This window comes from Aulonocara stuartgranti (assembly GCF_965226115.1).
Source record: "Aulonocara stuartgranti genome assembly, chromosome: 3".
In the NCBI taxonomy this organism is placed as follows: Eukaryota; Metazoa; Chordata; class Actinopteri; order Cichliformes; family Cichlidae; genus Aulonocara; species Aulonocara stuartgranti.
Window position 1 is genome coordinate 29036331 of NC_138941.1, and position 122842 is coordinate 29159172.

Genomic DNA, 122842 nt, shown 5'->3' on the forward strand with positions numbered 1-122842 from the left:
GAGAGAGAGCACGGGGAGAACTTAGACATAAAGGGCAGGGGAAACATGGAATAAAACATGGAGAGACGAGGGCTCACAGATACACAGAGGGGCACACAGGGGGTAAAAGCCATGAAGGGAAAACACTTAGGGAACAACACAACAGGGCAACTCAGAAAACATGGTCTAAATAAGGAACAAAATACAAACATACAAGGAAACTAAGAACACTGGGCCAACATGGCCCAGGACCATGACAGTACCCCCCCCTCAAGGGCTGGCTCCAGACAGCCCAAACACAGAAAAACAAAACCAAACAGAAAACAACCCAGGGCGGGCGGCGGGGGCCCAGGACGGAGGGCTCGGAACAGAAAACAAAAGAAGAGCACAGCAAACACCGGAGCCCAAGAAAACAACCCAAACACAGAGCAGTTCAGGGGGCCGACCGTGCGGAAGGCAACGGCGGAGACGCGGAAACAGTTCAGGAGGCCGGCCGTGCGGAAGGCAACGGCGGAGACGCGGAAACAGTTCAGGAGGCCGGCCGTGCGGAAGGCAACGGCGGCGACGCGGAAACAGTTCAGGAGGCCGGCCGTGCGCAAGGCAACGGCGGCGACGCGGAAACAGTTCAGGAGGCCGGCCGTGCGCAAGGCAACGGCGGCGGTGAAGGAGACGACGGAGCAGTTCAGGAGGCCGACCGCGCGGGAGGCGGCGGCGACGATGACAGCGCTGGTCCGGGGGCCGACCGTGCGGAAGGCGACGGCGGCCACCCAGGAGAAGAGGGTCCGGGGGCCGGCCGTGCGGAAGGCGACGGCGGCCACCCAGGCGACGGCGGCCACTCAGGCGATGACGGTGCAGTTCAGGGGGCCGGCCGCGCGGAAGGCAGCGGCGGCGGCTCTCCAGTGTCAGGCGTACTGGCCGAGGCCCGGTGGGCACAGGACCAGTCGAGACGGGACCAGGCGAAGCACAGGCTGAGGCTGCAGCAGACGAAGGCTCTGAGGAGGCTGCAGCAGACGAAGGCCCAGGCGATGACGAAGACTCGGATGCGGCTGGCCCAGGCGACGACGAGGCGGTCGCGGATGCAGCTGGACCAGGCGACGACGAGGCGGTCGCGGATGCAGCTGGACCAGGCGACGACGAGGCGGTTGCAGATGGCGGCTGGACAGGCTCCTCGGGCCCTCCAGCGGAGACAGGAGGCTGAACGGGCCCCTCGGACCCTCCAGCGGAGACAGGAGGCTGAACGGGCCCCTCGGACCCTCCAGCGGAGACGGGAGGCTGAACGGGCCCCTCGGACCCTCCAGCGGAGACGGGAGGCTGAACGGGCCCCTCGGACCCTCCAGCGGAGACGGGAGGCTGAACGGGCCCCTCGGACCCTCCAGCGGAGGCCAAAACAACGCCAACAGGCATGAAGTCCTTCGGCCGACATGAGGACAACTGGCGCTGCACTGAGCACTGACTCTGCCCAGGCAATGCGAACATGGTGCAGTTCTTAGGGGGCTGCTTAAACTTCAGGGGTCCAGAATCAGCTGGTGACTGAGACCTAGCCTCTGGGGAAGCCCTGGAGTGGCAAACTGTGCCAACGGCGGCTAAACCATGGAAAGTATCCTGAGTAGAAATCCAGTTACCTCTCTGCATGGAGTGAATGAGCAAAACTGGCGACACAGGAGACTGAGCGGAGAGTGGCTGCTGGGCAGCTAACTGAGTTACTGGAGACACGGGTGAGAGCGGGAGCTGAGCTGCTGGAGACACGGGTGAGAGTGGGAGCTGAGCTACTGACGGTGGTGAAGTAGATAACTGCACGGGAGACTGAACTGAGGGCGTCTGCACTGGCACAGGGGACTGAACTGATGTCTGTTGTAACGGTGGTGGTGAGAGTGGAGTAGGTGGTGACGGTTGTGGTGCTGGTGGTTGAGTGGGTGACTGTGCTAAAGGAGGCTGCACTGGGGACACTGGAGACTGCACTGGGGAAAGCAGGGCTGCAGGTGACTGCACTGGGGACACTGGAGACTGCACTGGGGACACTGGAGACTGCACTGGGGACACTGGAGACTGCAGTGATGGTTGTAAAGTTGGAAACCGAGCTGACGATAAGGCCGATGATTCCTCTACCAACTGAGCTATTGACTGGGCTAAGGATTGAAATAAGGTTTGTAGTAAGTCAGGCTGTGGATGTGACTGTGCTATGGGAAGCAAGGCTGAATGTGGTGGAGGTGGCGACTGAGCTTCGGGCCGGGCGGCTAACAGAGATTCATGGCGAGTCACTCCTGGCAACTCTGTAGGCCTTAAGCTGTCCATGTTAGGAGTAGCAGTCTCTAAAACAGTCACAGCACAGGAAGATCCAGGTTTAGCAGAGTCAGTAACACCGAGCACAAAGGGATCCGTTGCGGACACAGGAGCATTCACACAAACTGTTTCTAAATATATAGGTTGGAGAGCAGCATAGTCCAGGAGTGAAGAAACACCATTCACAGTCTTATACTCAGCAGGTACAGGGACCTCAGAACTGTTAACTTCACGGTGTTGTTCATGAGTATGCAGCTCAACAATAGTCTTTTGCTTCTCTAAGGTGAGATTATCAGTCTGTGTGTTAATTGCTGCTGACCTGGGAGGAGCACAGGAAAAATAGTCACACTGAAACATGGGCGTGAGGGTAGGCAATGCAGGTTCAGGATTAACCGACCCAGAATTACCAGACACGGAGTTAATGGCCTCTGGGATGACGCGCATGGAGCTTACAGTGCCAGGATTCTTTAATTCAGCATGAACAGCAGTCTCTGGGGGGGTAATGAACTCAGTCTCATGCTTAAAAGGTGCGGAGGTGAACTTAGAAACATTATGAGCCCTGGAAACACAGTCATATTCAAACTCGCTATTCGTTTCTGATGTGTTACGGACCTGAAAAACAGCGGACTCAGGAGCAGAATATTGTCCGAGTTGGTCCGACTTGGAAGTGGTATGGAAGAAACAGTTAGTGTCACTCACCACCGGAGTTTGCTCAGAAACGTTAGGGCGGCGGCGGCGTGAGCGCCGTTTTCGCCGAGAGGGGGGAGGAGATGAGCCGGGCCGCGAATCCTCCAGCGGACCGGGCTGAACGTCCTCCGACCCCTCACACTGGAGAGGCAGCTCCGGGCGGACGCCTACGGTGGAAACAAGGAAGTCCCGGATGTGGGGGTGCAGCGCGCCGAACAGCCACGGGAGTCCGGACACCATCCGCTGTAGACGGGCAGCTACGACCTCCCGGTGTTCGTCTCCTGGCAGCGCCTCCCACTCCTGACAGTGGTACTCCACCGTATAGATCAAATCCTCCCGGAGCTCAGCGGAGGGGTTGTGAGTTGCTGGGTCCATTACTGGTGACGTCGTACTGTCACGGCTCGGCTGTGTGGCAGGCAGGAGGAGGACCCAAACGCAAAACTCACAGACACGGGGATGAACTCAAAATCACAGCTTTAATGCTGGAATGGCAGAACATAGGAAATACAAAACTAAACTGGGAAAAGTAAACTAACATACGCAGAGAGACACAGGGAGATCCACACAACATGAGGGATGACGTCACGCTGAACAGAGGGAGACGCAGACAGAAATACACAGAGGGTTAACGAGGGAAGTGGGAACACACGGGGAACACAGGTGACACTGATAATCATAACGAGACAGGGCGGGGTGAACTGAACACTGACGGGAGAGGTGAAACAGGAAGTACAGAGGTTCAGACAGGAGGAGAGAGAGCACGAGTAGAACACCAACGTAACAGGCAGGGGAGACACGGAATAAACACGAAAGGGGACGAGGGCTCATAAATACATAGAGGGGCACACATGGGGGGAGAGAGAGCACGGGGAGAACTTAGACATAAAGGGCAGGGGAAACATGGAATAAAACATGGAGAGACGAGGGCTCACAGATACACAGAGGGGCACACAGGGGGTAAAAGCCATGAAGGGAAAACACTTAGGGAACAACACAACAGGGCAACTCAGAAAACATGGTCTAAATAAGGAACAAAATACAAACATACAAGGAAACTAAGAACACTGGGCCAACATGGCCCAGGACCATGACAACTGAAGCCTTGCACCTATATTGTGATGCACCTATATTATAAAATGATCGCGAGAATTACATGAATGTCCTGGCAGTCTGACTTCATGTTACACATCTTTATTGTTTTTATCTCATATTAAAAAATCTGCCTCACTAATTCCATCTATAGAATAACTATAAAAAATAAAAAATAAAACACTGTGAAACATTGTTGATTGTTCATTATATACTCTAAAGGGAAGATGATTTTTACATAAGGCAATGAGGAAATGTGTTTATATGGAAATTGATATTGTCAGTTCAATTATCATTTTAATCTCACATTTATTTATTTCCCACATAATATGGTATTTATTAACAGTCAGTAAAAAAGTCACCCCATGAATGATAGAGACCTTTAAGTATATTATATTTGAAAGAACACTTAGTGTCACAGGATTATTCCATTACTAAATGGAATAATGCTGTAAAGAATGTTATTAATGCAGTTATAATGATGCAGATTATATGGCACCAATAAAATAATTTCTGTATCTCCACACAGGGTTTTTCAAAGTTCAGTTCTGTTAGTTTCCACATGCCAGTTGTTGTGTGCTAAAAACAATGGCCACCAGGCCAAAGCAATGGTTTTGACTCGATCAGTGTTAACCCCGCCCCCTGGGTTTGATGGGTGAGGTTGATACAATTTTTTCATGGTGAGACCTGAAGGAGTCAACTGTACCAAAATGAATTAATTAAATACACCATTAAATAATTAGTTAAATGTGTTAATAATTAATTAATTAAATGTGTCAAAAACATTTTTAATTAATTATTTCCAATTTTAATTAATTATTTCCAATTTTAATTAATTATTGCCACACTTAATTAATTATTTAATGGTGTATTTAATTAATTCATTATGGCAGTCCTGGCATTCCATACTAAAAGACTGGCTATCTGTAAAAAGTAATGGTTTTGACTTGATCACCGTTAACCCTGCACGCTGACTTTGATGGGTTAGATTGAAATAAAATCCAATTCATGAACACAGCAGCTGGGCCAGGAGTGCCAATGTGAATTAATTAAATACATCATTAAATTATTGATTAAATGTTTCAATAGTTTATTAAAATTGGAAATAAATCAATAATTAATTAAATGTATTGTGGAGGTTTGTAAGGACAACACGAGAGATCCCAGTATTTCACTCCAACTTTAATCTCGGCTTATCACAACTAAACACTCAAGGCACCAAAACCTAACCCTCTCACTTCCCCTCACACTGGAGACACCTGGTGGTCCACCACAGTATAAAAAATTAAATGTATCATTAATTAATTACAAATGGAATTAAATACAATTGATAGGTTTGTAGCTTAACCCTATGCACTGGAACGTTGAAGACAATGTAATTACACAGCAAAGCAAGACACGAGTAGGCAAAGTTCTTCATGTTTCTCGTGCACGGGAGAGAACCGGACAAGCGCCGTTCCTTCGCTTGACCCCAGTTGCTCTCGTCCGCTCCCCCGTAACACTGCTCTTTTATGGAGGTTACATGAATATACATAGGTTCATTAACATATGACGTCTACATACACACAAAGAGTACCTTGCCTGTGGTTTTGTAAGTGTGTGTGTGTGTGGGGTCAGAGTGTGACCCCATAAATGACTTCCCTAAACCTGCTGGTCTGGAAGTCCAGCAGTTCATCTAAACAAAAGGCACTTAGACTAAAACAGATATAGATACATTTATCCTACCATAAAACAATAAGACAAGGTACGACCTCTCCCATGCTCCCAGAGCACTCTGGAATGCACACAATGTCTCTGCAGACTACTAAGCATCAAACCTCTATCAATCTACAACTAATTATAAAACTCTAAGCATATATAAGTAGATATTTCTAAGCATAAATGATAATCAACAATACAAATCCAACAACAATAATTAAACATTTTAAATTAAATGAATGACCATTAAATAATAACATATTTGTTTAACTGATTATTCCAATTTGTATAATTAATTACACATTTAATCATTTAATGATTAATAATTAATTCATTTTGGCACTCAAGGCCCCGGACGCACCTGCACAGCATCCGCAATCACGCCCCGCCGAATTAAATATTGTACTGGGTCCTGTGGTTGTGGTTGTTGTGGTAATGTTGAGCGGGCAGCGGGAGAGCTGCAGCTCTGTGTGCGTTGTAAACAGCAACCGGCTAAGTATTAATAAACAGTATCAAAATGCCACTGGGTCTGCCGTGTATGTTTACATCTTACTTTACTGACCTTTGCCTTTTCTTTTCTTTTGTTTAAAAATTTTAGGATGCATGGCTCAGCCCTTGCAGAACTCATAGGCCAGCAACTGGATTTCTGTCTAGTAGGGCTGCCACGATTAATCGACTAGTCACGATTACGTCGACTATCAAAATCGTCGACGACTGATTTAATAGTCGACGCGTCGTTTGAAGCTTTGTAAGATCCCAAAAGACGCAGGAATAAGTAGTAGGATTTAAGAGTGTAATAACGGACTGAAACAGAAGATGGCAGCACTGCATGTACAAGGATGCCAGCTGCCGTTAAACCCCGAAGAAGAAGAAGAAGAAGAAGAAGAAGAAGCTTTGTCCCAGAATTCATAGCGCAGCCCAGCTCAGTTTCCAACAATGGCGGCAGCTAGTTAGTTTTAATGTTACTCTTATTATTCTTTCTGGGTCACAAAATAAACGTTTAACATATTTTCAGGCGAGAATGTAGCTGTGTAAACCTCAAATATCTGCTCAGTTTATCAAGACACCACATATTTTCAAAAGCGCTCCGACGTTTTCGGAGACGTCTGTTACCCACTAGCTCGATAGCTAGCCGGGGGCCATGAGAGCACCGGACTCCCGGCAGATCGTTTTCAAACCCACCGCCCTAATCAGGTTAAACATATATAAGTCACTTAGATAACTTAAAAATGTTATTGTTTGGCTTTTTTCAGTATTTTATTTGTTCCTGAGTGTTACGCCCCTAGTCTAGGCGGGTAGGGACGCACATAAGGTTGGAGGAGAGAGAGACAAATCCCCGCCCTGGTTCCCAAGCCAAACATCCAAACCAGTTGTGAGTAAAACAAGTGATTTTATTTAAGGACAAGAAGCATAGCTCCAGGGTGAGCCCAGGCCAAAATAATAAACAAAACCAACTAAGTCCCACCAGAAAAGACTAACTAAACCCTAAGAAAGAAAAAAGAACAAACAAATGACAGAGCTATCCCTCGCTCCCTGACCAAGAAACAGGAGAAAACGATTCCAAAAGAAAAGGCAGCTCACCCCTTCCGCTTCAGCCCACGAGTGCTTTTACAATTCACACTCCCACAAATACACAAGATAAACACAGGCTGGGAAAACCAGGGTCAGGACTGCGACGGCTGTCAGGCTACTCGCTCGTTCCACACTCTCTCTCTCTCTCTCTGGAGCTGTCAGAGCGGCTTTTTGAATGTGGTCACCTGTTCCATGGTCCAATCAGCTGCTCACTACTCTTCATTAGGGGAGGGACCTGTAAAGAGTCTTAAACACAGTAAAGACACAGAACAAACAGCCCACACAGTGTTCTTATGGCCACAGCCGTAACACTGAGTAAATCGGCTGAGTTTATTAAACTCCACCGAAACAATCTGCACATTTAATTAAAATTCAATAAACTATCATCTTGTCTTTATTTTTAGTTAGCACAGACCTTAAACACTTAAAGCTGTAAGCTAATGATAGTTATATAAGAGCAGATGCTGCTGGTGCAGTAAGCTGTACTTTTACGTTCAATGGATGATGATCTGATTAGTCGACTAATCGCAAAAATAATCGGTGACTAGTCGACTATCAAAATAATCGTTTGTGGCAGCCCTACTGTCTAGCAGTCTAAGGTCTGTTGATGGCTGCTTCAAAGTTGTTGTTGTTTGTTTTTTTTAATGCAAGTTACCCATGCACCCAGGTTTGGGAATTCCTTCACACTGTCATCTATCCCAAGAATAGATGAATCCCAGGACATGAACCAAATATGACCAGTGTTGGGTAAGTTACTTTAAAATAGTAACTTAGTTACATTACTAGTTACTTCTCTCAAAAGTAACTCAGTTACTTCAAGTTACTCGTTACTTTCAAAGTAACTAGTTACTAGGGAAAGTAACTTTGGTTTTACTCAGAATTCTCTTGTTAATGTGTTGCTTCCATAACTTTGCCAGTCTTCTAGCTTGCTTACTTGCCACAAGTGCACTGTGCCACCTACCAATAGAAAGGAAAAGATAATGTGCATATTTCCACGAGAGAAATCCCACGCCTGGACCGTCATTGACTGCTGCCATGATTCTAGCCTACGTCACAGCGTCATGTGCGCCTTTTACATCCAACACAAAAACTGCAGTCGTGGTGCTCTCGATTGTACTCAGAACTCGGAAATTCTGCCTTCTGAATAGGAAGATGTAGGTAACACCAGACTGCACATGAGCTGCATACAGAGCTGGACTGGGACAGAAAATTGGCCCGGGCATTTTGACTAGAGACTGGCCCACCATTATAGGAAAAATCATAAAGCCTTTGAATGAAAACAAACACTGTTGTGACAGTGATGCACACTGTTCTGATGGTATATATGCATTAATCTATCAATCGTTTGTTGTAAGATTCAGATAATTATTTATTAAAAGCCAGACATTTTAAATGAGAATAAGAAAGAAAAGTATTTCTTTGTCCCCCCCTTTCCCTGTTAATGCCCTACCTGGCCCCCTGGCAACACTTTGCTAGATCCGCCCCTGCACAGTTACCAGCTGTCAGCTACCTAAAAAAGGATCCTGGTGTTATTTGTCTCTCAGAAACAGTTCATAACTTCCCTTCAACTCATTCATGTCACCTAAAAGGTAAACCTGTTTCTCCATCACCTGTTCAGCTCTGATGATCCAGTAAGGACATCTCCTGGTTTCATCTTCATGTTTCCCTCTCACCAGATAACCAAACCATATCATGACCAGCAGCTTTTTTGCAGCTGTGGCTCCAGCATCGAGTGATGGGAGAAGAGAGCCGGAGATCGACAGACGGATTGGGGCTGCGGCTGCAGTAATGCGGACGCTGCACCGGTCCGTCGTGGTGAAGAGGGAGCTGAGTGTAAAAGCGAAGCTCTCAATTTACCGGTCGATCTACGTCCCTACCCTCACCTATGGCCACGAGCTGTGGGTAGTGACCGAAAGAACGAGATCGCGGATACAAGCGGCAGAAATGAGCTTCCTCCGAAGGGTGGCTGGCCTCTCCCTTAGAGATAGGGTGAGAAGTTCGGCCATCCGGGAGGGGCTCAGAGTAGAGCAGCTGCTGCTCCACATCGAAAGGAGCCAGCTGAGGTGGCTCGGGCATCTGACAAGGATGCCCCCTGGGCGCCTCCTGGGTGAGGTGTTCCAGGCATGTCCCACCGGGAGGAGGCCCCGGGGCAGACCCAGGACACGCTGGAGAGATTATATCTCTCGGCTGGCCTGGGAACGCCTTGGTGTTCCCCCGGATAAGCTGGAGGAGGTGGCTGGGGAGAGGGAGGTCTGGGCCTCTTTGCTTAGGCTGCTGCCCCCGCGACCCGGCCCCGGATAAAGCGGATGAAGATGGATGGATGGATGGATGGATGGATGGATGGCTCCAGCAAACATCAGCTGATACTAGAAATTAATATTAAATAAATTCTAACAACAGCTGATCAAGCTTAAACGTGCTGCTGTTGTTTAGCGCGACATCCGCTGGTTTCCTCTTTTGGCGCAAAGTGGGCGATAAACAAACAAGAGAGCCGATCAGCTGATCACTGATCAGTTTTCATGATTGAAGTAGAAACGGGAGAGGGAGGGGGGAGAATGAAAGAAGAAGAGGCAGCTGTGCAGCGTAAAGACACAGAATAACTCCAGCTTTGTGCCTTTTTCATTGTAGCTGAATTAGGGGACAAACTGTTCCTTTTCACCTCAATAAGAAACGCGTAATATTTTCTCTGAATACAAGACTGGACGGTTGGCAACTCTAATAACTTATGAACAAAATAAAGTGCAACATCATCAGAATCAGAATCAGAATCAGAAAGGGTTTTATTGCCAAATGTTGAGCAGGTTTACAACATTAGGAAATTGCTGCGGTGCTTCAGTGCAAACATACTTTCATAAATTACGCTAAAATAGACATTAAAATAAAAATAAGAATAAGAATTAAAAGTGCTAAGTAGATAGATATGTACATGAGTGCAGGTGGTGATCAGTGCCAAACATTGAATGATGCAGTGAACACAGCGTAGGGTCATGTGTTAGTGGTGGGAACAGTCTTATGGTTATTGTTCATGTGTTCAACAGCAGAGGGGAAGAAACTGTTCTTATGGAGAGAGGTTCTGGTGCGAATGGACCGGAGCCTCCTGCCTGAGGGGAGCAGGTCAAACAGACTGTGTCCAGGGTGAGAAGGGTCAGCTGAGATCCGAGCTGCACGCCCCAGTGTCCTGGAGGTGTACAGGTCCTGCAAAGATGGGAGTCTGCAGCCAATCACCTTCTCAGCAGAGCGCACAACACGCTGCAGTCTCTGTTTGTCCCTGATAGTGGCTCCAGCGTACCATTAACTTCATAGCACCCACCCAGCTGTATAGAAACTCCCTCATGCTAGCTAGCATGCAGTACGGAAAATGTCAGCACAACGAAAATAAACTGCACCTAAACTTGGTTTATATCTGACCCAGAGAGACTGCAGGTCATAACTTCTTACCTGAAGTTCAGTTCACACTCGGACCGGCGGCCGCTTCGGGTCTCTCCTCTTGCCTCCCTTTTCCTTCATCCACCTGCTGGCTTCCACCACTTGCTAATGTTACTGCATCTGTGGAAGCTCCGCGACAGCCACCACACGAAGTAACGAGTAATGACCCTATCTAAATCCCAGTAACGACTAACGCGTTCCTGATTTTGGCATAATAACTAGTTACTGTGCTCGTTACCACAATAATAACGTAGTTACTGTAACGCGTTACTTAATAACGCGTTATTCCCAACACTGAATATGACAAATCGAGTGAGAGCTCATTTAGCTATGATGGAAGCGTAAAATGTTGCTCATAAAGGTGCATGAAATTATCTGAGAAGGAGATTCCCTCTTGCCACTTTTCTAAGTCTTGCCAAGTGTTGATGTATGTTAAGCAGAGATGGGCAGTAACGCGTTACTTGTAACGCGTTACTGTAATCTGATTACTTTTTTCAAGTAACGAGTAAAGTAAGGGATTACTATTGCAAAATTGGTAATTAGATTACCGTTACTTTCCCGTAGGAACGCTGCGTTACTGCGTTACTAAAACCGTGATTTTTTTGCGAGAATGTCTCATGACAGTGACGTAAGCAAGTGCGCCGTTGGTGACAACAGCTGTGTCCAGATCAACAATGGATCATATATCGATTGTGGGAGCGAGTATGAGCGTGCAGCGTTTAAAGCTTGGAAATACTGACCTTATTTTGAGTTTGATTCCATAAAAAGTGACAAAAACATTAGCGTCCGTTGTGCGTGGGAAGAAAACTTTTTACAGCGAAAAAACCCCCCTAAACTTTCAAGCAAGCACCGAGTGCGCAACGACGTAATGGGAAACTCACAGAGAAACTCGCGGATTCGTCAACTGACCGCAGCACACCTGCACCAGGGTAAACCTCCGCCTACCCCCAGTCCTGCTTTACAGGTGAAAATAGAGCAAAACGACCACTGAGTCTTTGACTTTATTTATTTTCTGCTGTGTTTTACTTGCATCTATTTGAAAGAGTGAGTGTAAACACAAAAAATATTTTATTTTATGTGCTGGAATGTGCAGAAAATAAGTTTAAATATTAAACTAAGTTCTTCAAGTCAGAGAATGGTGCATATAATTTAATATTTATTTGATGCATAAAGTTAAAGGATTAAAACTGATAAAACAAGTTAAAAAAAAGAGACTTTTCCATTTGATTACATTTTGTATGATGGATTATGTAGAAAAAGTAGAATTGGGCTGAAAGATCTATCGCTTTATCACCTCTTCAGGTTGTAAATCGTGTTTTTAAAAAGTAACTAAGTAACTAAGTAATTAATTACTTTTGAAAATAAGTAATCAGTAAAGTAACGGGATTACTTTTTGGGGGGAGTAATCAGTAATTAGTTACTGATTACTTTTTTCAAGTAACTTGACCAACACTGATGTTAAGTACTGAAAAAATCATAAATTCTTCAGTTTTTTAAAGTTAAGAGTTTTTACATGTAATTTGTTCTAAAACAGAGCTGACTTTACATAGCATGTCTTCATGTGTATTAACATGTGCTGTAACCAAAGACTGATTTGAAGTAATCGATATAATAAATTATATATATTTTTTGGTACATTTTTTTTTTACTTGCATTTTACTTTCATTGATATATTTTGTATGAAGTTTGCTGTATGTTCTATGTATCATATGGCAATAAACGTATTTTTGAGAAAATCTGTTTTGAATCTAGTTTTTATATGCTGAATTTTATAGTAAGTAGAAATCTTAACCTAAATGCTAAAGGTAATATAACACTAGTGATAGGTTTTGAGTTTCGACCCAATTTTATTAACCTCAAGTTGGTTATTGGTCAATTTAACCCAATTTTTGGATAGTTATCCTAACCCAGAGTGCTGGGTCAAACCAGTAACCCAACCCTGTTAAGTTGAAACAACAACAATATTTGACCCAGCATTGGGTTACAAATTGGGTTATTTTTAACCGTGCAATATTTAGGGTGTATCATTCAGAAGTCAGCTGACTTCTGCACAACACAACTGATGATCTCATCTCAAGGAGGCAAGAAATTTCACAAATGAATCCTGATAAGGCACATCTATGAAGTGAAAACCATTTCAGGTGAATACATCATGAAACTTATTGAGAGAAGGCCAAGGGTTTGCAGCGATATCAAGAAATTAAAGGGTGGCTACTTTCAGGAATCTAAACTATAAAACATGTGTAGAGTCCATTTTTTTCAATTTTTCATTGAGTCCTGCATTTGACTCCACATCTTGCCTACCACACAGCAAATCCGTGACAGTGTGTCCAAACTTTTGACTGTGTTGACATAAAGTGTACTATATATAGCAACTGTCAAAGAATTTCATCACCTTGGATGAATGTAGCATGTTAATTTTGTGTAGCTTTACAACAAAGGCATTGTTATTAAGAAAATAGGGAAAAGGTCATGTGTTCAAAAAACATACATATCAAAAATTAAGGTAGAGTTTCAGTCATGTCAACAATCACAAGAGAGAGAGACAGTAATGAATGAAAAGAGACATTAAATTATCTGTGTGAAAATCAGTCTTTAAAAACATTTGTGCACAGATGGAAATTTTATTTGATATCAGATAACTCACACACTCCCTGAGTGTGTTTCTTGTTGATTTGTTGTCTTACTCATGCAACACGACATACAGACTGAATAGTTTTTGTAAAACATAAATCTAAATATTGATCATAAACAAGAGCAACGTATTAAAGTTCTTACGTGACATCTACTTAATTAAAAGAAAAACAGAAATAGTAATTTAATAAACATGTTATACTTTAACACATTTATTTAAAGAATCAAAGTCTCAGGTGAAGGTGAACACAAACTGCAGTGGTTTTCTTGTCTTATTATAAAGTATAATGCTTGAACATATATGTCCACTAATAATACATTTAGATTTGTCTAGTATTATATTTGGATATTTTATTTTTTTCCTTCAACAAGAAAATTAGTTGAAATTCCAGTAATATCATCGAATGTTAAAAGACTTTTTGAGACTTTTTTCTGCCTGACCTTTTGTGATTTGTTTCCAGGGTGTTGGAATATCAGCAGGTTTTGCATTCAATTCTTTGGCAAAATTATTGTTGTACTTTGCTATCACATATTTCCAGCAGTCTGATGCCTCAAGGCTCACATCTGGAGGGATATTCCAGTCTGGGTAAATGTCCTTGTAACTCTTATAAGGGTAATATTTATGGTTTGTAGCACTGCAACGAAACTGCTGGTCACTGATCACAAGAGAAGAGCATATGTCAGTGACAAGTTTTTGTGTATTTGGCCAACTAAAACCTCCCAGACCTCGAGGACGATGCAGTGCGGCAAAGTGCTCAGTATGACCTCCTCCTCCTGCTTCACAGGGAGCTTTGCAGAATGGACACTGTTTGCCACAACCAGCCAGTTTGTTGAAAAGCTCATTCTGGGGCTGCACGTGGAGATGCTGTAGTTTCATTTCAATTTTTAGATTTTTAAACTTCATTTTAAGATCTTGTTCCATCTCATTCACAGACACTGTGAGCCAGTGAGCAAACTGCTCTTTGTCAGCATTGTTCAGGATCATGAAAGCACCAAAAGCATCCTGGGAAATGACCAGTTTATCACCAAGTTCTTTACAAATATCTTCAACAAATGTTTTCAAGTCATCACTCTTTCCTGTTTTTGCCTTGTGGATTGCATCATATAAGCTTCTGATACAGGACTGAAGATGTCGGTGCTCAAACTCAGATATTGTTGACACAGTTGAGAAATGCTCCACTATTTTGTTGTGTATCCGTGTCTTGACATATTTCTCATATGAGCAAATATAGCTCACATAGTTTTTAAAATCATCCTTTGAAAGTAAATCCAATAGAACTGAATACTGGAAGGACATTCGATTGCTGAACTGCTCACATGTCAGCATTTCATGAATGATATCAGCTCCCAGGGATCGACTGATAAAATCTTCAACAGCAGGCTTCAAACATTTGTTGGTGAATTCTTCTGCCTTCTTCTGACACTGGGCTTGTTCATGGAACACATCAATGAAATCATCACGAAACCTTTCCTTGTATTTAATCAGACATCTGTAGGGATCATTTTCTTGGATGAAATCTTCGTGCATTTTCTGAAACTCTCTGGCTGCAAATCCACAGATGTGCTGTTTCAGAGAAACTTCAAACTCAATGTCTGTCCTAACATCTTGATTGTTTTGTAGTTTGTCATCAATCATGTGTAGGATCTCCTGGATATAAGTATCAGAGTAGTTGTTTTTCCTTTTCACTCTTTCTCTCACAAACTGAGTGCAGTCATTGATGATGCTGTCAGCCAGTTTTTGTACAGCCATTATATGATCGTCAATTTTGAACCACTTGCTGAGATTATGTTTAATTTTGTTGTAGGATCCTTCAGCTGTAAATTTGAAAGACTCTTTTCCACAATCTTCCAGACATTGTTGACTTAATAATTCACATGCATGACTCCCCCTGTGTGACAGATTGATTCTCAGGTAGTGAAATGTGCTGGTGAAGACATTTGTGATCTTTTGTTCAGAAAAAGAAAGCTTCTTTAGAGTTTCATTCCACATCTTATCAAACTCTTTGTCCAGGTCATCATCTTTCATCTGGGCTTTTTTCTTTCTGCACATATCTATTAACACATGAACTACCTTTTCAATCTCTTTTTTATAGTTCTCTTTGATTTTATCAATTTCTTTCATTCCCTGTCTGTTTTCTGCTGCTGCTGTGAGCTGATTAAAAACAGATCTCTCCATTTCTTTTCGAAGGCTCTTTGAACTGTTTGAGAATTCCTCTCTGTATCCTTCAACCAGATAAACATGACCCTCTGTTTGCTGAAAATACTGTGTCAGATTTTCGAGAAGTTTTGTCTCCCATCTAGACAGCAGTGTGGAGGCTTCACTTTTCAAACATATGAGAAATTCTCTCATGTCAGACGATTCAGATTTTATAGCAATTGTACCAAAATTGGAAATTCTTGTTTCTGCATTTCTTACCCAGGTGTACATCTCTTTTTTGAATTCCCACTCCCACTTGTTGAATTCTGTGCAGAGTCTCATGTATGCATCAGCTACTAGACTGTTCCTGAAGTTGATGATGAAGTTTTCATGCTTTACTGCAGTCCACAGACTTCTCACCCACTCTTTAAACTCAGAGATATCATTAGCAGATGACTCACAGTTTCCCAGCAGTTGGATGATGTGTTTCTTGAGCTCATATACAGCCTCACTGTAGCCTGCATTGACTGGTGCCATTGGTGGGTTTCCATTCCAGAGTCCAGGAATGTACCAGTTCCCAGTGTCTGGACTGTACTCCATCACATCAGTGAAGCTCTTGTTCTCCTCTTTCTTTTCCATTTTGGCTGCTGCCTGGGTCATCTCATTCAACTGTTCCAGGAGCAGTTTCCTGTCTCGTAAGTTCTTCTCATGGGCTGAAACATCGGACACATTCTGGTGAACAAACACACATTTAGGCTTTTTGCCCACCTCCTTCATCCTGAGAAAAGCATGCACAACTATTTGTAGGATGTCCTTCATTTCAGCTGAATTCTCCATTGCAATATTGACAATAGTGACATCACTCAGCCCCACAACAAGTGTAGCAAGCTCATTGTCGTGCTCATAGCTGTTGTCTAGTTGTGCAAGTTCTGGTGACTTTAAGCCCTCAGTGTCAATGATCAGCATGAAGTCACAGTTTAGGACTTTTTTCATATCTTCATTGATTTTGATGAGCAACATAAAGGCACCTCGAGTACATCGACCACTGCTGACTGCAAACTGCACTCCAAACATGGTGTTAAGGAGAGTGGACTTTCCTGTGCTCTGAACTCCAAGAACTGTGACTACACGTATCTTTCTGTTTGGAGACACCAAGTCACTGAGCTGAGAGAGAACATCACTCACCCATCTGAGAGGGATGTTGGATGCATCTCCATCTACAAGCTCAAGAGGAAATCCATCAAGCAACAACTGTGCACACAGTTTGGGCAGATGCTGCAGCTGTTGACGTGCTGGATCTGTTTGTGGAAGGGACAGTGAGGCTTCATAGATCTGACCCATTTCACGGAAGAAGTGTTCAGTCCCCAGTGAGCTGTTGGAAATTTGTCTGTCAATTTCTTTGATCTCCTCTTTGTTCTCAGAGTTCTTGCATTTTTCTTTATATTTCTCCCGAAGTTCCGACAGTTTTATACAAGACAGGTTATCGAGGTTTATTCGCATCCATTTCAGGAAATAAAACCTCTCTGTTCCTGGCCTTGATATTGCATTAATGAAACATGTCATAGCTGTCGACATGTCATAAGAGTTCTGCCTTTTCCTCAGTTGTTCTTTCTGCAGCTGAAGTTCACTCTTGTAATCTTCTATATTTCTACAGATAAGTTTTCGAAGTCGAAATTCTTCTTTCTCTAAGCAGGTCAGTTCTTTCCATATTTCACCTTGTCGTGGAAGCTGATCTTCTTTGTATTTATGGATGTCTTGAATTTCAGCAGTGATGGCTTCTGCATTTTTCTTTGCAGTCTGGCACTCTGGAGAGTCTTCATCAATCAGGATTCCCAGTTCATGGGCAATGTCTGCCATCTGCTCCACTGGGATCTTTATTGCTGAGTTTTCCACCACATCTCTGACTCTTTTTCTCAAACTTTTCACAAAGTCTGCTTCATTTTTCTGTTTCTTCCTAATAATTGTGATCTTGTCATTAGTCAAGCCCAATTTGTTTGCTACTTTTTCTAAAGCATCTTTACTGAACCGCTTGCTGTAATAGTTACCCACTAAGAAGATCTGTGCCTTGTGCTGTTGGTTGGTAAGGAGACTGAATTCAGACCCAGAGCCTAAATGGTCAAAGAACACAAAAACTGCTGCAGATGTCTGACACAGAAAGGAGTATTGTGTTTGAAAGCTTGCAATGTCCCCATGAAGGTTAGCTACAGCCACTGGCTGACTGAAAATATCAATGTTTGTGTTTCCACCAGGAAGATACCAAGTAATTTCAGTCAGTCCGTTGGATATTCTTCTTGGACTGTCACCACACTCCATGTTGTAGTGAACAAAGGTGTCATGGTACTGCTGAGAATTGCTCAGAAGCTTATTGAGAATCTCTGACTTGGACAAGGAGCACTCACCCAGTCTGACAAAAGAGATCATTGGAAGTTCAGACAGAACGATTCTGTCTTCAATGAAGCCCTTGGACTCTGACAGAGACTGAGGTCTGTACTTTTTAACAATGTCTCTCATGGCCCACAGCATGAGTGTGCACTGTTTCATGTCATGATTAGAAAGCAGCAGAGGAACAGAGAACTGACACATGGACATTTTTAGTGCCATTTCCTGCTGTACAAAACCATCAGAACACACAAAGAGAGCAGTGGTTATGTCAAGAGGATTCACCTTGTCATCTGTGTTTGAACTGTCAGAATCAAACTCTGTACTTCCTGAATCCTCATCACTGCTTGAGTCACACTCTGAGGTATATGTCACATTTCTAGCTGTCACATTAACCATCATCAGTTTCTTTAGAAAATGCCATAGTTGGTCTGATTTACACTTTGCAGGTTCATCAGTGATGGTTCTCTTTGTGATCTCAAGTATTTTGCTGAGTGATAGTTTCTTTCTGTAGTACTGCTCCAAGCCCAGGTCCTCCAATAACCTCTCCAGCTGTGTCTCTGTGGATACAGAGAATCTTAATTTTAACAAAATACTGGCATTTTAAAAGGCCATTTAAAACATGTTTTAAGGGGTTAGGGTTAAAACCCTAAGTTTTTCACACAGTATGGTATGAATACTGTATGACTGTTGTAATCTTGTTAGCTGTTGTATATTATTATTAATATATATCTTTTTGCTTATCACTGGATTTTAGTTCAACATGTGTAAGAAGAGAAATACAATTTGGTTTTATGTTAAGTTTTATCCTATATTTTTATAGTAGAGTTTAGTGGAGGTTACCCATATGGAAAAGAAATAGTAAAAACTTATAAGTGATTACTCATGAAAGTGGCCACTTTCTCATTACTTTCATATATTGTTTTAGTAAGTATCCAAAACATACAAGTTTCATTATATAATTTTTCAAGGGATCTTATATCTGTTTTCACTCTTGTATGCTTTTCATACAAGTTTCACACAAGACAGATACAAACTTTATAAGATTTATATATATCTTTTCCATATGGGTAGTTACTGCCTAATGAACAGTGCTTCCTCTGAGACAATTCAAAATGCTGATCCACAGGTCTAAAGTTACATTCCAGTATGTTGTCCAGAAGTTAGGTTCTGTGGGAACTGGTCCCTGTGCAAAATCCCTGGAGTTTTTTAAAGGCCCTGCAGAAATGCTGTGCACTGTTCTAGTTGATGTATTAAAGTCTAAAGCTGGACAAGATAATGACCATGTTAACACAAGTGTGTACAAAAAATAACACAGTGTTATGTACTTTAAATACTTTTTACTCTTGCCCACTATATTTTCCACCACATGGCAGGGAAGACATGATATCTCCACTTCACAGTTGTTGTAAAATCACATCAACAGTGTGATCACTGAAAGGCTTCAAAATAATAGCACTAATGCCATCAGTCAGATTCATCTATAACTTTAGATTTTCAACGTTACATATACAAGTGAGGCTGTAACAATAACTCCACAAAAGCAAAGAAAAATGTGTTTGTTTGGCTCACATGCTGTTATGATGAGGTTAAACGTATGCACAAACAAATGCAGATATATTTTATTGTAATCTGAATTTGATCATCTACATCAGGAAACAAGTTGTAGCGCTCCTTGAACACCTGTTTTTAATTTGTGTTTGCTTTGAGTTACTGAATCTGCACTTTGTAAAAGGAAAAAAAATATCTGAAATATTTCTTAATTTTTTTTCCAGTAAATTCCTTTCACTTACTTGTGTTCATAGACGTCTCAACAGACAGTGTTTCACTGCTGTCCATTTCTTCGGGAGCCTCAAAGGAGTTTTCTTTGTTTGATTTTATGTTGCCGAGAGTTGAGCTGTTCATTTATCATGCACGGTTTCTCCCTCCATGCAGTGGTAGGAGCAGGAGCAGGATCTGTGGGGGATTAGTGATGTTAATAATAATAAAGCATTTTACTTACAATTGCTGCTCACAGGATGCACATAATATCAAGCCTTTTTACTAAAACAGTCATAAAGCTGACTCCTACCTCCCACATCAATCTGCTGACAGTCAGGCAGAACATGATATTGTTACCTCTTTTTTTTTTTAAATCTGCCATTTTCCAGAAACTAGATGATATTGCCTTATTTAATGATGATGGATTCAAAAACAGCAATAAAAATATTCAATCACATATGCTTTTGTGCAAATCCATTTTTTTTTTCACATTTCTGCTCATTGTGTTTATGCTTCTCCAACACAATTTAATTTTTTTCACAGGTTCCTTTTAACTGGACAGAATTGCCGACTGGCCTGGATGCAAACTAATTTCCAGTATGCAGCAGGAGACATTTTAAGCTGGCTTTTGCGCTGTCAGTGAACAGCCTCCACTCATCTGCATCATAGTCACAACCCAATGCACCCAAAAGCACTTTTACATCAACACAACAAGTGAAGTCATCACATAAATATTTTCTCATGAGGACAGTATTTTTGTTTCAGGAAAGTAGTTCCTTGCCTGTCAAACCCTGTCATCCCATCCTCCTGTCCAGTTTAAATAGGCATCTTCTCTCTTAAAGTAATAAGAGGAAAGTCTGAAAGTCTGTATACCACAAAGGCCACCACCCTGACAATCAAAGGGCAAATGAGAGCAGTACCTTAGAAAGAAGGGTGTGAATTTAAGGCACTTGTGAAATCCTGCAGGCCTAATACAGAAGATATCACTTAAAAAGTGGCTCAACACAGAAGACAGAAAATTATTTTATGTTGGATTACTGTGTGGGGCTTTTATTTGAAGTCTGAAACTCTTTGTAAAGTGCATTACAAATAAAGTCATTATTTAAATTATTTTAACTGCTCTGCAGAGTAGGAGTACTCAGATTACTCAGATATTTTAATGAAGTATAAGCAAGTAAGAGTCCTGTATTTTAAGTCCTGCATTAAATTAGAAAAGCATTAAAATATATTTAAATATTCTAAGGTAAATGTAGTTATTCTGCAGAATAAGCACACGCCTTTTGCGCAGACTCAGGAAAGATCTTGCGTCGTCATCCAGCACCCACTGTTCTCAACCCGGAAATCAATTTATCGATCCCTCTGTGATGCATAAAACTGTTTGTCATTACAACATTAATGGTGTTTAGACTGAACCAGCTGCTTCTCTCTGCTGCACTTATTAAAATGTTCTTATTATGCGACAGAATTCCTAAAACAATCATAAATCAGATGATACGCAGACACACACACTGAGATATCTGTTACAAAACATCAGTATTAAAACAACTCACCTTTACATAACAGCTCTGCTTTTTCTTTTCTGCTTCAGGCTTTTTTCTTCTTTATGCAGTAAATTTACGGACAAACCGTCCTGTAGATCTCCAAATGTGGCAGCAGTGAGAGCGCTCCTGCTATTCTGTTGGTGTTGGGGAACTATGATAATTTTCACTTTTGGTTTAATGACCACGTGACAAGTCTCTTAGCTTTTATAATTTACAAAATAAATAAATAAATAACGGCAAATTACCAAGAACAAAGTTTACGTTTTCATTTTCCTAACTTCGAATGGATCAGATATCAGAAAAGGCAAGGCACACGTTGGAATCAACGTTTATCCTTAAAATGAAGCATAAAGAAATAGAAGAATTGCAGATGGTAAATATTCTGAATTATTTTTGTTATTATATGTTCGAGTCCGTATGTCCTGAATATAAAGCTTCTTGTTTTCGCTGTTTATATATTTTGCGTTCATTCATTTTATTTCAGAAAGTCTTAAAGCCGCAGGCATCAACACGCCTGAAGGCGGCGCTGTGACCCACCTTTCCCCAGCCAGTTATCGAGCTTCCGGTACGCAGAGAATAAACTACCAGTTTATCTAGAGAAGCTTGCGGTACAGCTTAAAAAACATGCTCCGTATAAACTGGCCATGATATAAAGAGACATTGTGACCTGAGTCTGTGCTCTGAAGGTAAGAGTACTCCCAGGATGGAGTGACACAGAGGAAACACTCGTGTTTCATTTACACGGTTAGCTTAGCTTAGCCACTGCACTGTTGTTTATAGCGTTAGCACGTTGTTAGCGAGTTGCTCCTAGAGAAGTACATCTTTATCAGTGTTAGATTGAGACACTGGGTTTGTTCGGGATACGGACGTTATCGTTACTGGAAGATGTGATAACTATATGAGCTCACCAGCACAGCTCAGGTGAGCGTATCTGTAGATGTTTGTATGTATTTTCATTTCGAAACTGATTACTCGAGTTATACAGGGACCGTTCTCATCTTTCGCTCTTTTTGTTGTTGAATTCATTTTTATCTTGGGCCAGCTTGAACAGCTGCAAACCACAAGATGATTAAAAATCTAAAAATATTATTTGATTTATTTTTCATGCATTAACTTTTTTATCTAGTCATGCACAAATAAGGTGATTTGTATTCGTGTGTCCTTAAGGTATTTTTCCTACTACCAACGAAACGATATAAATTAACTGAGATTTTACAGGAAGTGACTATATTTGCTAATGTGACTCCTACTTATTCTCTTTAAGCTTAGCCTTTTAACCAGAGTCCTTAAGTTCCACTAAGTGAAATGGAAAATGCATGACAGAAACATGCACTACAGGGTAGACTGTTTACCACTGGGTAAATACTGAGCAGATACTGCAGATAAACTACAGATACATTTATTCAACTTCAAATTTACTTCAAAAGGTATCCTGAGGCTAATCTGACCATGTTACACCACCTTCTGTCTGCTTTCCTCAGCTTCTTCGTGTGGCCCCACCTGCTACCACAACTTGATCCCCTGGCACAAATCTAAACATGACGGAGACACGCAACCCCAGTATGTCCTCCATCCCTCAGACGGGCCCTGCACACACAGACTCCAGCTCACCTGCTGTAGAGATGGACCCAGTGGAGTACACTCTAAGGAAGCGTCTTCCCCGGAAGCTCCCAAAAAGGCGCAACGACGTCTACGTCAACATGAAGACGGACTTCCGGGCTCAGCTGGCACGCTGTCAGAAGCTTCTGGAAGGTGGGGGTCACAGAGAGATCTGTGTTCACGGCTTGGGCCTGGCCATCAACCGGGCTATTAACATTGCCCTTCAGCTGCAGGCCAGCAGTCAGGGGGCGCTACAGCTGGCAGCCAACACCTCCACAGTGGAGCTTGTGGACGACCTGGAGCCCGAAGATCCGGACGAGGCCGGAGAGCCGATGACGCGTACACGTAACAATTCGGCCATTCACATAAAGGTGTTCTATCCTGACGCTCAGTGACCAATCAGGAGGTTTCCTGTGGATCAGCCTGAGATTCTCCATTAGTCCTCAGGCCCTGTTTGTTCCCTCGTTAACCAGTAGATCACAAACACTGAGTTTATGTGGAGAGCCACCTTTGCTATTCTTGTATTGTATACATTTTTCAGTCTGCATGCTTTGGAGCAACACTAGTGTGCACTATAATTTATACATATGTGGCTGTGCCAACTTTTTTTTTTTTTTTTTATGTGTATAATGTTTGTGTGTTCAGGTTTTAAAGATGCCGATAAGAAAGCAGCAAACAGGTGTTATTGTTGTAAATCTCCACTAGGTGGCAGTAGCAGCTACAATAAACATGCCAGGAAGTTGTTACTCTGCAGACTAACTTCTATAGCTCCATCACAACAGTGTTTTGTCAAATTGTTTACAGTGTGAGTTCAGCTGAGGGTCACTGAGACGTAGACTCTGTTTAAATGTGATTTGTGTCTCTGAACTGCTGCTCAAAATGTATATAATGAATGCTGGATTGTTTGAAATCTGGGTAAAAATAAAAACTTGCCAGAGTGTATCTTTCTTTAACTGTTATTTCTGTATTCGTGGCTGGAAAATTTGTATGTGGAACCAGTAAATTCTGCTGTGGCAGCTTGTACTTGTGCTTGCTTGTTCACCCCATCGAGAGGGGGAAAAAAGGCAAAAATAATGACCGAGATGCACAAAGTTCCCCTTTGTTGTGTTTCCATCCATCCTTTCTTTATCCGAGAACAACATTTCGTATTTAAATAGGGAATCATACAGTGATGGGACAAAACAACACAAAACAGGAAAGAAAACGCATACAAACATCCTTAAAAACATCTTGCACTTGCACGACAAGATATAAAAATAAGGGGAAAAAACAAGGAAGAACACTTAACTAATCTGAAACAGTTGAGCATCCATTTTACAGAAAGCCTCGAGTTCCCAGGGCTCACTGATTGCCTGGCTGAGGTTTGATGACGAACAATAGAGGGAGGGAGAAGACGGCGTCGCGTCAGCCTCTGGAAAACTATTTGCAATTACAGCCCCACAGGATGTAAATTGTACGTTTTTCCAGACAGTCTGGCTATCAGCGTGTAGAGACTGGGTGAGTGTAGTCAGGCAAAAACAACAACACGGACAATGACGTAGCAGCTTCACAGTTCTCATGTAACCCTCCTCACTGACCTCTCACACCCCCAAACTCACTGGAACTGAACATCAGCTATGTAAGCCTTTGTTATTTGGAAAGGACATGCAGTGTCAAACAGCCAATCAGGTACACACAATCATCAAAAAACTAAAGAAGAAAGAGCAGCAAACACCTTTGCAAATGTGTTCAGTGTTACACAACAAAACATGACAAAGAGCCCAACTAGCATGTTAGACCTGACACTACGTCAAAGATTGAGCTTAAAGTAGAAAAATCTGTATAAATAGTAATTCCTCAACTTAAAAATATATTAAAATATTCACTGAAAAAAATCTGAGAGACTGTTTCTGTGAGGCAAAGTTGAAAAATGTGGAAACCATGAGTGAGGCCACGTTAGTTTCTGCCTCCAGTAGTGAAATTGATGCCCAGGTGTAGTCAGTATTAACTGGGTGTTTCCCTCTAAAGAAATAAGTGTAAGGGTCAGACTCGCTGAAAACAGACGCACACGGACGACACTGAAACGTTCAGTCTTAGCTCACCCACACTGAAGTACATTCACACACAAAGTGCAAGAGAGTGCCAGTAAAACAGCTATTGGAGCAGTGCTTCCCAAAAGCATCACTTTGGTCTTTGTCACCGTGTCCATGAGTCACATCTACTTTCCAAGGTGCGTTCATCTCCTGTCCATCCAAAGCGTTGCTGAGACAGTCCTATCCTTTCAGCTCTTCCTCTGCATGCGACGACTGCTGCGTCTTTCTCATTCCACACCGCTTCCAGCAGCGTGCAGGTTAACCAGTGTCACATTTCTCCTCTTGCCTTTGGAAACACAAATTTCTTCGCCCGGGATGGGGCGATCGGTCGATCAGCTGACATCTGGCTTGCATGCCTGTGCACTTGAAAGAAGAAGGTGCACTTTGCCTCGCAGGAAGTTGACGTGGACCTGAAGCAGATCTGTTGCTAAGGACACCCTCCATGTTCCCTCAAGGTCTGTTGCATTTGCTGGTGGTGTAAATTCCTGAAAGAGAATACAAAGAAACACGATGTGACCCCTGAGTCATGTTCTTACGACAGGAGTTTGTCCTTCAGGACAGTTTGGACCTGAATGTCTGTGACTGTGCTCCGTTTGTCTGTTGCCAAAGAAAGAGTCTCTATTTCACTTTAATGCAATAAGTGAGACCATCTTAGAAACAAATGCACTGTCTCTAATCATCAAGTACATACCTTTCCCCACATTTTCCAGATTTTTTAACAGTAATATTATTTTTTATATGGTTTATGCAAAGTAGCAACGATAAGAATAAAACATGCATCACTCTTCTGCAATGCCTTTTCCTAATCTTGCCCAGCACATGTCGAGTGGCGTAGATGTGCTGGAACACAGTGTACTGATGCTTCACCAATTTTTCCCCCAAATAACAAAATTTGAGCCAACATTCACAGCTGGCTCGATTGGTTATCACAGTTATTAAGACAGACAACAACAAAAAATGTGGGGTCAAAGTTGTGATCGTGGTATTTAGGGCTAGATTTACTATTCTGCACAGGTGCAAAAACTTCTTTTCACATCAAAAATCTTGTTTACCAAAGAGCATTTCCAAAAATGAACCATAGGGTTGGAAGGACTCACGGTGCACTAATTTATATATAAAGATGCAGTCTGTTCCAATATTCAACTACTAAGAGCCGCACAAATTAGTGGCTCCAAAGTTAGCACACGCAATGAGGGTCAAGTGATGTCCTAGTAACAGTAATATTGTGGAGGCTCAGGTTTTACACATCAGTTTCTCTATGGAAACAGTGTAGCACTTAAGATGAATGAAAGGAGGCTGAATGTTTATGATATGAGGGCCCTTTTTTTGCTGCAGCCTGTAATAAATAAATGTAGTATTACATAGTTTAAGATTCAAACACTGATAGTGACACACTAACAAAGTCCCATTAACAGCTGTGTGCACACTTCTGTAAATATTTTAATTATGTATCAATATTAAGGTAGAAATGCAACCGAAAGCCTGAAAGTTCAGCTCAGTCTATTCTGCTTGGTTTCATTCACATATTAACATCATAAGTGAAGAGCAGGAGGGGACTTGGCTCTAAACGTGCAGTGTGAGAACACGGGGAAGTTGCAGGACAAAGTTTTGGCACTGCACTCACAGCTGGAGCCATCTCCCAGAGTACCAGTTACTCACTCGTTCATTGAACACAAATCACATTAACTGTGACAACCGAACAACACATGCTTTTTTTTTAATGTTAAATTTAGTGTTAAACTGTTATGTTTGTGTTCTGAGAGGGAAATTCCAAAAGTAGCTTTTAAAGCACCCAAAGATGTTTTACTTTGGTGCAGACTGTCTGTGCAAACCACAAATCATTTAATATCCGTTTCTTTTTCTTCTGCTCTCAAATCTGTAATATACTATTGACCTTGTAGTACCATATCACCCTATTAGAGCGCTTCACTCTCGCTCTGCAGGCCTACTTGTTGTTCCTAGAGTATTTAAAAGTAGGATGGGAGGCAGAGCCTTCAGTTTTCAGGCCCCTCTTCTGTGGAACCAGCTTCCAGTTTGGATTCAGGAGACAGACACTATCTACTTTCAAGATTAGGCTTAAAACTTTCCTTTTTGCTAAAGCATATAGTTAGGGCTGGACCAGGTGACCCTGAATCCTCCCTTAGTTATGCAATAGGTGTAGGCTGCTGGAGGATTCCCATGATGCATTGAGTTTTTCCTTTCCAGTCACCTTTCTCACTCAACGTGTTAATAGACCTCTCTGCTGAATCACACTTGTTATTAACCTCTGTCTCTCTTCCACAGCATGTCTTCATCCTGTCTTCCTTCTCTCACCCCAAGCAGTTGCAGCACATGGCCCCGCCCCCCCTGAGCCTGGTTTTGCCGGAGGTTTCTTCCTGTTAAAAGGGAATTTTTTCCTCCCATTGTCGCCAAAGTGCTTGCTCATAGTAGGCACATATGATTGTTGGGGTTTTCTCTGTATGTATTATTGTAGGGTCTACCTTGCAATATAAAGCGACTGTTGTTGTGATTTGGTGCTGAATTGAATATACACTACTGAAGTGTCAAACTGCTGCAGTTCTCTAACTCTGATATTATCTTTGTAAATGCATGCAGTAGAATTCAAAATTCACCAGAGAATAGGAGAGGGAGAGAGATGGCATCATAGTTAGGGAGTGCATGGACATCTATCCCACAGGAAGTAATGTGAAAAGAGAGAGTAGATGTGTCCGGGGAGGAGAGAGCGGTGAGCAACAAGTAAGGAGTGATAAGCATGGTTAGACAGAAGACTTCATATATTTTTAAAGTCAGTTTGATCCCATTTGCTTAGTTATAGTTGAATAATGGTCAAAAATGTAGAGCTTTAGAAGCAGATAACTCAAAAGTGCCTGACTGATGTGCTCCACTACAAATAGCACTGCACCTCTGCACATGCCTGACCCGACTAAATTAGCTGACTGCTTTCAAAACCCACTACCACAGCTTATACTGCTCATTAAAGAGGGTCTAAATGGACAACAATCAGATATCAAAGCAAGATCCCCTTTGGTTGTGAACCAAATATTGCACATTTTGGCACCTGACCATGACCATTTGCCCATGTACACAGTGACAACACAGTGATGTTTGCTGGGCAGCTGCTGACCTGTTATTCCTGAATTACTACCTGGGAAGCTTCTCCAACTCACCTGGATGTTGAGACTACGCAGCACAGCGTTGATGCTGAGCAGGTTTCTGATGGTGTTGTCTATGTGACTGTGCATTGCTGTGTTGGTGACCGACGTCTGTAGCGTGTTGAGGGACTGTTGTAACAACCATAAGCCAGTCTGCACCTCCTGGGCTTGTTCCTGTGCCTTGCAGGAAAAAAAAACCGGGGGAAGGATTTAAAGACCGTCCCTATACTAGAACAAACGGAGCCAGTAATAATGATCAGATTAGAAACGAACAGGTACTACGGCTTTGCCCACAGGTCGACTGAATTTGATAGCTGATTTAAATCTGCTGCTTAACATCCAGCAGTCATCAGTGATTACTTACATTTTTCTTCTCCCATACATCAAAGTCTACTGTAGTCTGGGGGACGGTGACAGACTGGGACAGGCCACAGCCTTCTCTACATGACTTCTGCAAAAAGAGAGAGAGAGTATTGATGACTTCAGCAGACAAAGAGTCTTTAGAGGACAACATAAAGCAACCTTCAGCTGCTCTCAGGTTTTAATGCATGCATACATTTTCCTCTCACCATAGCACCTTCTGCGTCTCGTGCTTCCTGTATGAAATGGTTCAGGACCCTCAGGTCACAAATTGGCCTCAGTGGGGATGACAAGCCTGGCTGGGTCCAGTCCAACACTAACAACAGCAAGGCAAGCAGTCCTGCTTATCACACACAACGGACACACAAACACATTTCATCAAAGTCTGGCGATGGTTTGATACCACTTCACATGTCCAGTACCAGCACTGAAACTGTGACACTGAGTTTCTTCTGAGCTGAAAACACGTTTTACATTTTCATTAACAAAAGAAACGTAACTTAGTTTTCAAACCATCCGCTGTGTTTCTAATGATAAATCTGTCTTCATTGCATGTTGCAGTTAAGCATTTACATAATTTTTATGCTGAAATCATATCAGATTTTTCTCTACCATCCATATATACATCTTCAAGTTAACAGCATGGCTTGGTGCATAATTTGCACTTGTAAGAGGGCAACAGCTGTGAGAGAAAGTGTGGGAATACTGAATAATATAAGTTTAGTTTAAGACATAACAGCCATATTATAATCATGGCACTCAAGAGGACTTCAGATATATAAGGGATAAGCATAGTCAAATATAAGCACAATCTAAACTTTTGTGTATGACACCACAATGTGCAAGTGATATGCACATTAACAGTTAAGCATGGTTCATTGTTTCACTAACATTTTAAAATGTCTTTCTCATGCGGACTCTGCAGGTCACCCCTCAGGTAAAGAGCTGTGAGGCTGGTAATTTTCCATTTGTTTTACTTCTCTGCTTGTTTGTAGGTCAACTTTGACCATTCTTTCATGACATGCTTCACGTCAAAATAATATTTTATTTAGGGGAACAGGGAGAAGATGAGCCTCTTGATGTTTTTGTGCATCCGTCTAACCAGCATGAGCAAACAAACAGAAACCTAAATCCAGACCGATACAAAATATGAAGTAATCTAGTTCATAGAGCAGCCTAACGTAACCAGACAAACCAAGAGGCACAGGCTCTGATGCCAATGGCTGGGAAACTTTACAAAGAAGCAAGCAGAGCAAATGTTCTACATAGTCTTAAAGTAACACTTCTGCCCAGGTCAGGTCCATCATTCTGAAAACAAATTATAAGAAAAAATAAAGTATCTTAGTAAGATACTGTACCTCAGTGCTCCTTGGTACTGGTACTTCAACTATCTGTAACTCTACTGGAAGGATGGAACATTGATCCACCAAACGATATCGTCTCATTTGATGTTTGAGCGCGGTCTAGCACGCCAGCCCAAACTCTACCATTGGTGTCCGACTGGGTTAAGAGCTGGTGCCTACAAAGGCCACAGCAGATGATTTACAGAGATCTGCTGAGGAAACAAGTGGACCTAAACCATGCAAGCAAAATAACCACCACTGGCTAACAGAACCAGGTCAGATCATCTCAGTGGAGCCATCCAGATTCTTTTTTTCCTCACTTATTACCCCTCTGGGAATTTTCGTACGTATAGCCGCATAGCCAGGGATCCTTCAGAAAAAGTAATTCTACCAAGTGATAAAATCGTGACAACTATTTTAAATACACAACTACAGAAGAGACATCAGCTAAAGGAAAATGCACTCAAATGCTGAAGAACACAAAACAATCTATTTATTTGTTGTCACACTTAATTCAGACCCCTGCTGTCCTGTGACCTGTGTTCAGTGTGAGAACATGTGAGGCTAGAGGACTGTGTCAGTTAGCCAACAAAAGCCTTTCTAGGAATAGTGTACCTAACTTTGATGCATTACTACTGACTGAGCTGCTCAGTCTTAGTATGTGATGCATTACTGTTTAAGCTGTGTCACATCAGCATGATTCGGCAAATGAAACCATGTGATCTGCTGCATTATGAACAGAAACCTGCAGATACCATGACAGTGCAGGAATGACCTTGTTTAATCCTTGCTGTAACAGGGTATTTCCACAGCTGGGACATTAGTCAGCTGTGTTTCTAACTTTTTCCCATGAGCATAAAAGAAACTTGTCACATTCATAGAAATCAAGCCACATTCTGAACTCTAACGATACACTTGGAAATCTTGAGGGTCATGTGGGCATCAGCCTTGTTCCTCTGTGCCACATGTTGAATGCGCTCTTTCACAGCAGCCTGGCTGTGTGACGCAAAAGCATGACAGAAAATACAGATGATTTTCCCAGGCAGATGGGGCTGATACAGGTCACATTAGGTTCTCAGACCTCCTCATAACTACAACAAATTGAGATGGTTTCCAATATTAGATGAAGTCTTTTGAAAGTGATAACACAAGAGAAAACATCAAGAAGAGGTCAACAGCCCTCTACACCTCCCGTTTTCCTCGTTGGCAGTGACATGAGGATTGTCAGTGGCACATCTGCTTCTATATAACTGGAATCTGGGCTTTTTCACCCTCAGTGACAGAAAGTTTAATTGTTATTTGAAAAATAACAACATATAGTTACCAGTGCAGTCTCTGATAAAATAACATATGCAAGTTTGAGAGGCAAACTGGTCTCTGCTTCTTTTTTTTTCATCCGATCTGGCATTTGTTAGTGTGTGTGACTCAGCTTGAGGGTTATCAGCGAACTTTTCAACTCCACCACTGCCTACGTGAGAATTCATCAATCTAAAAAGTGTACGCACATGCATCCACTCTCGACTTTCTCACCACGATGGTGGAATTTGCGGCCCAGGACTGCGGCCAGACTGGAAGTTAACAGGTTCGCCTGCCAACGGCTGCCAAAACCATGTTGCTATTTTAAATTGAAATCAGCAGTCCACAAGTGGCAGTACTTTGGATAATGGCAAACTTCAGGCCAGGTATGTGACAGATGCTTTGCAAAGGTGACCGGCCGACTTAAAGTTGGCACTTTTGGTATGCGTTATTCTATCTAACTCTCACAAACACGTGCAAAAAGACTGTAGCATTTTAGATGGCACACAGGGCTGATAAGGAGATCCTATTTAAAACACATATCACCAGTGGAATGGTTGCTGCTGAATGCTTTGCAGTCTTCTACTTTGAACAGGTCTTCCACATGATAAAGTGCAGAGTTGTAAATAGGTAGCTATCAGATGACACAGGTCTGACATAATTTCCTGTTCTGCTGGAATCCCTTATAGCGGTCACCCTTTGATAACCCTTTGCTCTTTTCTGCTGACTTAAGTATGCGATGACTGTGCCAGAAAGCACAGATTCAGCTTGCATGTTTGAACATTTTCCAGTATGCTGTGTCACGCTAGAGAAACGCAGTGGAGATGGATTTCCCCAATGAACGAGACAAAAAAAGTCCTCAATACTCAGCACCTCATGTAGAGCAGCGATTTGCAGTAACAACTGCTTCATCAGCACTTTTTTTTGTCATAAACATGCATATTCACTCCATCATACATTTGTTCCACCAAATACAATTCATTGGCTTTATTTCATTTTTAAATGTTAGTATCTTAAATAATCAAGAGCCTCTGGGTGTATTACAGTCTTAAAGCACGGTTCAACGTATAACTATGCTACAGGGAGTAAAGCACAAAAGAAGAAAAATGACAATCCTGTAGCACAGGACTGTCATTTTTCTTCTTTTTCTTCTTTTGTGATCTGCGAAAAACCGGAAAAAGTAGCAACTTATCTCCAGATGCTTAAATCCCAAACCCCAGAACCAATATTCTTCCATACAGGATAAGCTGTACATCGAGAAGCCTAAATGCAAGCATCCATGTGTCATCAGCGTGATGAGCGTGTTCAAAAATGCCCAGCACAGAGACCGCTGTGGCACGCAGGTCATGCACACCAAGCGAGGCACCAAAATAGAAATCTCACATGCGCTCTTACCTCTACCTGTTTTCTGCAACATTCGCAAACAGGTGCAGCATCTTTAAAACACATCGTGAAACAACTAAACACATGCGCAGGCGTCACGATTCAGGTTCCGTCCAACAGATCCAATACACCACCAAGTGCGCTGGTCTCTGCGCGAATCCCGACCAGCGTGCAGGTCCGTGTAAAAAAAAATAGGTGCGTGCAGTCACCTTCCACACTTTGCATCACCGCTGTGCTTTGGCAAAACCTTTTATTTACCTCCCCCAAGGATATAGTGATAACGTGATAGCCCGCAAGAACGACTACGCGCCTTTCTACGTACCGCGGTGACATTAAACATCAACCCACCATGCAGTGACTCATTGCGTAAAGAGTGAAAATAGAGTAACTAGTAAAGCCAGAGTACAGAGAAAAAAACATGAAGGCATGCCCATAACTCACTGGGAAACTCCATAGCGGCATCCGCATAGCCCCTCACAGGGTCCTCGCGGTTTGGCCCATAGGTCCGTCTATTGCCCATTAATTGGAAACGAAGCTCTTTTGTGGATCTCTTGTGCACTTATCCGGTAGGTGTTTCTAAAAAGTGATGCCGTTTGATTTTTTTTATTGATGACTTTGAAAATATAGTTGCATTGTTTTAGTGATGACAATATAAGCCGCTCCTCCCTTAAGGCAAAATGTTTTCTTTCATCGTTATCCAAATAATAGCCCCATCGGTGTTTAGATAACAAAAAGTAAATAATGCCTCAAAAAAAGCCGCGCAGACACTTCCCATTCATTGTCTGGGTGCTTTCAGAAACGCTCATTAGAATATATTTATTGCCGAAAATGACAAAAGAAAACTTCAGAAATGCTTTCGTTTGTTTTCTCTTTCTTTGTTTTATACGCCGTTTTTCATTAAAAAGCGTATTTGTTTTGAGGTGGAGTTTGGTAAAGAGGGACGGTTTTTTGGAAAGTTTACATACATTAGCAGCTTAACCCCCCAAAAGTTACGTTTTCTTAAACGACTTCTCTTTTGTTCTATGTTAATAGATTTTTTTCGGGTCTGTGTTTTTATGTTTCACAGGTGATTCTCACATAGACACTCTGTGCCCACCAGCCTGTGACCAGGTAAATTGGGTCATGTGTAAAATGGGCTGTTAAATATTTATCAAAGACAAATTTTGAACAAAGAAGGCAAATAGTTTATTTAACATTTAGATCTCAAGAGAATAGTGTTTGTGTTTATATTTTATGTAGAAATATATTATTAATCTATTTTGTGGCTTTGTTAGTTTCCATTGCTCTGTAATGAAGGATATTTGGTTTCACTTTCCCGTTTCTTGATATTCCTCTGCTCTTCTCATCCCATCTTCTAGCCACTGATTGTATTTCCTGTCTGAAGTGACATCCTGTCTCTGTTTTGTACCTTTCCCCCATTTTTTAACATTTCTTCCCTCCGGAAGAAAAAGTGATAGGCTTTTTTTTCTTTTTTAAAAAGAATTCCATCTACCTTATCCTCTAGCCTATCCAAACTGAGAAGTAAGGTGCAACCTGGATAGGTAATTGCTGTTTCTTAAGTTATTACGGAAAATATGTAGCATTTCAAATATCACTGCACTACCTATTTTATCGCCCCATCCCTGAGCTACCGTACCTTCCTTAGCAACCTTAGACCAATAAAACCAGAACACATCAAATACATTTTTGCAGCACTTTAAAAATATCTAAGTGAGGAGGGGAAATGAATCAAGTTTGTGTTCTTTTTGGTTAGCAGTGATTTTTCCTTGAAACTCTCAGATGGATGCCATTTTTGTCCAATCACGTTCTTTTTGTTGAATCATCAATACTGAACATAACTGAGGCAAGTGAGGCCTGTACTTCTTTAGACGTTGGTCTGGGTTCTTTTGTGATGTCCGGGATGCGTCATCGAAGCACTCTTGAAGTATTTTTGGTACGCTGGGAAGTTTCACCACTGTTCTGTGTTTTAGCCTTTTGTGGATGATGGCTCTCATTTTGGTTTTCTGGAGTACTGTTAATTAATGGTTAATCAAGGGGGACAATCACTTTTTTCACTCATGGTCAGTTGGTTTAAAAATGTTACATTTTTTGTTACATTTGTTAATCTCCCTGTTATCTACAATTCTGTTGCCATCTTTTATATTTGGGGGTCAGTTTGACTCAAAAATGATGCATTATTTATCCAAGAAGTTACCATAGCATGAAGAAGCATGAAACAAAACACACTTAGAAGGATTTTATTCATTATAGAGATGAAAAAAAGAAACAAAAAAAACATATAGAAAGTCAGTTTTGGCATTGTGTCAGACTGTTTAATAGTAGTGTTCTGTGGATATGAATGTAGATCTTTAAGACAGCCATCACCAAATGAACTTTATAATAGTATTCCAGATGTGGTCTAGGTGTCCCTCATCTCTCACTATGAATTTCAGCATGTCTTCACGTAAAGTAAATGCTTCTGAAGAATACTCCTTGCATTTAGATTTTCACAGTTCTGGTGCTTGCTGTATAGGAAAACTGGAAGCACCATGGCTCGGTGGGAGGACATTTTTCATTTCCTTGATGCAAAAGATAACAGTGACTTCATCAGGTAGTTTTCACTCTCCTCAACATGGTAATTCTTCGTATTCAACAGCTCCTCCTATAGCATGAGTCTAATACGTCACACATTGCAGTCACTTTGTCACTCTCTCTGGCTCTGCCTCTAATCAAAGCATATGGCTTGGGAGAGCACATGGAAGCCTGCAGAGACATGGTGAGTGGAAAGACTGACCTTCCCCTGTCAGCATTCCACAGCGTCGCTGCTTTCACCTTCTGACATGTACCCTCCTGTCCAAATGAGGAAACCACTGAAACTTTCAAGTGGGGCACAACCAAGTCTTTCCTACTGTTTCCATAAATGTGCCTATTTCAGCCTTGTTATCTCTACTTTTCACGATGCTGCTATTTATCTTGTATCTCGGAGATGGCTGATAGCTATGCTGAGAGTGGTCAAAGGAGCTTTGAAAGAAAAGCGTCTGGACTTCTTTAAGTTGCTTGAAGACGTTTCACCTCTCATCCGAGAAGCTTCTTCAGTTCTAAGGTCAAATGGCGGAGAGTCCCAGATTTAAACCCAGTGGGAGTATCCCCCCAAAGAGGGACAAAAGGACCCCCTGATAGTCCTCTAATCACATGAGCCAAGGTGTGAAAACGGGTGTGGGTCACAATCAGCCAGGGTTTCGGGTGAGCTCATTGTGAAACCTGACCCCACCTTATCATGCGATTTCCTGAGGTCAGATGGCCCAGGATGTCCCCAGACGCCTTAACGCCCACTCACATTTGACCTTAGAACTGAAGAAGCTTCTCGGATGAGAGGTGAAACGTCTTCAAGCAACTTAAAGAAGTCCAGACGCTTTTCTTTGCAAGCTCCTTTGACTTCGATGACCTGGATGACTGAGAACCTTCACAGACATATGCTGAGAGTGAAATATTTTTTTTGCAATTTTTGAAGGTAATGTAGCTGCTACGAGTTGAGTGACAGGAGGGACAACACTAATGCTCTCATTCTTATAAGATGAGGATCTCTCATAGTTAACATCTGCAACATTAGGCACATTCTTCTGTCAGTTTCATTATCCAATAGCATCTAGAAAACTGGAAGGTTTTCTATCAATGTGAGAGTTTGACGGGAGTACGCATGCATGCATGAAAGAATAGCACAGAAGCCTGTTGTGCAAGCTTTTATATAATTTCTTCTCGTCTATGATATTCAAACGATCACCTGCCAACATCAGAACAAATTTTACATCGAAACAGTTTGACACATATAAAACTTATTGCATGGATCTTCCCTCCACTGTGTTTGGCAACTCATTCCTAGTTCTATTACTACGAGATTCATTAGGTCAAGCACTTGAATCAAGGCAGCTCTTTAGGAAGGCATGGTCTCACTGTGCACATCTTGTAACCTCCAAATTGGTAGACAATGTAGTACATAGCTCACAGGAAAGTATAACTTTCAACACCCCCAACTTCCCACAACCAGTGACATGCATCCTCAAATGTTACAACTTGCACTCATTCAGGAGGAAATTCTGAATGTCCTTCACGTCACTGTAAAAACAAACAAACACACATAGAAAAATAAAGAACAGACTTAAATGCTGAAATAGTTCTTTGTACAAGTTCTAGCTTTACATTCAGCAGGTTGTCCTTACCTGTGATGAGTGGGAGACTCTTAGCTGCCATTTTCAACTTGATGATTCTCAATGGAGAACTTTTGCTCTTTCCACCCAAGAAGCCTCGACTCATCTCGTGGAACTAGAAATGTTTTGGAACTTTATAAATAATTTCCCTTTTAGTATAATAAAATTCTCAATTTTCTCGGTTTTTGAGACATCTTAATTTTTTTTACTATGTTTAAAACTAGTTCCATTTAATCAAGTGCACAATGAGCTTAGTGTTATTTAGTCATTTAAGCTACTTATTGCTTTACAAAGTCTGTTAGCATGTGTTAACCTGAACTTACATTAAATATGCAAAAAATTTACAAAGATTTGGTGCATTTCTCTCTCCAGTAGAGTTCAGAGACTAGATAAAAAATAGTCAACTGTACCAACCATCACAAACCTCTAAAAATTGGAAAATAAAATCCCTATGAACAGTGTTAATCTTGAACATTACTTAATCTGTGGAAGGTAAGTAAAATTTGTTGTGAATAGTGCAGTCGAGCACCATTCACAACAAATTTTACTTAAGATACTATTATGCTGCTGCAGCAATACCATTTAAAAATCACAACACATTCAAATTAATTAAGTTCTAACCCCACCATGACCACAACCTATTTAAAGTTTCACTGAACTACATACAAAAACATAAATCAAAACTGACCCAGGCACATGGAAGAGCAATCTCATCCATCATCTAAACAAAGCATCTGCTACAGGAAGATGAAGGCTATTTAAAGGAAAGTGTGAGTGTTGGAGTTCATTCATGATATTCTTAGAATAGTTTTCATTCAATATGACTTCCTCATGAGACAACGAAACAATCAGAAGTAGGACAAACATTAGGAACCAGAATGGCGTTACTAATTCTGTGCACAATAATGAATTTAATCAGTTTTATTTACTAAATAAGATCAAATTGATATTATGTCATGTGAATTGTAACGATTCAGCTCAATGCAGGTCTGTTAAAAATGTTATGCAGCACTCATTCTCTGCACTTCAGTCAGGGGTATTTGTGTCCAGTGCCCTCGTGCTGACAGTCCCTTTGGAGCCAGAGTATAGGAAATATATTGAAATTTCCTGGAAGTCCCTTCTGTGTGTCATAAAGGAAAAGGGTGTCCTTCAGGGGCCACATGAAAAAGCTCCGTCAGACAGGAAGTAAAGGTATGTTTGCATATGTATTATCGTAAGCTAACAATGCAATGGTCCCAGTATGCAAGGTCCCAGTATGACATGAGGGTTAAGTGACACATACAGCTTTACTCACAAATACTTGGAAACCCTGATAAGTCACCAAGCTTACATACCCCCACGCTTACCGTTTCAAAATCCTATGTAAGCTGCACGTATAACACACACACAGACACACACACCGACACACAGAGAAGTTAATAACCAGATATTAACTATGACCAGTGATTCACTACAACAGTCATGATTGTCCTGATGTCAGTAAATAAAAAAAATAATATTAAAAAAAGTTTCTCAATTCACTTTTAATCAAAAGCCAAGAAAAACAACTGGAACATTTCTGCATTTGTTCCTTTCCTAAACATGCAACATCTAAAACACCAGCTGGAGGACAAGTATGAACTTAAAACAACTTGATTCAATGTATTTCAGGTATTTTTCTAATTTCATAGATATAACTCTAGACCCAGATTCTGAGTCAGCTTTAATTGTACATGTCAATGCGGTGCTAAACTGAAGCCAGTGCTGACAACTGTGCTGCACTGTTTGCTCAAAGGGCTGTTTGCTTATGTCTGGGCCAACATGAGAGAGAGAGAGAGGAGAGGGAGACAAGGTACGTGCTGCGAGCCATGCTTCATGATCAGAGCAGAGGATTGGGGTGGGAGGTGAGGGATGTGTGGGGAGTGCGGGGGCAGGGGTGTCCAGTCTCAGTGACTCCTGGTTTGGAATGGGACACAGTTATTGAATTTAGGATGACATGGAGGAGGGGAGATGTAAAGTTGGGATGAACCCAATTGCACATTCCTCGTGCCATGAGCTGGGGGAACTGCAGGAGACGCTGCACCGTACTTTATAGGAGACAGCCAAAGAGCACAGCTGTTAGCGTGTGTGTGTGTGTGTGTGTGTGTGTGTGTGTGTGTGTGTGTGTGTGTGTGTGTGTTTCACTTTCTATCTAGGTTTTTGGCTTGGACCCAGCTAGGTCTACTCCTCTGGCGCGCCACAAGACAGGAAACTGACATAAAAGAACAGGGAAACTCTCCGTGAGCGACACAGGAGCCGAGGCAGGAGCCAAGACAGTGGTCACTGACAAAGTCAGAAGTTATTGTTTCAGGTTACAGGCATATACTGTGACAAGAACTGTATGTTATTGGAGTTATTGTGATTCCATTGTAACGGCCACAAGCTTGGAAAGAGTCCCGGGACAGGGATTTCATCAGTGAAACCGATGCCTTGACCGAATGCTGTCATTTAACCTCCAGTGGAACTCCATGCTACTGTGATCACTTACAGATATTCATTTGTACTGAATGCTCCTCCTGCAAATAAAAGGGGGATACCTGTAAAGGGAGCATTTGACCTACTAACTAGAATTGGGATATAAGGATAAGCTTGTGTGAACACCTGTGCTTCTAGCAATCTAGAAACCATCAGCTAATCTACTGAGCCTCCTCTAGATGCAAAGACCAGTTTTATTGTTCCAGTATAGCCAGAGTGGACAATTAATATGTACTTCAAGGTATCCAGTCCAGAAGGCTGCTCATGAATGCAGACACACTTTTTAAAAAGCTAATTAAAAGCTCTTATGCTGAATGTATACAATCCAGTATCAAGAAAGCTGCAATCCTTAATCCGAGGAAGAGATTGGCAACTATCATTTCAGATGTGATGCAACATCACGAGTGACCTAAACTGCATTCCTTACTCTGTAGCTAACTCTGTGTTTTAGCTCCTCAGATTTTCCCTATTATCTTTTGTATAATTCTTTGAAAGCATAACCACTTATTTTCCTTACATTTAGTCCTCTTCCTGTTGCCCATCTGCCCTCTTTGGTATTTCTTCTGACCTAACTGCCCCTAGTCACACTCCCTCTTATCTATTGGCCACTCATCACTTGTCATTTCCACTTAATGCCCTTTTCCCTCCTCCCTGCCATTTCACTGACTCGCTGGCCCTCTATGGCCTGAGATTTAGGTTTAACATTCCACCTCAGCCTCTTTCTTCCATTTACATTCTTCACTGTGCTGCTGTTCAATGAGCACACGTTTAACTTTGACTCTTAGTTTTTCTGGTAAAGGCAGCAGTCCCCAACCTTTTTTGCGCCACAGACCGATTTAATGTCAGACAATATTTTCACGGACCGGCCTTTAAGGTGTCGCGGATAAATACAACAAAATAAAATAATACGACCGAGACAGAAACTGTAGTATTTTGTAAATATAGTCATAAACGTAAATTCACTGTGTTATTGTGTAACTTTATTAGCAGCGTCCTCCTGAAATATGCCAACAACATTGAGAGTAACATCCTCCTCTCTGCCCCTTAATAATGCTCTCTGGTCGCTATGGTAATGCGAAAATATTTCTTTCAAAATAAGACACAACTACAACACGGGAAAAGACCCAGGGAAACTGAGTTAATAATAAAAACCCTGAAAACCATCATTTTTACACCCGAGCCTCAACTCTCGTGGCCCGGTCCCAGTCCATGGAGCAGAGGTTGGGGACCGCTGGGTTAGACCACACATTTTGACTTACAACACCATAAGCCTAAAACCATCCAACTTTAATTGAAAACCTCATGGCTCTCGGATACAATAGTTTAAAGACGCCAATATTTTCCAAAACAAAGCACTCCCTTAATTTTGCTTACCACCTATCCAGGCCAGTGAACAACGCTGTAGCCCTCATTTTTTATTAGGTCTTCAAACAGATTCAGTCAATACAGCTCATAAAGCACTTTGTGAGACTGGCAGAACATATCTGAGTGTATATTAAGCTATAGCCCAGATTTTGTGATATCAGATAGCATAATGTCATCTGAGCTCCAACTGAACACAGGAAACTCTTCTCATTCTACACAGGACCGTCCACTGGATATGTGCAAATCTCATGATCATCAGGCAACATATACAATACAATAACAAGCAGACAGTCTAGAAGCTGTCCATCTAAATAAAGGATAACAGCCAGTACGGTACAACCAGAAAGTACATCTTCAACGTCAGTGAGGGGAGTTTTGGAATATACATGCATTTGCTAACTAACTTATTCTGCAGCCATTAACAAACACCAGAATAAACACCCCGAGGCTGCTTTTATTGTTGCTGGCGACTTCAACCACACCAACTTAAAGACAGTCCTCCCCAGATTCCACCAACATGTCTCCTGCCACACCAGAGGAGACAAGACTTTAGACCATGTGTATTCCAACCTGGCTGGAGCCTACAAAGCCACACCCCTCCCCCACATTGGACAATCGGACCATCTCTCCCTGTTCCTCACACCTCGGTATTCACCACTCATCCAACGTGTGAAACCTGCTGTGAGGACAATTAAAGTGTGGCCAGAGGGGACAGACGCAGTGCTCCAGGACAGATTTAAAAACACAGACTGGAATATGTTCACCCACACAGACCTGGACCAGTACGCCTCATCTGTACTGGATTACATCTCCAAAACCACAGACAGTGTCACCACCCAGAAACGGATCACCATGTACCCCAACCAGAAGCCTTGGATGAACCGGGATGTTCGTCTCCTCCTGAAGGCCCGCAACACCGCCTTTAGGTCAGGAGATGCACACGCCTACAGCACAGCCAGGGCTAATCTAAAGAAGGGCATCAAAAAAGCCAAACACCATTACAAAAAGAAGGTAGAAGAACACTTCTCCATCTCCAGCCCCCGACGCATGTGGCAAGGACTCCAGACCATTACAGACTACAGGACCACCAAACCCTCCCCCGCATCCTCTGATGTCTCCTTCCTCAACGAGCTCAACAACTTTTATGCTCGTTTTGAGCGAGGGAACCCCACAACCACAACCAAAGCAGACGTGACGCCAGACCACCAACCTCTGACTCTCTCCCCCACCGATGTAGGAGCGGTGCTGAGCAGGATCAATGTCCACAAGGCTGCAGGTCCCGATGGAATCCCCGGGCGTGTTCTCAGAGCGTGTTCTGGGGAGCTTGCAGGAGTGCTCACAGACATATTCAACCTGTCCTTGGCCCACGCTGTGGTACCGTCCTGCTTCAAATCCACCTCCATCGTCCCGATACCCAAAAACTCCAACCCATCTTGCCTCAATGATTACCGCCCAGTAGCACTCACCCCCATCATCACTAAGTGCTTAAGCAGCTGGTCCTAGCACACTTCAAATCCTGTCTCCCCCCCACCCTGGACCCCCACCAATTCGCATACCGCCAGAACAGGAGCACAGAGGATGCAGTCTCCATCGCACTGCACTCTGTCCTCTCACACCTGGACAACAACAACACCTACGCCAGAATGCTGTTTATAGACTTCAGTTCAGCATCAATACAATCCACCCCTCACAACTCATCAGGAAACTGACAGACCTGGGCATCAGTTCCCTCATCTGCAAATGGTTACTGGACTTCCTGACCAACAGCCCCCAACATGTCCGGCTGGATAACCACTGCTCATCTACCATCACAATGAACACCGGTGTACCACAAGGCTGTGTGATGAGCCCTTTCCTCTACTCCCTCTTCACCCACGACTGCAGACCTGCTGATGGTTCCAACACCATCATTAAGTTTGCAGATGACACCACGGTGATTGGCCTCATCAGTGACAACGATGAGGCCGCCTACAGGGAGGAGGTGGATCGTCTGGCTGAGTGGTGCAACAGAAACAACCTGCTGCTTAACACCGAGAAGACCAAGGAGCTCATCGTGGACTACAGGAGGAATGCTGACCCACATCCACCCATCCACATTAAGGGGACGGCTGTGGAGCGTGTGAGCAGCTTCAAGTTCCTGGGAGTCCACATCTCCAAGGATCTCACCTGGACGACCAACTGCTCCAAGCTGGTCAAGAAGGCTCACCAGCGCCTCTTCTTCTTGAGGACTCTGAGGAAGAACCAGCTGTCCTCAGACATCCTGGTGAACTTCTATCGTTGCACCATCGAGAGCATCCTGACCAACTGTATAACAGTCTCTTACGGGAACTGCTCTGCCTCGGACCGGAAGGCGTTGCAGAGGGTCGTGAAAACTGCCCAGCGCATCGCCGGAGCACCACTTCCTGCCATAAAAGACATCTACAGGAAGCGGTGTCTGAAAAGGGCTGGGAAAATCATCAAAGACCCCTTTCACCCATCACATGGACTCTTCACCCTCCTGCCCTCTGGGAGGCGCTACAGGAGCCTCCGGACTAAGACCACCAGGTACCGGAACAGCTTCTTCCCCACAGCTGTCAGACTCCTGAACTCTGCCTCCTGACATCTGACCCACGTTAACACATGGACTGAACATACACACACACACAATGGACAACTGTACCCTCAAACACACAATAATAACATGGACTGAACCACCACTCACAACCACCAGCACTTTATATAGCCTCTGTAGGAATTATCCACATATCTCACTTATCTTAACTGCACTACTGTATAGCTCTGTGTAAATAATCATTCTGTACATTCGATAATCTTTAATCCTACAACTGTTTACAACTTGCATAGTTCCCATTTCTGTATAACTGTATATCTCAGATTTCTGTAAAGTTATTTATCTCATATTCTGTATAGTTTTTCATATTTATATCCTGTTCATGTCACGGTTCTGGGTCCGTTGGACCCAGTATTTTGAGTTTATTGTGTTTTGATTTAAGTTTGTCGTGTTATGGTAATGTTTATGTCTATTATTAGAGTTCCATGTTTCTGTTTATGTGGGTTTAGTTTCATATGTCATTTCAAGTCTGTCTCTGTCTAGTCTGTGTCTTAGTAAAGTGTGTTTTGTTTCCTGTTTTATTGTGAAGGTCTGCGTCTCATGTGAGTGTGTTCAGTTTTACCTTTGTCTCGTCTTGTTGATTATTCCCAGCTGTGTCCACCACCTGTGTGTAATTCCCCTGTGGTTCTCTGTATATTTAAGTCATGTCTTCCGTCATTGTTGTTGCTGGTCCGTCTGTGTTTCCACCCTGCCTCATCTGTGTGTTTCCCTGCAGTCAACCATCATCTGTTTCCGCCCGCTCTCATTCAGGTTTGTGCTTTGTAGTTTTAGTTGTTTCCCAGTATAGTTTAGTTCTCCGTGTTGCCGTTTGCCTCTCCTTTTGTGTTCAATAAATCACCTTTTACACCTTCACGACTGCCTGCGTGTGGATCCTCCTTTTCCTCCTCCGCACGGCTCCTCTCACTCGCCGTGACAGTACGGACCAGCCAGATATGGATCCAGCGGCAGTCACCCCACCCAGGGAGCTTCAGGAGGCCGTTATCCGCTCCGCCTCTAAGTTGGTTTACCGGCTGCTTGAGCATGAGGGAGGGGCGCCTCTTCACTCCGTTGAAGCCGATCTACAACACCTCCTTACCTGTTATCCCTGGCTACTGGACTCTTTGCATCCGCTCGTGCAGGATTACGTTCTCCACGAACTTCACCTCCATCCTCCAGCCGCTACCGCTTCCCAACCCAGCCGGGCGGTGAAGGTTTTTCCCGGCCCGCCGGAGGTTTTTTCCCGGCCCGCCGGAGGTTTTTTCCCGGCCCGCCGGAGGTTTTTTCCCGGCCCGCCGGAGGTTTTTTCCCGGCCCGCCGGAGGTTTTTTCCCGGCCCGCCGGAGGTTTTGCCCGGCCCGCCGGAGGTTTTGCCCGGGAGGAAGCAACGGTTGCGCCGCCGGCGCGTCACCCCACAGCCGGAGATTAGGACTCCTGAGTTGCCGGCTGTGGTGAGTGGAAAAGACACACTGTCTGTTTCGCCAGATCTTGTGACTGTTTATACCGGGGCTGGGTTTGTTGAGTTAGCTTCCCAGCCAGAAGCTCAGTTAGCTGCCCAGCCGTCACCTCCATCACATTCAGCCTCACTACCCATAGCCCAGTTACAGTCTCAGCCAGACTTAGTAGACACTATGTTACAATCCATAGCCCAGTCAATAGCTCAGTTGGTAGAAGACTCATCAGCCTTATTATCAGCTCAGCCACCTATTCAGCCATCATCTTCACCAACTCCTCCTGCACAACAAGTTAAGTCCATTCAACCCGAAAAGAACTGTTTTTCATCTGTTCATTACAAGCAGGGAACACACTCCACCACAACATCTGCTGGTTCTCTTACGCTGGCCATGTCAGAGACAGTTGCTCCCTCTAGGGCCTCCCCAGAGGCTGGGTGTCAGTCACCAGCCAACTCTGGACCCCTAGAGGTCAAGACGCCAGTGCCAGCAGCCTCACCGGAGAACTCACCTGACCAGTCTCAGCTCTCAGCACCCCCTGAGAGTTCAAGTGAGTTCACCCGTCCGCCTCAGTCCTCTGCTGAGCGTATTGGGGAACACTTTCAGCCCTCTGAGGACTGCATCCCACTGTTGCTGCCTGAGTTTAGCCACTGTGCTGCTCAGTCCCAGCCAGTGTCCACACTGGCAGAGGTCTCCGTACCTGCTGCTTCAGTGTCTGTTTCCACTGGAGGGCCAGAGGAGCCCGTCCAGGCTCAGGCCATGTTAGCTGGGGGTTCAGGTGAACCCAGCCAGCGTCCTGCCTCGTCGGCTGGAGGGCCCGAGGAGCCCGTCCAGCCTCATGCCACGTCAGCTGGGGGTTCAGGAGAACCGCACCAGCCTCATGCCACGTCAGCTGGAGGGTCCGAGGGGCCTGTCCAGCCTCCCGTCTCCGCTGGAGGGTCCGAGGGGCCCATTCAGCTGCCTGCTGCTCCATCAGCTCCGCCCACGCCGTCGTCTGGTCCAGCCTCCGCTTCGGCTTCAGCTTCGCCTGGTCCAGCCTCCGCTTCGGCTTCAGCTTCAGCCTCGTCTGGTCCAGCCTTCACTTCAGCCTCGTCTGGTCCAGCCTTCACTTCAGCCTCGTCTGGTCCGGCCTCCGTGCCTTCATCAGCCTCGTCTGGTCCGGCCTCCGTGCCTTCATCAGCCTCGTCTGGTCCGGCCTCCGTGCCTTCATCCACGCCTGGTCCGGTCTCGCCTGGTCCGGCCTCGCCTGGTCCTGTGGTTGCCACGCCGCCGTCAGAGCCAGCTCGACCTGTTCCGCCTAGCCTCTGCCGGCCATTTTCCAGGCCTATAAGGTGGCATCATGGCCTTCGGGGACGGCCTCCGGAAAAGGTTTGTCGCCGCCGCTGGCATCGTGGCCGCCCTCCGGACTTCTGTTGCCACCCCCGCCTTCTGCGTGGACGACCTCCAGAACTGCATTCGCGCCGCCGTTGCCATCCGCACGGTTGGCCCCCGGACCTGCTTCCTCGCCGCCGTTGCTGCACGCACGGTCAGCCTCCAGAACTGTTTGCCCGTCGCCGCCGTTGCCGTGTGCACGGTCGGCCTCCAGAACTGTTTGCCCGTCGCCGCCGTTGCCGTGTGCACGGTCGACCCCCGTGCTTTGCTGTGGACTCGTGAATAGTCTTGTTTTGTGTTGACCTGTTTTTGGTTTGTTCTGGTCTCTTGTGCTCCTTGTTTTTTGTTTCGGACCCTCCTTCCTGGACCCCCTCCGCCCGCCCTGGCTTGGTGCTTCATGCTTTTTTATTTTGTTTAGGGCTGTCGGGAGCCAGCCCTTAGAGGGGGGGTACTGTCACGGTTCTGGGTCCGTTGGACCCAGTATTTTGAGTTTATTGTGTTTTGATTTAAGTTTGCATCAGGGATTGTGTTCTTGTTCTCTTGTCGTGTTATGGTAATGTTTATGTCTATTATTAGAGTTCCATGTTTCTGTTTATGTGGGTTTAGTTTCATATGTCATTTCAAGTCTGTCTCTGTCTAGTCTGTGTCTTAGTAAAGTGTGTTTTGTTTCCTGTTTTATTGTGAAGGTCTGCGTCTCATGTGAGTGTGTTCAGTTTTACCTTTGTCTCGTCTTGTTGATTATTCCCAGCTGTGTCCACCACCTGTGTGTAATTCCCCTGTGGTTCTCTGTATATTTAAGTCATGTCTTCCGTCATTGTTGTTGCTGGTCCGTCTGTGTTTCCACCCTGCCTCATCTGTGTGTTTCCCTGCAGTCAACCATCATCTGTTTCCGCCCGCTCTCATTCAGGTTTGTGCTTTGTAGTTTTAGTTGTTTCCCAGTATAGTTTAGTTCTCCGTGTTGCCGTTTGCCTCTCCTTTTGTGTTCAATAAATCACCTTTTACACCTTCACGACTGCCTGCGTGTGGATCCTCCTTTTCCTCCTCCGCACGGCTCCTCTCACTCGCCGTGACAGTTCATATCCTGTACATAGCTTGTACTCACTACAGCCTGTACATACTTATAGTTATAGAATATTCACAACATACTTCATACCGTGTACATTATAACATACCATAATAGACCCATTTCTGTAATATACTCACATATCTATATTATTGCTTATATATTGTAATATATCTATATCACTAAAGCACTTCTGGATGGATGCAAACTGCATTTCGTTGCCCTGTACCTGTGCATGTGCAATGACAATAAAGTTGAATTCTATTCTATTATTTACTACATTTATTTAAATCCAGTAACCTACAGCAGAGGTTTCTAACTTTTGTCATCCAAGTTCCCACACAGATGGACTTGAGTGGCCTTTTATCCTTAAAAAAACCCATTATTTGATCTAATTTAAAATGCATTTTAAAACTCTTTAACATGATCTTAGCTATTCATTGGCTTAATCTGTAGATTTACTGCTATCTGTTACTTTCAGCTTTTCTTCCTACCTATTCATTTCCAAACCCCTTTTAGTCTGCCTCTCAGTACTAGTGTACTTCTGTGCCTGGTTGGGAATCGCTTCCCTCCACACAAAAAGATGCCTATCATTCTGGACATCACGCTGCTTTTGGACATTCAGGTCACTGTCTGGTTCATGTCTTCTCATCATACAAACAAAGACTGAAATCTGCTTAACCTGTGTATAAAACACTGATAAGATGGACCAACAAGGCAAAGAAGGAACTTCAAGTTTGCTTTGACTACACAGACTAGGTCGTCTTTGATCCTGCAGCCACTGACCCCTATGAGGTGACTGACACCGTGACCTTACATATCAGCTTTCGTGAGGATGTGTGCATTCTCACTACAATGAGACGTGTCTACCACAGTGACAAGCTATGGTCTCCTGAGCTGAAGGTCATCCATGAGGTCAGGGAAGAGGCCCACAGAAGACAATGCAATCTGAGCAGCTACGCAAAGCTCCTGTGCCAAGCCATAAAACTGGAAAACAGCTAGACTGAAGCATTTTTGACAACTGGTCAAAACTGTCCTTTTCTAACATTTAAATTAGTCACTGACCTCAGAGCGTTTTACGACAGGTTTGATATGTCCATCCAAAGATAAAGATGCAGCAAACATTAAGCTGTAACACACTTTCAAACATCTGGAGTCTCCAACAGACTCAATTAGCACAGCTGCCCTCCACATCTGCTTCCTCTTTACAGTATTTTTACCCCATACAAGACTCTGTACAGCTTCTGAAGTTGACCAGTGACAGCGTGTCTTTCAACAAGGCAGCGTATAGTAAGATAACATCAAAAAACAAATGAGAGACTAGTTAGAGAAATAATAAGAAAGATGCCAGAGAGAGTTCAGACTGTGATGATGAAAATAGTCATGGCAGTTATTGACTTTCAAGCTCGTTAGAATGGTCTCTGTTTTATATGGTGTTTACACGTGTTTGCCAAAGTTTCAATAAATCGCTGCACCTATTTCCCATTTTCCTAGCTAAACATAAAAAGAGGGGTTGCTCAACACTTTTGCACAGTGCTGTAGACCAGGGGTGTCCAACTCCAGGCCGCAAGGGCCAGTGTCCTGCAGGTTTTAGATATCACCCTGGGTCAACACACCTGAATCAAAGGATTACTTCATTACCAGGCCTCTGGAGAACTTCAAGACATGTTGAGGAGGTAATTTAGCCAATTAAATCAGCTGTGTCGGATCATGGACACATCTAAAACCTGCAGGACACCAGCCCGCGAGGCCTGGAGTTCGACACCTGTGCTGTAGACCATCTGGAGATTTAGTAGACTTAATTTGAGGAAGTTAAAATTAACTTTAAAAATCAACTATTAACAGTTACAAACATAAAAAAAATCTACAATACTGCACTAAAGAGCCTCATTTCAGGTATTTCATTCACAAAATTATTCCTTTACAAAAGAATAACATTGCTCTGAGATCTGTGACACAAGTTAAGTTATTCTGCATGAGAGAAAGGAGAAAACATCCCTGGTCCACAACCTCCCTTTGTCAATTTTATTACATTAATATAATAGATTATATTCAGGGATAGAACCAGGTGTAGTGTTGCAGTGATAAGATCACACAGCTCACTGTGGTTTCCCATTTGGTCCTTAATGTTTCTTTTTACAGGACTAGATTAGTGTTTCCACTGCATATGGCATGTAATGAATCACTAATCACGCCTTTAAAAGTTTGTTGATTTTACCCCAAAACATGGATTTAATTGTTCCCATCCCACCCCCACATGCTGTACTTGTATTGTGATTTATTAAATAGCTCAGGGTAAAGACCTGTTATAATCAGTGTCTCCAGCTCATCTCAGCAGGGCACTGAACATGCCAACTGACATTGTGAATACCATTATGGCAGGGTTGTCCAACTCCAGGACTCGCGGGCTGGTGTCCTGCAGGTTTTAGATGTGTCCTTGATCCATCACAGCAGATATAACGGCTAAATTGCCTCCTTAACATGTCTTGAAGTTCTCCAGAGGCCTGGTAATGAAGTAATCCTTTGATTCAGGCATGTTGACCCAGGGTGATATCTAAAACCTGCAGGACACTGCCCCTCGAGGCCTGGAGTTGGACACCCCTGTATTATGGTATTTTGTGAGAAAAGAAGCAAGAAGTGCTTGCCTCTGCTCCTCACATAGATAAGATTTGTTAATTTGTCTATTTTCAGGGGAAAAAATAGATTATTGATGTTATAGAAAACACAGCTCCAAAAAGACCGCTCTGGGTATACATTTTTACAATTAAATGAATTGATCCATAGGAAAACCACTTCATTATCAGTGTTATTCATTGTTCAGCTCCTCAAGTTTGTCTCAAGAGTACCTGTACCTACCTAATTGTGCAGCTAAAAAAGGGGTTTTCAGCGACTGACAGAGATGTGAACAGGGCCAACTGTCTTGTCAGCCTCGTCCTTCGTTTCTGTCAAAAACATGTACAATTCTTGGAGACATGAACTTATTTACATTAATCTGAAGGTTAAAAATGTCAGCTTAATGTCTAAATAGGCACAATGGCAACTATTGTAAGCAATCCTAATAGATTAATGAATGTTTGGATATTTCTTGTGATGGCCCTTAAAGCAATAACACAAACTGAATGTTTCAGAAAGCAAACCGGCCTCATACATTACATCACCTGATGTACAGTCTAATGTCATACTCACCACATCTTTCTCCATCACTGTTGTCTGAATGAAGCTGTGAAAGAAATTAAGGTAAAGGGACCTGTCTAAATGCTGTCACTTTAACAAATTCCTGAACACACCAGTAGTACAGATACTATATTGCATTTAGAACAACTGGTAAAAATAACCTCAATGATTGTGTATATTGTGTTTGTAAAGGGATGTCCAACCTGTCTCCAGCTGAGTCGTGTGTCACCAGCAGACAGGTTAGAGCAGCATTCACACAGGTCACTGTCTCCCTCTGTCGTACGCTGGCTGAACAAAAGACACATGCTGACCTTTAGATGGGAAACTACACCTTTAACAGTACATCTCTCATCAGTGGATGTGACCTGAGATGAAACTGACAAGTATGAAGATATGAAACTGCAATGTTTAAAATTTTAGAAGCCTAAACTGAAGGTGGGCCTGTGAAAGAAGCAGGTTTTTTTCAAGCTTGCTATGTAAGCTTTGTTTCAAAGTGGCCATAAGATGGCAGCTGATGAACATCTTTAAACAGAAACATTAATTAAGCACACTAGTCCAATATTTAATTCAACAATATTACAGTTCTTCCCTAACGTTTTCTACACAGGCAGTAATTTAACCTTTTTTGTAATTTAACCTCTGTACACCACCTCAGTGGATTTTGAATCAAACACTAAAGATGTGACTGAAGTGCAGACTTCAGACTGACTGACGGGTACAGTTTCAAGACCACTGATGATGGGTTCTATACTTCAGGATTTTTATTCACATATTAAATAGAAACCTTATATTTAAATCTATGTTAGTTTGTACTGTTAATGTTCAGCCTCTGATGCGGGTTTGTGTATAAAAATCCCTAGAAATATACACCTTTATAAAACCCTTTGAAGTGCACAAAGTCTGCACTTCAGTCAAATATTGACTGACTAAATCCACCATGGTGTCGTACAGACACAAAAAAAATACAAAAACTGCCAATTGTCCAACAAATTATAGAACGAGATGAGTTAAAGTCATTTATGGTAGAATGTAGATGGAAAGTCTGGCAGTAAACTGTCCATAAGACATGTGTAATGCAGGAGGACTGTATCAGACTTGGACATGATGTGTTTTGTGTTCTATTCACAAATGACTACAACTGTATTGACTTTTTTCTTATAGTCAAAAGAAAATACTCAGCCCTGATTTGTGATAAATCTGTAGCCTTGCAAGGAGAGAGGGTCAGGCTTCAATGTAGCTACGCAAGAGTCGACATATACAGTGACAGGAGGGTGCATCAGGGCCTCCACTCTGGCTTCTAAAAGCACTGCTTCCCCCTGCTGATACACTGTGGAACTACACTGAGAGGTGCACACATCTGTGGAACAAGTTTTCTTTCCAGTGCCTGCTTCATTTAGACTCCACATACAAACAATATCGCCAAACTAGAGAATGAATAAGACTTCAGTTTAACCTGCCAAGATATGAAGGGAGAACTGCTGCAGTCCAAAGACACTGACCGTGGATGTCATTGGTTCCCAGGTTAGGCTTAGTGGTTCTCGACTTACTTTTTGCTTCCTGTATTCACACAAAAATTACACACAGGTTATGCCAGTGTTTGTCATCATATAAACACACAGGCGTTGAACTCAGTTTAATCTGGACAAGTTTCTTGTTACTGTTAACCGTTTGAACCCTGCACTGTTGGTTTTCTATTCTAATCATTCAGCTTTTACTTTTACTCCACTAAAGTGACCAGCTTCGCTTATTTTGCCAGTGATACAATTTGTACCGTTAGCCAACAATTAAAAAAAAAATCAGCCATTTAAACTGTTTACAATTTAACTACTAGCTATAGTAACATAATTGATCAATTAACAGTATACAACAACACATTACATCATTCATATACTTTTAGCGAGCCGTATGATTTGCCCCCTTTCCCGCCGTTTATTGATCAATTATAGTAATTTATCTTCCTTTTAGATGCCATTTTCTGCCTTTTATCGGTTACGTTGAATTCAAACTTGCTCTTTTAATCCTTTAAGCGTACCAGCTGAGCTTATTTTTACACTGGACTCAGTCTCACATTCTCGTAGCCCTGCAGAGATAACCATTTCAGCTTCAGACACCGCTTCCTTTGGTCTGCAGGAGCTTTCCTGGGACAAGTTTTCTCCAAGTTGAAAACACTGGGGACTGAACGTCTGTCCTGGGAAAACTGATGCTTCTCGGCTATTCTCACTTTGTTTTCGCCGCATCGCATTTGAAGTGCTTTAAAGAGTTTCTACATTATTTTTGGGGCAAAACGCAGATATACCAAAACTACGAAAATGTAGGCGACACCGGTGTGTTTTCCCTGGGTAGCCATTGCCAAAGAGAAAACCCAAGGCCTGAGAAATAAACGTGGTTGTACACAGGTGTACTGCGCCGTGCTCTCGCGCGCTGGACCGTGGATTCTACTTTCAAAGACTGTGGGGGGAAATACAAACATTTTTATTCACGCTATACTTAATAAAAAACAGGTGCTACATTAAGCAATTTTGTTTTGGTGACCTTTTTTTTCTTGTCAACACACTGCATCCTAATTCTATTTTATCAGTACACATATGTGGAAATATTCATTTCAAGATAACGATATTTTCGCACACTCGAATATTTGTTTGTTTAGTAGTAGTAGCAGTCGTAGCCTACAGTAATTTCACTTTCAAACGACTGAAACCGGTGACTTTTTGTGTTTAGAAACAAAATGAAACGAAAAGACCGAAAGGCTCTTGAGGGCATAACTGTGAGTGGAACCAATGTCAAGACGGAACTCAGTTACTCCTCTTAGTGTTCCGTAGGGATAGTTATTGTAGCTGTACTTAGTAAGCGTCGGATGTTTTGAAACTGCTGACGAGTGTTTGGATGTTATATGTGTTTGTAAAAAATAAAAAAGGACAGAAAAGAGGAAAAACATGGATAAAAAGTCCGTGCCAGCGCCGTCAGAGGAAGAGATTGACTGGGGAGGAAGTGGAGCAGGAGGGAGCAAAAATTTACAAAAGGACAAAACTTTATTGAAGAATGTGCACACTGGTCTTCCTAATCCACCTTCGGGTGCTATAAAATGTTCTCTAATAAAAGGAGACTATCTCTACTTCCACTATGGATGCGATGGACAGGATGACAGAGGCTGGGGATGTGGCTACAGGACCGTTCAAACGCTGTCTTCGTGGATTTGTCATAACTGCTCTCCGCCTAAGAACCACTGCAGGCCGGTACCAAGCCTCCCCGAAATCCAGCAAGCGTTGGTAACAATGGGGGACAAAACCGACTCCTTTTCAGGCTCCAGGGAGTGGATAGGAACATTTGAATGCTCTCTAGTCCTCGATCATTTCTACGATGTTCCCTGCAAAGTGGTGCATGTCAGAGGCGGAGGGGCCGAGCTGGAGCATGTCGCAGTGGCTGAGCTCCATCAGCACTTTGAGAAGCATAACTCTCCAGTGATGATGGGAGGAGACAGAGACAACTCCTCAAAGGGGGTGTTGGGGGTGTGGACCGGGGATAAGGGGAGCTATTTGCTGGTTCTCGACCCGCATTACTATGGATGTGACCTGGACAGGACAGAGCTGCAGAGGAGAGGGTGGGTGGCATGGAAAAGAGTATCATCTCTGGATCAGTCTTCATTTTATAATCTGTGTCTGCCACAGACTGCAAGACTGCTAAATGTGTTTTAGACATTCAGTATGGTTGTTTCAAAATGAGCTGCAGTGCCATCCTGTGGTTAAAGTCATTAAAGCTCTTGAAGAGCAGCAGTACCAATCGTATATGTTGGTTTTTGTTTTGTTTGTTTTTTTATTAGAAATTTGAGGATCAGTTAATTTCTTGGTCAAAACAGTGTGTTTGGCTTCTCAAATGTCTTCATTTTGTGTTTTTGTGAAAAATATTTTTCAGTATTCTACAGGCCTACATAGACCCTTGACAGCTGCTCATTTTTATTTCACATTTTGTGCACAAGATCATTTACTACAAATGCATGCGTCTCCTGATCATGCTGGATACACAAAGCCATCATAAACTGAGGAAAGTCTTGTGATCACTTACACATGATATGTGCTGGACAATGCTTCAATATGCACTGAGAAAGAGATCTGTACGCATGTAAACATATTAAATGAGACAAGCTTCATTTAGGCTCACTCAATTCTCCGTTTTATTCCTTCCATCATATAATTTAATTTGACATGACATCTGGGTTCCATTTATTTCTCGAGCTACATTTCTGCCAAGAGATCAAAAGATCACCTTTTATATCATTTATCTGATACACAATCTTTATAGAAAATCTGGAAGTTCTTGTCCACATCCATCCTCCCCTTGAGGAATTTCTCTAGGTTTTTGAGAGGAACCTCCACCATTTGGTTGTTGACACGATCATTTAGCCCATATGCACCAAAGACAGGGAACTTATAGCGCACAAAGTACGGCGCATTTTGGTCGAACTCGGTGCAGCAGTAGGCCGACCACATGTACTCGGGCACAGCTACCCGGTCCTGGTTGTTGCGACGGATCGTGTGTCCAGAAGTGGTGACCCCGGTGATCACAAAGGCTTTGCCGCGGCAGTAGTTGTTGAGGCGCTTTCGGACGATGTCTCGGTGTTCCGCCCAAGGACCCATGTTGAACTCCCTGATCTGAGGCACCACGTTCGTCAAGGTGTAGGTGGACGCCTTGTCTAGAGGGTCAGCCTGATGCTCATCGGGATTTAGTTGGCCGCGTTCATACTGAACCACATCGGCGTAGTCCTCCAGGACTGCCTGGGAGTCCTCAAAGTTCATGTGCATGTTTGCAGACTGGGGGAAGGGCTCCATGTTACTGCTGCTCTTTTCTGAGGCCAACTATGGAGAGAGAGAGAGAAAATAAAAAGCAAAGTAGTTTTACTCACAGTTTGCACACTCATTTTTTTCTGGGAATGGTGCAAAGACTCATGGGAATAGAGATGATATGATGGTATTGTTTGCTTGTGCGACTGTTTAAATAGACCAGTAGTTGTCCAATAACTCAGTGGAAATGTGAATAAGCTCATATCTTGTCACACTTATACAAATATAGTAGACAAAACTCATGGTATGTGGGCAAAGAGTTGAAGTTATACTTTTAAAAAGATAATCTGTTTATGAAGATTAACCCCAACCTGACACACCAGATGGCTGCCTCTCCCTTAGCCTGTTTCTGTCGGAGGTTTCTTCCTGCTAAAAGGGAGTTTTTTTTCTTCCCACTGTCTCCAAGTGCTTGCTCTTCGTCTGATTGTTGGTCTTTACCTTACAGTATAAAGCAGCTTAAGGCAACTGTTATTTTGATTTGGCTCTCTATAAATAAAACTGAATTAAAATAGGAAGACAAAAACAGTATAACAGCATCCAAAGGGTTGAGAGTCAGCTACTAAAGCTTACAATAAGCGCAGCCATGAACTGTAAACTCTGTTGTAGTTTACACAAAGCACCGTTAAAAGTTGACAAATCTAGCTGCCAGTGCTTTTCTGCAATTAAACAGCCACTTCTTACAGAAAAGAAACGAACTTTTGTCATTTTTAGAGAAAAATGCCAAATTTGCATAAATGGTAATGGCAACACTATCTCAGTGAAATAGCACACAGAGCTAATAAAGCAGCTTATCTCAGCTTTACATTGTTTCTATTACAGTAGCATAGTTGCTGCAGTTCTTTAGCTGCTTGTTAAGAAACATCAGGTGATATTGCCTTTACACTTCCAAAAATGTCAAGAAATCTCCAATGACTGCATGTGAATAGATACAGAGTACTGTGAATATATGGTATATATAGTGTGAATAGTATTATGTCAGATATATAGCACACTGTATGGGCAAACATGCAAAATTGAGAATGAAACCAGGCTTCTGTTTTATTTGTTTCATCCTTGACTGAGCTCGCAAGCACTCTCACCTGAGGCTCGAACATCCAAGGGAAATCCACCTTCTTCTCCCCGTCTGACTTCTTGAATGTATAGGCTGAGTAGATGGGGACGTGTTTGTGTGAGTCGTACAGGGTGACATAGCGGGGTTTGTCCTCATACCGCTGGCAGATCTTCTTAAAGGAGTTGCTGAGGTATCCTCGTGGTGGTGTTCCCATAAAGAGAGAGTCCTTGCAGCGCTCCGCATGGTTGAAGTCTCCCACAACTCCTGCCTGGGACACTTCAAGCAATCCACACATTAGGAAGATCATGGCAGCTGCCGTTGCTAAGGCACAATTTGTAAATGTAGGTATCATCACTGCAGCTTTTTTTTCTCAGCAGCTCTCTTTTGTGTCTTTTTAGATGTGTCTTCTCTTGCTAATGTGTCTCTAATTCACCTGTGACACACCACTGCAATCTACTACTGCCTAACAAGTACAGCCTCTGTCCCAGCTCTATCACACCCCACATTTCCCTTCATGCCTCACCTGCACTTCAAGCGAGCAATTCTCTCATTGTAAAGGCTTTTCCATATATTCAAATTCCCACGAGTGTCGTAGCAGTAGTTATCAGTCACTGAGAGCATTTTATTACTGTAAAGTGCAGAGGACAAATGGCACTCACTTCAGACCTTCAATTCAAAAATAGCCTTTCTTCCATCGTCGGCCTTGTTGCAGTGAATGAAGCTGAAGTTTAATGAAAGAGTAGAAATGGGAAACTCATGTTTTAAAGCCAGTTTTTGTTTAAAGTGTAGAAGGAGTCTTGCATTGGAGAATTTCCACATATCAAGTTTAGATTTTTCATTTCAGCAGCAAATTAAAAAGCTCTATCCCATCATGAGCTGGTGCTGTAACTTAATATGCATATGACGTCTGATGACAGGTTTCAAATTGCCCAGAATATGTCAAAAACAAAAGTTCAGAGACAGTTTCATTCAGTGGTTTATTCCTGTGAAATATATGAGAAAGTTACATTTTGTTACATTGCAAGAGTGTTTAAAGTACAGTATGGCCCCTCCCCCACACCTTTCCAACACGTGAACAACCTACTAATGTAAATCCTCCCCTCCCCCCCGTCCTTGATAGCTGGCTATGCCTCTGCCTTCAAAGTAAAGGTTATGCAGAACAACAAAAAATACACGTGATATCCAGTGTCAGCAGATTTTATGACCCGCTTGGAAGCTTTTGTTTTACCTGATGTAACGTGTCATATAAATTACCATGCACAGTAGAAAAAGCACAGGTGTAGATAACAAAAGAAATTCTGGTTGCAAATTTCATGGATACTGTTAGCGATAGCTCACTGTCACACTGTTATAATTTAGCTGGATGTTTTGTTGGCACATGATGGCACCTCATTTTACTTACAAACACCACAAAGATCAGTGACAAATTAAAGGAAAAATTAGTAACCTGTATATCTCTTTTATGGTTTGGATTCATCTGTCCTCTTTGAAGGGGCACTGCAAGTTAAAAGAAACTTTTCTATGATTGCAACATTTTATTCTGATGGGTGTGGTCTCCTCTATGATGACAGTGCCCCAATCCAGAGGGCATGAGGATTACTGAATGGTTTGATGGGTATCAATTTAAAGCAGTTCATAGATTATGGCCTCTGTAATAACAGGATTAAAACCCAATTGAATAATCACAGGACAAAAAATCATAAAAACACCAAATAATAAAGGGAATAAAAAAGATACAGGAACGTCTGTTGAGAGATTGATGTTCCAGAGACCAATGAGAAGGTACACTGGCACTCTTCTGGTAGGACTACTTTTTTTTGTCTTTCTTTAATTTGTCAAATGTTGAAATATCTCTAAATATTTTCCCTATGCAGTTTTCTCAGGTGCTTGTATGGAACAGTCGCCCACAAAGATCTGAAAGTTCTGGCTTACAAATTCTGTCTTCTTGAGAAACTCCTCCAGTTTCTGGACGGAGACTTCCACCATGTCATTGTTCTCATCCTCGTTGAGGCCATAGTAAGCAAAAGATGGGAATTTATAACGGTTCATAAAAGGTGTGTTGTGGTCATAGTCAACACAGCAATATGCTGACCACAGGTAGGTGGGAACTGCAATGCGGTTCATGTTTTCCCGGCGGATCATCTTGCCAGAGGTGGTGACCCCGGTGACAATGTGCGCCGTTCCACGACAGTAGTTGTTAAGCCTTTTGCGGATCATGTGTTCCTGTTTGTCCCAGATTAGGTTGTTGACTTCAGGCACCACGGGTACCACATTGGTGAGGGTGTAGGTAGCTGCTTTGTCGTCAGGTTCATTCTGATGCTCATCCGGGTTGAGCGTGCCGCGCTCGTAAAGGATGGCATTTGTGTAATCGTCAAGAACAGCTTGGGCATCTTCAAAGTTCATGTGCACGTAACTCCGTGGAAAGGGCTGCATCTCGTCTGTTTCAGAGGATGTGGACAGCTGTGCAGAGAGACAGACCCACAGCAAATGAGGGCATGAGCATGACTGAATGCGATTACATGACTACGCAACAAATTCTTACGCACATTTCAAAGCAGTGAACTTTCTAGTTTTCTTTACCTGAGGTTCGTACATCCAAGGGACATCCATACATTTCTCCCCTTCTGAGCGTTTAAATATGTAGGCAGAGTAGATCGGTATATGGTCCACAGTGTTGTACAGAGTCACGTAGCGTGGCTTTTTGTTGTAGTACTGACAAATGAACTGGACGGAGTGGTGTTCCAGTCCTCTCGGTGGCGTTCCCATGTAGAGGAATTCTTTGCACTCTGGAGAAAGCTCTTTTTCCACTTTGCCTATCACTGCTAACATTATGCTGAAAAGTAGAAAAGCTGTCTGTGCCCAAGCTGCCATAGCTAGGAGGGATCCTGAAGCCACTCTGGTAACAAGTTAAAGCTGTTAAATAGTATGTTAGGTATATTTTTGAGCTCTGCTACAAATGACTGCGTGCGTCTTTATGCTCAGTAAAACAGCTCATACACATTTCCCACTCTGCTCTCTGTAATCTGGCCTCAGTATGCAAAGTAATGCCATCTTTATACCTTATCATATCCACCCACAGCTGGCGAAACAGGGACTATGGCCAATGGTGCCTCACACTGGTTAGAGTAATGTTATTTCTTTGAACACATCCTCCCAGATGGTCAAGCATTTATCAAAAACACAAAGCTATACTTGCAATTTTAAAGTGCCTTGGGTTTTTAAAGACCGTTGTGCGTCATTATGAACTTTATATTTGCTACCAATGAAGTGTATACTCTACTCTACTACTACTGATATCACTGACAAATGCAGAAAAAATACAAGTTAAGTATATCAGGGTTACATTAACGTACATTTTTGTGTGTGTACACTCATGTTGTTAAAAACCCACCATCTGCCTGTTCTGCACAGCCTCATTTTTAACAGGCACGGTCACATGTATACAGTGAGTGTATCCTTACAGCCATCCTTTTTTTCAAAGTAGTAACTATTAATCGCTGCATGTGATGCCTTTAAGGTACATGTGTAAGGTTTGGGTTTTTTTCTTTTTACAGAAACATGAGTTACACTCTCGCCTAAGGATGTAAATGCTGCAAGTACAGAATGCAGACTACTAAAATGACTACAATTGCTATGATATGATCATGGCTGCATTCTATGTTATCAAGACTGTTATGACTGTTGGTAGCTGTAGAATTCCCACAGAGCTGCATAAACTTGCTAACGGCTATCTCAGCCCCACAGTTATTAATTCTAACTGCCTCAAAAATAATAACTTGCAGCACAACAACAGGGTAGTAACATGAAAGAACTTTTATTTGCAAAATTAAGAGATTACTAAAATAAAATACAGAATAAAATACATTATAAATAAAATACAGAATGATTGTGCCACAAAAGAGGCATATCCTGAGATATCATTAAAACCAGCTTATTTGTGTCCTCTGTAATGGACATTTGTTTTTGGTCTATAGCTTTTCACTCATTTGAGCTTGTCCTGATGTACTAAATAGAGGAAATCCTGGGCTTTCCATTGATATCTCATGTGTTTGGGTGGCCCCTTTTAGCTCCAAAGAGGAAGGAAATCACAAAAAAGTTCAAAGTTCTTCTCAGGAAGATATAACAAAATCAAATACGTGATTGTGACCAAATGCATATTTTCAACACTTTCCAGACATAGAAGCACTCATTTTTTCCAGCAGCAATATGTGACATGCTGTTTTCTATCTGCTGGTCATCCTGTGAAATGCAAAATAATGAAACATTTTTGGATAAAGACAGAATATAAGTTAAAGATACTCGTGGTTGCTCAGTTCTTATATATGGCTATAATTTTCTTTCCATGGAGGAATTTCTGAAAATTGTATTTTACTATATAAATAAGTGCACATTTGAGCTTTATTTCTTCAGCATTACCATATACAGCACAGGTCAGTAACAGTCAAATTCTTCTCCGTCACCTAGATCAAAAATGAGGTAGAATATTTAAGCACAATGTTTTAAATTTGGTTTGAACATCTGGACTCTGAAATTGAGCACTTTAGAGTTCATAATACAAATAGAGTCGAGGAGAACAATAGGTGGGATAAAGACAAAGATGTGGACAAATTACAAGTCAGGTCATTTTGGCTTGAATGTATTCAGTTTAAGTGCAGGAAATTTTAACAGCTATGGCAATTACCCCAGGAAGGATTTAATAAAGATGCCATTGGGTTCATAATTTGTTTCCATAAAGGCAAGATTAATAAATTGTAACAATTCAATGGCTCTATTCCTTTCTAACTGAATTATACTTTAATTTATTCAATAACATGTGAAGCAGGATTGCTCAACACTGTAAAGTTGGCTTAGTCTTGTTTTTGCAATAGATGCATTTCAACATTCCTGCATTACTCTGCATCCTGTTAAAAAGTCTGCAACTTTTTTTCATGTGTGAAACCCTTTTTTATTGCCAGTGTGTGAAACAGACTGCAATGTGACTTTAAAATATACTGTTTGTTAATTTCTGTGTTGCCTCTAAGAGCCTGTGAGTGAGACAAGGACATGACTATTATGGTCACAATGCCTCTCCTCAGCTCCCAAAGATAGCACTGACCAGCTTTAGCTAAGTATAGCATACAAATGGACTCAAAATAGAAAACCTTAGCAAGCAAGCAAATTAGCATTAGCCAGCGAGCTGCCAGTTTCTCCATAAAAGTAGGGTAAGCTAACACTAGCCAGAAAGCTAATGGCTAGTTTTATCTAATGAAGCCTGTCTATCTGTAGGACAAAAACAGCAGAGAAAGCAGGACAGACTTCAAGTCAATTATAAAGTTTTTCTAAAACCAAGTCATCTTTCTTAAAACACCTCTGGGTAGTTGTTTGGGCTTTTAATTTGATTCATTAATTGCTAAACATTAACTTTAACAAAATAATTGTCAGATTTTTTTAAGTGGTTAAAAACACTGAAGAATATTTTTTAGAAAACATGTTTTCCTTTTATTCAGGTTTTCTCTGAGCTGGCTCATGTTAGCTAACACTAGCTTGGCTACTAACTGCAAGCTAGCTTTTGACAAAATACTGTTTTTCATGTAGAAGATCAACTATGAAAATTCCATCATACTAAAACATTGGTAAGGTCTCTCTTCTTCTTTAAGGGATTTTCTGCCACACATCCCTTGTAGAATATGGCCATGTCACTGTCTATGTCAGTCTGGCTCCTTAAGAATGTCTCCAGAGTCTTTAGAGGTACCTCGACTACACTAAATCCAGCCTGTTCATTCAGTGCATAGCCGCCGTAGCTAGGGAACATAAACCTCACTTCATATGGTGAGTTATGATCAAACTGTGGACAGCAGTATGCCAGCCATAAGTGTTTTGGAATGATGAGACGGTCCCTGTTATTACGCTGAATGGCAGCCCCTGAAACAGTCACCCCTGTCACTACAAAAGATTTGCCGTGGCAGAAATTGTTGAGACGTCGGCGAACGATGTCTAAGTATGGGTTCCAAGAGGTTTCCAGGAAATCTGTGATCAGTGGAACTATGTTGGTCAGGGTGTAAGTGGAGGATTTGTCATCTGGTTCTGCTTGGTGCAAGTCAGGGTTTAGTGGGCCACGTCGATATCCTACGGCATCCGTGTAGTCCTCTAAAACAAGCTGGCTGTCCTCGATCAGAGGGGGAGTCTTTTCACTCAGGGGAAGTGCCTTCATGTTACTACTCTCATCATTTGAAAGCAGCTGTAAGAAGAGGAAGTAAAAGAAACATGACATTTAGCAATTTTAAAGTCCTCAATCCACAGGCCAAGACACTTAAATAAGAGCAGTAAAGCCTGGAAGCATCTTAATCTAAGGCAGGTATTACACATCATATTTCACAGCCTGATTGTTTGTTCACATGACAGTTAAAAAAATATAGGTGTCAGATTCTTAATCCTGTGTTGCCAGATTCAGGTCAGCTTAAAAAAAAGAGCCAGATCCAGGAGGTCAGATGTACCTTACCATAACCCAACCAACCCTATTCTGGATGCCGAAACTGAACACACACACATCTCTCACACTAAAATATAATTGGAAAGCTGGTTGGCAGGGATACCAAAGTAATTATGGTTTATAATGACTCACATCAAATGAGCTAGAAAAAATAACTTGCCTTAAGTGTGCTATGGATGAATACAGTGAATGTGCTACAGAAGAAATGTTGAAGCTAGACATTGATTTTAAAGATGTTATAACATTAATATCAATGTTTTCTTTCACTAAAGTGATGAATAAGAATATGTATCAACATTCCAAGCTAGTCTTTTAAGTTATTAAATCATCATGATTGAGCGATTATTTCAACAGTACAATGCTGTCAAAGCTTAAAACACTCACAATATTGAGATATGTGCTTATTCAGACTTAGTGAAAACAGATGAAATACGGTGATTTATGTGAAATCAATATGTAGCAAGGAGCAACAATTAGTCAAATTCAGCGCCAGAAGGTATTTCTTTTAGCCTTGAGTCCAAGGCTGAACCAGAGCCAGAATACACCAAGCCTTAGCACTTGAGGCAATTTATTTCTTCTGGCCCATTGGATATGAGTCATTATAAACCAAACCTACTTTGGTAACCTAAGAGGCTCTGTTAATCAGCTTTCTTAGAATACATATTTAGCCAACACAAACAAGCTTCGACTTTAACTCTCATCTTTCAAACTGCCAAACTGTGTCTTTAAAATAGAGGTGTGTTTGAGGGCATGTCTGGGTGATTAACAGCTTATACTGTGCTGTTGGGTCTTTGGTAACAAGCACCAGACTGATTTGAAGTAAAATTAACTCATGTAAACTAAAGTAACTCTGGGAAAAAAATATAAAAATTCTAGTACCCGGTATATGCACTGTTCTTGTATAGATTAGATTTTTTAAACAAAATGTTATCATGCCCCAAAACATGTAACATCTCTTCAAAAAGTGGCAAGTTATAGCTACTGTGCTGCTCTGAGGCTCTACCTGAGGCTCATACATCCAGGGGGTGTCCATCCTCCTCTTCCCGTCAGACTTCTTAAAGATGTAGGCCGAGTAGAGGGGGAGATGGCGACTGCTGTCATACAGTGTGGCGTAGCGAAGTTTGTCTGCATATTTCTGGCAGATCCACTTGAGGCTTGTTCCTCTGATCCCTGCAGGCGGGGTCTGCATGTAGAAGAATTGGCTGCACTCTTTGAAGCTCTTGGACACAGTGGCGCTCACCAGGTGGGACGCCATCAGCAGGGTGATGGGGAATAAAGACGTGAAAAACAGATGCATCCTCACACAGCTGGAGTTGCCTGAAGAAAATATAACTGGGTTATTTCTTTATCGGGTCTGACATGTTTGCTATGGCTGTTGCGCACCAATAAAAGACCGAGAGACTCAGACTCCATACTCCGGTTCGGCTTAACGTGTCATCCTGTATCAGCATTTCCTTCAGCAGGCTAGTACAATGACAGCTGGACAGAGACGTTCTATGCAAAGCAGCAGTGGCTCAGGTTGGCCTGGTTGGCTGGATACCTCACTTATCTGGTTTAGTCATGCAAGTCTGCACCTTTCTACCTTTCTAAAAATTACATCACCATGTTCACTCTATAGGCTAGGCTTCCTACACCCGTGTGTTGTTGTAACTTTATATTTTCTATATTTCATGCAGCACATGGTCTTATCAGTATGCACTATGTAAAAATGTAAACTCCAAAGATACTGGACAACCTGGATGGATGATATGGATGTTGTACAATATAAAACGTTGGGGTGTTGTAAATGTAACTCAAAGCAGGACACAATGATTTACAAGTTACTTCCTCTTGAGTTTGCAACTAGTCATAGTAATGTACTTCTCTGACTTTACTTTATAATTTGTGTTATCGCAGTTCGTTTCTAAATTAGGATTCCTTAATATTAGAAATTTCCATTATCATGCTCCTGCACTGGTCGTCTCCTGTGGCCTAACACTTTTCTGAATCGAGGATGGGCTGGATTCATTTGAGCTCCTGAAGTCCTGTTCTTCTGTCAGTATTTAAGGACCAGCTCCACCACCAGATTGTCGTCTTCACTAGAGTGGTGATCCATCTCCTTGATGACCTTTGCATTCTCCAAGCACTGATGTCCTCTTTTTCTCAAATTCCTGTGACTCTCATGTGGCGGAAGAACAAACCATCTGCAAGATGCAATCACATCTCACCGTCAAGCTGGTCCATGTTTTCAGGAAATCCTTGCTTAAACACTCACCTCAGCAGCTGACTTGCCTGCCCATCCTCCAACAATTAGGAAAGCCTGCAGAGATCGGATCAGTGGCCCTACCCATAGTAAGCATCCTCACCACCTTCTGACACCTTTCATAAACAGCTCAGCATCAGATTCTGTCCGGACTGACTTTCTTTTCCTCTGTCCTAGGGTAATTCTACCAAGTAGCTGGCTCCATTCCCGTGGATCCGCAGTTCCTCTGTTTTTGCTCAATGCTCTACGACATTAAAGCCCCTTAACAGTCAAATACTCACTCTTGGGTCTTGCTTCAGAGTCTGTTGGTAATGGCTTTAAACGCCTTGACAAAAATCTCCGTAGCCAACAAACATAAAAACTCAATTTAATGTTTTGAAGTAAAAATTAATTCCTGGACTGTTAAAAACAACGGATTATATTTTACAGTGTTCTGTCTTCTGAGATTAAACACTATGTCTATATTAAATATACATATGCAGCATGTGAGGTGATGTAAAAGTGTAAATAACGCAACAAAATATCTAATTAACAATTGAATCACTTCCTGTCTGTAAAAAAAAAATCTGAAGAATGAAATAATGTAATGTTTGGTTAGTAAAAATATCACTTTACATTGTACCACAGTGTTCTACTCTTACTTCCAGCTAATGTAACAATAACCTTTTCAGAAATGCTGAAATGGTCCAACTGAGAATAATAAACTCAGCCGGCTTCTTCCTGCACCTTTCATTCACAGCATCTCAAACAGTGCTGCTGGCTGTGTGCCACGAGGCCCACTTTCCTGCTTCACTAGCCAAGCTGAACGCTGCAAGAACAGCACCTGGGACCAGGCTAGCTGGACATGGCTTTGATGTGATTGCTGTGAAGCATAAGTGAGCCCATGTAACTGACATGAACATCTGGCAGCCTTCACAAAATCCTTCATAGGGGGAAACTCCAGAGGTGTTAGTGCGGTTGCAGAGAACTGGGTACGCCTGAACCCAGACATGAGCAATCATTCTGCATGAATCCAGTGTGGAATTCATAGGACGATGTAAAACCATGACAAGCTGGGACATGACCTGAAGACCAGAAAGACGTTAAGAATGAACTCTATCAAGACTGGTGATATTAAAGGTTGGGCACTTCAAAAAACAATTACGTTTCTGCAGACAGTTTGAGCAGAGGTTCAATAATGTGGTGGTAGTATAACTAAATTCCTCTGCTTAATCAAAGCCTTCAGAAACTTTAAGAAAAGGTTGAGAGGCAAACAATATACCACCATCTACAGCTGCAACATCCCCTACCAGCTGACTGGTAGAGGGTCCACTGTCTCTGTCAAGGGGGCCAGTGCCCACATGTTTTCCCAAACTGATGGTGTTATTAACCATCTGAACATTGTCCAATATGTGCTTCATTTGATTAACATTGAGTTGAAAACTATTTACTTTGCAATATATGGCATATTGGAATAAAATATTAGAGAATCCACCTCAAGAAAAGCTGATATTGTTTCAGTTTGTTTTTTAAACAAACTGAAGGTAATCCACATTCCATATTGAAATTTGCAACTAAGTGTTTTGATGACACTGAGATAATATGAGAAAATATTTATATGCAATGAAATTAGTCATCTTCAACCTGTTTTCTTTCCGCTGTCATACAACAATTAGAAGTTGTAAGATTTTTTTGTGCAAAATTATCATACATACTATTGTAACTATTATTCGTTTTTAGTTTTTAATAAACTACATTTCTGAAATTTACTTTACCAGCAACTGAAGAGGGCAGGACTGCTACTTTCATCTTCATTAATCCCCATTTAAACCATCCGGTTGTGTGCACACTTGTGCTGCTGTGCATTTAACAGCACCCTCTAACGACTAACTCCCACAACTACCGCCAGAAAAGCATTGCGCATGCTCAGTAAGTGTTTGCTGCCAGCACTGCGAGGCATACAATTCACTGTTGAAACAATATTTAACTGTGCTTTTACGCTCAACGCTACTGACAGCAGCGTTTGTGAATGCAAGTTGAATGGAAGTTAATTTCATTGCTATTCTGTGACTGTTGCCTCGCGAGTTTGCATTGCTCTGGCTGTGTTGTGCATTTAATACAATTGCGTGCTAACAAATGCTTTCGCTCGCCAGCTTACTGGCTAAATAACCCTTCCGGACGTTCTGCCTGTAAAAGCATCGCGGCGTGCAGTACACTCCAGTGTCCAGGCTGGTAAATAGGGGTGTGTTTGCCCTGCTACAGCATTGGTTAGGCGCTTGTCAATGTCCAGTCACGTGGTGTCACACTGACGGCCATGTTTCCGAAACACAAACAACAAGAAGAGCAGCGACTGGGAGCCAGCAGACACATACTGATACGCAGAAGCGACCGTTGGTGGAGAGGGGAAAAAAATAATAAATAAAATACAGAGCACGACTTTCTGAAAGTACTATTCTGTCGAATGAATACGTTTACAGTGTTTAAAGAGACCAATGCATTCGATAAATTGGCTGTAGACACGCCGTGCAGACAAGCAGTCTGGTAGCTATAAACAGTGAAGGTAAGCCATGGTTCCTCTTTGCTGCCTGTCTTTTAGCTAGCTGGCTAACGGGAGCTAACATGCTAATAGCTTCTGCAGCTCGAACGGGTCGGTGTTATCTGTCATGAAAAAAAAAACATTTTCACTGAGTTGTTTAAGAGCTAAAATTCTGTTTCTGCTGTTGTTTGTTTTGTTTACAACGCATTAGTACCGACAGCGGAGTGGCGCTGGTGGTCGTCCGCACATTAGCGGAGCAGGCCGGGGACTCAGATCCCAATACTCCGCCCCCTTTGCCGACATATCTGGTGTCATTTGAACCTACAAGCCAAGGCCTTTACGATCAGTGCATACCTTGTGCTAAGTTACGAAGCAAGCTAGCTAGCAACTGCTCATATGCAATAGAAATATGATATCGAGGCCAGTGAGGTTGTAACTAGGGCTTTATTGCACTTTGCCCACAAATCAGTTCGCTCTAATTGGCTTGAGAGGCGAGCAGGGTACGCGCTAGCGTAGCTCGCCACAACTGTCGGTAGCTAACGTCAACTCCGACTGTTCTGTTTAAATGTTAGCCACATTTAGCACCATCGGTATAGTTAATTTAGTCAGAGTTGCAAGTTTGCTTGCACTTGTATCACTTTGAGCCACTGGTACCGCTCCCTTTTACTCAGAGTGGAATCTTTATCCCGCCACGTTTTGGAGTGCATGAGTTTTGCTAATATTCATACGCACAAGAAATCCCATATTCCGACCTTGCATTATTTATTTAATTATTTATTTATTATAATTTTTTAAGCAAAGTTGATACAGGGTATTAAACGAAGTTAAAAAAAAAAGTCTGTTGGACGGCGCATAAAAGTAAAGAAAAATTTGCCATATCTGCTAGGAGCTTAAAGAGCAATAAAGTGTCATTTTATTCGGTGAGGTTTTCTCTGTGAAATTATTTTCTTTCTGGATTTCCCTTAAGCCATAACTGATCTGGCCATTATAACTGGAGCCTGGTATTACAGGTGTTGGAAATATGCACTTTTCTTTAAGTTTCACATTTCCTCAGGGTGTGCTGAGGGAGGGAAGGAAAACAAAGCTTTTTTTTACATGTGACCTAAGTGGTGTTGTGCTGCTTTTAAATTGACAATTGGTACACCTGCTAAGTACACCTGTTTAAAGTACAGTACTCATGTAAAAAAAAAAAAAAAAGTACTTTGCGTTCTGATCAGGAGCCTGAACATGTCTGACAAACACAAACTGGGAACTGTGTGACTGGAATGGTTTGAATCCTGTTTTAAAGGGCATGTTTCAATTTTCCTGTTCACACATGACAGTTCATTAGGTCCTACTGTCTTTTAAATTCATGTAGAAGTTTATATGCTTTTGGTTTACAAATGCATAAAATGGTCTTTTCCCCCAATAATTCAGAAGAGAAATTTAAATTAAGATTTTATATTTGCTGTATATTGGAATGTAAACTGGACCTGCTCAGTATCTTCCATTTGTCTTAAACATGTCTGTATTGCAGTGTTAATAGTTTAATGTGGACTGCTCTTAAATCTGCTTACTCGGTAATTATTAAATTCTCCTTTTTACATTTTTCTGTTTTCTGTCTTTAAAATCTTTACCAGTTGCAGTGATTATGCACTGAGTAGTTCCATCAATTTGTATTGCCTTCTAAAATGATAATGAATGTAATAACTAATGTAAATAAGGCAATCATATCTACTGGCAATGTAGCAGATTTCTTATAGGTACAAAAGTTCAATTAAGACCTCGATTTTCCTACTTTTTTTTCCTTTTCTTTTTTTTAAACCAAGAAAACAGGGATATGTGAGCAGTGGGGCTTTTTTTTTAAAAACTGAACTTTAGTAATACAATAGGAGGATGTACTGTGCAGTTGCTAGGAAATTGCATTCATTTGTAGGTTGAGTGGGTTAGCGGTCTTTAAACAGGTGAGCAGATTAATTAATTGGTTTTGGACATTTGCTTTAAAATAACAAAGGCCAGCATCCTAGCTGCTAGGATTTCCTGGAGAGAGGTTTAGGTGAAAAGTTTAAAAAAAAGTTTCTGTCTGTATTTGAGATGCTCTGATTAAAAGGGCAGCAACTACATTGTTAGTGGGGGTGTCCAGTTGAGTCTCAAAATTATATCCAAAGAAAATTTGCAGTAATTATATTTTACAGAAACAATACTGAATGTTGAAAAATGCAGGCAGCAGTAGGGCTGGGCGATATGGCCTAAAATTCATATTGCGATATAATTTGAAGCATGTGCGGTAACGATATATATCGCGATATATTCTTTTCTTCTGTATAACGTATTTTCCACACTATAAGGCACACTTAAAATCCTTTAATTTTCTCAAAAATCGAGAGTGTGCCTTATGTATGAATTCTGGTTGTGCTTACTGACCTCGAACCGATTTGGGCGAGCAAAAATCTGTTAAAAAATGTTTTAGTTCAACTTTGGTAAGCCGCACTGCTTGATGGATTGTCAGAGCATTCCGGTGCCGTAGTGAGGAGCTTCGCGGAGTAATCTGGGTCCAAAACTCCGTCTTCTTTAGGTCCCAAAGTCAAACGAACACTAAGAGTTAAAAACGGTCTAAATTCTTTCATCTTTAATTAAATCATCAGCATTGCTGCTTTATCGGGTGTAACAATTAAGTTTAGCATCCATGAAAACAGAATTTATTAAATTTAACGGAGTTACAAGTTAACAGGAATTTAGCTCGCTAGTTTACACCTAAACATTTCATACCATGTTCTGACAGAGATCTTTGAAACTAATTAAAACGTACAGCTCTGCTACCACTTCCAACATAAATGAAGACAGAAAAATAAACAGCAGTGGCGTTTGCAGGGTTACTGAAGTTGGACTACCTGGTATGTAACGTTATGCTACGTGATTGCTAGCGACACAGCTATGTTAGCATAACATTAGCACAGTGAAGCTGGAGGATGAACGCCAACTTTTTTTCCACTCGATAAAAGTTAACGTGAGAGATTCTGGTGGTTTGGGACAAATGCAATCGCATAGCAGGATGCTGTACACGGGCCAAACTTCAGTCAGGAGAACAACTGAGATTATTCATCCACAATACGAGGTTAGTTATTAATATACTGCAACAACATGGGACTAGAACAGCTGCGAGAGAATTCAACATTAATGAATCAATGTTACGGAAGTGGAGGAAGCGCAGTTTTTGGCTTTCCCCATATTTCAAAAGTGCTTCATCTCTTTGCTATGACTGTCGCCCGCCATAATTTGCAGATGATAATGGTTTTAGCCGGTGCGATGCTTTCAACCAAAACAGGCGCAGCTTGATGACATCATCAACATGCGCTATCGCGATAGAGTGATATAGTCAAAATCTCTATCGTTGGCCAAATTTATATCGTTTCTGTCGTATATCGTTTATATCGCCCACTCCTAGGCAGCAGCATTTATAAGTGTAACTAAATGAAGTGCATTTTCCATCCTTATTTTCTGGTGAGCTGTCACTGATGGCACGTGTACTAATTTGAATTGTGAGTCTAATGAAACAACATGCGGCAGCGTTTATAGTTAAATGTTGGTGACACAGTTAGCCCAGGTAGTGTTTTCCCTGGAAGTTTTAAGCAATAGTGTGAATAAGTGCGTAACACTTTAGTTTAGCAGTAAATAAAGTTAAAGAAGCTGCACAATATTGTCACATTAAAAAAAAAAGCAGTATTTTTTCCCTGGTATTTTCTATCTAAGGCTGAGCTTTTTAAACAGGTGCTTAAGTCTCTTTTTTCATGTAACTGCATCAGTAATTGCCTAATTTCCATCCACTTTGTTCTTCTTTTTCATAACAAGTGCAGCTAACCATGCTAGGTTGAGTCATTTGTAGCCTGGTTGTAGTTGGCGGTGTTTTTTGTTCTTTTTCTTCAAGTCATGAAAAGTTTGTTTCCACCTTTGGCAGGAGCAGTTTTCTTGCACATTTTTTTTTAGCATAGTGCTTTGTTGGAGGTTGTTTAAGTAGCTCAGTCTTTAGTTAAATAGTCGTTGGAGAATGACATGTGACTCTTGCTCTCAGACATGTCTGGGCCTTGTCTTGTTGTAGTGCACACTAGGGATTGTAAATGCATGCCTTACTATAGCAATGATATTGCACTGTGGCGGTTTTATAAGATGTGAAAATATTTTATACCAATATTATCGTGAAGGATGGCACAGCCCCAACTGTAAGAATAATAAAACCTACAGCTTCTCTGAACCAGTGTGTGTCATTGGCTAACATTATCAACAGAAGAGCTTCTTGGCTCTGTTGCAACAGGGTTCATCTAAAAAAAGGAAAAACAAAAAAGGGAGAGGAAAAATTGGCTTCAAACCATCGTAGCCAACATCATTTTATCTTCTTTTTTAAAATTTATTTATCTATTTATTTTCACATAGATTGTCAGTTGTTGGGAATCTTTTGTTTCAGTTTAAATAAATCAAACTGTAATAAGCCTGAGTAAAGTTTTCTTCTCTTCATGCTTTCCTCATGTGCAGTATTTACTACCAACATAACTAAGCGTGTAGCAAAACAGCGCATTAGAGGGCAGAGAAAGTAACATCCGTGCAAATGCAAGATGACAAAGCTAATTTAAAACGAAACCGATTGAAACAGCAATGTCTATTTTCTCTAGTTTGCTAGCACCATGTAGCCAATCTCTGTAAAGTGCGTAGGTAACCTTGCAAGTGTCGGTTATATGCAATGATGGCCATTTAATAAAATGTTGTGAAAACTTGTGAACTTAACCTTTTTTGTTCAGCGTCTGTGGTGAGGGAATATTGAAGGAAAGTAGTCACCAAGATGGGAAGAAGCTGGAAAATATGGCTTGTGTTTAGTCATCAGTGTGCGAACCTAAGTGGTGTTCATGTTAAAGGGGCAATATATGTATGTATGTGTATGTGAGCATTTGCTGCTGAAGTTTAGTTGCCTGGATATTGCTTTAGTTGCCATGACATTTTGAGGAATCATCCCCAGCCAGCTGCATGGTTTAGGAAGCATCTGGTTCACAACATGACTGAAATAGACTCGGTGTATTTCAGGATGGAAAATCTCCTGTGAGCAGCAGAAATGTTGGAGTATGACTGAGTGCTATACTAGAAATAGTTTTCATTTATTCAGTGAAGGAATACCACAGCACTTTCCCCTCAACTCAGAGTGCTGCAACACATTGATCAAATTGGGTATCTGTTGGTGAGTCCCAGGCACGCTGCGTAAATGGTATGTCGAGTCTTTGCGGAGAAAATCAAATTATGGTTCCTTCACTCACTTACAACAGAGGTGGACTGCCAAGCGGTGAAAAAGCATCTCAAGAGCAGCAGCTAATTTATGAAGTGTTTACTTCTTCCCATTTTTCTTTGAAATTTTATATTTCTCTCATTCTGTCTCTGTTTAACACTATTTTGTTTTCTTTTTTTTTTTTCCAGTGGTGCAAAGGGAGGAGGTCAGGAAATAAAGGAGTTACCTAGAAGGTCTCCATCAGTCCACATTTCAGTTGGAGCGAGAGAAAACGGCACAGAGGGAGTGAGAGAAAGGAGAAGAGGAGTGCGAGTCGCGTCTGCTCTTGGCAGCTGTTCCAGCAGCCTATTTCATTGTTTTTTCGGCTGTTATTTTGTTCCTGCGTTACGTCTTTTGATCAATCAGTTCATATTTTTAACGTTAATGTGAGATATAACTGCTGTAAAAAAACAAAAAGGAAATCGCAAACAAAAAAAAAGAAGACATTATTAGCAAGAGTGTTTTATTTTGTTCCATTGTTAATTTCTAAGGTTCTTTTCGTTTCTTTTTTATGTTAACAACCTTTTTTGGCTGTGAGTAGCAGGAGCTTCCATTCTCCAAACTTATCATTGAAAGCCCTTCCTTAGTTAGGACCTGATAACCTGGTATTCCTCAAGCACCTGAAACTGGCAGCTATTCTCTTTGTGTGTTTGGGGAGCTCTGTGACCACAGCTTAAGCACCACTCAGCCTTCTAGTCACCTAAGCCTAACTAAAGCCAGCCAGCTCGAGCCTGGTCCAGCCCAGTCCAGCCTGCTCCGATTATCTGGACAGGGTAAGGAACCGTTTTCTTTTGTTAACCCTCCTTTTCAAAGTTGCATTTTATTCGTCACAAAAAAGAAAAAACACAAAGAAATCTGGATACTTTTTTCCTCCTTAGATACTCAGTTCTGTGTGGACGTGAGGAATATGACTGCTGAGACTCTTAACTTCGGCCCAGAATGGTAATATTTGTATTTTATTTTATATTTTATTATTTATATATTTTCAATTTTTTTTATAAAGAAATATTTCCCAGAGGAACCAAGTGCTTATTTTGTGTTTGTTTTTATTTGTGGGGGAAAATTAAAAGCGGATGAGTTATGCTGAGTGCCATTCTGTTTTTTTATTTTTAAGGAAACTTTGGACATAATGAAATGTGCAGATTTAAGCAACCTCCAAATGACCTTCTTGAATGTGGCCGTTAAATCGCAATGGCAATTTGCTTAAGTCTTAACGTCCTGTGTCAATTGGACTCGTTCCCCTGAAAATGACACTAGGAAAAGATCAGGGGTTAGTGAAGTTGGTTAGGTCATAAGCTGCTGTTCGATCAAATTCAGCTCAACCAAAACGGTTCAGAGTGTCCGTACCAAAAACCATGAAAACAAAGGCCCAAAATGGAAGCGATGACCTGAAATACTTAGATTTTTTTTTAATGGTCTCTCATTAAAGTAGAGCTGATGTCTTTTGGTTTATGAGTTTTTGTTGGACAAAATGAGTTGTGTGAAGGTGGCACCAGCATTACCTGAGAAAATCATCGTAAGAGTAAACCGGTATGAAAACGGCTGTTAGAGATGCTGTTAAGTAACCTTAGCTGTGCAGATGGCATAAGCAGCCTTCATTCTTCAGTTGGCTTCAGGGTGTTGACCTATCCTTTGTGTTTGGATTGGCAATGTGACCAAGAAATGAACACTTAAATTGAAATATAAACATTTGTAATGTCATACCTTGGTTGGATCTTTCTGCAGTTTGAATATAGGCGGCCAAGTTACCACATAAGACAATATGTTGTAACAGGAGAGAGCATGCAGTTCGTTTACAAGTGTGAATGAATCATGCACGTGTAAACTTTAGTTCTCCCCTGAAGGCCTTATTTTCTGTTTGATCAAACTTCAGTTGGATAAAACAGACTTTGTTGTGGCTTTAGTCACCATGTTAGCAGGTAAGCTAATGGTTACCATTAGGTGAAATTACATGGTATGCCCAAAGCACATCAGCTACCTGGCTAAGCCTAGCTTCGCTACTCACTTTTCATAAGTGAAATGTTGTCTGAAGTCAGTTCTGTTGTCCTTCTCTGGAATGTGTGTTTGAGCTTTTGTGGACTCGGTACTACTCTTGGCTAGTGTTGCTCACTGTTGGCGCTGGGAGTAGAAGAGAGCGACACTAATGGTAGACACTAAGAATCAAGCATAATATTCTCGGATTCTTACAATAAATTCTCGGTCAGTCTTCACATAGAAATCATTACACAGGTTCTTAAAGGCAACAAATAGTACAGAGGAAGGTAGGGCTGCTCGATTATGGCAAAAATGATAATCACGATTATTTTCACTGAAATTGAGATCACGATTATTTGACGATATTTATTTAACCCTTTAAGACCTACTATAGAACCAAGTCCACCAGAGCTTATATTATTTTTTTTTTTTTTTTTTACATGCTGTAGTGCCATTTGTGGGAGCATTTCAAGTTGCTATACATCAATACAACTGTTATAGCCCATATTTTAATAATATGTATGCATTAAGTGCATAGTAATTACATAAAATTCAAAAAAGTGCAATAAACTACAAAAAAATTTGAAAATCGCTTTTGTTTTGTTTACATATATTTCTACTTGGAGAAGTTTAAGAGGTTTATCCCTTAAAACTTTAAATACAATAAAGTTGCAAAAAATAGTTTCCCACCACAGGAAATTTATTTTGAGTGTCTTCATAGTTTTATTTTGGAGATACAGCAATTTTTATATACTGCAGGAAAAACAAAAAATTTGCAAAGAAAACAGCATGTGCATCATTTCACTGTGGGAAGTGTTACGAACAGCTGATAGGAACGGCGAAGCGTGTTTCTGGAATATTATGTTTTTGTTCATGCAAGCGCTTTTTATGCAATTTTTGCAAAGCTATATGTGGAACGAAACCGTGACCGAGGACAAGCTGATGGCATCAGATGTAAGTACAACTCCTCCGGTTTCATGTGCAAAACAAATTATTGCGCTAGCTTACACGGTTCAGATTCTACAGGGATTTAAAAATAGTTACGCAAAACGGAGCGTGCTGCTCTGACCGGCTTTAAAGGGTTAACAATGACTTTAAAAAAATAATATAAAATAGTGTGCAACACCACTGAAGTTTTTTTTTTTTTTTTTTAACTCTTTTCAACCAACGGCAGTCACTCTCCAAATAACTTCTGCTTAGCTTTCCGAGCTTCCCTCGGGTCCTCTTAATCAGCGGTCTCCAACCTTTTTTGCGCCACGGACTGGTTTATGCCCGACAATATTTTCACGGACCGGCCTTTAAGGTGTCGCGGATAAATGAGGGAGGGGCTAATAATCGGCTCGGTCATTTTTAATGATCGTTGAAAGCCCAGATCGTAATCGTGATTAAAATTCGATTAATTGAGCAGCCCTAGAGGAAGGTCTCAGTTTTAAATTCCGTTACAGTCTGTTAACACATGGGGAAAAAAAAAGACGTTGCTGAAGACGTTTAAACTTGATATGAAAGTGCTTTTAAAAATGAGTCTTGCTTGCAGGCGCCCCGCCGTGGTTAGTCATTTCAGTGGTAACAAAGTGTCGGTTTTGTCACTGCTCTCTCCTGTCCATCTCTCTTTCCTTCTGCTGTTTCTGTAGCTCAGTGAATGTTTGTGCAGCGATTAATGGGGGGGCGTAGTCTGCAGTTTGGTAGCTCTCCATCTCTAACGGCCCGTGACTGCTGTGTGCATTCTTGGTGCAGTGCCAGTCTCACAGAATATTTCTGCCTTTACACATCTGCAGCTGCTTTGCTCTCAGTGGCTCTCGTAGCTCACTTTCATCCTCGTACCCTTTTTAATATAGTTACAGAGCAGCCGGTTCATGTGCTCGCCACATACAGCTGCCTGACCAGCATGTTTACACGTCTTTAAAGGCCAGTTAACCTTACGAAATTATTTAGACCATTCGAGCTTTAGTTGGCAGCGCAGCCTGCAACTATGTTAGTCATTGTGGTCAAATTCAAAGTAAAATATTCGGCCATGCTTTTAGGTTGGTGTAGTTTCTCTTACTCCAATCTTTGTAAGACTCTCAAAGGATTATTCATGTAGAGATTTAAGTGTGTAGAGGATATTTGAATCCTTGTTAGGGAGGAAAGCTCATGTTTTGCTGCAGGTAAATGCAGGTGGGTACATATGATGCACAAATATTTCTTAGTAACCCACCCACTGGCTTGCTTCCTGAGCGCTTCTCTTATTATGCATATTAGTTGCTGCTCCACTTATTTTTATCCTCTTTGATTTGCTACATGCTACCAACTGGGCTTTCATGAAGCTTCCCTTTACCTTTCTACCCCCCACACCCGCCTCTCCATCTCTGAGCTGCATATGGTTTTGATGTGGAGCTGAGAGTCAGTGACACACTCTGTAGAGGCATGTGAAAGGAGCCATTGTTAAACAGCAGGCCTTGGAAGTTGGCCAGCTAGTAATAGCTTTTTAAAATGAAATCTTGAGATTGGAAAGCTAATATATCGTCAGCATTGAGCCAAGTGTGTTCAGGGGGAGCTGTGTGGGAGGAATTTGTTACAGAACATTTACTAAAAAAAATTTCCTGCTGCAAGATGCTATTAGTTATTTTTCTTCAATTGAGATTAAAAGGAATTGTGTCAAGGTTACACAATTGCTCTGATTTTCGTGTGTGCGTGCGTTCAGAGCCAACTGGGGAATTTGCACCAAGTTATTTATAAAGCTTGTTTTTTACATTACATGTCAGAGATTGTTATTAGCTTGGGGGGAAAAGTAGAGCAAATACACAGCTTTGAAAGCTTTAGCATGCAGTTGCAAAACACCTATTTGTTGTACTGGACAGTCGCTTTAATTCCTGTTGTTGAAAGTAAAGTACTTTATCCTATGTCTTTTACTCACAGGCTCCGTGCACTGTCCAGTGGGGGGAGTGTGACGTCTCCCCCTCCTTCCCCCGCCATGCCAAAGTACAAGCTGGCCGAGTACCGCTACGGCCGAGAGGAGATGTTAGCACTTTATGTCAAAGACAACAAGGTTGGTTAATAGTTTACTCATTCTCTATTTATTACAGTCTATACCAATGTGAAACACTGAATCCCATTCACATGGGGCAAAAATGATGTAAGCTTACAGTCACCTGTTGACACAAGGAGATGGATATCAGCTAAAGCAGCGGTCCCCAACCTTTTTTGCGCCACGGACCGGTTTATGCCCGACAATATTTTCACGGACCGGCCTTTAAGGTGTCGTGGAAAAATACAACAAAATAAAACTAGTACCGCTACTGAAACAAAGAAGAGTTATTCATAACACACGTGAAAAGACCCAGGAAAACCGAGTTAATGATAAAAACAATAACAAAATAACGCTGAAAACCGATTAAAAACCCTGAAAATCACACCTGAGCCTCAACTCTCGCGGCCCGGAACCAAACCGGTCCGAGGCCCGGTTTATGAGATGCCGGGCTTGGAGTACATTGACAAAAACCCTGCCTTTAATATCTGTCTATAAGCACAGAACACCGAACTGCAGTTCACCCCTGTTTGTGAGGGGCAGTCAATCAGAAGTAATTGTCTTAGAGAAGAAGAGAAGAGAGGATGGCCTTACAGGAAAACTGCTTCTTTCAGACAGAATAACCCGACGGGCTGAAAATAAGGCTTACTCTGAATTGCGACTCATACAAAGCAGCATAAATAGTGTAGAACAATAGGACTTCTCTAAAGTGGTGTATAAGTCTGTATCCTTAAACATATGAACATGTTTGAAGTCAGAGTTCAAGTTTTTAAGAGGTGGTTTTGTCCTCTTGTTGTTGCTTTTAGGTCCCAGAGGACATGCAGGATAAGGAGTTTGCTGCTATTCTGCAAGAAGAGCCCATGCAGCCACTGGCACTGGTGCCTCTCACTGAGGAGGAGCAGGTCTGCACCAGCCACACTCTCACAAATGCATATCTGCAAATGTTAAACTGTTTGAGCCCTATCTTGTGGTATCTCACCCTCATACAGATTCAGTTGACAGATGTGCCTGTGAGCTCACATTCCTCACATTCCTCTCTCCTTTTTTTTTTTTTTTTTTTTTTTTTGGCTCGTTCAACTCACTCTGCAGAGGAACTTCTCCATGTCTGTGAACAGTGTGGCAGTGCTGAGGCTCATGGGAAAAGGAGTGGGTGGTGCGGCCCCAGCTGGAGTGGTCCGTGGACGAGGAGCCACACGGGGTGGTCGAGGTAACGGCAGGGAAAAAAAGTTGGATGAGGGACACAGGCAATAAAGTATAGCCCCGATTGAGCCTGTTCACAATCAGTTGTGCTGCAGAGTCCAACAACAACAACAGAAGGGCTGCTTAAAGCCCTCGGCTCAAACTACAATGGCTGCTGCCCAGCTAAAGTAAAACAGTTTATTTAAGGCAACTACTAAAGTGTTCATTTCCTTCTTTCTTCCACCATCTTGGTGCAACACACTTCCTCTTGGCCTGTTTAAAATAGTCCTCCTTTTGTCCAGCCGCAGCCTAAAAGCACGGGGCTTACGCGCTTACCTTGTCAACACATGCCAATGTAAACACATGCACAGTTCAGCCCAGCAAAGGAAACCACAAAAGAAGAATGATGTTCGATGGTGTGTTGATGTGTGCACCTGCCTGCAGGATGAAGCTACTTAACCACACATGCCTTGTTCTAATGTGTATAAACAGGCCGAGGCCGTGGTGAAGGTGGATTCTACCAAAGAAGTATTGAAGATGCCGAGGTGGGTTTCGGTCGCAGCGTCCGAGAGATTCACCGCAGCCAGAGCTGGGACGACCGGTAAGGATAAACTGCGCACGGCACCTGCACTGTCCTTAAATTGTTGGTAAGGTCATGCAAATAATGACTCCAAGTGCTCTGTTGCACAACAGAAGCCTGTTTTATCATTACTCAGAGCAGCTGTCAAGCAGTGCAGCCTAGTCTGTAATCCTTTCAGATATTTTTTGTATTTCTTTCAGTTTTCCTTCCAAGATCTGGATAAGCTGTGCAAATGTATTGTCTCCAGTGTGAGGTGTTGGTTGCACACACTGCTCTTGGGTTAAAAACTGGCCCATGTTTTCTTCTGCTAACTGGTCTAATTTTCCCTTCATTTCCCTCCTTTTCTCAGGGGTGAGCGTCGATTTGAGAAGCCGCTGCGGCGGGAGGTGGGACGTCCTGGCTTTGAAGAAACTGGAGGTCCCGTGGGTCCGGTGAGGAAAGAGTACACAAGGGCTGACAGTGATAACTGGCGCACCCTACGGGAGGAGCAGGAGGAAGACGAAGGGGAGCCGGGCAGTAACTGGAGACTTGCTGGATCCCGTAGGGATGGTATGATAAACACAAACGTTTTTTTTATTGTCATAAACTCTGCTTTGTTTATTCCTCTTTCTGCTGTCAACACAAGCTAAGACTTGGATCAAATTTTTAATGTTCCTTTGACATAAACCTTTTGTCCTAACTCATTAGTGTGGAAGCTACACTTTGGTATAGCCTCATTAAAATCACTAAGATGGAGCATCACTGAGATTTGTATTACTCATCATTCCACTGTTATATTACTGTGTTTTTAAGCCTATGTTAACAATGTGTGTGTCAACTTTAGCTTAAAGGACATTGTACTGGCATCTAGTGGTCAGTGATGGGAAAACCAAGCAGCTGGGTTTAGGTTAAACTAAAGCTTCCTGAGTTTCTGCAGACTCAGCAGTCGGCTTCAATGAATCATGATCTTTCCAAACCAGATATCTTGAAAATGAAACTCCAGATTGAGTTAAAACAGAAAAATAAATTTCTGAGTGTAGCTCAGGTCAGTTTTGAAGCTAATAACTTTCCATTTGTTTACCAGATGGTGGTCCTCGCTCAGCGGGCTGGCGGGACCACAGTGGTCCAGGAGAAGGTCGGAGGAGGAAGTTTGATTTCGACTTCCGGGACTCTGACGGGCACGGTGGCGGGCGTCGGCGCGCAGGCAGCGATGGTCTAGAGGACGATAGGGACGGCCTGCCTGAGTGGTGTACAGATGAGGAGGATGGGGAGATGGGCACTTTTGACTCGTCTGGAGCGTTCATGCCTATGAAGGTACTCAGAATGATGTTTCTGTTACTGTTATGATATTGTTTTAATATTTATTTGTTGGGATTGCTTCACTTTTTTTGGTCTGTATCTTGTATCAGAAGAGTGGCAAGGAGACAATCCTGGAGGAGTTTGAGTTTAAGGGGATTGAGGAAGAGGAAGAGGAGGGAGACAGCCTTGCTGATATGGAGAGGAACAGCGCTGAAGGAGACAAAGACAAGGGTGAGGCGAGACCGGATGTCTTTATTTGATCTTACATTTACATGTTGTCTTCTATCTTTTACCTTCACTGATCATAGTCAATGGAGGATTCATTACTTTTTTTCCCCTTCCTTTCTTCCACTCCTGGCCTCACAGAGATTAAAGAAGCCATCTTTATTGTTGGAGATGGTGAGACAAAGCCAGCATCTCCTTCGTCTTCTCCAACAGCTCACTGTCCCCCTCCATCGCTGGAGTCCCAACCCAGCAGTGCTAATCAAGTGGTGGATAATGCCCAGCTGAGCAACAGCCAGTCTGTGAAGGCCAGCAGCACGTCTGGTGAAGGTAGGTCATGTTCCACATACCTCTGTGTTAGTGTGCCAACAGGACAAAACGGCAATATTATCTTTTTTTAAAAATTTGTTTTAGGCAATTTCATTAATGTGTTAAACTCTTATAAGAAAAAAAAGAACATGTTAACTGTCTATATCAAATATACATGCTTCTGCATTTCAGTAATTATTAGACTGTTTGATTTTGTATAAATCCAGAAAATAAAGTTATTTAGGCAACTTTTTATTGTGCAATGATTTAAATTTAAAAAAAGGCTTCTAAAGTGAGAGATCCTGAACCTTTGGTTTCATGACCTCAGCCCTTTCAGTCTCAGGTCGGCGTGTTTGAGCAAGGAAATTCAGCCATGTTGATATTTTGGTTTGAAATAGAATATGTTTGCCTCAGTCATTTGATACTTTGTTTACTGAACCGGCTGTGGCTGCTGGATGTGACACAGAGCCAGTAGGCGGCTCTACCGCTCACATCAAACAACACCAAACGCTAAACTATAAATAGAAACACTAAAAATAGGGCCCATTGTTTTACTCGTTTCTTCTTTTTCTTTTCATGTGCGTATGTCAGATGCAGCTCCATTAGGGGGCTCCAAGGCCCAGCTGAGTCCCAGCGGCGCAGCCACCTCCTCCAGCCTGCCTCCTCCACCCCCTTCATCTGCTGCTCCTCTACTCCCGCCATCTGGAGGAGACGCTGAGGACGACGAAGGCATGAAACACCTGCAGCAGGTAGGAGCAGCAAGAGGAACATTTCAGACAAATTATGTAATCATGTCTAATCAAACTACATTTCACAGCCTTCAGGTGAGGGATGAAACTGGTGATTATTTTGCTGCTGAATATTCAAAACCAGAACTGCACTTTTCTTTTTTTGTCTTTTGATAAAGCTCACTGCTTTGAATAAAAACGCGATGGTTAGGGGGGAGGCTGCAAATATAGAGCAGTTCATTTGATGCTGATTGATGTGCCGGAAACTGAAAAGGACGTCTGCATGTCTGTTCTGTGCTCTTCTATATATTGTTTATATTTTCACATATGTTACTTTAAACAAGCATCACTAACATAACCTTGTCTGACTAGGTCTAAAACCTGCTGAGCTTTGTTTTAGCTGGTATCAGTGCATTCAAAGTTGTGAGTCTTAGCTGTACTATTAGCATCGCCACCTTTTCATCCTACGGGTGAGCCTGCTACACCAACTCTTGTCGACTAGATAATAAATGTTTGTTTATATTTGTGTAGGAGGCAGAGAAGATGGTGGCATCACTGCAGGATACTTCTTTGGAGGAGGAGTGCTTCACCCAGGCTCTGCAGCAGCAGGAGAGCAGGAACACGGCAGCTGCTCTGCCGCTAACTCACGAGGCTGCCATGAAGTGGTTCTATAAGGACCCCCAGGGAGAGATCCAGGGTACTCCTCCTGATGATACTTTCTAAAAACATGAATAAAAACTGTTAATTTCTTGAGGTGAGATGAAGCTAGTCCGACACCTAAGGTCAGTTTCTGCATTGCAAACTCTCCTCTGTCCTGCCCACCAACCAGGTCCATTCACCACGGTGGAGATGTGTGAGTGGTTTCAGGCTGGCTACTTCACCATGACCCTGCTGGTGAAGCGGGGCTGTGATGAAGGTTTCCAACCCCTGGGGGATGTCATCAAGATGTGGGGCCGCGTGCCCTTTGCCCCGGGTCCCTCCCCGCCGCCCCTGCTGGTGAGACAGCTACCACCAACGCAGCGCCCGCAGCCCAACCGGGGGCCCGCCGGGACTGTGAGTCAGAGCTCAGCCACCCGAGAGGATGGGGAGGGGAGGATGCAAATGAGAGGGCACATTTCTAGACAGGTTATGGTGGCAGGAATTGTAATTTTAAATTCTCACCTCTTAATGTCACACAGTTGATTTAATGAATTTTCTATTGCATGCTGACTTGGATAAATGTGTGTAAATGTAGCTGAAATATTACCAGAAGCAAGTCTGTTCTAGATGCAGTAATTTGCTATTGTAATTTTGAGTCTGACTTTTCCTTTGTGTTGACATTATATCTTTCCCCTTCATCAGGGAAACCTGGACCAGGAGCGCCTGAAAAAGCAACAGGAGCTTGCAGCAGCAGCTCTTTATCAACAGCTCCAACAGCAGCAGCAGCTATTCCAGCTCATGAACAGGTGGGTGGAGGCTTCGCCCTAAATTTGTTGGAGTTCATTCCGGTCCTAGTTTGAACTTTGGAGGACATGTTTAGTTTCAAAGTAAACGTACACGTCGGGTGTTGCTTTATGTCCCAGGTGCAGTGAGCAGAGTATGATGCCTTCGATGAACAGATCGATGTCAGTGCCAGATACAGGGTCCATGTGGGACATGCATACCTCAGCTTCACAGCCGTCAGGTACAGTGTGGACTGCTGCTGTTTGGTTTGTGCACACACAGGCAGGCACAGTTAAAACACACAAACTGTAGCTGCTGCCGCTAATATGATCCTTTTTCATTTTCATGTAGGTGGTGAAGCCAGTCTTTGGGACATAACAATGAATCCTTCTACTCAGGGTCCAACTCTCGAACAGCTTCAGAAGGTGAGGGCTGTTGAATAGTAATATCAGACTGTGAGTCCATTGAGTCATACCAGCGTCAGATCCAAATATTCATTCACAATTACTGATGACGCATTTCCTTTAGCTCCAGCAGGAGAGGCGAGACGCTGAACTCAGGGCGAAGCGTGAGGAAGAGGAGCAGCGTAAGCGAAGGGAGGAGAAGAGAAGGCAACAGGAGGAGCAGAAAAGGAGGGAGGAGGAGGAGATCTTCAGACGCAAGCAGGTGGAGAAATTTTGCATTCATTTTATCCCATGTGTTGCCTTGGGGTTGTTAAATATGTTACTGGCTTTGTTCATTAAAGCAAAAATATTCCGTGCTGCTTTCTGATTTAGTTTTCATAATGTTTGATATTTTATTTGCTTTGCTGAGCGGCACTAAATGCTGTTTTCCTCTAAGAAACGAGAACCACAGCTATAGCCTGATCTGTCATATGTTCCCGCAGTGTCGTCAGCAGCAGGAACTGATCATGAAATTGCTGCAGCAGACCCCCCAGCAGCAAGGACCGGGGGCAGGCAGCTCTAGTTGGAGTGGGGCTTCCTCTTCTGGGCTTTCTAAGGCAGGAAAACCCCAGGCTCTGGCTTTGCTGGAAATACAGCAGGAGACTGAGAGACTCCTGAAGCAGCAGCAGAGAGCCCAGCAGCAGAGAGACCGCGTGAGTTCACCATTCAGGTCTACAGCAATGATAATGTTAGCATGTAGCAGGAATTTGCATGTTTAAAATAAAAACGTACATATTGTTGGTCATTTATGGAGCCTGATTTTTATCCGTTTGCAGCACTCTGGTTTGTCGATGGGGAGCTCCTCCATGGGAGGGCAGTGGGTGGATGGCGTCGGTATGTGGGGAGGGCCGGGTAGTCTGGAGAGTAAGAGCAGTAGTGGAGGGTCTTCGGGCAGCATGGGCATGTGGGACGAGGCTGTGAAGAACCAGACCGGCCTGCGTGGGAACAGCAACAACAACATGGGCCTTAAGAACAGCCGCAGCAGCCCATCACTCAGGTGAGCATGTCTGGGCAACTCAGCTGATGTGGATTGTTGGATTGCCCAGTTATAAAGCACTGCTTGCAGGAAAAAGTGGATTTCTTTTAGTTGATGATAGTAATGATATAATTTGCCTGGGTGTCCTCCACAGTGATCAGTACATGATCCGTCGTAAGCGCACCGAGGAGGAGGAGAAGCTGCTGAAGCTGCTGCAGGGCATGAAGCCTCAGGACGGCTTCACCACCTGGTGTGAACAGATGCTGCACGCTCTCAACACCTCTGCCAACAACTCCTCCTCCTCTGTGGATGGTAGGCGGTTCAACTTTATCACATTTGGCAATCTAAAGGGTGTTTAGAGTTTACCCTCAGCTTACAGACATCAATAGCTGATGTCTGTGTAAATTACAGCAACACTTCTGTGTCACTAATCATTCACGTTGTGTGTTTATCAAGTTGCCACAATTGTGGCATACCTGAAGGAGGTCGAGTCTCCCTATGCAGTGCTGGATTTCATCCGGTCCTACCTAGGGGACACAGTGGAAGCCAAAGAGTTCGCCAAACAGTTTCTGGAGCGACGTGCCAAACAGAAAGCCAACCAACAGAGACAGCAGCAACAGGTAGGTTGAAAGAGCATCAGTCCAAAATGTCACCTGCTCGGTAAACGACATCAGTGTAATTTAAAGAAAAGAAAAACATTGCTGAAATGTTCTCTTTATAGAACACAGAAAGCCTGCCCATTAAAGCCTTTAATTTATAGTATGACGAGTGGCTAATTGTTCATTTTTATTGTGAATAGACACAGACTGTGTTCAGTAGTTTGCATTTTCAGTCGGAAACTGATGGTTTTCTCAGGTGGGAATCGATGGTACATTCTAGTCTGTACAAGTGTTTGATGTAGTGTTCAATTTCTGTGAGTTAACTTGGAAACCTAGGGGATTCATAGGCTGTATAAAATATATGGTTGGAGCCGCTGTGACATTTTTTTTTTTTATTTGACCAACACTGAGTTGTTTTTCAGTGCCAGCTTGAGACACTTAAACCTCACTGCCATCATTCACAACCAAGAACAGAAAAACTGCCTGAAACTGAATGTTTAGAGCAGTCTGAAGTCAAAGCTCAGGGATCACTTGTACATACTTGTGTGTGTGTGCGTGTGTGTGTGTGCGTGTGTGTGTGTGCGTGTGTGTGTGTGTGCTAATTAAAAAGAAAGACAAGATGATAGTTTATTGAATTTAAATGAAATTTGCAGGTTGTTTCGGTAAAGTTTAATAAACTCCTTGCTATCTAAAATATAACAGGACACCGGAGTAAATTCTCCAGCATCTCACACTTCTGATAATCAGTTGTCTGCCTGACATTTATTCAGCTGTGTAAAAACTATAACTTTAATCTCAGCCAAACCGATTTACTCAGGAACAAATAAAATACTGAAAAAAGCCAAACAATAACATTTTAAGTTATCTAAGTGACTTGTATATCATGTTTAACCTGAGTAGTGAAAGACAGCGGTGGGTTTGAAAACGATTTGCCGGGGGGTCCGGTATTCTCACGGCTCTAGTGAGCCTAGCCCCCGGCTCGCTATCGAGCTGGTGGGTAAAAGACGTCTCCGACAACATCGGAGTGCTTTTGAAAATATGTGGTGTCCTGGTAAACTGAGCAGATATTTGAAGTTTACACAGCTACATTCTCGCCTGAAAATATGTTAAACGTTTATTTTGTGACCCAGAAAGAATAATAAGAGTAATATTAAAACTAACTAGCTGCCGCCATTGTTCGAAACTGAGCTGGGCCGCTTCTTCTTCTTCGGGGTTTAACGGCAGCTGGCATCCTTGTACATGCAGTGCTGCCATCTTCTGTTTCAGTCCGTTATTACACTCTTAAATCCTGCTACTTATTCCTGCGTCTTTTGGGATCTTACAAAGCTTCAAACGACGCGTCGACTATTAAATTAGTCGTCGACGATTTTGATAGGCGACGTAATATATAAAAGCATGACGCGTCCTCTTTAAGACATTATGGACGTGGTTTCACACACAAACCTTCTGTGGTTAGCTGGATTGAAATTGTAGGAAGTGAATATTTTGGATGAAGGTCAGGCTTTGCACATATGTGTTTTAAAAGTATTATTAACAGGCTGAGAGTGGCTTTAATTCCTCCTCTTCTCTTTGTGTCCTAGTTATCAAAGGAAGTGGCTGGATTGAACATGAACTTCCCTCTGCAGGTAAATGCAGACATGCCTCTAAGCCATACACGCAGGATTGTTATTAACACAGCATCAATGAGTGCTCTCCTTTACTACAACTATAACTTCACTACAGCATTAAAGACTTTTTATAGACAGTGAAAACTTTAATTTCTTTATGAGGAGTCTCCTGGATTGAAACTCGAAAAGAAAACGGAAACATCAAAGGGTCACGTCCAACCTGGCACTGTTACGATCGTGATCATTTTTGCTTTGTGTTTTTTAGGATTCAATGCGAGGTATGAATCCCAACACTCTGCAGTCCATGTTTCAGGCCAACCACATGGGCAAGGCTGGTCTCTATGATAACCAGGGAGGAAAGATGAAGAAGAAACAGCCCATGATGCTGCACTCTGACCCCAGCATCTTAGGTACGCGACCTCAAGAGCTTTTAAGGTTTTTCATTTGAACTTCTTCACCACGTACATGGACAGCTTTACCAAAAAGTGTTTTTCTTTGGTTTTAATTTTGTTTAGTTTTCTTCTGTCCAGTTTTTTTTGTTTCACTAGGTTTCTAGAGTGTATTTAGTACTGTTGGTGTTTGTTATAGTTCCCAGTATATGTTCATATTGCCAGTTTTTTTTTTTTTTTTTTTTTTTTTTTACACAGCTTAGTTTGAGTTAGTTTTCGATCCTTTTCGAGCCTTCGTTTTTATTCACACCCACCTTCAGCTTTTAGTTCAGAGCCCAGATCAAGTACATGAGTTACTCACTAGAGGAAATGCTTAGCATGGAAACGCAAAGTGGAAAATGTAGTCATTTGTGCAGTAGGATTATGTGTGAAGTGAAACCAGGTTGTTTCCACTGTATAACACTGATCTGCTTAAATGACCTACCGAGAGTAGAGATGCAATAATAAATCAGCTAGCTACCAATGCTCCGTCTCAGGGAGCGTTCAGAGTCCAACTTGTTGATATGTAAAACAGTATAAACACAGCTTATTCACTCTTCTCTGACACAGTGTAATTTGCAGTGGGCCCTTCCTTATAATGCTAACACTGCAGCTGTTTATTCGCTTTCCGAAAACCTTTTCAGACAAAATCCGAATCGGCAAAGAAACCAAAAAGAAGCCAAGACCTCTTCTTATGATATCGTTTTCTTTATTCCCTCCTGTCAGTGTTTAAGCCAGCCTTTAACCCCTTGTGCCATCCTTCTCTAATCTTGGTGTACTCTCTCCCCTCTCTTCCCTGTGCCCTCTCCTACCTGCAGGGTACTCATTCCACAACACGGGCGAGTGTATGAGCCTGAATGAGATGGAGATGGTGGAGGATTACTGATGTGACGCAGCGCAGCAGCAATAGCTACCTGAGGCCTTCTGTCTTTTAATCAGACAAACCTGATGACGAATGTGCACTGCTGGGGGAACCGAACTGGGGGTTGTGGGGTACAAAGGGGGGCAAGCATGGTGGTGAGGGGGAGGTGTGGAGTGGAGGCGCCCAGTTCTGCGCCTCCCACTCGTTCTTTCCCTCTGGATAGAAAAAATAAAAAGGGCTCCCTGCTGCACCAGTTGATCACTAGAGCAGGGGAGAGGGGGGGTGAGGCGCGGTGAGGTTAAAAGGATGATGGGTATCCTCTGGCACTCAAAAGATTAAGCACCTTATACTGAACTAATGCACTTTATTGAGATGGGATTTGAATAGTTTTTCTTTTTGTTCGTGTGTGTGTATGCGTGCGTGTTCAGAATCAGTGCGCATACGGTGTGTGTACGTGCACATTATCGGCGTGTGCAGCAGAACTGGAAGGCGGCGGTGAAAACAGCGAGCAGGGCCGAGCGGGCGGGACGTTAGGTTTTCAAATTCAGGGGGACCTTTAGTTGAAACCTTATCAGAGAGCAAATCCTTTCTCAAAAGACAAACACTGTTGATATTTCTCTTGTTTAGCATTTTTTTTTTTTTTTTTTTTTGGTTCTGTTTTTTACGTTTATATAAAAAAGTAAAGCTATTGAAAAATGGATTATAAAAAAACTTGAAGATTTGCACTTGCCTAAAAAAACGAAATAAGAAAAACGACAAAAAAAAGAAAACAAATGGGGTTAGTTAGAAGTGAATATTTTTGTGAATGTGTATGAGCGACTGGGAGTGGCTGATGTGTGGCGGCTGAGTTGTGTCAGTAATATACAGTCTGCACAAGTTTTTTGTCTTTTGTTGCTTACCAAGATGTATGAAACATAAGAGGCCATTTTTGTCTTTTCTGTTTGGATAGTCATTTTGTATTCATGTTTAGAGTGAGTGTGTGTGTGTGTGTGTGTGTGTGTGTGTGTATGTATGTGGTCCTTTCCAGACAAGGACGTGTGTGTTTTATGGGTGTGACTGAATGCTCGTGTGTGTGTGTGTGTGTGTGTGTGTGTGTGTGTGTGTGTGTGTGTGTGTTTATGAGAGAGAGAGAGGGCAATTGCACAACACATCCTTTCTCTCACCAGCTCTTCATCCCCTGATAGAAAACCAGAAATGCATATATTTGTAAATGTTAGCTTTGCTCTCATCACATGACGACCACCACTAGTTTATTTCCCTGAGCTTCTCCCCATGGGGAGCCGTCTCTAGACCTGAAAGGGACTAAGCAGACGTGGCGAATCATGAGGGACATTACTGTGTGCGCATGCGAGTGAGATTTTCAGTGTGCGTGTTTAGAGTACATGTTCATTTACTGTTCATAGAAATGAGTTAAAACTACAGGTACTCATTTTTCTCGTTGTTGTTGTTTTCTTGTATGTGTATGAATGCACATTTGTGCCTAAGAACTTGGATAGGGTGCATGGCCATCGAGACATTAACTCTTTTTTGAGAGCGAGTGTGGTGCGTGTCAGTGCTCAGCACAGTGTATGTAAAGTATGTACGTTGGTATGGTAAATATTTCTAGTTGAGTCTAGGGGTGATCCATCGGAAGGCTTAGTCCAGCGTGTTTTTCCTGGGGGTGTGATCACGTTGCCTTTTGTCAGCTCTCGAACTTGTGAATGAAAGGTGTCGAGTTTCTGACTCTGAAATACAGAAAACCACAAAAAAACAATTAAAAAAAATACAGCATCTTAATGTGCAAGTGCACAGAGCGGTGCATGAAATGTTAGCATATTGTGTTACATATTCGTTGTTGCAATTTGATAATGACGAGTTTTCTTTTTTAAATGAAAAATATATATAAATATATACATTATATACAAAGTTTAAAAAGTATTTGGACTAAGATGAGCACTTGGGGCTGCTATTTTTGTTGTGTGTTTTTAATTTTCTTTTTTTTTTTTCTTTTTTTGCCATGTGAAGTGTGTATTATTTTTCTTTTCTTAAGAAAATATTGAATGTATTCCAAAAAAAAAAATGACAAGAAACCCGTGCTGATACAAGATTTTGTTTTTGTTCCTCAGAAGATTTCAAAAATGGAAACAAAACCGAAAAAAGCTTCAAAGAGTTGAGCGGGGTCTTTTTTTTTTTTCTTTCTTTTTTTTCATTTACACAGTGGAGGAGAGAGACAAACTCGAGATGGATACAGTTGAACACACTGCCTCTACAATCCTGGTCGTACAAATGGTGACTAAAGAAAGGACTCTTTCTATTCCATACTGGAGCTTTGGTTGTTTACAAGCCACATGGATATCTGTGGGTGCAGTTTTATTCTTTTGTTTTATCTTTTTTTTGTTCCCACATGAGACGGGTGGGGTTTGCAAGTGCGCTTCTGCCATAAGGACATTGAGTGGTGTGGTGGCGTTTTTGTTTATTTTGGTTCGTTGTTTTTGAGGAAGAGTGGCAGGCATCACAACAACATGGACAGGATCCTCTAACTAGATCTGTGTCGTGGGTCCTGAGACTTGATCAGCCGCGGAGCGGAGGTAGAAAAATCAAGGATGGGGCTGTGTTTTGTGGAGAACCGAGTGCAGGGCTGCAAACCCTGGAGGGGGAACTTGAGAGGACGGTATGAGCGCATCCGCTCGGTGCTCTCGTCTTCACCTCGGCCCTTGAAAGCACTCGCACCCTGCCCTCACCGACTCACCTATGCACTTTTGTTCATTCAAGCTGTGAGGTACAATTTTGGGGATGGGAGCACAATTACAACAGGAGGATTGCTACGACTTTGACAAAGTCACTGAAAAAGAAATTCCCAAACTGAAATAAGAGACTCGAGAAGCTCGTCTTCTCCCACCTCCTGTACATAACCATATTTTTGTATTACCTTTCAGAGTAGAAAGAAAAAAATGCAAAATGGATGAAGGAAAATTCATTGATTATATGGAGTGAATGTTCTTCAAGAAAACCAATCTTTTTTGTTTTTTAAATCTAGTTTGAGATGGGACTCGCTGAGAGTTTAGTTTGCCAGTAGCCCTGAAGTAATCGGGGAAGGAACGTAAAACCACATGGACTGAGGTGGTGGCCATGCTGCAGTGGCTCCAAGACTGACTGATAGCTACTTATCAAAATGGATGTTGCAGTGGCTACAAAGAGCCCACCAAGAGTGTTTGATCAACACGCACAGTAAAGAGATGGACACTGATGACAGCCTCAAGAGCTGCAGAGTGACTACCGGAGGACAAGTGCTTGGCATTGGTAAGATGTTCTTCCAGGATTTTAATTGTTTTTATCCTTTTTGTTTTTGTTTAATGCTTTTCTACAGTGTTAATTTTCACAGTAAATTTAGTCTGTTGACTAAAACTTTTAATTTTAGTCATAATTTAGTTGCCTAAATTCTATTAGTTGACTAAATATAGTAAATCTAAAATCGATTTGACCAAAATCTAGAATTTGTCGTGTTTTTACTGGTGAGCGGCGCTCCACACGTTTTGCAAAACCTCTTATTTTCCTTGACGTGTGAACTGTGTACATGTGTCTTCTCTTCCTCTCAAGCCTCAAAATTGTTGCTTTTTCATGAGAAACAAGGATGGGAGTTGTGTCGTTTCCCGCCACCTCAAAAACAAAACAAAAGAACTTACTGTTTCCGGGGAAGATCAAATTTGTGCGTCTAACCTCACTGCACGAGGAGATTACTTAATTTAATGAATTGATTCAGATTGGATCTAGTCTCTCCAGAATATCTTCATCTTGTTATTTGCTGATGGAAGTATCCATACATTTTCATTTAGTTGACTTGTTTCCATCAGCAGGAAAAAGGTTGCTGACAAACTATGACAAAAATTATTGGTCAATGAAGCTTTCGTAAAGTTACAGGTTGCTTTCCGCACCTTCATGGATTTGTTAAATTAATTGATAATTAACTATGGCAAGTTAAAATTGTGGTAGATGATCATTGTAAGGCTGTAATAAAACTAGATGTAGCGGCCAGAATAAAAAGTGAAGCCAGTGTAGCGTTGCCGTAACTCGCATTCTCTCGCTAACGTCCAGCAGAGGGCGTTTGGAAGGCTACAAGAAAACTAAGCTTTAGTGTGACCTTATTTAAAGTTCTTCCTGGTGAAAGACTTTGTGGTCTTGTGGGCATTTCAAGTCTTGCTGAAACTTTATGTTCATTTAACAAATTTTGGTGCCGGTTAGCATGAAAAAGTGGGGTAGCCTGTGAGTCTATGCCCTGGTGTCTCAATAAGCACTGACCCTTGTTCATCACAAAAACACCACAGTGGAAATATTCAGCTCAAAGCTTCACAACAGAACTTTTAACAGTTGCCACTTCCATCATTTATATACAGTCCTGTCCTCTGTTAATGCCTGTGTCCAAGTTTTGCTGATTATGTCTTGCACTCTTTCTATGTGTTTTCACAGGAGTCTGGCTGTGCTTTATTTGCTGCCCTCTGCAAGGAGGATCTTATCTACAGCCAACCCATGAACCAGTGAACCCTAAACCTGTCCTTTTGAACTTAGACCCTAAGAAACTTTTTTTGACCTCAGTGTGGGCAGGCCAATGGCATTATACGTTGGACAGATGAAGTTGCAGGTTTATCAACTCTTCATCCCCTTTTTGCTGGAAGTGTTCGGTTAAGGATTTAATCCCACACTCCATCTAAGAAGAGGATACAAAGGCTTGCGTTGCCCAGAAGTTCATCATCCACCTCAGCCGGAAAACTCTCGGATGGTGGTCTTAAAGGTCTTCTAGCCATTGGGACCGATGAGCCGCTCTCCTGCCCAGATGTCAGAGACAGTGTGCTGGGATGAGTTTTGGTGGACGTGGCCGGATTACATCTCAGCCATCGCAAAAGGCTGCTGCTGTGGAACTGGATGAACTGAAAGAATTGTACAAGGAAAAAAAGGACTTTTGAAAACAAAACACAAAACTATCATATGTCACATAAATTCTCAAGTCCAAAGGAGCAGGCAGACACACTACATGCACACACTCAGCTAAAGTTACATTGGCTCTCCTCTGGAACAATGTCTACACACACATGCACACACACACACACACACACACACACACCAGAGATACACAATATCAAACGACACAAAGACACACAAGCATCAACGCCCAGCAGCATAAACGCTGAGCTTTGTAAATAATGTAAAAGTTAGTGTTTTTGAGTTTTCTCCATAATGGCTTTTGCTTTATTTCTTTGTTCAACATGCCTTAAATTGTATAGTTCAGTCTGAAATGGCTTAATGAAAACGTTCTCAGTTTAAGTTGGAAACCACCTCGTTAACTGTACTCTAAAGAGCGTTTTAACAAGACGTCTGTTCGCTGACAGACTTGTCCTGTATAAAAGTGTAAATGTGATCTACTTTAAAGATACTAGTTAACTAAAGAATAGAGCAATGAGGGCTTTTTGGTTGATCTAATTTTACTGGTGGTTGGATTTTTGTTGCCCTTTTTTTTTTTCCGTTTTGATCCAAATAAAGTGTGGATTCGTTGAGATTTCCTATTTAGATTACTGCTGAAGGTGCAGGCTTGACAAAGGGCTGAAGTCTGTGCTGCCTGGAGCTGGGCTTACTGGGTGATATGCAGAGGTTCATCTCAGAGCACGTGCTTGTTGCTGTGTCGTATCTGTTGTTGGATACAGTCCTCGGCAAAACTGAACCAGAATGGCAGGTCGTCCTCAAATTGATTTGTTTTCTTTACACTCCAGGGGAATAAAATGTTTTAGGAGTTGGATCTTTTTACAGTTTTGACATAGTGATTCACACTTGTCTTATGAGTGCTTGTAAGAACAGGCATGCATGATGGTTTGTAGTATTTGTGGGGTTTGACACTAAAATCTGTGTATCTAATAGTGCTGCTGACCATCAGTGATGGCACTGAATCGATACGGAAGCGACCAGGCTGTGGTGTGTCTAAAATCTGAAAGGTCTTCTCGGACCACGTCTTTACTCTGTATGTCTCATTAAATTTAAGAGATTCGTGTTTTTAGTCATTCTATAGTTTGTTTGTTTTTTCCTTCTTTATAACCAAACATATGCAGTTTTTTATCCAAATGGAAACTGATGTTTATTGAATACCGTCAGTTTAGACTTGTTAAAAGTTTCTGATCAACTGTGGGTGTGGTGTGCAGTTGTCTTCTATAGGTAAGTGAAGTAGCCACAGTTGGCATTGGTATGTCATAACTGTTGAATTGATATTGAATTATTACTTTAAATGTTATCACATTTTTTAAAAAGCTTATACTGTGATGGATGAATCATCAGTCTATTTTACTGCACTACAAAAGCTTTTATGATCAGAGAAACCACAGTATTGTGTCTAAAGACCCTGGTTGATGAGCAGCTTGACCCGCCTGCTTCAGGATAGAAGCTATAGATGGAAAGATTACCTGGTTCAGTTTTGCTGGTTACTGTAACACCGACTGTAATGATGGACTCATGGTTATACCCCAGTCAGCCCATCTCCTTCACTTAATATGTCGTTGAATGTTGTTAAAATAACAGCATACATGTAATGAAAATGTTTTGGAAAAGAACAACTGAAAAGAAGTGTAAATAGTTTGGCTTTTGTTTGAAGAACAAAATAAATACTAAATAAATAGCATTTAGCTGTGACCGACTCTGTGTGTGTTCTTTGGTTATCTATGAAGTTTGAGTAAAAAACCAAGAAGACATCTTGTTATGAATCACGCTTATCCGCACATAATAGAATCAGCACTCACTGAGCGCGTCTCGTCCAATGAACTCTCGCGATAGTTTGAAGCACATGGCCGCCCGCAGTGTTTACAACTTCTCCTAATGAGATGGTGAAGGGAAACAAAGTCCCGAAGCAGAAAGACGGCGATTAGTTTTGTGTGTTCGGTCTTTTTCTCCGGCTTTTGGTGAAACTCTTGATTCTGCGGGTTTTGCTTTTCGGCCAAACCGCGAACACAACTAAAGGCCAGGCAAGCCACAACACAGGTATATAGCATCAGATTGCTAACGTAGGCTAATGCTAACTTGGGCTAAAGTGTGTGCTCCGATGTGAAGGGACGCTCAATAAGAAGCTAAAGCAAATGTCGCTAATTGATTTATTTACCAGAATCATCCATTATGTATAATAGCAACCGGGCGTGCGTGGACATGTAGAAAGAATGTAATATGTATCGCTCAAGCTTTAACTTGACCAAATAGACGCGTATGCTAGTTTGGTGAGGCAGCTGGCAGTCACGACTAGCCACAGGTGTGTGCTGTGAGGCAGTGACGTGCTCCCCTCACAGCAGCTGCACGTTCACTTTATCTTCAGTCTGACTTAACGTTTTTTTTCCTGGTTTTCGTGAACGTGCTATCATGGTCTTCCGTTGTTTTGACGAGCTCATTGTTGGTCTCGCTTTTCTCGTCTTCATGTTTTCTCGACTCAATGTTTCCTAGGCTGGTGGGTGCTGTGATGTCCTCGTACCCCAACAGACTCAAACATCCACACTGCAGGAGGAAGCACTACCCCAGTAGCACCTACCTCACCCACGTCTGACAGCGACCGCTGGACACCGGGCGCTTGAAAGCTGGGTGGAGGGCTTCACGGGAGAGAGAGAGAGGGAGGTAAACAAAGATGTCAGACTCTGTGGGAGGTGGTGAAAGTGGAGGTGGTGCAGGGCAGGACTCCGAAGCAGATAATGAGCCCCCTCAACAGCCTCCACCTTTACTGCCTGGAGGTGCAGGGGAGATCTCAGAGGAAGGGGCTTCGCCATCTGCCAAGAGGCTGAGGATGAGTGAGGAGGGCGTGGGGCAGGATCAGGTTGTGGAGCCTGGTCAGAGGCATGAAGAAACACCAACACAGCCTAGCTCGCTGCAGGGAATGCCAGCCCAAACAGCAGAAGGTACAGGACTGTGTCTGTTTTAATTCATGATTATATGCATATATTAATATAAATTAAGATTACAGATGACCTGTGTTTAATCTGGCTTCTGCTGTCAGGAACAGGAGACCTGCTGCAGTATGAGGAGGGAGGTCATAGTGGGAAAGAGGTAGTAGTCATCGGGGAAGAAGAAGAATACCATCAAAATGGAGAAGAAGGGCCAAAACCAGAGGAGGAACACAACGGTGATGGATCTGCAGAGAGCCCCGGTGACGGACAACAGTACGTGGAAGAAAAAAGGTTTATTTGTAGATTTAAACGTAGAGTAAGTTTGCAATATTTAGGCAGAGTTGAGATACAAGATGCGCATTCATAAAAAGGCAGAAACTGCTAGAAGAGATTGTAGCAGATGAACACAGAAGATATCATCTGAAAAATATTTTTAAAAGTATGAAGTTTACTTTTTAATTTTTCTTACACCCTTTTTTTATGTTACAATTTGCATAGCTGGTAAATTTGTCTTTTTCAGGTAAAAACAAAAGGAAGCCAGTGCAGAAGTTAATGGGCGCAGTTGGTTATTTTGGACTGCATTGAATTGAGAGAGAGAAAAGGTCTTATGGTTTAGAGTTGCATGCTCATTGGCTAATGAGTCTGTGAAGGTTCTCAGTCATCCAGGTCATCGTAGTCTAATCATTTTCACACCTTGGCTCATGTCATTAGGTAGAGGATCAATAGGGGGTCCTTTTGTCCCTCTCGGGGGGACACTCCCACAGGGCTTAAATCTGGGACTCTCCACCATTTGACCTTAGAACTGAAGAAGCTTCTTGGATGAGAGGTGAAACGTCTTCAAGCAACTTAAAGAAGTCCAGACGCTTTTCTTTCTAAGCTCCTTAGACTATTGGCTAATGACTTTTCAATCAACCAGTGAGTGTGCAGTTTCAAGGTCTAGGCACAATCTCATCTGGCCTGTTGCACCCAAGATGGCGACAGTGGAAACGCTCATCTCGTGGCTTTAGTGCAGGACTTCAAAAACCAGCAGGTAGCTTCACAGTAGCTATCCTTGTGAACAACAGGTGGGCGGGGCTTCTGTACTCACAGCCAGAGCTGCGCCCCTGAAATGACCATAACAGTGGTATTCCCTGTCATACAAGTCGCAAGAGTAGAAGAACCTGTCTGAAACGGAGCATTTAGAGCGGTGTTTGTTTAACACTGGGTCTTTACTTCATACTGTGATACATGAAATCTCCGACTATGTGTTTGTTTGTCCCCCAACTCCTCCTACTTGACCCGGCGCTGAGCAACCAAACGTACATCTTGGGCCTCTGAAGGTTCTTATCTGTATTGGACATTGTAACAACATCATGTTGCCTAGCAACTACCTTAAAATTATCTGCCAAGTAACCAAAATCCTTTGCATAAAACATCAAACACAAATTTAAGGTGACAGGCCGTATAGCATGTGTCAGGTATGGTCCTCCCATACTCCAGAGGCATGCATGTGGGGTTAATCAGTGATTCTGTGCATGAAGAGTTACAGTCTCTCTGTGGTGGATGCACAACCTGTCTAGGCTGTAACCTCTAGACCTATGTGAGTCCACGATAGGCTCCAGCCACCAACTATGTAAGCAGTGCAGAACTTGGCTGAGTGGGTGGAGACTGTGAACAGATGAAATAATTAACAGTCCAATCAATGCAGTCAACATGTGTTTGAAGCTTAAAGTTTATCAGTGACAGTGAGAGTGTCGTGTTTAGTAATGTGTTGTTAGATGTTGAGAAGTGCTTTTTTAATTGACACTCGTGTTTAAGTGGGGCAGCTAAAAGCACCAGAGCATTAACTGATTCATCATTTTGAGGCTGTCAGACATCATTATGCTAAAATTTGGAGAAAATGACCCAGGATGAAAAATAATGTAGTCAACTAATAGAAATCTAATTAACAATCAGCTGTAGTGTCACTGTGTGTAAATGAAGCAGCTTATTACTTGGAAGTTTCCATTGTGTTTTATACACAGAGCGTGTTTGACTGAGGCTAGGGACTTCATTGGATGATGTGTGCCTAAAATAGCAATGAGCTTTAAAATTGTCTTCAATTATAAACCTTTAAGTGCTCATCTCCTAATAAATGTGAGCTCTAGCTTTTAGTGGAGTGCGTGAGCTTGTTGCGAGCACCTCTCTGACCAAGGACGTCCTTGTCTCTCTGTCTCCAGGCTCGGCTTAGATTTTACCCAGAACCCTCAAATGCTGACTGGTTCCTGGACAGAGTACTCCAACCTGCCGGAGAACTACCTGAAAGGCTGCAAATGGTAAATTCTTTTTTTATATATGAAGAAAACATTGCGAGAGGCGTATTCATGGTTATTACATACTGGGCTTAGACACAAAAACAAGGCGACGTAAGGCTTTGAAATGGATACTGTGTGCATCTGCAGGGGGGCTGAGAGGTAGGTAGCACTGGGGTGCCGCTATATTTGAGTTTTGCCACTGGACTTGGAGTTCTCGGAAAGGCATCAGATCAACATGTGAGGTTCCATCATTGTTTGCATGAGCACAATAGATGCTGCTACAACCACACTGCCCAGTAATGTCACGCCTGAACTCACTGGTTGCTTCCAATGGGCAGAGTACTGGTATGTAGTCTGGGCAGAACAGTATGCAGGCTGACACTGTGAGCCTGAGCTTTGATCAAATAAGACAGCTAGGTGCAATATTATTTAGGATTTTATAGGATTTTAAAATCAATGTGATATTTAATTGGAGGCCAGAGAGAATTAGGGTAATAGACTCAAACCTACCAGTACCAGTTATAACTAGGGATGGGTATCGTTTAGGTTTTATCCGATACCGGTGCCAAATCGGTACTTTTGAAACGGTGCCGGTGCTTAAACGGTGCTCGAACCGGTGCTTAAAGAATGGAGAACACAAACTTTGTCCAAAAACCTCTCATGTTCAGCTGTTTTGTTTTGTTTTTGTAAAAATATAACAATGTTAGCCTTTTCTGCAGCTATGGGGCATATATGGTATCACTCTTGGCTGGAAGCAGTGCTTAAACAATGGAAAAAACACAAACTTTGTCCAAAAACCTCTCATGTTTAACTGTTTCCCACTTTTTCTTTGGTCATTTTAGCCTTTTTGTCCAGGGTGAAGGGAGTATCTGCCATCAAACAAGAAGACAGCCGCATGTAGCTATGATGATGTTTGCTAGTTCACCTTACATGCATTAATGTAATAACATGGTTAGCCTACTCAACGTAAATTACACACGAACAACATTTAGCTACTCACGCAGAGAAGAACGACTGCTGCTGCTGCATCATCCTCATCATTTCTGCTCCTCTGGCAGGGCTAGGGGCCAGGACTCTATTCTTCGGGTTTTTGGGGGATGTTGCTCCGGGTCCGATAACAGGCACCACACCCGCAGTAGATGTGCACGGTGTGAGGTCTCGCAGCAAGCTATCAAATACGGCGCATTTCTCGGCTTTTAAAAAAAACGCTATGCGTCGCCAGGTGTTTCATCAGTTTCGAGGTGTTACCTCCTTTGACAGTATCACAGTATCAGCTTAAAGCACTTGTTGCTGCTGAGTTTGCATATTTTGCTGTGAAGTACAACCAGACTTTTGACCGCTTCGCCTTGGACATTTTTAATCTGTAGCTCTGCTCTAACTGAACGTACGTACCTGGCCCCGCCTACTATCCTCGGAAACGTAAAATGATTGGCTAGAAGTGTATCACAGCTCAGGAAAATAAAGCACCGAAATGTGCGCTGCTTTTCGGTCTGGTTACTACCGTTTATGTCAGAACCGGTGCCATCATGGCACCGGACACCGGTACCCATCCCTAGTTATAACACTTCTGCTTTACCTTTCTGACCCAGAAAAGGTCAGTTTTCTTTAATTAATGCTATAAATACAGTTGTCTGTGTACGAGCTGCTTACATGCTATAGTGCAGCTGCATATATGTTAGTATTATATGTGTGTTTTGTGTTACTTTAACATGCACACAAACCCAGCCCGAGTACTTGTTGTTCTAGTCTTTAATGATCTGTCATCCCTCCTCTTCCTCTTACCTAGGGCTCCTGATGGTTCTTGTATCCTGACAAACAGTGCAGACAATGTCCTCCGAGTGTACAACATCCCTCCAGAGATTTACAGCTACAACTGGGACTTGCTTCCTGAAATGGTGAGTACACAAATAGCTTGCCATCGGGGGCCGGACAGGCGACGGGAAATGAGAAAGCAACAAACAAATGTTAGAGCAAATATTCATTATTTTATGGATTTAAATTCAGTTGAAAGATGAACGTAGCTATAAAGACTCCTTCATTTGTAAAGGTCAGCAGTCTCAGTCTAATCTGGAGCTTCCCTGTTTATGATGTTTATGAAGGTTATTACTAAACGTCAGTTTTGCTTTTTGTTGCAATAAACAAAAATCCTTTGAGACGTCTGCCTGATAAAACGCGTTAGTGAAGATTAATCTGTGGGAATAAAATGGACTTTGTGTTTTGGTCGGGGCGAAATGTCAAGTAGTGAGCCGATCTTTTAATTGTATTACAAGCTGGTTTGATTGGGATCACTGAACAAAAATAATTGAAATATAATCCATTTTCTCTAGTTGAAATCTCGCAGCCTTTGTAATGAGAGGAGAAGATTGACTGTTGATTGCTCTGTTTCTCGCATGCTTCCACTGGCTTTTGAAATTGAATTTTTCTGGGTAGCCACTTATTTAGTGTCAGCCTCAGAGCTGATGGATCCAGCCAGTGCCTTTGGCCTACATTTCTTAATGCAGGAGGTCTCAGTCCCTCTGTTACTGACTGTCTGTCTTTTCTTTTATTCTCTGCTAGAGTCCAGTGCTGCGGATGGCAGAAGGAGACACCATCTATGACTACTGCTGGTACCCCAAGATGAACTCTTTGGAGCCGGACACGTGCTTGTGAGCTGAACCTGGTCTTTTTCAAACTATTCCCTAAGCCTCTCGCTTCAAGTCCACTTTGGAGACGGTGAAATGTGTATACACTGAAAAAAGCACCGGGTTGTGTTTTGTGTCAGTTTCTAATCTCGGGTGGTTGGATCGGGTTCCCGGTGAATTTGTCGGCTTTTCTTTGTGCTGCAGTGTGTCTAATAGACTGTCTGAATGCAGAAGATTTTGTTGTAGTCTTGTGTCTCATTCTTTGATCCCAGAGGTATGTGCAGCGGTTGTGGAAGCTGGCTGCCTGCAAGGAGGGAAGCTGTAAAAGCTTTCTGATGTCTCTCATTACGAGTGAAGAGTTGGCCTGCGTCTCGTCCGCCTCGTCGCAATCTGCTCGCCTGTTTGAGGCCCACAGTGCGATTCAGCCCGCTAACAGCACTCCTGAGTCCAGACAACACCTAAAGGGCCTCGTGAATCCCTGACTCGAGGCTTTGCTTCTCATCTCCTTCTCCTTTTTTTGTGTTTAGAAGGGTGCACTCTAGCAAGTATGTGGCAATTATGACATCACTGAGTGTTGGTGTGTGTGTGCTGTGAAGGAAAGTTAGCATCAGCAGCATCCAGCCGTCGCTGTGAAGGCTGCTTATCGTCTGCGGTGAGAGAAGTAAGGCTGAGCTAATGAGCCGAGGTCAGGTTGCCAGCAGTTTTCGTGGTGTGTTACCCTTCAGCCCCAACTCCCCCAACTCCCATCATCCTTCAGTCAGACCCTCGAGCAGTTGAGTGGATCAAGGCCCAGAACTGGCACCGACATCCTCACATCGTACAGCTTTCACCATGTTAGTGGGTGAGGGTCTGGAGCTGGACAAACCAAAATCATCAACAAAAGTCTCACGGGCAGGGAAGCGCTCGAGTCGTGTCTATAATCCAAATGCTGATGGAAACTGACAGCAAACACTCGTGATTGTCTTCAGATCGCTGCCATCTATCAAACAGGAGCTCCTGCAGGGCGCAGTCAGGTGGTCGGACAGAGTACACCGACTGACTGTAGCAGTCAGATAAAAGATTGCGGTTGTGACGATTAAAAGAAAACATCTAGCAAAGCAGGAGAGCCATGTCTCCTGCTTACCCTTTCTCTCCCTCTTTTCACATCGCTGTTTTGTTTCTCCCTCTGCGCTCCTTGAACTATCTGCCTGCCAAAAGCCGTGTGTTGTTGATGCCCCTCCTGTAGAGAGGGAATAAGGGCCCCTGTTATGGCTCGGTTAAGTTGCGCTGAGTTCTAGGCATGGCTCCAAGCTAGCAGCAGTCTAGCATTATAATTGGGCATTTCCCTGCTCTGGAATAAAGCCGCGGCTCACAGGGGCCATAACAGAACACGGCAGCAGCGGCGGGGGCTCATTTCCTTTGTCTAATTGAGCGGCAGTGATGTTTCAGCGTTTGTTCAGTGCTCAATAATTAGAGTTAAAAAGGCATGGCTCAGTCTTTGGCCCTGATGCGGATCAATAAGAATGTGCTGCGGCCTTGTCTTCATAATGAGGCGAAGCATGTAGCTGTATGTTTGTTTTGCAGTACATGTTAGTTGTTCCCTCCGTTAGCTCAGTTTGTTCATCTCATTCATTTCTAAATCATTCATTCATATTTATTTATTTCGACCTCCTCTTCTTCAGTCTAGCCAGCAGTAGCCGTGACAACCCCGTCCATGTGTGGGATGCATTTTACGGGGAGGTGCGAGCCAGCTTCCGACCCTACAATCACCTGGACGAGCTGACGGCAGCTCACTCGCTGTGCTTCTCTCCAGATGGCGCGCAGCTCTACTGCGGGTTTGACAAAATGGTCAGGGTCTTCCACACCGAGCGCCCGGGCAGAGACTGTGAGGAGCGACCCACAATAGGTCAGTCGTCAACGTCTCATCGGCTTTCACCTTGAAGCTTGTCGATGAGCTTTCCTCAATCGGGTGACGTAAAACCCATTTAACATCTTTTCGTTTCATTTCATCAGGCCAAACACAAATATGTGTATCACCACAAATTGAGTTTGTCTTTTTTTCATTAAAATATTAGAAGCTGGCCTCCTGCTCACAGCCGGTGTGATTGTGTTTATTGCTTTCTTCCTGTGTGAGGTTTTACAGCAGTTAACGACTGTACTGAAAACAAGGATATTAAATTGGAGTTCCCTCAGGGATACTGTTACCACATTTGAGAAACACTGCTTTAAGGTTACACCCTTGTGCTATAAACACATTGTTCCTTCACAGCGGTGAAGTCCTGCTGTCAGAGTGACTGAAGAAGTGTCAGTTTGCAGTGAGACACTGACTTTCTGATGATACTGTTACCAGCAGCGTCATTTTTAACGCATTCTGTGTTGGATGTTTTGCTGATTGTGAGCAAACTTCAACGACACTCAAAAATGCAGCTATAAATAAATAGTGTTCACAAGAAATGTCGTGATGCATGCTCGATCGTCCAGGTAAGTAAATCCTAAAAGGTTCTGTTCATCTCGATGAAGCGTTTTCAGTGGAAGAGGTTTGTTCACTCATCCAAATGACTGCTTCAGTCTCAGCTGACTGCAGGTTTCTCCTAGTATTTGCATAATAACTGAAACTAGCACCAGTGGCAAACCATGGACAGTCAGTCTAAATCATTAATTTGCATATTGTCATCACCAATGATCCATGACCACTGGTCATTGATGCAATGGCTGCAATCACAGCATTGTAAGATGGTGACAGATGTACCCTTAGGCCCCTCCTCGATTCAGAGATGGTCTTTCCCTTTTCATGTAAATGGTCTCCTTGACTCTGCGCTCAAACCAGCGTTCCTCCCTGTCCAGGATGTTACATCCTCATCATTCAAAGTGTCCGCTGGCCTGTAGGTGGAAATAGACTGTGGAGTTCTGGCCTGACGAGTTAGGACAACACAGAACACCTAACTACTTAGCCTAGGGTTGTTTTGTTTCCCAGATGTAGAAATCCTCCTGGCACTTAACAGCGTACACTACATTACTCTGTTTGTGTCGGGGGACCTGATCCTTGGGGTGACAAATTTTGGGTGCAGCGTGTTTTGGGGTTTGAAAGTGTTTAGAGAAAATGCGTCTCAACTGCTCCAATACTCCTGACACACATGGGATCACTACAGGTTTTTGTTTAGGCAGCGGTTGTCCTTCTGTCCTGGATCGGCTGGAGCTTTCTTTAGGTGCCTTCCCAGCTTTGACAAAGGTCCAGCTGGGATAACCACATTTACTCAGGGCCTTCTTGATGTGCTGTTCTTCTGCCTCCCTGGCCGCTGTGTCTGTGGGGATGGTGTTCGCTCTGTGTTGTAGCCTCCTGATGACACCCAGTTTGTGCTCCAGTGGATGATGAGAGTCAAACCTTAGATACTGATCCGTATGTGTAGGTTTACGGTACACGTCAGCTTTTAGATGTCCCCCATTACTGATGGAAATCTCACAGTCTAAGACGGCTAACACTTTTTATATCCTCCCTGGTGAATTTGGTGTGTCGGTCCACAGAATTAATGTGATCCATGAATTGTGGTACGTCCTGAGATTTGATTTTTCCCTCAGGTGTCATCCACATACCTGAACCAATGGCTTGGTGGTGTCCCAGGGTAGGATAACAAAACCCTCTTTTCCACTTCTTCCATATACAAATTGGCCACAATGGGTGAAACTGGGGAACCCATGTTTCTGCCTGTAGTACTGACCCTCGTATGTGAAATATGTGGAATTAAGACACAGTTCACACACTTGGTCGGTTTATAAGGTTGGGGAAACGTGCAGTCAGCTGAGACTGAAGAAGCCGCTCGCATGAGTGACCAAACGCTTCGTCCAGATGAACAGAATCAACGTTTTGGGATTCACAAGAAATATTGTGAGAAATTGAAACCCTTAGACAGTAAACAGATGTGAGAGGGAGGATAATGTGAAGTCGGTTGTTTCTTGTTTTCAGTGAGTTGCTGTTTGACAGCTGGCTGTCACATCTCACAGGCTGAAGCCTCCTTGAACAAACTGACAAGGAGCATTTTTATTATGTACTTCTGACAAAAACCAAGGAGAACACAATGTTTACTGTGATGCATTTCTTTCCTCCGTCTCACATTCATATGGCATCATTTCACTGGAAGCTCTTTTTTTTTTTTTAAATGTACTTGAACGACTTTTTCTAGATTGGCAGAGGCAGATCCAGCAAAGGCTTTAACTAACACACACCATCATCACCTTGAGATTGTAATCCGTTGGCTCACTGGTGTAATCACTGAGAAATCTGTTGCTTTTATGGACAGACTCCGGAATGTCTGAACTGCCAAAAAGTCAACTTTGAGTCGACGAGACTGCAAATTGTGTCCTGTGAACTATAAAGTGCTGAAAGCGCTGCCAAATGCTCTCTCTTGTCCTCACCGCAGTGAAAAAGCAAGGCCAGAGTGGCATCATCTCCTGCTTTGGCTTCAGCCCTTGCCAATCTGTTTACGCCTGTGGCTCTTACTCCCGCTGCGCTGGCCTCTACTCCTGCCAGGACGGCACCCTGCTGGCTCTGCTGCCGACCCGTCACCACGGAGGTCTCACCCATCTGCTCTTCTCCCCCGACGGCAACTACCTGTACACCGGCGGCCGCAAGGTAACGCACGAACAGACTCGCACACAGCTTCAAGCAGAGAGATACCCGAAGGTAACAATCGCTGCTGAACACACACAAACTATCAGTTGTGTTTGGGTGTTAAGCAGGTAACTGATGTTGCTTTGCACAATATAAATACACAAGTATGATGTAAAGCTTTACATGATACTCAGTCCTCTCAGCATGTGTCAGCAACTTAAAATGAAATATTTAAGCTAGCATCTAACATTATTCTCCTGCTGCAAACTGTATGCCAGCTAATTCAGCTACAGGTTCGCTCTAATCTGAAGAAATGATATCAAGGCAGTGTGTAAGGAAGATTAATGGTAGGTCCTAAATTTAATAGAGCTCCCATTGAAAGTAATAGCTATCAATCAAAAGTCTGATAGTTCTTGTTTTATTGTTTTATCTATGATTATTGTAAGTACTCTGTGTCCTCTGAAGAGATGTGTGTTTGAGTTTTCAACCCTCAGAACAGAAATTGGACAAAAAGTTTGGCTTTTTGAAGCTTTATCAAGTGGCAAAACCTGAGGCTGAAAAACTACAGATGTTGGTAAATGGTATATTTGCTGCTTTCCCAGTGACTTGTGATTTGATCATGATCAACCTGAGCTTCTCCATCATTGATGATCTTTGGGTTTTTCAAACTTGGACATTAGTCAGTGCTGAAGTTGAGGAAGAGACTGCTTTATTCCTGGTTCTCACTTCTGCTAATTTCAGCTACTGAACTGCACTACTTAGCCAAGTTTGTGCCTTTGGGAACATTTTTAACCAAAGTTATCTGACGAGCATGTCCCGCCGCGAGGTGCAGACTGTTCAAGATGCTTATGGCTCATGTTCTAGTAGTGAAATCAAGAATTATCAGCTTGTTACAGTTATGCATGAAAGTGACTGCGTGTAGCACACAAAATCTATTGATGCAGCTTGCTAACCATGCTAGCTAGTTTAAGCTAACTTGGAAGTGTCTCTCGTGCTGACTTCTGGCTCTAAAGCATTAACGCTGGCAAAAACGTTAATATTAAAGCTTCACACCCCAAAATGACCTTAGTGTGGCTATGTCCAAATTTTATATACAGGCTGTGAAGATAAATTCTGACTGCCTTTTGTTGTGTGGCAGTTGTTTGTGATGGATAAAGTTAGCATCCAGGCTTGGGAACGAATGATTTCATGGAAATTCTTTTGTGTGTGTGTGTGCAGGATCCAGAAATCCTGTGCTGGGACCTAAGAGAGCCGGGAAGAGTTGTGTTTTCTCTTAAAAGGAACGTGGCCACTAATCAGCGCATCTACTTTGACCTCGATCAGTAAGTAACAGGGAAACTGCATCAGTGATCCTGTTGTATATGAGTGTGATGTGATTCGTCTGGTTTTTCTGTGTTAAATAGCAGCAAGGATCGTCGTATTAGCCGATTCCCACTCGTGTTTCTGTTTGTGTGCGTTTAGATCTGGCAGGTACCTGCTGAGTGGAGACACGGAGGGAGTGGTGTCAGTATGGGACACCCACACAGCGCCTCCTGATGGTAATGAAGAACTACTGCAGCCTCAGCTTAGGTTCCAGGCGTACTGGGACTGCACCAACGGAGTCAGGTATGATTACTAATCTAATCCAGCTCACTGACAGATTAGATTCCAGTAATGAAAACATTTATAATATTAGACTGAAGGTGGATCATTCTCAATAATTAACATGAGAGGAAAAGTGTTATTTTACAAAGGTGAAGCTAATCTTGATCAGCTGCATTGTTGTTCGGTAGAAACAAAACTGAATAAAAAGCAATTAACAAAGTTTCAGCTTTTTCTAATTCACTTATGTTACGCTGTTGTTCAGTTATGCTGCTGTTTTGCTGTGTCAGGCTGTTTGGGTCATGCAGTCATTTTTCACAAAATCATAGGAGGCAAAACAAATGATCCAAAACATTCAGTGACAGAGCAGCTTTGGCTTTAGTCAGGCATGTCACTGCTTTGTGAGAGCAGAGAGTGAAAACCAAACCACAGCTTCTCAATAATTCTGGATACTCTGGCACAAAAAACAGCTTTGATTGTGAATACGTGATTGCAGAGAATAAAGCCAATGATGTACTAAAAATGAAACGTTGACTTTTAATTAAACACAGATGGTGTAAATGTGCAGCAGTTATGTATAAAATGTTGCAAAGCCTGAGGTAATTCAGTTGTTTTCTGTGAAATGAATCGTGCATTTTCTTTTTTCAAGCGTGATGCTGCATGTGCAATAGCTGAAAGTCCAGTCATGTCACGCTAGCAGAAACAGTTTTTTTTCCACAGCTTATCACGCCATTATTTTCATTTGTCCCTTCCTGGATCTTCTCTCTGCCCCCCTCTGCTGCTCCGTCCTTCTCCTCTTCTTCTTCTACAGTATCCATCCCTTCATGCCGCTGCTGGCAACATCCAGCGGCCAGCGGCAGTTCCCGTGGCCCGGCGACAGCGAGGGTGACTCGGCCTCTGACACGGAGGGGAGCGGTGCTGTGATGTCACAGCAAGACACCCGGCAGGACAATGTCCTGACCCTGTGGTGGGCGGGACCGCTTAGCCCTGCCGCTGAAGGGAGCCAAGACCAGAGCACTACAGCAGCAGAGGCCTGATAATCTCTCACTGCACTCAGCTGATACAAATCGAGTTACACATGTGATGTTTGTGTGTAAAGCTGATTTTGGTTTGTACAAATAGACCGTCAGCGGGCTGTTTGTTTGTAGTTTACTGCCAACTTCACCAGAACGTGGAAAAAAAAGGTTAATGTCAAAGCCAAAAGTTAAGAGGTTCTTTAAAGCCTTAATGCTGAGATAAGAGGTGTGTTTTCTAAGGAGACGTTAGGACATTACAATCAAATATAACCAGCCTCTTCTTAAACATTTACCTTTATTTCATTTTAGTAGAGACTCTACTTCCTGAATAAGAATACATGTGGTGGAAGTGAAATCCTCTCACTGTGTCCGTGCGTGCGTGTCTGCTGATCGCGCCTCGGCTCTCGGCCGTGTCGGCGGGAGCGTTTGTTTACGTGTGCGTGTAGCTGCGATGCTTCCCCGGAGATCTTTCACTGCTATAGTTACAGTAAGTGCCATTTGTTCTCAAGTTTTCGCTTTTGTAAAGTGACGGGGATCTCCTGGTTTTAGCTTCTTTTTTAAAGTGCCAGACGCGACAGGTAGCGTTGCTCCGTGCATGCCCACAAATGTATATTTTTGTAAAGCCGTGATGACGATTCTCCTTTTTTTTTGAATGTAACTTCAAAAACAATCTGTGAAAGTCTTGTAATTAGCAGCTGCTGCTTGAAATGTGCTCTTTCCTTTTTGTTTTCCTCCTACTGGTTGTGGTGCTTTTGTACCGTGCGAGTGGTGCTAGCAGCTCAGAAGACATTGTGTTTGATTAATTGCATTAATACTTGCAGCCGTTTGTCGAATGCTCACGTTGTTACCGGGGTGCGCTTTCCTGTAGTGTCTTTGCAGGTTGGTGAGAAGCTCAGCGTGCTCCAACCAAAGCCTTGGATCTTTACACTGATTAAATCGATCACTTTTTAAAGCCTGTGTCGGTTGCTTGATTTATTCATTCATTCAGATATGTTGCCAAGCAATGGGAGCTATAATTTTGTAGCTATTATTTCTACACAAATTTGTACTCTGTTATGAATCGCGTTGTCCTTGAAGATAAGTCTGGAGATGGACGCCTCCGTGCACAACAGGGAGCTGTCTGCTGGTTTTATTCAAATGAATTAAAAGCACGTTTCCACAGATTCGCAGCCTCACTCATTTTTGCGTTTTCAGTGGAAGGCGGTTCAGAGTTGGATGCCCTGCAATAAATCCTCAATGAATGCAAGATGATGCCGCACTCGAGTCAAGAGGCAGCTCTTAAAAGCTAAAGGGACTGTTGGCTTTTGCTTATGAGATGGAAACTATTCATAGCTTTCACCTTTCACACACGCTTTCTGTGCGAGCACGTGCACGCACACTCGCACGCACCCGTGTATTTGATTGTCTGAAACCACAGGGGCACGGCGAGCGCTGAGCCAAGTTGGAGAGCTGCAGTGTTGTGTTGTGCGGGTTGCTTAGCGACCGTCTCCGCCTTGGGAGAGGAAAGTAGGCAGAAAGACGACAAGACGGAAAATTGGGGGCACATAAAAAAAAAAAAAGGTTTTAAATAAGAGAAATAAATAATCGAGTGGTGTAGCGATTGCTGCCTGTTTGTCTGCTCTGGACCCGTCCGTATCTCAGCCCCACCAGAGTGAAGAGTGAGTGGGGTGATGACTGACACGGAGGGAGCGTGGTGGGGTGGGGACACATTAAGCTTGGGGTCTGTGGGTCCTCCCTCTTGGAAATTTTGAGGGCTGGACACAATTTCCTGCACTCGGATGAATTTTTGTTCACCAATTTGTGTCATTTTTGCATCAGAGTTTAGAGGAAACATCTATAACATGAAAATCTGCCAGCAGGTAACTGTTTGACATATACACAGAACAATGTAGTTGTGCTTTCATATAAATATTCTCGACTTTTCTCATGTAACATGATCGCACGTGAACACACAGGCGTGATTTATTCTCCTATTTGCCAGATCAAGACACGAGAGTCATTGTTATCATTCTGTCGGATTTCAAACTAGTGTTGTTATATATGGGGACATAACCTGCCTATATACGCTTGCAAGAATTCTGATTTCTGTTCAGCTCTCTGCAACATTCACACGTCACCAATATGTGATTTTAGGTTTTTCTTTAGGAAACATACCTTAAAAGCCTTAATATCTTTCAGAGGGTGAGTAAAAACAAAGATTGCACACAGCAACTAGCCATAAAAGGCTCATGATATTGTCGTCACCATGAGTTCAAATCTCCGTGGCCTGAACCTCCGGGTCAGAGGTCAAGTATTTTAAGACTGTCCAATAAGCAGCAGTCCTCTGGGTGCACAGTCTCTGGAAATTCCAGAGGATATGGACCAAACCAAGCTTATTGGAATGCACCAATAACTCAAAGAACTATTTGTTATAACCAAGGTATGAATAAGAGCATCTCTGAGTGCAAATGTCAAGCCGTGAAGCCGATGGGGTACAGCAGCAGAGGACCACACTGGGTGCCACTCCCCTCAGCTGGAACAGGAAACAGGATGCAATTCACACATCTTCCAAACTGACATCAGGAGTCTTAATGTCTCCTGCAACACTCAGAGTTAGTGTAAACACCATGAAAGCATGCCTCTTATCCTGTTTTGCAGTAAAACGCCAGGCTGCTGCTGGTGGTGTAATCATATGGGGGATATTTACCTGGCACGTTTTGGGCCCTTTAGCACCCAGTGGGCATCATTTAAAGTTTAGAGTATTGTTGTTGATCATGGCCACGGTGTACCCGTCTTCTAATACCTGCTTCCAATAGGATAATGCATCATTTCACAAAGCTCAGATCATCTCAATCTGGTTTCTGGAACATCACAGGGAGTTCACTGCACTCAGACCGCCTCCACAGATCTCAGTTCAATAGAACTCCGTTGGGATGTGCTGAAATGGGAGAGTCGCATTATGCAGCTGACATTTTGTAATTTATATGAATATTTTATGCATTAAAAAGACCCTCTGCTGTCGAGACATTCCTTTCAGAGTAAAATCATTAAAGCAGTTCTTCCTAAATATGTCCTCTGCCTCTTTCATCATTTTATTGAGGGCGCGGAGAATGATTGCACGAGTTTAGATACTCCTGCACCCACCTTGAAATCTACACCTTTGGTGCACAGCATATACCTGGAGTTAGTGTGCAGTGTTAATGTAATGCAATGAAAAACACAGACCATACATATACCAAAGTGGACAGCAAAACCGTCCTGTGACCAGAACTTTTGCTAATTTCTGTGAGAGAGAGGATCCTGAGTCACGGCAGGATTCGCTCGCAGCAAACATGGTGGAAAACATCATCTTCAGGGGAAAACAAAGTCCTTTAAAACCTTTAAATCCTCCTGTTTGGGCAAACGTTATCAGATTTTATTAGTGATTTGAAGTATGCAGGGTTTTTTCTTTTGGCCATTCAAATTGCCGTTAATTAAGATAATACCTCACAATACCTGCCCATGAGTACTTCTACTAGATCTTTCTATAAGCGGTGCATGTCTGCATTATTCCTCTACTTTGAAAAGAACTGCCAGAGGAATTTTAAAAAATCTAATTGTGAGACTTAAGAAGGATGGAAAAGCATTAAGAGAGGTCAGTGCCCTGCTGGAAATCAGCAGAAACATTTGCAGTAGAAATCAGGAGCTACAGAACGAGCCACAGCACCACTAATCAGAGCCACTGTGGCTGTCCTCTTGAAATGCCACAGACAGTGCTGCACTACTTGAACAGTCTAGCTCTGAAAACAGATGGGCGAGTGCTACAGACTTGGCACCGGGGTTATCAATGGAAATCTGAATTTGTGTGACAGCTCAGACATTTGCGAAGGACATCGCATAATGTCAAGCTTTGAAAAAAGGGAAAAAAATGACCTGATTGATCTTTGGCACCAAACTGCAGGCTAAAACTTCGCTAAAGAACATGACAAATGGATCAGATGTTTACATTCGGGTAGATGGAACAGCCTGGCTGGGACCACCGCGGTGACTGCACAGAGGTGGGGGTGTGATGATGATACGGCCTTGTAGGAGTGCAGACGGTTGACATTTATAGACGGCACCGTGAATGCCTGTGGATAAACCAAAATACTGGCAAACAAGATGGCTCGCAGTTTCCAGAAGCCTGGCAGAGGAGGGATATTGCTGCGTGAAAACGATCCAAAGCACGCTGCCAAAATCACACACCAGTTTCTAAAGAAGAAAAAAGTGAGAACTATGACCTGAGCAAGTTTGTCGCCTGACTTGGATCCAACACAACGCCTTCGGGTTTATATTTAAAGAGAAAGTTCGAGCAACGCAACCCCTGCAGTAAAGAACAGCTGAAAAAAAAGTGTCTGTGAAGAGAGGCGAGGCACGTCTCCAGAAAACACTGCTATCCTGTGTGTGTGAGGCTGAGGCTGTCATTTGAAATAAAGGAGGAGATGCAAAGTATTGACAAAAGACTTGAATCTCCGAAATGAGAGCCGTATTGAAGTTGCTGCACTGACTGTGAGCTGAGTGTTTGCTCTTTGCTATCAGGACAGAAAGTGGTTATAACACCGGCGACTGAAGGCTAAATCGAATCAGCCTGTAGTCAATCTGGACACTTCCCAGAGCTTTATATCCGTCCTGAGCTATGAGACCTTTTGTGAGCAGATGAGAGTTTTTCATTATGTGCAGTAAACAGAACTTTATTGAATCATCTCCAGCCGTGTCTGAATTTTAAATATCAACAGTGGCTAAAATTAGGCTTCTAAATGCAAAAGGCAGCAAGTAACCCATCTTAACATAAGCAGCTGTAGGTCTATATATTGTTAGACTAAGAGAACATTTGCCTCGGTACATCGCCACAGATATGTTGTTTAAATCAAACAATCCAGATGTGACTGAAGTGTAGCTTTTCGGCTTTAATTCATGGGGTTTTACAGACACTCTTACACATAGGCCACCATTTACAGAGGCTCAGAATTAACTGGACTACTGACTGATGACCAGTCTCATGGCATCATGAGGTTTCCTTGCTATTTCACGATGAATGAAGCCAGCATAATGCCTGAAAATAATTCAAACTGTTGTTTTAAGTGCAATATCAGGCCAAGAAAATAAGAAATAAATGGGATATTCTTCAGTGGGCGATTCCGTCACCTGATTAGGAGACGGACCAGGAGGCGGGTCATCCACCAATCAGATAGTTGGTGTCTTGATGCATGCTCCATCCAGGTAAGTAAATGCCCAAAAGTTGATTCTGTTCAATCAACTCTCCCACTGAAAATGCTACATCCAGATGAACAGAACAACTTTTGAGCAGATAGTTGGTGGTTTCATCCCTGGCTGTTCTAGCCAAAGTATCCTTGGACAAGTTGCTGAACCCCAAGTTGCTCTCTGGTGTATCCATCACACTGTGAATATGTATAAATGTTACACAGAAAGCACTTAAGCGTAGAAAAGTTCTTGTACGAAGCGCTTTGGATGCTCAAATAGAGTAGAAAAGTCCTTTGGCATAATCAGATATAAGCAAGGGCAGAAGGTGGTTGCAGTAAAGGGCTGGTAGAGCAACTCAAAGGAGGAAATGCAGCATGACTCAAATGTGAAAGTCTGTACAGAAGCAAAAATGCAAAAAACTGTACATGTTCATGTTGAAGCTGTGTACTGCCACCAGGGGGCAGTGTGAAAAACAAGGTGAAGCAAATACTGTATGAGGTTCTGAAGTCATGATAATGCAAATAAGGTCTTTGTTGTGAATAAAAACTGAGATTTGAAAACAATTAAAACTCTGCTTCTGTCACTCTCTGTGCTTCTCATGAACTCTGCTGTAGCTCTCTTCTGTTACAGTCAGCTTTTCGACACGTCACATACCTGCACAGCCTCACTGCACTCAATGCTCTGTTGGTGTTTTAGTCAACATTATGCAAGTTTGTCTCTGCAGCCTCTATGTAGGTGGAATTCCCGCAATCCCCTTCTGCATAGCACAACATCTATGCAAGGTGACACCAGCACAGGGCCATTATTCAGGTTTTTCAGCCTCCAGGTTTAATGCTGGGCTCACTCTTATCACCCTTATCTAACTTGTTGCTAGCAGCAGGCGGCTCTATGCTAGCTGCTCTGCACAAAATAAGAAATGAACTATTACTTGGTAACCACAGTGCATCATCTAACAGCTCAGCTGTTTGCCATCAGTCATCGGCCTTGAACCTCCCCTGAGTCAGTGCTATTGTGCTGTGGAGTGATTCTACAATATTCAAGGCTAGCTACAAATTGGATTAATTTCCTTCATTTTTCCATCCCGCATTGTTGCCAAGTGCTTCCTCGAAGGCAGTCATGGAGTTTCTCTCTGTGATTATGTGAGGTCGTCACCTCAGTAAAGTGCCCTGATATGAACTATGTTGTTATTTGCTAATTGAATTGAGATTAATTTAATACAGATGGATTTTTTTTTTTTGTTTTTTTAAGGATTATCATCTTTTTTTTCTTGACTACCTTGTTTATTTTTCAGGTCGGTTTAATAATTAGCCAATACATTTTTATTTTCATGGTCAGAACATTCTGCCCTTGGGCTAAAACCACAAATTGCATATTGATTTAATATTAAATGCAGTGGTTTTCAGTGAGGCAGTCCCATTATTAAATCAATCTTTGGAGGCTTATGTGCTCTATTAGGGCTGATATTCTGGAAGCAACTCAGAACACTGACTAAATTCTAAATATATGTCACTACAAATGGTATCTATGCTGCTGTGCTCCTTGAAGCCGTGTTGGCCAAACCTCAGCGCTGTCCCGCAGTTGACAGCAAAGCCGTTATCTTCATCCCAAGGTGGCTGCAGTCAGTGTAGTCTTTCCACTTGTGCAGCTAATGAGCCAATCCACATCAAGTGTTCTGTGTTTCTGTGTTCTGAGCCTCCATTTATGTGGCATCCTGAGCGAGTCTCCATGGCCTCGCATAAGTGCCTTCCATTAGACACACGTACACATACATACACACAAAGCTCCGGCGCTCATCGCTAGGGAGTGTGGCGAATAGTAAGTAATGGGATCTCGATATTAAGAAAGACATTTGAAAACAATTATTCAAATGGCTGTCTGCCTGTTGAATCTCCTAATCCCACAGTGAGGCACTCAAGCAAACACTCAGCCGTGTGACCCCCGGTTGAATTAGCATGGAGGAAAAAAAGAGGAGCATACACGTCTCTGAAGCTGGAGATGCTAAAATGTCTAGACTGCTCTCTGGTTTGTCACTCTCATGCTGCCTTTAGAAGGAAAAGAGCTTTTTAAGAACATGAAGCAGAGGGAACAGATTTCCTGTAGCTTTTAGAGGTTGTCATACATGGCATTTCTTAAAATGTCAAAGGGACGCCTCCTTTATCTCTCAGACACTTTGAATGTATTTGGCAGGCGCTTAGCACAGGGCTTCACTCTGACCCTGCTCTGACACAGCAGCCGCATGCTGTTGTTCCATCGAGTTTTCTTCGAGTTAATAGATTATCCGCGACACTTCAACAGCCCCCACATTGTTTGGTACAGTCTACAGTTCAGGCTTTGTAACAAATGTAAGTGCAAAGTATTCAAATATATATTAACCCCATTTAATGTGAGCAATGGCAAAAGATTTGTAGCTGGGATGTACCACCAAAAAGTAAGGTGACAATGCGTTTTTGAACCTTGCTAAATTGATTCTTCACCGACTTGGCTGTGCTGACAGTAAATACGGTCTTTTCGTGCAACTAGAAAGGTGAAGAAATGGCTACTGACTGCAAATATTTAGCTAACCAGTTATCAAATTGGTCCTGAAATACCAGGTATGACATGGAGGGCAAGACATAGCTTTAAACCTTAGATAAAGCTGAGTACTAGATGGAAACAGAGCAGGGAAAGGGTGGTAAAATTTAGTATCATTCTAACCTTTACAGTTTAGGGCAGTTTAGCAAATACTGGCATGCTAATATGCCCCAAAATCTTAGCATATGTATGTATATATGTATTAATAACATCTCTATGTCTGTAAAAAACATTTATTACAAATTCCAGTTCTTTTTATTTTCATATGTATTAATTTCATCATCCCCACATGCAAATATGATGTTATGTTCTCTGTTTTCATTGCTTCACATGTCACTTTCTGTGCACAACTTAATGGCCACCATTTTTCCACGACAGAATTTTATTTGACTCACAACAAAATACATAATGAAGAAGTACCACAGGCACTAATATTAATAAATATTACTATACGGATTATAATGGTCATGTTAACACATTAGATTTGAACATTTTGGAAGAGAAGGAGTGCTAAGCCAAGAGCTAAGCTAGCGAGCTTGGTTAGCAAGGTGCATCTATAGCATGTACTGACAGAGATTCCTGCCAATTAGTGCTCACATTTGGTTAAAAAGATACTTGAATTTCAAGTATTTACATATTACATATTACCTGATAGATAAATTGATAACAAATGCACTAAAAGACAAAGACAGTTTATTGACTAATGTTAGCAAAGGTGAGTGCTAGCAAACAGCTAGCGCCCTGTATCGGTATCCACTTTATCGTTAATGAGCCACAGCGCTATTGTATATAGCTTTAAACCTTAAATAGTGATTTCTAAAAAAACTTTAGCACCTCATATAGTTGTTATGAAAGGAAGAATTAGCTCTAACCAAAATCATAATCACTGGATGACTTACTAACTGACACAGGTTACAGTGTGTGAGCCTGGACAGTGCTCTGTTTGATTTGGTGTGTAGTAAAGAGCTCCACAGACAACTGTGCTGTCACCATTGCTGTTCAGCCTGCAAACCTCAGTATAACTCATGCCACCTACAAAAACAATCTGATGATCCTGCAGTGGTTGGATGTTTAAATAATGGGCATGAGGAGGAGTACAGAGTATTCATGGATGATTTTGTGGAGTGGTCTGGGAGGATTCATGTACTTGTAAATAAATAAGATCAAAGAAATGGTGACTAACTTCAGGAAGGGCGAGTTTATCCTGGGAATCCACATCAACAACAAGCTGAACCAGCAAACCAATAGAGGCCGCGAACAAAAAGGAAGCGAGCAGGTTTCATTTACAAAAGAAGCTGAGATCCATCAATATGTGATGCAAAATGATGGAGATTTTCTATCACTAAAATGTGGAAAGTACACTGTATTTTGTGTGCTGAGGGAGCAGAATTGAAGCTGGTAACACCAACAGACTGAGTAATGCGATCAGGAAGGCTGGCTCGGGATCTTTTTCAACTATTGTACCAAATATGTGATAAATGTAGTACTGCTCGTTTCATTTCAGAAAGACTTTTAGTAAAAGGCTCTAAAGAGGTTTATTTTTCTAACGTTGGACATTTTAAGGTGGGTGTCTATGGGGACTGACTCACTTTTGGAGCCAACCACAAGTGGCTATTAGTGGAGCTGCAATTTTGGACACTTCCAAATTTGCTCCATTTATTGTTTTTAGGCCCAGCAATTCTTGCTTGATTAGCATTAGACTGCAGACTCACAAAAGAGCTCACATGGCAGCACACCTTGTTCGTCAATGTGTTGTTAGTGCCTGGCTGCCTGCCTGCAAATCATCAATGGCTTCTTCTGTTAACACTGGTTAGGATATGAGTGACATTCCAGAGTAATAAATGTTTTCATGAGCATGACTCAAAAATTGAAACACCTTATTGTTCACAGTCAGTAATAGTTTTCCATTTTCACATCGCCACAATTTCTGGTCATTATGGACGGACCAGTCTGAAGTTCAGACGACTTGAGGTTTTCCTTACAAAACTTGAATCCACTGGGATATTTTTAGAAATCCCAACCAACCCACATTTCATCAGCCGCCAAAATAGCGGTGTTCCTATGAATACATCCCATTTCCATTCCAAAAGGCTGCAGCTGTGATTGACGTGTCCTTGTTCTCTGGTTTACATTAGATGTGAAAATAATTGGCACCTGCACTCCTGCACATGCTCTGAAGCTGGGGGAAAAGCACAGCACCAGAGGTTTCATTTCACCCCGGAGCCTGATCTCCTTCTATTCACTCCAGATGTGGAGGCACACACGCATGGATATCCATCTGAAATTGCTAGGAAGATTAATGCAGAGTAAAGATGTGTCATATCATCGTATTCTACAGTCGCTGACAAGCAGAGACGAGAGGCTCTGCATTGATATTTTTCTCACGGATATGTAAGCCCTCATACATATCAACTGAGCACGTGCGCTTCTACTGTCCCTACCCTTCACCTCATCATCTCCTCATCCTCCACACATCCCCCCTCCTCCCCCCCCCCCCCCCCCCCCCCCCAGCCATCTTTGTAGCTTGTTATCATGAGGGTGAGCCTATTGAAGTACATTAAGCATCCAGTATCCCAGTCGGCTCTCGCAGATTGGATGTGATCTTGGCGGTTTAGCGGCTGTGCATCGCCCAGGGAGAGTAATTGCCTGCGTAATTGCACTCTGGGGAAAGGTAGAGAAGCAGGGCCTAAAATCATCCTACCTGCCCTCAGGCTGCAAGCATGACAACTCTTGTCCTCCTGCCTGTCCATTCCCTGCACCCTTTCATAACAGCCCTCCCTCTCTTACTCCCCCGCTGCACAGTGACCGAAGGGGAGGTTTATCAGAGTCGGCGGCATCAGTGGAGAGGAAGCAGGTGGCGATGGGTCAGAAGATCTCTGCGAGGGGCTGAGGAGACAGATGGAGGAGGAGATTAGGAGGGGCAAAGAGGTGTCTTACTGATAAAATGAAAAGGCAGGCGAGAGAGGGGAGACAGAGACACGCAGAGCGACTGTCCACATGAGGAAAGCAACAAAGTTCCTCACAAAGATTGTGAAAATCCTCTCGGATGACACTCTGGGTGGCCTGCACCTCACGAGGGACCAGGTCAGGTAATATTTTAAGGCTAAGGCTGGAAATATTCCCTGGCAACACTTTTTGTTTCTCTCGTCAAGTCCCGGGAAAAAGACTGAATCCAGGAGATGCGGACCCTGTAACAGGGGTCTGCACACGGCAGAACCTTAAAGGAAGCGGAGCAGTGATCAGTGGGTTGAATTACAATACCAGTGCATGTGGTTCACAGATGTTTTTAAAGGACAGCAAGAGAAATCTGGGAAATCAGACTTTTTCACTTAAGTTGGTGCAAAGTTTAGGCCAGCCTTGATATTTTACTACTGACCCACTGAACCTCATGCTCCACAGCTTCACCTGGTTTCATTCTGAGATGTGTTTACAGCTGAGAATACAGTAGGTGTGTTAGGTTCAAGGGCTTTTATAGTGTGTGCGTATTTTAAAAAAAAGGTTATGCAGGGATGATGGGAGCGTGCAAGAGGCACACTAAACAACTTGAAACTTTAGCAAAGAGTAAAGCTCAGCATTACGAGATGTGGCTACCCCGATCAGGTATACAAGAAGTTATTTAAAGTTTTCATGCAACTTTTTGTCACTCTTCTTTAATCTTTGCTTATTTTGCCTCTGAGATCCTCTGGGGTTTGGGACTCTGCACATCAAATGAGACGTTTTGAGGAGAAAGTCTTAAATACTCCGAGGTTTCTGTGTGTTCAGTTTGTAGAGGGTCGCAAAGCAAGGTCACAGCCAAAGACTTGAAAGCCACATTTGCTACACGGTTTACTACTTATTACTTAGATGATTTTTTTTTCCACCCTAACATTCAGTTGTATACGACATCAGTGCATCACTTTGTACCTATTTCCTGGCAAAGATCCATGAATAAGATCTACTCTGTGTTTCCCGAACCTTTCATCCACACGTCTCACCTTTCCCCGGTGGATGGAGTCGCTCAGCTGTCAAAGAGACATTTTAGTTTGCCGTCGCATAACCCAGACGAAGATTTGAGGGTCCTGTGATAACAGGCGGTCATGCATGTCCCTGTTCAAGGATGGTCTCAGGTGTCCGATGTGAATGACTGCTTTTTATTTTCGTCCAGCCATCCAGGACCTCCCGCTCGACGGCTTTGATCCCTCCCCAGTTGAAAGTGATGAAAAAAAAAACCAGACTTGCAAGTTCAGAGTGGGCGCTGGGGGACGAGAGAGTGAGATTTAGGAGTGTCGTTTCGAACAAATCTCAGAAAAGACAGAGAGAAATGTTTTCAGCTCTATTTCCCTGCGCTATGGGAGGATGATGTCCAACAGCGCTGGAAAAATCAAGTTTAATCTTACATGAAAAATGAGGTGAGGGCATAAAACACCCCCCCAGCCAATAATTATGTCGTTTTATGGCAACCATGGGTGGTAATTAGGGGACAAAGCGGGCCGGATTCCCTGTCTTTTCCTTCTAATGCAACATTGTAAATATAACTGTATCATGTTAAATAACAGCTGGAATAGGATCCGGTCACCCTGTGACCCTGGACTGGATAACTGGAAGGAAGTGGATGGATGGATGGATGGATGGATGGATGGATGGATGGATGGATGGATGGATGGATGAATGAATGGATGGATGAATGGATGGATGAATGGATGGATGGATGGATGGATGGATGGATGGATGGATGGATGGACGGATGAATGGATGGATGGATGGATGGATGGACGGATGGATGGATGGATGAATGGATGGATGGATGGATGGATGGATGGATGGATGGATGGATGGATGGATGGATGGATGGACGGATGGATGGATGGATGAATGGATGGATGGATGGATGGATGGATGATGAATGGATGGATGGATGTTAAATAACACCAAAAATGTGCCCTCAAAGCACTTGTTCTTGCAACTACTATCTAACACCTTCACTTTGAAAAGGTGGACGTATGGCAGAGAAGGTGTGAGACAGCATTCTTCACTTTTACCACATGCACATACACATATATCTGAACCACTTACCTGTGCACCACATTTAAGGATCCTAGAAACACATCTGCCTAAAAAAGCCTTTAATTTGAAAGCTATTTGCATTGGAACTCAATTTAGGTCAATTAGAAGTTGGAAAAATGTTCTTAGTTTGAACTAAAGTGAGAAAAACACATGGACACTGCTTAAGTATGCGAATGCAAGTAGGTGTGGGAGAAGCCGGCTGTCAGGTGCAATTTTTTTTAACGGATCCAGAGTCAGTGCCATCGGTACGTGTGATCTGCTCATCACATGTTGCACAACCCCTCCCTTGCCCTTACTTAATCCCCCTCCAGCCCATGTCTCTTTCTCTCTGTCACAAGGAGACGAGAGGGTGTGTGTGTGTGTGTGTGTGTGTGTGTGTGTGTGTGTGTGTGTGTGTGTGTGTTTGTGTGTGTGTGAGAGAGAGAGAGAGCACGAGAGAGGGAAGCTCACAGGGATAGACGGATGCTGAAGGAAAAAGGAGCTGAGATCTATCATCTGCAAGGCAGGAAGAGGGTGCCATGCTCTGACAACAACCCACATCCTCGTGCACACACACACGCAGACACACACGCATATCAGTACCACCCTTGGTGTGAATTTCATTCCCATCAGGGTGCATGTTTTCCTGTCTGAGGTCTTTGTATTGCTGCCACCGTGGGTGTCTGCGCTTGGTTTGTGTGTTTGTGTATGTGTGTGTATATCCCTAACCTTCCACTGCATGCATAATGTCAACCATGCACTTGGTGTAATTGCTTATGTTGATGCTCACGCGTCATTTTGTGTAAATGCGTGTATAGCACATTATGTGTGCTATGTGGGTGTATGCATGTGTGTGTCTGTGGTGAAGTCTGGCAGCTGCGGCAGAGTCACCGGGGAGAAGATGTGGTTGCGAAGAAGAGTTGAAGGTCGGTGCAGTAAATGAGGTCAGCCTGAATAAATGAACACTAATAAACACCAACATCGCAGCTCTGAGTGTATATTAAGCAGATGAATACATCTCCAGAAAGTACATTCTGTTATTCAGCAACATGGCAGATCTGATGTAGGTGGTGTCTTATAGCTCTGCAGTTTTTTTTTTTAACCGAGTCATCTTCCACTCAAAAATAGAGCGAGAGAGCCACAAGCCCGCCAGTTTACCCACACAGATAGATTCCCAGACAGAGCAGAAGGTTTGTTTTTCGTGCCAGCTCCACCTCTGAACTGCTGTTGTCTCTGAACCAGTCTATCTTCCTCCACTACATTTAGCTTTGTCGTGTGCCCTGCCAAGGTTTCTGGAGGTCAGTGCAACAGAAACAGCTCCATCTCTGCTCTCTTTTCTTTTCTTTTTTTTTCATTCTGTGTCTCTGACCAGCTCTATAAAATCTCTCTGCTGCATTTGTTTCTTGTTTGGCTCTCATAACCCTGCAATTACAATCCTCGTAAGAAAGCACGCTGTAATTTCGCACTGCAGAGGGAAACGTCTGCACTTCTGTCTTTCCGAGTATCCCCGGCTGCCTGCGGACCCTCGGTTTGATTGCCTGGAGGTTCACTCAGCTGATGTGCTGCAGTGCCCTTGAGCATGACACTGAATTGAAGTCTGCTGAGCCACAACTTTCCCATAAGTCGCTGCCCTCATTCTTGCTTTCCTCTGTTTCTCTCCCACTTTCATTTCCTTTCTCCTCCCCGGCTGTGCAGGAATGGCAGAGCGTGTTCAGGGGTGCGTAGAGTTTTCTTCCTCTTTGTTTTTGTGAAGTGAAATATTTTCAATAAAAGATATTACAGAATCTCTTCCTCTCAGGTATCAGCGGCTCTACTGCACTTGGCTACAGATGGTGGAACAGGAAGTCATGCATGGACTAGGGGGAATTCTTCATGCAGATGTCATGTCATGTATGTAGGTGTGAAACAAAGAAAGAATATTGATCCGTTCTTGTCACTTTATTCCAGTAAAAGCTGGCATTCCAAACTACTGCAATAACTGTGCTTTTTATTTCTTTCTTTATTTTCAAATAATGCAA

General features: G+C 42.6%; 12 protein-coding genes across 27 annotated transcripts; 5 read left to right on the plus strand and 7 right to left on the minus strand.

Moving 5' to 3' along the window:
- Window positions 1–1042: 1042 nt before the first annotated feature.
- Window positions 1043–3516, minus strand: LOC309702103 (uncharacterized protein). Its single transcript, XM_082526528.1, has 2 exons — window positions 2959–3516; window positions 1043–2288 (listed from the first exon to the last, which is right to left on the minus strand). Exons 1-2 carry the CDS (start codon window positions 3319–3321, stop codon window positions 2259–2261), a joined length of 393 nt encoding a protein of 130 aa, XP_082382654.1. The 5' UTR covers window positions 3322–3516; the 3' UTR covers window positions 1043–2258.
- A 9788-nt stretch (window positions 3517–13304) lies between these two features.
- LOC309702083 (up-regulator of cell proliferation-like) lies at window positions 13305–21325 on the minus strand. Its single transcript, XM_082526490.1, has 3 exons — window positions 21193–21325; window positions 19675–19837; window positions 13305–18441 (listed from the first exon to the last, which is right to left on the minus strand). Exons 2-3 carry the CDS (start codon window positions 19784–19786, stop codon window positions 13763–13765), a joined length of 4791 nt encoding a protein of 1596 aa, XP_082382616.1. The 5' UTR covers window positions 19787–19837; window positions 21193–21325; the 3' UTR covers window positions 13305–13762.
- A 387-nt stretch (window positions 21326–21712) lies between these two features.
- On the plus strand, window positions 21713–23724 carry pop7 (POP7 homolog, ribonuclease P/MRP subunit). Its single transcript, XM_082526527.1, has 2 exons — window positions 21713–21869; window positions 22665–23724. The coding sequence occupies exon 2, from the start codon at window positions 22722–22724 to the stop codon at window positions 23175–23177; it is 456 nt and encodes a 151-aa protein (XP_082382653.1). The 5' UTR covers window positions 21713–21869; window positions 22665–22721; the 3' UTR covers window positions 23178–23724.
- Window positions 23725–23907: 183 nt separating this feature from the next.
- Window positions 23908–32995, minus strand: epoa (erythropoietin a). 2 transcript variants are annotated; one of them, XM_082526521.1, is made up of 5 exons: window positions 32830–32995; window positions 28576–28706; window positions 28371–28457; window positions 28022–28186; window positions 23908–25339 (listed from the first exon to the last, which is right to left on the minus strand). In XM_082526521.1, exons 1-5 carry the CDS (start codon window positions 32906–32908, stop codon window positions 25187–25189), a joined length of 615 nt encoding a protein of 204 aa, XP_082382647.1. In that variant the 5' UTR covers window positions 32909–32995; the 3' UTR covers window positions 23908–25186. The 2 variants fall into 2 exon arrangements, with proteins under 2 accessions (XP_082382647.1, XP_082382648.1); XM_082526522.1 differs by lacking the exon at window positions 32830–32995 and adding an exon at window positions 32401–32674 and having other exon boundaries at window positions 23909–25339.
- LOC309702101 (uncharacterized protein) lies at window positions 28656–52748 on the minus strand. 8 transcript variants are annotated; one of them, XR_014275367.1, is made up of 7 exons: window positions 52144–52748; window positions 51529–51632; window positions 50279–50359; window positions 50088–50121; window positions 49758–49843; window positions 36585–36687; window positions 35996–36480 (listed from the first exon to the last, which is right to left on the minus strand). XR_014275367.1 is itself a non-coding variant. In XM_082526526.1 (6 exons), the coding sequence occupies exons 1-5, from the start codon at window positions 52315–52317 to the stop codon at window positions 49785–49787; spliced, it is 456 nt and encodes a 151-aa protein (XP_082382652.1). In that variant the 5' UTR covers window positions 52318–52748; the 3' UTR covers window positions 28656–28709; window positions 49758–49784. The 8 variants fall into 8 exon arrangements, 4 of the variants coding, with proteins under 4 accessions (XP_082382652.1, XP_082382649.1, XP_082382650.1 ...); XR_014275369.1 differs by having other exon boundaries at window positions 50279–50363; XR_014275370.1 differs by having other exon boundaries at window positions 50279–50363; window positions 52108–52748.
- On the plus strand, window positions 32880–41946 carry LOC309702098 (uncharacterized protein). The gene is made up of 3 exons (XM_082526519.1): window positions 32880–32954; window positions 33455–33498; window positions 40651–41946. Exon 3 carries the CDS (start codon window positions 41187–41189, stop codon window positions 41931–41933), a length of 747 nt encoding a protein of 248 aa, XP_082382645.1. The 5' UTR covers window positions 32880–32954; window positions 33455–33498; window positions 40651–41186; the 3' UTR covers window positions 41934–41946.
- Window positions 52749–52910: 162 nt separating the features above from the next.
- Window positions 52911–54219, plus strand: ufsp1 (UFM1-specific peptidase 1). The gene has a single exon (XM_082526518.1). It carries the CDS (start codon window positions 53009–53011, stop codon window positions 53765–53767), a length of 759 nt encoding a protein of 252 aa, XP_082382644.1. The 5' UTR covers window positions 52911–53008; the 3' UTR covers window positions 53768–54219.
- Window positions 54220–54313: 94 nt separating this feature from the next.
- Window positions 54314–56443, minus strand: LOC309702095 (endonuclease domain-containing 1 protein-like). Its single transcript, XM_082526516.1, has 2 exons — window positions 55990–56443; window positions 54314–54925 (listed from the first exon to the last, which is right to left on the minus strand). The coding sequence occupies exons 1-2, from the start codon at window positions 56311–56313 to the stop codon at window positions 54344–54346; spliced, it is 906 nt and encodes a 301-aa protein (XP_082382642.1). The 5' UTR covers window positions 56314–56443; the 3' UTR covers window positions 54314–54343.
- A 779-nt stretch (window positions 56444–57222) lies between these two features.
- On the minus strand, window positions 57223–58922 carry LOC309702096 (endonuclease domain-containing 1 protein-like). The gene is made up of 2 exons (XM_082526517.1): window positions 58542–58922; window positions 57223–58421 (listed from the first exon to the last, which is right to left on the minus strand). The coding sequence occupies exons 1-2, from the start codon at window positions 58830–58832 to the stop codon at window positions 57828–57830; spliced, it is 885 nt and encodes a 294-aa protein (XP_082382643.1). The 5' UTR covers window positions 58833–58922; the 3' UTR covers window positions 57223–57827.
- Window positions 58923–59896: 974 nt separating this feature from the next.
- Window positions 59897–66804, minus strand: LOC309702092 (endonuclease domain-containing 1 protein-like). The gene is made up of 3 exons (XM_082526513.1): window positions 66427–66804; window positions 63434–63747; window positions 59897–62178 (listed from the first exon to the last, which is right to left on the minus strand). The coding sequence occupies exons 1-3, from the start codon at window positions 66515–66517 to the stop codon at window positions 61558–61560; spliced, it is 1026 nt and encodes a 341-aa protein (XP_082382639.1). The 5' UTR covers window positions 66518–66804; the 3' UTR covers window positions 59897–61557.
- Window positions 66805–66979: 175 nt separating this feature from the next.
- On the plus strand, window positions 66980–94727 carry gigyf1a (GRB10 interacting GYF protein 1a). Of its 6 annotated transcripts, none has more exons than XM_082526493.1 (26): window positions 66980–67211; window positions 72621–73244; window positions 73350–73413; window positions 77341–77470; window positions 78256–78351; window positions 78539–78656; window positions 79121–79229; window positions 79558–79757; window positions 80272–80501; window positions 80600–80717; window positions 80853–81038; window positions 81609–81766; window positions 82277–82442; window positions 82575–82798; window positions 83087–83190; window positions 83308–83408; window positions 83519–83592; window positions 83696–83833; window positions 84054–84263; window positions 84387–84607; window positions 84741–84898; window positions 85043–85206; window positions 86766–86810; window positions 87058–87202; window positions 88039–91361; window positions 92526–94727. In XM_082526493.1, the coding sequence occupies exons 3-25, from the start codon at window positions 73379–73381 to the stop codon at window positions 88104–88106; spliced, it is 3198 nt and encodes a 1065-aa protein (XP_082382619.1). In that variant the 5' UTR covers window positions 66980–67211; window positions 72621–73244; window positions 73350–73378; the 3' UTR covers window positions 88107–91361; window positions 92526–94727. The 6 variants fall into 6 exon arrangements, with proteins under 6 accessions (XP_082382619.1, XP_082382618.1, XP_082382620.1 ...); XM_082526492.1 differs by having other exon boundaries at window positions 66981–67211; window positions 80597–80717; XM_082526494.1 differs by having other exon boundaries at window positions 66981–67211; window positions 80597–80717; window positions 83314–83408.
- A 105-nt stretch (window positions 94728–94832) lies between these two features.
- Window positions 94833–108984, plus strand: wrap53 (WD repeat containing, antisense to TP53). 3 transcript variants are annotated; one of them, XM_082526505.1, is made up of 11 exons: window positions 94833–95072; window positions 95523–95968; window positions 96073–96247; window positions 98155–98250; window positions 100016–100124; window positions 100786–100874; window positions 102512–102735; window positions 105245–105456; window positions 106654–106757; window positions 106897–107040; window positions 107828–108984. In XM_082526505.1, the coding sequence occupies exons 2-11, from the start codon at window positions 95701–95703 to the stop codon at window positions 108051–108053; spliced, it is 1647 nt and encodes a 548-aa protein (XP_082382631.1). In that variant the 5' UTR covers window positions 94833–95072; window positions 95523–95700; the 3' UTR covers window positions 108054–108984. The 3 variants fall into 3 exon arrangements, with proteins under 3 accessions (XP_082382631.1, XP_082382630.1, XP_082382632.1); XM_082526504.1 differs by having other exon boundaries at window positions 94834–95072; window positions 96067–96247; XM_082526506.1 differs by having other exon boundaries at window positions 94836–95072; window positions 96067–96229.
- The last annotated feature ends 13858 nt before the right edge of the window (window positions 108985–122842 follow it).

Coding starts and splice junctions, on each gene's coding strand:
- LOC309702103 (XM_082526528.1), bottom strand. CDS start 3,321: ATGGACCCAGCAACTCACAACCCCTCCGCTGAGCTCCGGGAGGATTTG. Junction 2,289..2,958: donor TTTCTGAGCAAACTCCGGTG/GTGAGTGACACT, acceptor TGACTGTTTTAG/AGACTGCTACTCCTAACATG.
- LOC309702083 (XM_082526490.1), bottom strand. CDS start 19,786: ATGAACAGCTCAACTCTCGGCAACATAAAATCAAACAAAGAAAACTCC. Junction 18,442..19,674: donor TGAGACGTCTATGAACACAA/GTAAGTGAAAGG, acceptor CTGTATCCACAG/AGACACAGCTGGAGAGGTTA.
- pop7 (XM_082526527.1), top strand. CDS start 22,722: ATGACGGAGACACGCAACCCCAGTATGTCCTCCATCCCTCAGACGGGC.
- epoa (XM_082526521.1), bottom strand. CDS start 32,908: ATGGGCAATAGACGGACCTATGGGCCAAACCGCGAGGACCCTGTGAGG. Junction 28,187..28,370: donor ATGTATGGGAGAAGAAAAAT/GTAAGTAATCAC, acceptor TTTTCCTGCAAG/GCACAGGAACAAGCCCAGGA. Junction 25,340..28,021: donor TGCGTAGTCTCAACATCCAG/GTGAGTTGGAGA, acceptor ATTCTCTTTCAG/GAATTTACACCACCAGCAAA.
- LOC309702098 (XM_082526519.1), top strand. CDS start 41,187: ATGTTCACCCACACAGACCTGGACCAGTACGCCTCATCTGTACTGGAT.
- LOC309702101 (XM_082526523.1), bottom strand. CDS start 52,317: ATGCGATGCGGCGAAAACAAAGTGAGAATAGCCGAGAAGCATCAGTTT. Junction 50,122..50,278: donor CACGACTCAGCTGGAGACAG/GTTGGACATCCC, acceptor TTTCTTTCACAG/CTTCATTCAGACAACAGTGA. Junction 36,688..50,087: donor CAGTGATGGAGAAAGATGTG/GTGAGTATGACA, acceptor AAACATTTCTAG/TTCCACGAGATGAGTCGAGG.
- ufsp1 (XM_082526518.1), top strand. CDS start 53,009: ATGGATAAAAAGTCCGTGCCAGCGCCGTCAGAGGAAGAGATTGACTGG.
- LOC309702095 (XM_082526516.1), bottom strand. CDS start 56,313: ATGATACCTACATTTACAAATTGTGCCTTAGCAACGGCAGCTGCCATG. Junction 54,926..55,989: donor CTTGGATGTTCGAGCCTCAG/GTGAGAGTGCTT, acceptor CTCTCTCCATAG/TTGGCCTCAGAAAAGAGCAG.
- LOC309702096 (XM_082526517.1), bottom strand. CDS start 58,832: ATGGCAGCTTGGGCACAGACAGCTTTTCTACTTTTCAGCATAATGTTA. Junction 58,422..58,541: donor CTTGGATGTACGAACCTCAG/GTAAAGAAAACT, acceptor CTCTCTGCACAG/CTGTCCACATCCTCTGAAAC.
- LOC309702092 (XM_082526513.1), bottom strand. CDS start 66,517: ATGCACAGCAGCACAAGTGTGCACACAACCGGATGGTTTAAATGGGGA. Junction 63,748..66,426: donor CCTGCCCTCTTCAGTTGCTG/GTAAAGTAAATT, acceptor TATTTTCTTCAG/GCAACTCCAGCTGTGTGAGG. Junction 62,179..63,433: donor CCTGGATGTATGAGCCTCAG/GTAGAGCCTCAG, acceptor CTCTTCTTACAG/CTGCTTTCAAATGATGAGAG.
- gigyf1a (XM_082526492.1), top strand. CDS start 73,379: ATGACTGCTGAGACTCTTAACTTCGGCCCAGAATG. Junction 83,834..84,053: donor AGATCTTCAGACGCAAGCAG/GTGGAGAAATTT, acceptor ATGTTCCCGCAG/TGTCGTCAGCAGCAGGAACT. Junction 86,811..87,057: donor ACATGAACTTCCCTCTGCAG/GTAAATGCAGAC, acceptor TGTGTTTTTTAG/GATTCAATGCGAGGTATGAA.
- wrap53 (XM_082526504.1), top strand. CDS start 95,701: ATGTCAGACTCTGTGGGAGGTGGTGAAAGTGGAGGTGGTGCAGGGCAG. Junction 98,251..100,015: donor TACCTGAAAGGCTGCAAATG/GTAAATTCTTTT, acceptor CCTCTTACCTAG/GGCTCCTGATGGTTCTTGTA. Junction 100,875..102,511: donor TTGGAGCCGGACACGTGCTT/GTGAGCTGAACC, acceptor CCTCTTCTTCAG/TCTAGCCAGCAGTAGCCGTG.